The sequence below is a fragment of the Mya arenaria genome, chromosome 12 (genome assembly GCF_026914265.1).
Source record: "Mya arenaria isolate MELC-2E11 chromosome 12, ASM2691426v1".
Taxonomy (NCBI): domain Eukaryota; kingdom Metazoa; phylum Mollusca; class Bivalvia; order Myida; family Myidae; genus Mya; species Mya arenaria.
The window spans coordinates 26,982,589-27,126,767 of NC_069133.1; the positions used below are offsets into that span (position 1 = coordinate 26,982,589).

Below are 144,179 nucleotides of genomic sequence, written 5' to 3' on the forward strand. Positions count from 1 at the left end.
GACATGCTAACACAGTGTGTGTATACCACGTGATAAATTACGTCATATATGCTACGTCGGAAGGCAATATTTTGCTTAAAATCAAAGATAACTTTTTGCTTACTTCACCATTTTAAATGCAACAAAGGCCAGTCTATGCATCTTAAAGAGCCCCACCTTTGTTTTATAACCGGAGTTTGATTAGGTGATTAGTTTCATCAAACACTTCGACAAACCTGTTTCCCAAACATTGTTTTGACAGTGCTCTGTCAGACAGCCGTATCGTGAAAAGGTTTGTCGAAGTGTTATAAGAAACTAAACTCTCAATCAAAATTTGGTAAAAGACCGAAGGCGGGGCTCCGTAGGCTGCATAGACTGCGCTATGTTTCATTTAAAATGGTAAAGAGAATTAAAAGTTATCATTGTTTTAAGTCTTCGATCCAAGCAAAATATTGCCTTCCGACGTAGCATTTATGACGCAATTTATCACGTGGTATACACACCATGAAGAATGTTTAGTTTCCACTGTTTTATTAAATCCGAAGGTCTTTTATGAAATGTATGTAAACAAAGTTATAAAATGTGCCAAACCGAGCAGTTTGAGTTTGGGTACGCGGTCGTACAAGACTCCGATAAGTAGGGATCCCAACCTGTAGCCGCACGAGTTCATGGTGAAGATAAGTGACGTCTGCTGCACGCTCGTGGAAAGGATCTGCTGTAAGTCCACGAACGCCGTGCCAAGCTGACCATACGTCCAACCCTATTTTAAAATTATATTTCGTTACTGACATATTATGTTATGGCCACGCTGTGCCAATGAGTGACAGTAGCCCGTCCAGGCAGTAAATGGCTCAAGAGCTTTAACTGGAGAGATATTTTTCAGTGCCGGGCTCTGGCAACGCGTGGCCTTTTATAAGTCTGTTTCGAATAAATGTTCATTTTCTTGAATGCAGTAATGTTAGCATGAATTGTGGAAAGCCAGACTAGGTAGCCACTTTAAAGAGAAACAAGAAGATAACTTACCAGCAATATGAAGTTAAAGTATACAGAAAGTGTAATTATGAAGTTCCGCTTGTGGCATTTATTTTGAAGTACATTTAATCACGTTATCGCCGTATGACAAGTTACAGATGTAGGTAAATAGCCTTGGTTGAATTGTAAATTTTATTTTTTAAGACATGCACTGAATTAATTTGAATTGAATCTGAACACGATTGTGTTCATTTTAAATCACAAATTTATTCAGATGCGTTGTGCTCAGCAAGGAAGTGGTCATTTTCACAACCAATTCATTTGCTGTTGGTCAAAATGGACAAGGGTTGCTTGAAAGCAAAGAAAATGTTTCAGTTTGAAAATAAATGCCACAAGCGGAACTTCATAATTACACTTTGTGTATACTTTAACTTCATATTGCTGGTAAGTTATCTTCTTGTTTCTCTTTATATATCAATCTAAAATAAATGGATACTTTTTAAATTAACTATCTTCTTATATTATCAAAGCATTTAATACCAGTGAAAAAATGTAAACTACGTGACATTGTAGTTCGTCTACCACATTGAATCATGAAACTGACGTCATAATAGTTTTCACTCACCGCGAAATGTATAAAAAGAAAGTGGCTACCTAGTCTGGCTTTCCACAATTCATGCTAACATTACTGCATTCAAGAAAATGAACATTTATTCGAAACAGACTTATAAAAGGCCACGCGTTGCCACAGCCCGGCACTGAAAAATATCTCTCCAGTTAAAGCTCTTGAGCCATTTACTGCCTGGACGGGCTACTGTCACTCATTGGCACAGCGTGGCCATAACATAATATGTCAGTAACGAAATACAATTTTAAAATAGGGTTGGACGTATGGCCAGCTTGGCACTGCGTTCGTGGACATACAGCAGATCCTTTCCACGAGCGTCCAACAGACGTCACTTATCTTCACCATGAACTCGTGCGGCTACATGTTGGGATCCCTACTTATCGGAGCCCTGTACGACCGCGTACCCAAACTCAAACTGCTCGGTATGACACGTTTAATTACATTTCATAAAAGACCTTTGGATTTAATAAAACAGTTTAAAGAAGACATTCCTCATGGTTTATTCAATCTTGATGAAACTTTGCTAGAATGTATATCTGTTAAACTTTAGTTATGTGCTAGGTCGTGTGTAAAAGGTCACTTCTTGAAAGAGGCTCGTACACTTTTTATGGGACCAGACAGTCAAACAATATATTTTGTGTGAAATGGGATTAAAATGCTTGTAAAAATTATAAACTATAAACACAAATTCAAATTAATTCAATTATTAATATATATTGAACAATGCGACATAAAAAGCTACAATGGTTGTCCGGTTAGCGCATTCGCTTCTCACCAAAGTAACCCGGTTTCGATTCCACGCCAGGATGCATGTTAGTTTAGTTAGCTGTCACTAAGCCGAACAAGTTTGAAAAAATGAAAAAAATAAGACCAGAATAAAATGTAAACGAGACCCTTTTGTACCACGTTTTGTAAAACTTCATGAAATTATTCAGAACGCTTATCTTTAAGCATTCTTATAGACTATGGTATAAGTTTTGTAACTCGGTATCTCCGGTCACTAGGCCAAACAAATGGAGATGAAGTTTGCATATTAATAAAAGCAAAGCTAGAAGCATTATTGGCGTGTATTGTTGGAGAAATTTATTAATCGAGTACATGCCACATTTCATTGAGCTAAAACCTCATCTCAAAGGCTACTACTTTAAAATATTGAACAATAATGGTTTATGTTTACACGTTTAGACATGTTTAAAGGTTTGATTAATAGCCATGGCATACATAGTGTATGAATTAAATGGGTAATTTGTTCAAATATGTTAGAAAACGTAACTGTTTAGCCTAATTCCAGGACTCTTGACCATATTGAACGGGGTAACAAGCGCCTTGCTTCCGTGGTGTTCCTCCTTTGGGTTGTTTCTCTTTGTTCGTCTCGTGGACGGGACGCTGTGTGGAGGCAGAGACGGAGGTAAGCTAGTCGTAATGACGGAGGTAATCTGGTCGTAATGACGGAGGTAAGCTATCCCTTATGACGGAGGTAAGTTATGCGGTTAGCTAGTGGTAGACACGGAGGTAACCTAGTCGTTGAGACGGAGGTAAACTGGTCGTAATGACGGAGGTAAATTAGGAGGTAAGTTAGTATTAGAGACAGAGGTAAGCTAGTCTTTGAAACGGAGGTAATCTGGTCGTAATGACGGAGGTAAGCTTGGAGATAAACTAGTCGTAGAGACGGAGGTAAGCAAGTCGTATTCAGTTTGGCGATACTTGTTCTGAGATTGTATATACTGTAAATGACAACTTAACACATGTACGTTTAATATTGCTTGCCACGAATCATAAAGTCGAATACTAACTATAAACAAGAAAATACTAATACATAAGGAATGTTATATTAGTTTGGTTGTATAACTTTGAGTGGCTTGTGTGAAACCATGTCGTTCTTCTTCTGGTAAGTCCGTTAATATTTCTGTCCGTTGAAAATACGGTGTTGCAATACCATTTTGGTTAGTTGGTACACAGGGGACCAGAAACAATCATCAAAGTATTTTTATAAACTGCACAATATTTCATCATATAGATCTTTCAAGCAATTCTCTCAAATATTTATCATATACGAGCTTCAGTTGCCTAACGTAATACTTGCGCCTCGTTCTGGGGCTGGCCGATAGGTCGACGTCATTTAACTGCTAGTCACCACTCGGGACGTTTCTTATAATAGCTCTTTCGTTTTAGGAGGAAATGCAAAGGTGTCGTCGTGCTGGGGATTTGCCGTTCGTCCGTACATGCAGGCCTTACATTTTACGTACGCATTTGGGGGAATTATCTCACCCATTGTAACAAGCCATTTTCTCGCGCCTAGAATCACGTTGCGCAACCCGACAACTAACGTCTCGTATGGAAATGGTACAAACACCAGTGCGTTTGTACAGTCATCGAACAGACACGGGGATTACAACAACAGTATGGTCGATGATGAAAGAGCTGAGCATTCATTTACGGTAATTGATACAGATAAATGGGGAACATTTAACAATTCGAATAGCATAATAGACGAAACAGTTGTATATGGAGAGAGTCACGTTCATATTGCGTTTGCGGTAACAGGAATATTGACGGCCTTGTCTGGATGCCTGTACCTCGTGCTGTACGGCTTCGGGTATGAAACTGTACCTTCCTATCAACCCACGGTGGATTCCCCACCGCAAAACGTCATTAAAGATCATGGTATTCCTCATCACACAAGGGCATCGTTATCTAGATCACAGACAGTCGTATTTCTTATTGTATTCGGGGGTGCTTTTGTTGCGTACTGCGCCATTGAATGCAAATATCAGTCCTTTATTATGCCGTATGTCACTAATCAATTGAAGTGGACGAAACAAATGGGAGCCTTTCTTATTGCCCTTGTCTGGGCCTCATTTGGGAGTGGACGTTTTGTTAATATATTCATATCGAGGTTTGTGTCTTCCCAAAATATGATCATCGGTTACCTGATTCTTCTACTGCTCGCATCTGCTGGTGTCTATCTGGAGGGAGGGTTGGGTGTGGCACATACCACGTGGATTATGGTACCCTTGGCTGCATTTGCTATGGCACCAATGTATCCAACATTTATTGTTTGGATACAAGAAAACATCATGGATTTTACCGGTAAAATTAGCGGAATTTTTATGTTTACAGGAGCCCTTGGATTTATGATTGATCCACTCTATATTGGATATTTGATGGAACATTTCTCGCCGCTATACCTGATATATATCAATGTGATTCAATGTTCGTTTTGCCTGGGGATAGTTTTGCTACTTACATGTCAAATAAGAAAGCTAAAGAGAAAGATTAGGCCCGGTAAAGCGGATGAAATTCTTAGTGAAACATAACTGTAACTTATGTCACAAATGGACTTGTGTTGGAGTGCTAAACCTTAGAGACGTCTTCTCCTAATCTAGTGACCTAATCTTGTGGACCAGCAGAACGATGGTAGTGTATTTTGTAGCATTTGTTATACTCAAAATACGTGTGCAGCCTTGAAAAATCTGACGTTACATCATGGCATTTCCGTTCTCAAAAAACCAATGCAAATGTACGCAAGAAAGCACTATTCATTTGAACCGACATGGAAGCACGTTTGTTTATACACACTCTTTTAAAAACTGATGCAGGAACTGTTGGTATAATCAGGTCACTCTAAAAAAAGTACACTGCAAAATAACATGAAGATGTTATTCATACATAAAGTGCAATTGTTTCCTGAATTATACTTTTTTGAATAAAACCAAAAACGAAAAAGGAGCTGTTTTAGAATGCTCTGTATGCAAACGATCTACATAATTATATGTATTATGCCTTAATGTATTAATCATAAATGCATCCTAGACTCTTAGCGTCTGACCCCGTGCTCATTTGTCTAGACTATAACGTTTAAACTGTCTTCTGTGTTATCTAGAGGTTAAAGAAAGTGTGTATGGAAATAAATAAAACACAAATTTGCATATTTGCGTTCCGTCGTTGAAAAAAAAATCTTAGATTAATGCACCAACGTATCATAGTAGGTAGTTTCCCTCAAATAAATGTGCGTGTTCGTGTTTTAGCATGTAAAAGTATGTAAAATATGTATATTACTCCGAAAATGAGTTCTTGGATAGCCCAATTACACTCTACTTATTTACTATGGGGTTCTTTGATTGTTAGTTGCACACAAATATATATATGTGTATATATATATATATATATATATATATATATATATATATATATATATATATATATATATATATATATATATATATATATATATATATATATATATATATATATATATATGCCACAACCCAGAGTGTTTGTAGAACACGCAATGAGTCATGACGGCGTTTTTTATTGCAATACTGCGCTCCGATTGGATTAGTGCGACGTCATTTAACTAATGATATACGCCATTATAAATAACAGCTTCTGTTTTATACAAACGCATTAATTCGGTTACATTATTTGAAGAACAAAAAATCAATTGCAGAAGATACTGCTAGTTTTTTATTGCAATAAATAATTATCTAAAATGTAAATACAAGGATTAAAGGTGTGTTGTGGAATTTGCACGCGTGCCCTACTGCATTCATACAACATAAACGCAAAAATAAATCATGCGGCCAGTTCTTAATTGGTGCAAACGATAGCTTCATGATCAAAGTCTGATCTAAACTGAAGACATGGACAAATTAGAGAGTTGTATTGTTCTTGAGATACTTATTTGTTTAATGGTTCATTGGGAAAAAAGCATGGTTCATGTGTGATATTATGATTTATATTGACCATAAATGTTTTATAATTGTTTATGACAGTATATATCATGAAAAAGCATTTAAAGTATGTTCAACCTTGTTAACTTCAGAGAAGGAATCATAAATGACGCAACGCCATTGGTCCAGGACTGGTCACGTGGTGACCCCATATTTTTCCGTATTGGGTCACCAATTTATATTGTACCAAAATGGCGTCTATTTTTCGATTCCGATGAATATTCCGATGAATACATGAAAAATTTAAACATGTAAACAGGTTGTCGACGTGATATATACGTTACGGGGCTAGTAGGTGACCCGATATTGGATATACAGGGCGCAGGAATCCATATTCGGGTTCGAGCTTCGCTCTCACCCGATATGGTTTCCTTTGCCCCGTATATCCAATATCGGGTCAACCTCTAACCCCGTTACATATAGTATTAATTTAGTAACTTGAATGGAATTTTATGCTGACATTTGTTAAGCGAGGTTAAATGTATGTTACTCATCAGACATTAAAATTGTTTGTCCCTTTTGATTCAAACACAATCTAAGAATCACATTTCGCGTATTAGTTCTGACAGCAGACGGCCCAGGCATCCGTCGGCGCGATGTTACACTTGTAGCCATCTGGGCATCTGTCTCCTCCACGCGCGCAGTTCAAAAGGCTGCCGTCACTGCCTACCTTAGGAACACCGTTGTGGCAGATTTTCACTGAAAAAGAACAAACACATCGATAGTCAAATTCTTATAAATGAGTTGTAATGTATCCAAAGCTTGATACAACTGATTGAATATCAGGTAACAGATACTTCGGAACCAGTTAACTTGTAACTGATATGAAAACAGCAGTTCTGGTTTGATTAATTTTGTTCATTGATAGCCAAACTAATTTCGGCACAGCTAATGCCCCTTAGTTCCGGCTTTAGTAGAATAGTGTAAGTATAATTTTGTTGTAAAGTACCACCAAGTATTTGATTAACAAGACAGTCATATAAATAAGTGACAACACTGACAAAAAACAACAGATCCTCATTATGCGAAATAATGATGAACATGGTTGTCCGGTTGGCTAAGTGGTTAGCAAACTCGCTTCTCACCTAGGCGACCCGGGTTCGATTCCACACTCTCGCTTAAACTCGGGCCAACGAGAGTGATTTTTATAGTAGTTACCTTCGGAAAACACTGTCAACCTTGGCTTCGCCTCGGTCGACAGTATTTACCTCAGTTTGACAATATGCACTGTCACCCTCAAGGCAGTCAATACTTATATAATATTATGTCAGAATAACGCAGAAAAAATACTTCAAAAACGTCATATTGACTTGTCTAGTTATAGACCGGAATCAGTTTATCATACGACGTTATAATATATCAAGCATTATTATGTAATAATACACATGTTACTATAAATAGTAACATTTTCCTATAAAAAATCGTTCCCGAAATAATGATTATCGTCTCCGCCCGTGAGATTATCACGGCACGTCAGGGCGATTATGGCATAATTGCCTGACGAAGACGAGAACGTGCACACTGACGTCGTTTTCACGAAAATAAAAATGGCCGCCGTATACTTGGTGAGCAAAATTTAAACGTTAAAAGCTTAAAAGGGATTAAAATGGAACTATCGGTGCAATAATAGTGAATTTAGTATTACCAATAATGACACCTTTCATGTTTCAGTAACGAGTTCTACCTGAAACCGTACCGGATGTTTACATTCGGTAAAGGTCATAAAGCAGTAAGACAAGGAAATGTTTTGTTGAAACGTTTTGTTTTACTATATTCGCTGAGAAATTATTCCAGCGAAATGGCTAGGGTCATTCAAGCCGAGATTCTTACGAAACTGCTTCTAGGCTTGATCGACCCTAGCTATGCTCACCTATTGAAATGAACACCACATCAGCCGATTTAAAACAGGAAATATTTAAAGAAAGGAAAAACCGCAGGCTTATTCTGAAAACACGTACCAAAAGGTTTGCTAATTTGATTTCCAGTCTCTCGTTATATTTCGCAGCTAATGCCATTCAAAACCATTTTGTTATATCTCATTCTTAAGACTTTTAAACTTCATGCAAATTATCATATATGACATATCCTTTATTCCACAAAATCATGTTTTTAAATCCATTTGAAATCATTGACAAATGACAAAACATCTGTATTACACAGGATAATACATGGTTGACCATGCCTTTTGGTTGATAATTGCCCCAGTGAAAATAATTACCCTCGGGCAATTATTCCTTCCACTGGGGCAATTTTCAACCAAAAGCCATGGCCAACCATGTATTATTCTATAAATATCACAGTTATTTACTTATTAGCTGTGAAATATAGAGTTCATATTGACCGCAAATTTTTATTAATTATTTTTTGGTCAATCTGAAAGCATTTTTCGCACCTTAAAAAATAAATAATTTTATATTATAACGAATCAATATGTAATTGCTCTTACCGTAGACGCAGCAAAGGAGTACAACTATTGACAGTTTCATGTTCATCTTCTTTATTTTTTTTCAAATCGTTTATGTCACACAAATATTTTCTGCAAACCTTTCCGAACAAATAACATCCGGTCCACGTAGATCTCGCTAAGCGAATGTAAAGCAGTCGTATTTGCACGCGAGATAACACTGAGTTCTAGTGTTTTACGACTTCAATACCATATATGGGAAGAACGTTCCCCTTGAGTACTAAACATTTAAGTGACTTGCTTATGGTTTGTAAAATGCACTCCTTTGAAATAACGAAATAAAGCGTGGCAAATCATAAGGAGCACAGCGATTTGATGGGAATGGACTCCTGCTTTGGTGTCATTTGATCTGTACAAAATTAAGTGACATTTAACCTAAATATTTATTTGTTTCTTGAGATTTATCAAAGGGGTTACTCCTACCAACTATCTAGCATAAAATAACTATGAATAACTGCCGTTTAACAATGTCAGAAAATCTCGAAATGCCTAAATAGAGGAAAGTGAAACATCTTAAATTTCTGAAAGTATCCTAAAATAATCTCAAAAAGCGTTCGGATAAGAACCGAAATGGACCAGTCCATTTTTTTCATAATATTGTATTTAATAATACAATCAACCTTATTCCTATTTCATTAATTACCTATCAATAATACACTAACACAAAAGCCTTTAATTGTGAAATTATGTATAAATTAAAAAAAAACCCATACATGTTGTGGTTACATTACACTATTACTTCTGAATTATTCTTATGGCAGACGTTGTAGCCGAATTTGGGAAAGAAGTAATAGTGTAATGTAACCACAACATGTATGTACTAAACACATTTAGATCAAATTTAAGATGTTTCTCTTAAGCAGTGTTAAAACAAAAAAAAAACACCAAGAGCTGGAACCCTTCAATGTTGATATTTGCTCAAATATCGTCTTTGAAGACCATAATTTTCATTAGCGTTTATAACGCGATTGAAAATAATTATGGCTGTGGTGTTGCGTGATTGGTTGATTGATATTATCACGTGATGTTATCAATGTATCGTTAAGAGGTCAACATATCCACCCCTTCATAATGTCCCGGTGGCCGTGTGGAATAGCCAGCTTTTTTTTACTTTGTCTAGACATTACCGGCGTGTGTGCGAACCCCACTAAAACCAAAATACTTTTTATGCTATAATAACTGTATTTTTTCTGCACTTTCGATATCATAGGGTAAAATAATGATAAAATAATTGTTTTCAGATGCATAACGGGAAAAGTTATTTTTGGTCCAAAAACATGAGAGAGTCATTTAAAAAAAAACATTTGATAAATATAGTCGGCTGAACATACCCCACAACGTATTAGAAAAAGTAACGCAATCCCGCGGAAAAGGTCAAACAATGCGATGAATATGTAAACAATATAAAATAGATCAAATAGATCCGGATGTTCAGATATTTTAAAACATGTTATTGCTCTTACCGTAACACATGTATATGCATCGATTTAAACGTGCAAAACTAGATAGTGGTGGTGTTATTATTTATGTACATGATAAACTGAAAAATACAGTAGAACTTTTTAAGACAACATATTACTCGCCATTAACTATCACAACACAGTATTTTCCACCAAGAATAATGCAGCCAATGACTTTGTTGGACATTTAATTTCTAGGATTGTATTTTCATCTTTAATTGGTCTGGATCGGTTGCAAGGTATGGCTTCTTCTGGGGCCGTATTCAATAAGCATCTTAGTAATAATTTTCAATTAAGTGAAAAATTGCCATTTTTCTAATTTGAATTTTAAGAAAACGAACGATGTTTGTACACCAAAAATATGAAAATAAGCAAGATAATGGTCTAAACAATATATGCATATAAATAAATCTGATAAAAAGTAGCGGGTATCTAAAATAATCGTTGTCAAAAATTACGAAATTCTCACTAAGTTTAAAATATTCACTAAGATGCTTATTGAATACGGCCCCTGGTGGATTACTATTATTGATTAAATGACGTGCAAACCATGAGCGCGCTCAGCTAAATTTCATTTTGTCTGGGTGTGTCCGTCTTTTAACGATATTAGTAAGCTATATATTAAGAAATGCTTTTATATAAGACCGTCTGTATTTAACTATTTACAATTGCTGCAATCAAATAACAGAACTGAGCTTATTAAACTATGTATGTTTGTTAAAGACTCTCTTTAAGTTATATCTCCTTTACTTAATGTTAAAACTTAATATGGTGAAAATTGTTGATCCTCTGATTTAGATAGATTATACCAATAACAAAATTTAACTAATTTATTGAAACGTATAAACGTATTAACTTTGTGTTTTTGTTGTTGTTGTTTATATACTCGTATGTACTACAATATTTGTTACTATGCATACACGTTGACATTGTTAATTATAAACATATGTGTTGTTGACGATCTGCATTGTACAAGTCGAAATAAACTGACTGTCTGTCTGTCATGTTTTAGTCCGTGTTGAGTCTGTCTGTCTGTCATGTTTTAGTCCGTGTTGAGTCTGTCTGTCTGTCATGTTTTAGTCCGTGTTGAGTTACACTTTTTTTGATCTGCATACCTTGTTTTAAATAATGTATTTGCCTTTTCGGATAAAATCCGAAGCTTATGCACATCTTGCCACAAGACTGATTACTGCTCCGAGGTAGCATCACTTATATAAGCCTTTATATCAGTTCATAGGTTTATATGTTTATCATAGAATCACCTTACATGATTGACATCTTACCTATTTTACTGGTTTGGAACCATCTATGCCATGGTATGTATGCTCAAGTGGCAACATTTTAAGGACGGGATTTACTTTAGCATTTGCGATTTTGTCAAGTTTTACAATACAGGTTATGTATAAGAGAAAATTGACTGTGAGAATGTGTGCAAAAATGCAATTTGAGTTCTGAGTCCAAGTGCAGTTATAAAACCTCGAAGAATGCTAATTTGGGTCAACATGCCTTGAATTACAGACACACGGGAGTTTGGATGACAGACAGTGACACTGAAAATCTGACACAGATTAACAGGTTGAGCTAGTTTTTGGTATATTTATGTATGAAAAAATAATGGATGTGTTTTTTTATAAAGAAATGCAGGAAAAGGTTTACTTATACGGACTAAACTGCGTTGTTTTAAAAGTGTCAATTTTGGCATGAAATCTATTGTACGAGTATTTAACTATTTCTGGCATAGTATTGTTGCGCCACAGCTGTTAGCGGGTGTCGTCAGGTTGCAGAAAGAATGCGGCTCGAACATTTCAAGTAATTTTATTACGTGAAATAAAGTTTCAACTTCTTCAAATAATTTGGTAGCGTGTCTCAAATTAACCAAAGTGTCTGCACTTTCAGAAAGTCTCAAATCATCAAGTTTCTAAATCTAAATGAATGCCAAAATGTTCCAATTTCGTAGAAAATAAAATGATAGCCGCAGAATAAATGTGATTCATTTTAAATCTTTGTAAAATTATCAAACATCAAAAATCAAAATCAAAATCAAAGTTTATAAAATAATCAAAGAAAACTAAAAATGCGGCTTGTCTCAACGAAAACTTAAACAAAAATGCTATCTCCCAGCAATTTCCTGGAATTTGGCCATAAACTGGCCGGAAATGGGCCGAAAATTAGCCGGGTCATTTTCTGGCCGGTGTCAAAACAGAGCGGCCCGTTTAAGGCCAGGAAACGGCCAACTCTCGACCTGACACTTGGCCGACGGCCAAGAAACGGCCAGAAAACGGCTAACCTCACGGTAGCAGAAACAGCGGCAGCCATATTGGATTTCTATGAAAAACAACGTATAGTTGAAAAATTCAAAACTGTTAATCGATTAAATGATGCAACATAGCAACGTTCAATCAAGCAAGAAGGAAGCTGTGAAACATCCTTCAAACATGTACAATAATTCGTTCTCTAAATAACGCGAGTACAATTGTTATACACGAAGTCAAGAATAGTTACTTAGCAATTATGCAGGTCTTAAAGTGGTTTTCATTATCATCTGGATTAGTTTACCGTTAATCGTAAGTACATGGAATAAACGACATAAACTTGAACATGCAATACAAATTCGCGGCATCCCTGTCAGATTCATATCATGTGTCATAACAAAAGAAGGAATTTAGAAACCTCTACGTTAAGTTTGCACAAAATTATGCATAAGGTTGCCTGCTTAATGTAGCCAAATGTATGAAGTTGTGCAAATGCACAAAAAGCATGAAAAGTATGCCATAATCTTTAACATTTGAGCGGTAAGTAAAATGACATGATTTCATATTTCTTGTGTCCAGATGCGGGTCGTATCAGTATCACCATAAACCATAATCAGTATCATATATCCTGTCCGGTTGATCAAAATATGCCATTTTCTAGTTTTCACTAGTTTTTCATCTTTCGCTTAATTTGTTTTAAAAATTGAATCGTCTGTATGCATTCTTACGCGCAAGCAAAAAGACAAAATTTTGTGAAAAATAGACTACGAGAACTTGTGTGAAAAGATGTGAATAACTTTCATGCTTGAACGGTGCCATTTGAGTCCAGGTTCAGTTTAAAAAAAAAACCGTGGAAACTGGCAATTTTGGCCGAAACGTCATAAAATTTAAGATGCACAAGCGCTTGGATGACAGACGGCGAAACTGCAAAACCTGACACATACTATCAGATTGAACAAGGTTTTGGTCTTTTTATGTATAAATTAAGATTAATCGAAACGGATTTTCGTAAACATAGAGGGACAGGTTTACTTGACTGCCCCTGAAAATCAAATCACTGAAAAAGCTGAGAAGATTTGTATAGTGGGTGTCAATATTTATGAAAACCCACAGAAACAAGTACAGTAGTCGAAAGTTTAAATAATGGCACAGGGTCAACGCCAAAGACATAGAACACAAAAACAAACAATCACAAACCAGAAACATGGAACAACAGCACACAACTCCACAAACAATACACTACATATATGATACATGAAAACAACTAGGGGTGTTTATTAAGGATTGTTAGGTACCGCCTTGGAACGGTCAGTTAAATGTAAATGTACTGGGGGTTTAAACTATTTTGTGTGCACAACCTCACTCTTATCCCAACAATCCCGAATAAAGTAAAAGCGTAAATAGTAAATCTTATCAAAGTATGCATTAACTTGAGGAAACTTAATAATAACACAACTAATAAAAAAACTAATAGGTAAACCCCAAGTACTTTTATTATAATTTGCAGACGAAAGAACATAATTCAGAGTACTAAGACTGATTTAAATGACGCAAAGCATTGACATGGTCAGGAAATGTTCATTTTATGAACATATGGTATCCATTATCTTTTTTGATCTTTTAAACATTCGAAAATGTACTGAGTTGAACTTTATTAAATAAAGTAATATTTTTGGGAATTTGGCAAAGGAAGCAGGGAAATGTAATGGCGTCAGCAGTTTCTCGTTGAAGACTAATGTAATGAGGTGTACTGGACACTACCTAATTATTTTCATATGAAGAGAAGGGCACTTGATAAGCATTATTGAAGTGCATTTATGTGTTAATATGCGATATATTTTGCTTCTTAATCGATGTCATCAGTGCCGACTTCTTGCTGTTTACGTGTGTATTCGCGACTGCTCTCCAAAAATCAAAGCACTAAGAGTACTCAGAGGCTAAGGGAATATAATTTGGATAGCCAGCTATCCGAAAAATGTTGTCCAAAATTATACACTTATATAATCAATGGCTTACCTTTCATTGTATATTACTTTTCACTGCACTTTTCCATATGTAAACTGTAGATACCAATTCTCGTTATTGAATTGGTCAATTATTCCTTGCATAAATTGTATCGCTAAGCCAGAATTTCATGGCATCCGCCATTTTAACTGCTGGTTACAGCGCACTGATTTCAGTAGATGGATATAAATGTTGTTTTACTGATCAGAGTTAAATGAAATGTTTAAACTGTCATTTATTGTTAGTTTATGTCTCTGTTAGAATATAGACATACTTTACTTGAAGTGTTTACGCAGTATATATCTAATATTGTTGATCCTGTTGCGTACTACTTGTAATCTCATTGTGCGGAATGCTGTTGCAAGTCTGGCACTCTTGATATCTGTATTACCATGTGTTTAACGTTATTATAGCTAGTGAATTATTATTGTAAATGCGCCTTGTATTATATGAAATAAGCTCGCTACTTGTAACATTTTGTTTTATCACTTTCACTAGTCTGTTGTCTATTTTAGGAATGATGGCACTGACCAAAGCACTCATTCAGTTTCCCAGTATTGCTGGATTCTTAAAGTAGGCTTTTGATTGGTTACCAGCAAGCCAGCATACTTGCCAGCATTCAACCAGTATATATGTGAGAGCGCATCAGTCTCTGTACCAGTTGCTAAGTTCAATAACCGCGACATTTGCAAACATAAAAAAACATAACAACGAACTTTATTTCTCTAACCAATCTTCCTACTTGCATCTGTATTCCGAAAGGTCATTAAAATATGTATTAAGTATTAGTTATTAATATAGTGAATGTATATCAAGTAAATTATTTGTCTTCTTGATATTAAGTAACAAACATTATTAAATTTAAACTTTTAAAGCAAGCAACTGGTCGCAGCTGGTGCGCGCGCATGCCATTTATGCATCCTATTAATGAATGTTGAAGTAAACATAAACGAGTAAATAAACATTACAGTTCCTCTCGCATCTGATTTATATATGTTTCTATAGGCTGCATGTAAATCGAGTCAAGATATTTGTTACCATAACGAAGGTAACTAGTATTAACCTGGGAGCTTGATCACGGTTTGTACGCCTAGGGTCTAGATGATCATCACCATCAACAAGATCAACATTTAAGAGAAACGAAGTCTAGACCTGGGGCGTATAATCCTGTACATCAAATTGCCAAACACCCGAACACCGAACGGCATTCCTGACCGACTCGGGTGCTTACAGTATAGTGGTTGTCGAGACTTATTGTAATGACTTAAAGCATTGGGGAGTCGATCGCAAGATGCTAACACTCTTTGCTATGCAGATGTAGGAGTGCAATACGATTGATATAATAGTTGCATGTTTGTACGAGTGGATGATGTAAATATTATCTTCAATTCAATGGATTTGCAACAACTTCTTTCATACTACTTTCATATCATGCATCAGGCACAGCCTACTACTTGAAATATCCATTGAGTTAAAATAAACATATGGATTGTTAGTGCATATCACCAATAGTATGCAAAATTGACAGGCCAGTCTCTTCAACATACTTTGTAAGGATATCATTCACAGTCACACAAATTTCCCTATAAAACAAATTTCCTGCGCAAAACAAACAAACAGTTTTAACACAAAAGTGATTTTCAGTTTTAAAGTTACTGCAGTTGACGTTTACCTCAAGTCGCCTATTAAATGGTTTGCGTCATTAAAATCAGCCTCGTCACCTACTTTACCTCCCCCCCCAGACTCTCAGCACTTTCAGCATTGTTGGATCGCTATATCGCATGATCGCAATATCACCGTTATAAATATATCAATTGGGATCATGTTAACCTCGAAAGCGTCAGTTGCATTTTCGCAATTACGCTTAGCGTTTTACCTTAAACTGTTAATCACAAAAAATACGCATAGTATAAGATACTGGCCACTAACTTCAATGTATTGAAAATATCTAACACGTATTATTTTATACCTTTTAAAATATATGCATATTTTGAGATGCTAGCCACAAACTTAAACGTATTGACATTATCACTTCATTGATATTATTTTTAAAGGTTTGGTATGCAGAGTAAAAACAAAATTATTAAAAATATACTGATACTGATATAACGAACATGCTTTGTTGGCCTTGAAAGATTGCAAATTAAGCCAGTTCAAGTCTCATTTGAAAAAAAGAAACAAAGTGCAAATTAGGCATTGTTTACCATTTATATTTATACATAAGTAATGGTTAGTAAGGATTTGTATCAGGAGTTCTCTTTTTCTTCTTACAAGCGGTGTGGGCTAGAAATACAGTTTTTCAGGGCGGGTCATCGACCTACGTCGTACCATTCATATTGTAAAAATAATTCCGCCATTTTGGATGTAAAATGGTAAGATTTATACTATTTTTCCCATTTTTAGAACAAACTTGAAACAGAATCAAGTTATGAGCCTGTTTGTCACTTTTCCAAATTTTTTACAAACTCATTTTAGGACAAAAGCTACATTTACATGGAAAATTGAATCGACGTCAATCAACCACGAGTTCACAGGGTCAAGTGCAATGCGTTTTGCTATTTCTCACTGTTTTAAACTAATTACTAATTTTGTTGGTAAAATCACCAAAAATATACAGCCATTTTACATTTCATGGCCCATTGTTGATATGTTCTTTAACTCTTATGCTCATATTTCAATGAATTATAAATAAATCTTGCAAAGCTTGCAATTTTATTGTATGATGTAAAAGAGAGGCAGATATAGAATGTTCGTATAGAGTTTACACAATACTAAAGAAAAATCCGCGACTTTATATTTGCTGAAAAAAACTATATTTACAAAACTAGAGTACGTGCAGGTTCACGTTGACCTTGCTCTTTGGCAAGCATCATTCTATTCTATTCGCAGCACCTCGGCCATTTTTATCGAAAACAACCTCTTATGTATGCCGGTACATCGGTTAAAGTAGTTCGTAAATTTTTGAATTATACCATTAATTAAATGTAGTGTTTTAGAGCTGTATTTATTGATCTAAGTTAAATTGATTGATTGCAAGTGAAGTGTATTATTGCAAACATAATTAAGATTCCCGAGAGTTAAGTCATAAAGTTAAACTGCTAAATAAAATTACTACACGATCTGTTTGCAGCGGACTTAAACGTACCACTTTTTGACTATGTAAACCGTCCAAATACATCAGAGGTTGTTTTCGATAAAAATGGTCGAAAAATTCCGAATGGCATCATTCATCGGACAGTGTAGTAGTATATACAACTCTATTGGAGGACGTTCGTATCAATAGTCAGCACTTGTTTCAGCTCTGTTGATTTGCTAGGAACACGTTTCGCAGAGTCCACATGTTTACGTGGTACATCCTTTGTTCTTCCGCAATTGGTTGGTGAATGCGGCCATCACTCTTGTCAGGGCTTTGCTATATTCCGGGTCAATTACAAGAGCAGTTCCCATCAATTCCCATCGGTATCTGAAAAAAGTGTGGAAAGCACGATAAACAGACATTCTCTTGTTTGATCATTGTTTTAGTTTTTTTGCCATACGCTAGTGCCAAAATTGTAGGTCATGATATATTTATTTCTTTTAAGGCTTTTGTATGAGTTTCCAACAATTTGGTTAAACAATGTTTCAATGAACCTAACGTCAAATTATACCGGAGACGTGCCTGAACTGCAGGTAAATCATAGCCATTCATTTACCTTTATGACCCCTCAAAAACGAATGACGCAACGCAGTTAGTACAGTATATAGGTTAATCGATTTATCATCAAAATACATGGAAAGTATCTAAATTATATATTTTTCTGGGAAATTGTAAGGTGGCATATGGGTAAATCCTTTTTTTTAATATGTAGGCCACGACTTTCTAAATAGATCCCACGACTAATACCATTTTGTTCCCTCGACTTAGTTATCTCGTGGTCACAACTAGGTTATTACGTGGCCATGGTTGACTACCAGGTCGGGTGCCAAATGTAGGCACATTAAATTTAATCTCGCATCTATATACGCGGGAGGGCTCATTCTAATTCGTTTCGTGTAACGATTCAAGTTTTTGGTACCCAACCTTGGTTTTCACTCACACCATATAAGTACACCACTATCCAATCTACGCACTTACAGCCCTGCATGTTCCCATCTTGTGAATCCCTGTCCATCTTTAAAACCGGTGATCCAATAAGGTACCAAAGTTCCGTACGATTGGCACTCGCGTCCTCCCGGATGCGTGCATGCGCATATATTTACCCTTATATGGGCAAACGCGCATTTTGTGCGAACTTATTATTGGGGACAGGATGGTAAGTCGAGGCGTCTACGTCTAAAGTAGTCGGAACAAGATAGTAAGCCGAGGCGTCTACGTACTTAGTCGTCGGAGCGGGATAGTACGACGAGGCGTCTACGTACTAAGTCGTCGGAGGAACGGGATAATAAGACGATGCGTTTTTTGTACTTTTTTTCGGAACGGGAGAGTAAGACGAGGCGTCTACGTACCTACTATTCGAAACGGGAGAGTAAGACGAGGCCTCTACGTACTTCGTTGTCGGGAAAAAGGGGTAGTAAGCTTAGGCGTCCACGTACGCAGTTGTCAGAGGAACGGGGTAGAAAGACGAGGCGTCTACGTACTTAGTTATCGGAGCAGGACAACAAGACGAGGCGTCAACTGTGTCGTAGGAAAAGGAAAGAGAGACGAGGCGTCACGGTATTTGGTTGTTGGAACGGGAGAGCAAGACGAGGCGTCTACGTACAGTATCGTAGGAACAAGAAAGTAAGATGAGGCTTCTACGTACTTACTTGTCGGAACGGGATAGAAAGACGAGGCGTCTACGTACTAAGTAGTCGGAGGAACGGGATAGTAAGACGAGGCGTTTACGTACTTTTTTCGGAACGTGAAAGTGAGACGAGGCGTCTACGTACCTACAGTTCGGAACGGGAGAGTAAGACGAGGCGTCTTCTTACTTAGTTGTCGGAGGTAAGGGAAAGTAAGACGGGGCGTCTACGTACTTAGTTGTCAGAGGAACGGGATAGTAAGACGAGGCGTCTACGTACTGTCGTTGTCCTTCGGTTTCGGGGATGACATTCTGAACTGTTGCCCTCGGGCTGTCGGCCTCGGGGCACCAGTTCAGAAGTCATCCCGCCACCTCGGGACAACAGTTTTGAGTGTTGCACATATGCCTTTGCAACAACTGTATAATATATTAATGCAATACAAATGGTTTAAAATGAAGTTACCCGTATTACAAATACGATTACATACTCGACTCTGTCGCCTTGCTTGTACTCAGTTGGATCTTTCCCTAAGACGTAATACACGTGATTGGGTTTGAGGCTCGGGAAAGAGCACGAGGGCATCCACTCGAACTGCAGCTCTGAGTCCACTTGTACCTGCACAGTTCCTGCGAACACGAAATGATGAAAGCAAACGTATGTATTCGTTATTTTGCCATTAACGTATGAATTACACTTCCAAATAGTAAACTAGATTCAAAATCATTAATAAAACAAACTATTAATTACTTCAACATTTAACTTTATGACATATAAGCACGCATCGTATGTTCAGTTGACTTAAGTATGTAGTTTTGTCGACATATTTATGTCAACTCGATATTTGTCGACAAAATGCGTTGATGGCCTATGTCGAGTTATCTTAAAATGTCGACAAATAAATGATATACGTTTACGTATATGTATGAAACTATACGTCAACCAACCATTAATCAGGATTTCCGACACAACGGCTGTTGAAATTCTTCTGTTTCTAACCGCATCGAATCCAACGTCACTTATTTTGATTTTGTAAACTGTAAAAGAAGCTGTTTGTGTATAATTTCTCTTTTTCACATATCATGATTTTTGTTATTCAAGAATTGTTATCAAATAAAACAGAATGAGACCAGACCTTCGTCACATACCTAACAACATACACTTTAAACTTGTAAGTCAGTGGTCAAATACAAAACATTTGCATCCATGCTTTAAATATTATTTAAGGCCGTCCACAACAAAAGTGGGTGGAAAAGGCTAAATATTAAAAGGTTTATAAAGTTTATGTTTTATTTAGTTTTGAAGAACAATCCTCTTAGGGAGTAAAACATACATCCTTTGCGATAAGTTTTTGGTAAGGAGGAGTTGACCAAATTTTACGAAAAAGATTTTATCAGATTTTGGATAAAAAAACATTTGCATATTTTCTGAAAAGTTTGTCGACAATATAACTTTGTTTTGTGTCAAAATGCCCTAGACTTTCTAATCAACAATGACTGGTGTTATTGGTGCTATCTTTATAAATAAGAAAGATACTCAATACATCAATTAGTTTTAATTATAATGGATACACTTCATTTCCTGATTACAAAAAATGCACATATCTTTCTCAAAAAGGCGCAATCACCACAAGGCCTCAATACCTTGTGATTGCGGAGTACTGATTATTTTAACACGAAAACGTATTCATTTTGTATAAGGACATTTCGAGAAAAATTCAAATGCTTTTATATTAGAATTCTGTACTATGGAAGGCCCTTTTGATTACAATAAAGAGTTGAGATTAAAGCTTGATGTGGGTAAAACACGTCTATTAATTCCAACATATAAAGTGTTTATACACACCTTGACCCACCAACTTGCTTTGTGAAGTTGAAAAAGTAACATAAAAGAAATAATGGAAAAGGAGAAATCTAAACTTTACTGGATTTTTTTTTATGGAGGTTGAAGACGTAGACTTAGCTTTAAGCATGTTTACCATAATTTGCTTTATGCAGGTTGAATGAGTGAGTAGACTAAGCTTTAAGCATGTTAACGTAATTTGCTTCGTGCAAGCTATAGGAGTAGACTAAGCTTTACGCATGTTCACCATAATGTGCTTGTGCGGGTGGTAGGAGTAGACTAAGCTTTACGCATGTTCACCATAATGTGCTTGTGCGGGTGGTAGGAGTAGACTAAGCTTTACGCATGTTCACCATAATGTGCTTGTGCGGGTTGTAGGAGTAGATTAAGCTTTACGCATGTTCACCATAATGTGCTTGTGCGGGTGGTAGGAGTAGACTAAGCTTTACGCATGTTCACCATAATGTGCTTGTGCGGGTTGTAGGAGTAGATTAAGCTTTAAGCATGTTCACCATAATGTGCTTGTGCGGGTTGTAGGAGTAGATTAAGCTTTACGCATGTTCACCATAATGTGCTTGTGCGGTTGGTAGGAGTAGACTAAGCTTTACGCATGTTCACCATAATGTGCTTGTGCGGGTGGTAGGAGTAGACTAAGCTTTACGCATGTTCACCATAATGTGCTTGTGCGGGTTGTAGGAGTAGATTAAGCTTTAAGCATGTTCACCATATTGTGCTTTGTGCAAGTTGTGTAAGGGTAGTTTAAGCTTTAAGCATGTTATCGTAATGCGCTTTGTGCAAGTTGTAAGAGTAGACTAAGCTTTTCACATGTTCACCATAATGTGCTTGTGCGGATGGTAGGAGTAGACTAAGCTTTACGCATGTTCACCATAATGTGCTTGTGCGGGTGGTAGGAGTAGATTAAGCTTTACGCATGTTCACCATAATGTGCTTTGTGCAAGTTGTGTAAGGGTAGTTTAAGCTTTAAGCATGTTATCGTAATGCGCTTTGTGCAAGTTGTAAGAGTAGACTAAGCTTTACGCATGTTCACCATAATGTGCTTGTGCGGGTGGTAGGAGTAGACTAAGCTTTAAGCATGTTCACCATGATTTGCTTTGTGCAGGTTGTAGGAGTAGACTTAGCTTAAAGCATGTTCACCATAATGTGCTTGTGCGGGTTGTAGAAGTAGACTAAGCTTTAAGCATGTTCACCATGATTTGCTTTGTGCAGGTTGTAGGAGTAGACTTAGCTTAAAGCGTGTTTATCGTTATTTGCTTTGTGAAGATTGTAGGGATAGACAAAGCTTTAAGCGTGTTACCGTAATGCGCTTCGTGCAAGTTGTAGGAGTAGACTAAGCTTTAAGCGTGTTACCGTAATTTGCTTTTTTCAAGTTGTAGGAGTAATCTTAGCTTGAAGCATGTTTACCATAATTTGCGTTGTGCAAGTTGTAGGAGTAGAGTAAGCTTTACGCGTGTTACAGTAATTTGCTTTGTTTAAGTGGTAGGAGTAAGCATTTAGCGGGTTAACTGCAATTTGTTTTGGTGTTTGCATTGTGCAAGTTGCATGATTAGTCTTAGCTTTCATCGTAATTTGCTTTGTGCAGGAATAGACTATGAAAATATATACGGGGTGTTAAAGCATGTTTACCGTAATTTGCTTTCCGAAAGTTGCAGGAGTAATTTATGAGAAGATCTACGGGCTTTTTCGCTTTGGACGGCTTTTTACTTTTTATCGACCGAACATATGCTGCGTACGCTTCCATTATTTCCTCTTCAACAGCGTTTGAACAGCCTGTGAAATAGATGCTCCTCAATTATAACATTTTCAATGAAAGATAAAAGTTCTCCTGTAATAACCAAATACAAAGTTTGTATTAACTTTCAAGAATACGTCGATGCACTTTTATTGATTTATAGCCTTTTAAATCCACAGCCGAATTAAAAATAATTGTAATCAGTTAAAATAGAAAAAAGCTATTGTCACACATTTTTAAGGAAAACGACCCAAATATTGAGCTAGTTATGTGACCACATACAATGTTGATACCTGGTATTTGCGTACTGATTGATAAAATGCAACATAAATCACCAATCAATCTCCTAGTTATTGCTCCATATAAGGTCTCTGTCACCAGGTATGAATACGGTTAGATTTGAGCTATATAAGTTTGTTTATGTTTACACGTTTTTATGCAATATTGTATTGATGTTCCATTAAGTAACGTTGTTATAAAAGTAAAAAAAAATATTACAAATAAAAGAAAAGAAAACCGATTTAAATGGCGTCGCATGTTTTGTATCATGATCTCATTGTTACGGCAAAGAGAAAAAAAATCGCTGTAATGAGTTTGACATTGTGCAGGTGGCAATTGCCGTACGACATGACTTAGCACTATTAGAATTGATAGATCCAAGACCTTTAACATGTGGCAACAGACACAGCCGGATATATAAGAAAGGTGATTTTTCCGAACTTATCTCCGGTCCTCCGACTGGAGGTTTCTTCGTAAGGACGGCAACCTTTGCAGAAGTGCTTACGATGTATTTCAGACAGATATGACATTTAAATCAGCTGCATCAGAGAGCAACTAAAATTTAATTAAATATTCGACCAAACGGGGTACGCGTAGTCTTTTGCGATGTACCCACAACCTTCGACAGGTTATGGCCTTGTGGTCTTCTCTACGAACAAAAAGAAGGTTCTCCACCTCTTTAGGTTTCTTCTTATCTGTCGGACCGCAAACAACAAGTTGTTATTTCAAACATTTTTACAACTTGGTAATCTTTTAACGCCGGCGAACAACAAGGTTCCTTTCTTTGCCCTCTCATTTTTCTTGTCTACATAAACAACATTATCGCAGACATTTTAGCCAATATTCGTCTATTTGGTGATGACACCAGTTTGTACGTTATCGTTGACGATCCCATCGAAGCCCATTCCGTTCTTAATGCATTGTCCAAACATCTAGCATTGTCTTAGTCCTGGTTGGTATCTTTCAATTCTGCTAGAGTAGAGTCGATGTTGTTTTCACGTAAACAAAACAAGCATCCCAAAACTTGGACTCCATAATTGGACGACGCCAAATGGACATCACACATATCGTCTACAGTAAACAAAGCTTGGCAGCGAATTAAGACTTCTAAAATACCACTGATCTCGACAAAGCCTCGAACGATGTCAATATCTTCATCAGGCCGCTTTTTGAAAACAGTGATGTGGTATGGGTTAATTGTTCTAATGCACTCAAGAATGACATCGCATCCGTTCAAAACGAGGCTACACGTATAAGGAATTTAACTGGATATCTAAGGCTGAAAGAAGACGCGGACCTGGGCTCTTTTTCTTCAAGATGAAAAACAATCTTATCCCATCATATTTTTCCAACCGCATGTCTGCTCACCACAACCAAGGCTACTTATTTCTCTCTGCCAACGACGTTCCAACAATACACACTCGAACTGGAACCTACATTTCCTCCTTTTTCCCCTCCCAATCTGGGACTGGAGCGCACTTCCTCTCAATGCATGATCAGCTGATCAGCGCACACACCTCAAGCATTTAAAACACAACTTCAAAGCAGAACGATACCATGGTCAGCACATCCTTATAAGTTAGGCACTAAGAGAATGTAGGTATATCACACACGCCTTCGACTTGGATGTAGTACTCTGCAGTTTGAACTCCATCGATGTAATCTATCCGAAACACTATGCATCTGCGGGGCAACTATAACTTATGTTTCACCACATTTTATTTACTTAATATGCTCTTGTAAGTGTGCGACAAAATCCATACCCTTATCAGCTATATTACTGAATTCCATTGCAATATAGGACAAATTTACTCTAACATTTAAAGGACCTTATCAAGGCATTCAAAATGCTTATCTCCTAATCCATTCATGAACATTTATACACTTTATATTTTGTGCATATATTGAACAGAATGAATACGTTTAAACTAGAATCACTTAAATGCCATTGATGATTCTAGAACTATCCATTCGCGAAGAAATAACTTTTTAGAACTATACAGGAGTCGATTAAAATCTTAACTCGTAAACATCTTTAAACAAATACATTATTCTTTTTTAACCTGTTATTTTATTATAATAAAGCCAGTTAACATAACACCAGAAGCAGTTAACATACGTCTTGTCACTTGGCGGATGTTGATTGTCAGAATCCTTTTAATCGTCCATGCACTCTTTTTTATTTACGAAATAAATTCATTTACTTTTCAATGGTATGATTGAATTACAAACAGTGTCATATATTTACACATATGTTACAATCATTATCAATTGATACATATCTTACTTTGTTGGACACATTTGCACTCGTCTGAACCATCGTTGCATTGCACGTTCACTATCTGTCCATTGTTAGATCCAATCCCGTACGTAACAAGGCATGTTTTTTCTGAATTAAAGACATACACACACAGTTTTAGTTAAACCTCTTGTTACTATTGATTTCTTTTGAATTTTATCTACTGATGCTTTTAAAGTAACTCTTTTTTAACATTAAAGTAAATGATATATTTAAGCAAGAAATAAAATCACTAAAATACCTGGCTGGTAGTAGTCGTAAACAGTAACACTGGCAGGCTGTCTCGAGTGCTCCTGGCCATCAAACTCGTCGTCAAGTCGGAAAATGAACGCTATTGGCTCTCTCGTAATCTAAATAAAGTGGGATATATTATGCACTTTTATTTAAAAAAAAACGCCATGACTTCCGGAAATACCATGCTGTTGTAGCTGCATAATACATATTATGTTTAAATAATACACATGCTACTAAACATTGTAATATTATACTATAGAAATCCGTTTCCGCTAAAATGATTATCGTTTCTACTCGTGAGATAATCAAGCACGTGATCAATATTATGGTATAATTGCCCGACGAAAACAAGCACGTACACCGTGACGTCATTTTCATGAAAATAAAAATTACCAACGAATACCTGGTAGTCAAAAACATTTATACACATTAAAGTTTTAATGGATGTATACGGAACAATCGGTGCAAGGAAAGCGAAAATAGTTTTACCGTAAATTACACATTTCGTGTGACAGTATCGAGAACTACCGGAAATCGTTTTGTTAAAACGTTTTGTTTTGCTTTTCTTGCTGATAAATAATAATAATAATAATAATAATACCAGTCATTGCTCGAGTCATTCAAACCCAGATTCTAATAAAAATCTGCTTCTCGGCTTGATCGAACCTAGCTGTGCTCACATATTGAAATTAACGTCAACCGATGTAAAACAAAAGAATGAAAATATTGCCCTCTAAGTCCAAAAACACGTGAAGAGAAGATTTGTTTCCAATTACTCGTTTTTGAATAGCAATGACATTCAAAGTCAATTTGTTATGACTCATATTTTTTCTTCAGATTCTTGCTAGTCAAATCCTATGTTGTTTGTACAATTGATTTTTCAAAACCGGTTCAAATCATTTACAAATGACAACACATATGTATTATACAGGACAGGACATGTTTGACCATGGATTTTGATTCAATTGTCCTCCCACTAGCGCAATGATCAACCAAAATTCATGGTCAGCCCTGTATTATTCTATAAATAAAACATAAACAGTGCTTGTTTTTCCTCTTTCTTTTTTGAGGGTGGGTGGGGGATGGGTGGTGGTGAGAATGGTCTCATTAAATAATTACAAAAAACGCTCAAGATTGCTCTCTCATATAAATTGATTTGCATAAGGTATAGGTTTGGTTAGATCCTTAAGGAAGAGCTACCGAACTTAGTAAATCGCTTATATATTTTTTTATAATGTATGAAAGAATCCCGGATATGGTTTAAGCGTTACAGTCTGCAATTCGACAAATAAGCTCTGTTTGCAGGGCTCCTTGGTTTTAACTCAAACTTGTTGGTTAGATGCTCACTACAGCTGCTAATTTCTAACGTTTGTATTGGAATGAAATGACACTGAATTTAACATTCATACTCCTCTTATTATGCTAAGTTAGGCCACTCGTAAAATATAGCTTTTGGTGCCCACTCGGTAAAATATATAACGATATCGCACTGAAACAAGCAGCTATGCTTTATTACTTCCAGAAACCTAAAATGCACTGATTTAATCAAATAGAAGATACACGTATACCTCATTTATGTACAAGATGATGAAGCTGGACCCATCTTTTGGCATCTCATATCTATCAATAATTCGTGATTTTTCCAACTGAAAATGCAAAAATAGGCAGTCAATGTCATAAATCAAATATCACAAGTAAAATAAAATAAACCCCTCGTTTAAATATGAAAATAATGAACACATCAGCAAGTAACACAACAGTATTTGCATAGGTTTGGAAACACTAAAAGTGTTTACATAAGTTCGGAAACATTAATAGAATTAACACATATTTAGAAACAAAAATAGTATTTAGATAGGTTTGGAAACACAGTAGTTACATAATAAAATAAAATGCTTGGGAATGATACCCAAATGTACCCACACCATATCGCGGTGGAAATTAAAGGTGTAATATACGTATCTTTACCCTTTATCTTTTGGCCGCGAAAATGAAATCAAACAATATTATTCACATTCAGCAACAATCAGACGAATTATAACATTAGTGCTAACAATTCATTGGAAAGACGTTACCGCATTTATGAACAAAAAACAAGAAGATTCACTCTTTCTCCAGACTGTTTAATGTCGAAATGGACGTTAATTTCAAGTCTGTCGAAGAAAAACATTAACAATGCAATACAATGCAGTGTTTACTGAATACACGAAATACAGAATAAATATCATTGCAAAGGTACGATATGTAATGTTAAAATATTAAATCGAGGGGAAACGCGAACAGATAAAATATTCTTATTTTTTAATCCTCGCTTAAAAAGTTTTCGCTTTCATCAACCAAAATGCTCACCTGTTTAAGATCGTATTCCACAGCTTTTACCCCTGTCTCCAAGTCAATCTTCACAATAGACATCATAGCATTGTATTGATCGTCTTTGGAGCTGGTAAAGAAAAAAATATATTCCGCTGAAAGCTCGCCCTACTCGGTTGACTCATATTAACTGTTGGTGTCCAAGCAATGCATCGGGCCATTTCTTCCGCACTTAGGATATGTCAAAAGTTAAAAAGATTGGTTTTATTATGGTATTTTGGTATCTGATATATATATATATATAGTGCAAACAAAAGTTATGACCAAGGAGGGAAGTCAACTTACATTGACTCTGTTGAATCTAGATAAAAATAACATTGCAGCCGTTACCTAACAGTGAAACGGATACATTTTTGTCGTTGAACTTCTCCCACTGCAGCCTGTCGCTTTCGCCTTCCTAATTCGATAACTTGGTCAACGTCGGCAGATATATCCATTGCATTGTCCTTGCTAGGGTCATTTGGACAATGACCACAAATATCACATTCCCTGTATCGATACGCATTTGTGTATGTCACAATTATATCAAGTAGGTCATCGATTTCAGACCACAAAGAGAACGAAAAAAGCCGTACATGAAATGAATAGAAATTACACGTTTTTTAAGAAAAAAGAAGAATCCTAGAAGTTACAAAAGAAAGAAAGCATCAGTTAACGTATAATTATGTAATTACACTCAACTTAGTGCTTTACAGCTATACGAGTAAAACACCATCTCTGACACATGCGCATTGCTCAAGGATAATCTTAATGCCTACATCTGATGACAACATGTATCTCAAAATGCAAAATGGATGCTATGTATTTATACACTGTTTAAGAGCCTTCCAGCATACATAGTTGTAGATAATGTCACTAATTATTTATTTTAAACATTTTATTTCTCATGTAATTTTAATGGTGCAATAGTTTGCAAGGAAACCTATATAGTCATGATGGAAATTGTTATCAGAATTTGTTGAAATTCGGTTTGTATTCCAACAACAAAGTCCACCGACAATGTGTTTAAGTGTCATGATGTTCCAGATGATCCACTCAACAGTCTCGTGGCTTCTTCATGATTTATTTTACTTGAAACGGTAAGGAAATAATGACCAATATATTTCGTATGTTAAAAGCATTCACCACCAAGCAAAAGGATATTTAGGTTCAGCCTGTGTAAAGCATTTTTGCACCTGGAATTATTTTCAATCGTATAGCACTTGCTTTTAAACTAAATTTTGTTAATTCTTCGTTTGTAATATTTTTTTTTTCAAAATACCTAAACGTTTATTGAAGGATACATGTAGTACGCTTTTGTGTTGTTGTTCTTTATTCTTTACAATAACTTAATAAATAAAAATTATTAATATTTCTAGAATAGCGTTAGACAATATTTGTTTTCGGTATTTTGAATGTTTAGAAAAAATAATGCACGACTTCGAAACTGATTAGTTGAGTTAAACGCAAACGTTATGAAATAAAAGATAAAAGATTAATCGTTTTTAAAATAAATACATGTAAAAACATGTATATAACATATACATCGGTCCTGGTAAAACAACGCTGCAAATAAACTAGTTTGTATTAGAATCTAATACATTTACATAAAACAGTATAACCGAATACAAACCCGTCCGTTATATTGAACCCTTTATTATCATTGCCAGCAAATACTGGATTTACTTCTCCCACTTCGATATGGCTTATTTCAAATGGACATATTTCCCCGTCGTTCGGCGGTCGGTTCCACCGTAACTCAATCTTCATTCTTCCAGTACCCGATCCCGTCGCTGTTATACGAAACGTATTTTGGCCCCTTGATACAGGGATCTTAAACAGGTAATCAAAATATAAAACATATCTGTCTTTATGCATCTTCCAGTAATGAAAATAGATCGCAAATGGTTAGTGACAAAAATTCGTATATAATTGCCATTTGTTTTTAAGAAAACTAAATAATATTAAAATTGTCAAACTCATGTACAAATCTGAAATGAAATTGATAATAATAATTATTAATGAAGATGAGTGTTTACAAGTCTTGCATAACATAAGTAAAATCACGCCTTGTTCCCGCAATAACGTCACGTGTTTTGATATTTTAAGAAAATCGAGTTAAGTTTTAGATTCCAGTTGAAGTTGGTTAGTTACCGTGTTTGGGAAGTTCATGTTAAAAAAATATTCACTTTCGATAAACAAAAGATAATTACAACTTAGGAAGGTATCGCGGAGATAAATCCAACGGTACAAATATCACTATATCGCCACAAATAGAGGGAGTTATAGGAGAAAGTTGACACTATTTCTTCAATGGTACAGAACAGCTATTGTGAACCTACTGTTATTTACGGGTAGTATATTTTTTGTAGGTGTTTGACTGAACTAATATCGTATCTAAATAATTGGTTTAACATCCGTGTATTACTTTAAAAAGTCATGAATAAAGCTTTATGAATCATAAAGGTTCAGTGGAATGTATCCTTCAACAATCTATATTTGTATCCAACTATTGTGTTAAATAATTATTAATTTATTTTCAGTCATACCTCTTGGATGATTTTCATTTGCAAAGCGTTGTCTTTGTTGATTGAGATAGATTTTGTCCAACTTGGTTTTGCATTGATCTTAGACATAGATATCTCGATATTGGTTTCCGGGTTGAAGGTACGAGCGCTGTACTTCGATAATGCTTGAAGCGCAACAACAGTGTCCTAGAAAAACGAACTATCAATTTGAATACACAAAATTCGTTCACACATGTATAAAAACACTGAGTTCCAAATTGAATAGATAACGTGAACGTTTTAGACCAATTTTATAAAACATGTCTGTCCAGCATAATTAATATATGTCCAATATTAAGATATTTGATTTTTAAAGCATAGCTGTCTTTATGGCCTGCGAGTACGAAAGAATGGTGCCATTTGTTACCGAAAAATCATATTATTTACATGTATAGTAGGAAGACAACAGAATAACGTATGTGAAAGAGGAAGAACAAAGAACTAACCTGTGTTGTGTGAAATGCACCGATAGCGTCTCTCTGAAGTGCTAACCAGGTGACAATTTTTGCACTCGTTCGGAAGTCGTCGAACTGCATGGCTGCTAGCAAAGCATATGCCGTCGTCTCGACACTCTCTGCGTTACCCTGTCCTGTTCCGTGTGACCAGTACATATGCTCTGTGTTGTCAAATACATAAATGGATTGTAATTAATCCAAATAATTTATAATTTCTAAAAAAAATTCTTAATTTAAGAATAATTTGTATTATGTCCCTTGAAGGCACATGAGCATAACTAGAAAATCTGTTTTAAAGCATGAATTATGAATACATTATTTACATACATTGCATCAGTTGTTTCAATTAAATGGACATTAAATAAAGAACTTTTGTTACCGATGAATAATAAGTTATATATTGGGTTTTAAGTCAAATGTTACATATCTACAAGAAACATGCAACATATTTAGAAACATTTTCATCATGTGTGAGTGTATTTTCAAACTCAAACCTTGGGTTTGGTGGGCTTTTGAATACAACAATTCTTTGAACGAGTTCGCCAAGCCGCTGTTAGATAGTGCCAGTGCATATGTCGTAATTGCTAACAGATATGGATTACTTGTGTAGATTTGCTGCGGCATAATTTCAAGATAGTTCATTATGTCGATAACCGCTGCCTCCTGATCCTGAGAAATACAATATTGCAATCATAATTTAGATTACACAATGGAAAAATCCAGAGGCAAGCCCAGAGTTGGGTTATATATATAATAACCTTCTACACAGTAGTGTCGTTTATATATGTGTTATATATGTTTTTTTGTTCTCCCTTCGTCATTCTTTACATTCATTATGCTGGTGTTACCCTTCCCACCATCGATTTTAATACATCATACTCGTGTGCCCCATGTTTCCCCGCTGCGGTGTAGTTTTAGGTTATACCTTTCTAACTAATTTCCTTATACATTTCAATGCATACAGGCAACACTTATTTATATATATTCTAGCGTTTCACGTACATGACAACAAATTCAGATCAAGCCCAATGGATTTAAACAATAAAACGGGATGTCGCGTTTCTCCTAAGGAAGTTTACTAACTTTCTTGTTTAGCACCGATAATGTTCAAGGAATCCATGTTACATCAGGCCGGAAAACATCCAAGTTTTGGTCTAGCGAAATTATTCAATCTCTTAGTTATTAATGATAATTTTTCTCTCTTAGTGCAAGTATTGGACTGAATTCAAAGTAAAACAACGACAAATTCAGTGCATCTCCCAGAATTAAAAATATCAATCTTAAGTATCATTCTCAATGTTAGAGATAGAGAATGCTTTTCGGACCACATCCCGTACTGAGCATTTAGTCATAACGTACCATAAGATGCACACGAATATTCTAAACAATGTCTGGTGAAAAGCTTCAATATCTTCATAATCAGCGCCAATGAAGCAAATATTCTTTTAGAAATCCATAATACAGTCATAGAATGAAAATTCAAAACTTGTATTTAAAGAAAAAAAATCATTAACGCGCAATAGTAAAAAATATACCAATTTCTCATGGTCTTATAACCATGCGACATTTTATTATAGACTATTTTTACTTTCAAATATTAATATCTAACGCTGATCATTACGTCACTAATTGGCAGCGCGGGGCGAAAATTGAATAATGCACCATCTTTCAAAACGATTATCGCATGTTACGGTCAAGAGGACAACTGTTTGTGTTATGTTACACAACATGTCATCGAAGGCGTTCCAGGCAATGACAGTTCTATTGAATTTTACTCGCTTTTAAACAATGTTGATCGACGTTTTAGAAACTGAAAGCATTTAAAGAAACACCTAAGTTAAATCGTAAGACGTATTCTACGGATATTATGTCGTTCGCTTATTAAAAATAAATTGGTCGGTTGGGGCACCAGAACCATACATGCTTTGTTTACGGCTTAGCGAGTAATGCTGATTAACTCCTAGGAACGGTCAATGAATACTCGGTTTGTCATTTTAGTTTCAACAGCACCACTAAAGAAAATGTAAACAGATGGGGTCTTTTTCCAAACTGACTCGTGATATGTTTTGAGTCCGTACTCTGCTGACCGTCATGCAAAGCTTATGTTTTAAACATATCGCGAACAATTTGCAAAATAGATGCGATTGATAGTGTTAAAAAAGGTCGATATCTAGCGTCCTACGTAGGATGTTTACATAACTTAAGCAAAGTATTTAATGGCATACAGTGGAATGTTTGATGTGAAAATTAGACAACGCTTAAACTAGTGCTTTTATATTTTTTTTCTCATGTGTTATTACACAATAAAAGTATACCTACATTTTCCCGGAGAGAACATTCTTGAAGAGTTATCAACACAAACGCTGACAATACAGGGTTGGTGCCTTTATTGTCCTTGCCAAATATTCCCTAAAATGGAACACTTTGAAAAGAAGAGGAAAAAGCACTGACCGTGACGAAACGTGACGTGTTGCCTTATTTTTCAATCACTATAGTATTTATAAAGAAACAGATCTTAGACACTATGTGTATTCATCATCTCATAGATATATGATTCAATAAAATTAACGGAATAGAAATGGATTGGTATTGCATGTGCCATGGTGGACATAATTTTAATTCAGATTTGTGCTTTCATAGGATCACAATTAATTCGATTTGAGTGAACGCGTTATAAATTTTCATTCCATTTTACCTGAATGTTTGACATACGGACGTGTTCAATTTCCTTATATGTTCCGGCGGAAGATTTGGATGCCAAATATTTCAATGTCTCAACGAGCCCGTTTTCATCAACGATGCCGTCGACAACCTGGTTTGCCTGGCAGAACACTTTGGCAACAAACGCTGTTAGCCTACGATTTTGTTACATGGGTGTTATTGTTAATATCTTTTTAATTAACTTCAAAGTAGGTACTTTTTTATTTTATAATGATAATGGAACCTGCAAAGTTATATAATAGCATATGTAAAATAAAATGCAACACTTTTAGTACTCACCAAATGCTGGTATCGTAACCTTCCCATTTGTGATAGGAGCCGTCTGGAAGTCGAAATTCGTTCCATTCACGATTTATACCTGAAACATTTATTTTCAATCTAGGATCACATTGAATCATAAATTTTAAAATTGACTAAATTACAGTTATTATTATTTTTTCTCATATACAAACCAGACCTGTGCAATGAAATAGTTCTTACACGAAGATAAAGTAGGGGAATTTTTTTCTTATGTTTGTACACGTAGTAAAGATAAAACAAAACGCGTATGTCGAAAAACTATTGAATTAGGTAATGGAACAATATAATTAGCACTACGCACTTAGCTATAACTATGTCTATTAGGCAAATGCTTTACGGAAAATTCCGATGGTCCAAAAACATTTCCAATCTATTAACAGAAAATTCATTTTGATGAAAATATACTCAAAAACTCATTATCTGTGGCATTTTTTTTTCAAAAATGTTTATACATATTTTGGAAGCACAAACTGAAGAATGGCCTCCGGAATTCTTTGACCTAAGGAAAAACGCAAAATTGAAACGGAAGATGCCATGTTTTTGACTTGTTTAGAAGATGAACATATGTGTTATGTATGTATTATAAATAAAACAAAACATTAAATATTAAGTTCAAATGTAATTCCGTACACAGAAGCTGTTTACTTCTCTCTCTCTCTCTCTCTCTCTCTCTCTCTCTCTCTCTCGCTCTCTCTCTCTCTCTCTCTCTCTCTCTCTCTCTCTGTCTTGTTGGAAGTACAAAATCAGTGCTAAAATGATGCTAAAACACTGGAATGTTATGTGTTTTATATTGCCACGTCGCCAGTGTGTTGAGCATGCTCTGCTTCTTCTGGAACTTTTATGTATGTATTGTCTACGGGCATCGTATATTTACGTGTGTTAAAAGCCCAAAATATCTTGTTACGGGTTCACGCTCCAAAGTGAAATTTGTTATTCACTGGTTGTGTAACTGAGTCGTTAACTCCGTCATATACTTTCTTTATTTTAATCGTATTAAACTAAAGAAAGTGTAGAACAGCGTATCTTTACACTTACTTTACTACTTGAGTGCGACTCCAGTGCAATAAATATGGGATATTATGATAGGACACTTTTCTGGTGACCTGTATCACGTCTGGTGACCGCAGATTGAGACGGATACATGTTTACTCACCGAACGAGACGTGATGCATATCACCAGAAAAGCGTTCTATCGTTATATTCCATTTCTTATATAAGGCCACAACAAATTGATCATTTGTTCGTCGGATTTGCCGCACCTAAAATTCGAAAAACGAAAAAAAAAAAAAAAAACTTTTTTTTTGCGCCCGCACTTACTATTTGGCCGCGCATATTATTTTCTTTTGTTTACTTCTGAATTTCCTCTATTTTCTGAAGTTATTTTACTAAGAATTTAATCCTTCAACGTCAACTTCGCCTTTTTTGAAGGTATTTCCATGCTTTACATTCTTCGCGAGCAAAATTTCCTCGTGTCAGGACAAAATCAGGTCCGGGTAACCGCAAAACAGCCGATATTTGTTGACAGTCTTTTTTGTCGGGAATATTTTGCAGGACGCACCGTTGTTATTTATTTCCGGTATTAATTTTCGGGTTACTTTCAGTTTTCGTAATATAAAATACGGAAAATACACGTTTTAAATGATAATCAGTGTCAAAGTCAATGGATTACAGTCTTCAGTAAACAACAACAGTTTCACAGCGTCGAAGTCAATAATTATCTATGTGTGTTTTAAGTAATTCATTGTTTTGTACTCAAAATTTTGTGTTAAATAATAACTAAATCGGATTTTGAGTGCAAAACTTATATTAAAATACACGGACACACGACTTAACACAATTGAACATGTTTTGGTGAGTTATTTTTTAAATTTTCTAAAATGCATTTCTCAGTTTTCATATAATCATAATCGTTATAAACAGATAAAAATAGTAGGACTTGTAAATGTTTTAGAAACAGCCTGTACATTGAATTTATGAACCAGTCAATCCACGCCCCCTCCCCCCCCCCCCAGGTCCTGGGGTATACCAGGGATAGTCGGGGAAATGGGCCAAGTTTTTACCTTCCAGGTGGCCCCACAGTGCCGGGTGAATGCAGTGGATATACCCGGGGTTGGCTGGACTGTAAATCAAAGTCCCCGCTATTCCCCGGACCTTGGGGCGTGGTTAAAATTGACTAGTGCATTACATACACATGGACAGTATAAAAAACATCAGTAAAATCAGAAAATAAAACCTTTTATAAGTAAAATGACTGTTTTAATTTTCTCAATTCTTCGTTTTTATCCACTTGTTTTCTTTGATCCATTTGTATAAAATGGCCTGTAATTAAAGTGGCCTGTTTCTTATGGGCATTGGTTTATACTATTTTTTTTAGCTCGATTGTGACGAAAGCTGATAGCTTATAGAATCACTCTCGAGTCCGTTTCCTGGGCAGAAACCAGTACTGTGTCCTTTTTTTGAGAAGCTATGAGAAAGTACCCCTGGTGGGGATCGAACCCACAACCTCTTGGTGAGAGGCGGACACCTATACCACTAGACCACTCTCACCCTCTTATGGGCATTGAAGCTATGGAGGCCGACATGATATTCTTTTTCAAGGCACGGACCTATAAACCATAGGTTCGGGGTAAAGGCGGGTTCTTTAAAGGGAAATATCTTTATTCCACCACCTGCTCTAATATAATGACTGGTGCCACATTTGCAGATTTGTTTGATACTGCTTCATTTATGTTGTCCCGCAATTTAATCCACAGTGTCTTTTTTAGATATGTTCTCTGTGTTATTTACATTTTCAATCTTCTGAAATGTCAAAGTCACTAGTAGTTGACACCAATTTAATCATGTGCTTCAAGAGGTTCAAATTTAGACCTGACCCAATATTTAGAAATGCTCAAATCATGAATAACTCTTACAAGTCTAAAATGTTTTTTTTTGTAATAGTAAGTTACGGAATGAATACAATAGTTTTCTTTTTGGTCTTCGAATAATTGTATGTTACTATGAGGAATGTTGTCTTTACAATAATCCACGTTTAAATTTAAGTTAATAGTAAAGCACTGGACCTTATTGCCATTTGTGAAATATTGAGAGAGATTTTCATGTCACTGTGATACAATCAAAACCTTTTCATTAATAACTGAACATATGTTTGCAATTAAAAAGCATTTCTTGACATAATTGTATGATAAATTTGGTAACAAATATACTTTTTATTTTTTTTTTAATTTTTCGCCTTGCGCTCGCCTCTGATTTGCCTTAAATTTAAAAAAAAGTATTTTTATTTTTTTTTCGCTCGCTCGCTCCTACTTTTTTTTGGCAAAATCCGTAGAACAAATGATCAATTTGTTGTGGCCTAACTGAATATTTAAATATTCCTTTTTATTTTTCGGTGTCAATTTGATTTAAATTTACCGCTTTCTGTCAAATTGTTCAAATGCGGGATGGCTTGCGCGTATGAACATGTTACGTACTTTTGGTTATTGAAGTAAAGGAAGGCTTCTCCAGAGAAACGAAGTCAGAAGTTACAGAATTCACTTTATTGAGCAAAATGAGAGGCAAATATTTTATATCTAAGCACAATAATCAAATTGCTAATACGAAAACAATTATTAAATGTCACAGCACAAAAAAACAATATAAACGGTACTGATTTTACGAGGATACACATCGTCATTTCCAGACGTAACGCGGCCATTTTAACAAAGTGAATGTTTGAGGGATTTTTTGACATCATTATATGCAGAAAGTTCTTGAGTCAATCGCAATAACTATCGACTATGCTTATTAATAAAAACCATATGCGTTTGCAATTTTAAGTTTAACAACATGGAAACTGACCTGTTTTAAACGTGAGGCCAAAATAATCTTACCATATCGCATCCACTCGATTCCTTGCACTTCATGTTTCTGTGTCGTTTGGCCAGTTTGCGCCAAGTAATCTAGCCCGTACACAATAGGAGCGGTGTACATCATAGTCTGTTCACCACATCCGTGCGGCTGGTTAAATAGCTTGTCAATCCCATTTATAACGGTGTCAACTATATTGTCCATAAGGTTACCTATAAAATAAAAGAAAGCCAACTCACTACCAGACTTACTTATATTCTCATTTATATCAAAATATAGAAGGACATAATCGGTACGGTATTTGTTTTCTGAAATATTAATATGTTTCGTATATATGAATCTCGGATAAGTGTGTATTCCTAACAAACATGAACAAATGCTATATCAAGTCTTACTTTCTACATAGGCTGTAGCAGACCCCGTGTCTGGCAAGGAGGCTGGATGAAGGCTCAAGTCCACTATGTACTGTCTGCTGGATCGTCCGCCAGTATAAAGTGGTTCTTTAATGGAAATGATTAATAAAAGAAATATTTTTCAAAAAATTCATAATTATTTATTCAACATTCCGTTTACTGAAAAAGCTTCATAAAGCCATTTTAAAAGAGTTAGTTGGGCACAATCTACATCAAAAGTTAGACTATATCATAAGTATGAAATCTTTGATTGAAAGTGTGTAACGTCATTCAATTCCAGCAACACATCATAACTAAATTGTATTTGATTTGATAATGATTATAAGGAGATAGACTTTACTTTTACCTAACGGCGAAAAGATCCCGGTTTGGAGTTTTAGATGCTTAGTACGATGGTTGTACTGACCGTACAAGAATAAAATGACTCCATTTTAAAACATGATCTAAACTGTTGTATTGTTTTTCATGAACAAGTTTGTTTTTTCTCTTTGTAACACTATTTCAATCGGAATACCGAGGGTTTAACGGATTTGCAAGCGCGTACAACATCAAATATTTTACCTGTCACAGAAACATCTTCAGATCTTTCACAGTCTTTCATCTGATCATTCGGATCTAGGCATACACTGATTGTTTTCTTGACCATAATTCCTTCGTTCTGTTACACAAAAGTATGTTGTAAATATCGTTAAGGTAATATCTTCGTATGCAAAAATAAATATTCATCAATTGTGTTATTTCTTAAATCGCTTTTGTTTTAACTTACCACAACCTGTAACTCTTTTTCAACGATATCCACTTTCTGTATGTCTCCATCGGTAACGAACGCAGATACTATAATTGGATATCTACCAGCTCTTAAAGGTATCGCAGAAAATGACACCGTCATTGCTTTGTTCGATTCCTTAAAGAAATACAGATTCATCTTAAAAATAGCTTCACCTCTGTACTTTTACAAGAAAACAGGTTACAGTTGATAACACACCAGCTCAACCATAATTTTTCATAACTAACTGTTAAGCTGCACTCTCAGAGATTGAACGTTTTGACAACTTTTTTTTTTTTGTCTTGGAATGAGCCTATTGTTGCGAAAATCCATGGAAACCAGTGATAAAAAACTTCTGACAAAAATAACGGTTTAAGCCATTAAACATTAATTTTCGAGCGGAAATATGAAAATCTATGTTTTGATTTTTTGTCAACAATCTTTTATCATTGGTTTGCAGATATTAACGCAAAAAATTGCTCTTTCCAAGACAAAAAAGTTGTAAAAATGGTATATCTCTGAGAGTGCAGCTTTAAACCAATGGAGATACTTGCTAGTAAATATCAAACAAGTGTCTATATTACAAGATATTTGTTATTTAAAATAGCAATACTAATGCGCATATTGCAGAATTTATAATTATATTTCATACAGTACGAACAATACCATACAATCGAAAACCTCTCGGATTATAAAGTATCCTAATGTGCCTACCAGTTTAACGACACGTGGTGGTGAATTTTTATCCGGTGATGTTCCATAACACAAACCATCTATCCCCTTTAAATAGACATTTGCCTGAAACATATGGAAAACGGATGTAAAAATAAGATAACGTACTTAATATAAGTGTTAAAATGATAAAATAATCCGTAATTAAATTTAATATGTCCAAAGGTTCTTAAATGTTCAAATAAAAAGTAAGACAAATGGAGTATGGGGGAATATTCATTCAAGTATAATATTTAACAAGGTCAGTTAAAATGTACTGTTTTAAAGGGAGCTTGTTTGTACAGACCACTTCACAACATAGTGACACGAATATTATAAAAAATATCAGTAAAAATTAAATTTTACCTGCAAGGTTTTTGACGCGTAGTTAAAAATAGTTGCTTTTATTTTGATATGTTCCAATCGTGTTGCTTTGTAAGGAAGATCAAGCTGTATGAAAAAATCCTTAAATGTCTTTACGGTCTTTGGTTCGGCAATGCAGGCGCCTTCGTTTTCCGTTATACCTAAAGAAAAGTTCAATTGCGTGTTGAATCATGTAGTTTAAAAAAGGAAGAACAAAAATTAACCAATTAATTCTAATTATTTGAATTCTCACCACTCAAATTAAATTCTTAATCCAACTTGTGATACAGTGAATTAATCATATGACTATACCACGTGTATATGTTATTCAATAATATTTACATTCGCCTAGTTATTTTTATAGATAACACTTGACGTTCATATTTTAATATTAACACCTCAACGTCTATTCCTTAAATGAACTGCGTTTCGGCAATTGCGGTTATCATCCGATGAACGCAGCATCCTCGGATATGTTCGGATCGCAATTCATCGCATAACAATATACATGGAAATTGTTGATCCTGTTATTGTTAGTATTTTGTCAGCAGATCCGATAAAATATAAATCAACATTTTAGAAAGTGTTAATTTATGATAGGTAAAATGCTTTGTTGCCAAAAATAAATTTCAATTTTAAGTTTAAAAGTGATTTCAGGTGGTTGATCTTTTCCCGCGTTATGGTGACGTCATTTGATAAAATGTTTCCGGTTACAGTTGGGTCGTTCTATTTACAGAATGGGTAAGAGAGGATTACTGAATTTTTTTTCTTAAATGAAATGAAGTATTATTTAAGGAATGAATTGCGGCGTTGATGCCATTATCGGGGTATGAACGCAATTGGGCTGGTCTAAGTGTGTGGAATCCATACACTTGGACCAGCCCAATTGCGTTCATACCCCGATTTTGACATCGAGCCCGCAATTCATTCCTTAATTACACGAAAGTAGTTATGACGGCATTTTTTTTTATTTACTGCGCTCCAATCGGATTAGCGCGACGTCATTTAACTAATATATAATTATATATATATTTATACGACGATACAAAAATCAGCTATTCTTTTTTTATAAAAGTATGTTCTCGGTTACATTTCTTTAAGAATAAATACTCAATTGCAGAAGATACTGCTAATTTTAAACCATAATGATTTTATTTTTTTAAAATGTTGATATATAAGTATTGATCGCCTTTTTTCTCGCGTTTATGCTGTATGAACACAGTACGGGAAACGAGCAAATGACCAAGAAGCGCTGGCCTACTGAGTACATACAGCATAAACGCAATAAAATTGCAATCAATCCTTAAATATCATGAAAATTACAGGGACAAACCCAGTAGCTACACTGTACAAGAAGCTCATCAGATGATTACAGGAGCCACAAAACGCCAAAATGCAGCACGTTATTACAAATAAATAAATAATAGAATGTACATACTTATAGCCTGTATACTCCATTCCGTGATAGAATCTTTGAACATAACGGGTAGTGTCAACGCCCCATTTCTGAAATCATTGTTCAATCAATGAATATTGCTTTTACATTACACGGATTGTTCAGAACTTTCTTAAAATTAACAACGTTGTTTACGGCATTAGTGCTAACTTTCAAAGGTGAATTAGTTTACGATTTGCTCCTATATTTGAAAAAAAAACAAGTACAGCTGAAACATATGTCACAAATCTTACTAAAGATGCTGCAGATCACAAGCGTATCCATTTAACTTCAAGTGCAGTTAAGGTTTGAAATTTGACAACGATGACGTTAAAAACGTTGATTGTTTTAACAAAGTTCTGAACAATTGGCAAAATGTTTTTTTTTAATATTTTAAAGCAATTTATAATATAAGGGAAGCCAATTTGACAGCACATGCGACGGAAACGGTATTGTAACTCTAAACAGCAAACGAGTTATGACACATCAGTTTAGTACAGGTTGTTTTAAATAAACAACAACGACTGCTTTAATTTATTTATAACGAAAGCCACAGAACAGTTAGTTTTGTTTCATATAATTATGTAGAAAAAAGCGTTCAAAGAGTGTTAATTCGTATGTTAGGTTAGATGATGGTAAGTGACGTTCTGGTAATTAAGACTACGTAACGATCTGGTAAAGCATCCTAAGAATGAACGATTACTTTGTTTAGACAGGAGTTTAGTAAAAGATGTACAAAAAAGATGTATGTGAGAACTAACATAGCAGATGACAGTCACAATATGACGAAGCGAACCATGCTTTGGGAACAAAATCTGTATTATTTATATTTGAAAAGTCTCGAAACGTACATATTGTGGTCATTTATGATAAAGTAAACACATATCGTGTTTATGATTTAAGATGTTTTATTTGCGAGTCCCATTTTGGATGTCAGGTGCAAACGATCCTTCTTTGTTCTATTCAATAATACAAAGAGTCTTATTTCCCAATTGGTGAATTTAAGGTTAACTGTATCAATCTGAAGATGAAGTTGGCAACAAACAAATTATATTCTGCGATATTGGTGTTCTGACGCATTGCAACAAATATGTTAAGGCGTAAATTAAAATCAGATTTCATGCCTCAACACATTAGGGTCGGTAGCTCGGCTTTCTTTATATCAGGCAAATTGTTACTTGAGAATTTTTCAATTACAAAAAACTATAAAATATGTGCTTTAGAACACCTTTACAATCAGTATTAGAATCAATAGTATTGTTAAAAATCAAAAACTCTTTATTATAACTTTTAAAAGAAATAAATCAAACAAATGATTAAAGAAATTTCTGAAGGCAATAAAAAAGGTTAAGGGTCATTTCAAAAAGCGGTATTCCATGAAATCTGAACCAAACTTTCTTTACGCCTTACCCTTCATTGTTGACTAATTATGACGTGTTATATACTTCTCATGAAAGAGCAGATGCTTGTTATGAAAACCGCCGTGGTGAGTGCTAATGTAAACTTATTATAATGACTTTATGTTGATATTAACAAAAACATTTCTCGTCTTTTGGTTCTTAATATTAAATGTTAAATGTAAATTGTTGAATAAATACAAACTGCAGCTGATGTTCTTCAAAAAAAAACGACGTCTCAAAATTTGTCCGTTTCTTCATCGTGAATCCCATTTCTACCAGCTTTGCAAAGTCATTCGCGTACAAACCGTCGTCGTCCAAAATAGATCGGCCCTCAAGTTCATCATTATCTGCAAAGAAATTAAACAAATTTAGTTTAAAATACAGAAAAATGAACGTATATGTTAAACAATTAATCATGTTATACATGCGTTACTTATTCCATATGTGAACTTTTTCATTTATGTATGATAAAGATTATAATCCCAAAGTATCATAATATACCTTATTAAAGCGATTTTTGTAAATCCAAGCCTACAATTGTTAAATTTCAAAAAGCGTTATTAACGCTTTTACGACAAAATAGAGCATTTTTTTACAATGTTATGAACAATCGAGCTCTAAATCGAACAGTTTCATCATTGAAACAAGTGTTTTGTTTACATTTACATGAAATCAAAAACTACGTTTGCCCTCATAAAAGGTGGACGAGTCCCTTTAGTTTTACAAACATATGTTTCCACTCACCTAAAATGTCTTCGTTCATAGTGCGAATACAACTTTTGTACATTGCAAGAAGACAACCCCGCGTAAAGTGTCCAACCACTGATCTCACCATGGACATGCATACTAAGTGTGTTTTAGGTGGAAGAACATCAGGATCAAAATGGTGTTTCAAGTCATAGTGTTCATCCAATTTTATGTTAGCGTAATCAACACCAATGGTACAACAATTTTCTTCAACCCCTGGTAGGCAGTCTGTAAAAGAAAACTTATCTGTCAATCCTGATAATGCTTTTAATGATAGAGTTTTATTTATAAATATTGGTACAACAAATTTCTTCAACGCCAGGTGGGCAGTCTGTAAAAGAAAACTTATCTGTCAATCCTGATAATGCTTTTAATGATAGAGTTTTATTTATAAATATTGAAATACATCATATGAGAAACATTTTCTAACCAGATCACTACTGATATTTGTTTTACCCTTATGTAAGTATTGTTAAATGTAGAACATATAAACAACGCAATAGAGTTAAAGTCTGAGAACACTTAACCGTTCATGCTCCTCTTTTTCCGAGTATTTTCACTTCTACATGTGTCGCTCTTTCGCTGAATGGAAGTATCATCCACGTTTGCATTTGTAACGATTGTTAACCCTGCATTCTGTCAAAGAAACTCGTTTTTTAACAAAGGTATCTACATAAGTGTTACTCCGTTCGATTGCGGTCAATATTTCCAATTGACGTTAAGTGATTGCCTCATATATTGCCATATTGCAACATATAAACTGGAAAAAAGATTTTATTACTAAAAAAAACAAAATTAGATATTGGGTCTTTCAAGGAAGTCTTTTTGAGTAACCTTTGTTCTATATTACCGGTACTGGCAATTAATCCAGACAAGAGTTTATACCCCTACAGTTGGGGGAGGGTATATAGGAGTAAGCTTGTCGGTTGGTATGTCGGTCGGTTGTTTTTGTCTGGATGGTAGCTCATGATGATGGAGTCGAGATATTTAAATAATTTTAGTACACATGTTGGACACCACAAAGTAAAAAGTTTGAAGTTGGTTACAAACTACGGAGAAAAGGCCATTAACACGGTGTCCGAACAATACCTCATTAAAAGGCTTGACGTATTTAAATGTTTTTTATTCCACAAGTTTTAAACCATAACTTACAGGGTAAGTTCGTATTTGGTTAAAAACCACTGTTTTAAATGGAATTTAGACTTTAACAAAACTACAGTTTCAGATAATAGCTTATGGATGGATTGGCGAATTAAAAAAAATAACACCATGACTTGTCAAGCTTGGACTTGCTTGATCATATTTGAATTTATGTACACATTTGTGGGGAAGTTATGGCCCTTATTCAATTAAGAACCTGCCAAAAATTGAGTGTCCGGATGATATCTTATGGCAAGTATAATTGTTTTAAAATATTTTGGTACACCAGTTAACCACTATAAAATATAGGTCATGTTCGACCTACAAACAAACCCCTTAACTTTGGTATATTGTATATACGTTATTAATACATACTTTAAATACTTCCTCGCTAGTGACACCACCTCCAGCCCCGCAGCCTAGGTCGTGCTCTTTCAGCGCCCGAAACACCTGCCATGGATACATCAGCGTCCCAAAATTTACGCTTTAAGCTTGTTATTGAAACTGGTGTATGTTGGATGTAAATGAATTGAAATGTTGTCGCCTCTAAATTTGAATACATAATAGTTTTTTTTTTTTGAAAGTTATACGTTAAAGGCAATTGAACAATAAAATGAATACAAAATGAAAACTATTGATATTATTAACTTCATACGGTATCGTGCTGAAGAATATTTTTATCATTCAGTAGTAGCAGTGCTTTGTCCATGACGTTGAACCCGACCCAAGCATCACTCGGCCCAGTCACAGTAACATCTTGAGGGTTGCCCGGGTATATTTCCGTTCGCTCTGGTTCCACTGTCAGCTATATTTAAAATGCGAAAATTTGTTGGCTTTTAAATCAATCAGTGTGTTAATTTATGCTGGATTTTAACTTATGTCTTGGCACTTGTTTAATGTTTATAAAGGTGTGACTGCTGATTTAATAAACCATACAATTCTTACCAACACGGTATACATTGTAGGAATAAACAGTCCAATATTATACACATATTTATGTATGTATTACATGTAAATGTTATAACCATACTTGAGTGCTCTTGCACTGAGGGTCGACACTGAACTCGGTTGAATCCGCCACAATTTCGCCTGAAACTTTATCCACATATAATGCGAGAAGCCTTCCCTCTGGGGAAATCGTTTTGGGAATATCTTTTTCCATTTTTTCGTTAATTTCGAATGTGTCCTTCTTGTATAAAGAATACACAATCTGACCACGGGCCACAACCTGTAAAACAGCAACTAAACCAATAATGTTATGGTATATAATAAGTTCTCAATCTACTCTTTCAGCCCAGTGTTTAAATAACGGTTTCTGATCGATTCTTGCCCGCAACCATACCGACTACTATAACAGTTATGCTACCAAAGGTGACATTCACTTGTGTTTCCCTTTAAGATGAAGTGTTTGCAATTTCCGAGTTCAATATGCATAAGAGTAGTTTAACAGTGGAATCATTACCATCATCAGGATGCCGCTCGATGTTGCTCCTTTGATATTTGTATTCGCCCTGAAGTATTCAATGCCTTCCTAAAAAAGAACAAAACACAGTTGGCAAAATACATTGAAACAAGGGGATAACAGGAGCGCAGGGCATTTGCGCGACGTTCACTAATTGGTTAAATAATAGTGTGAAAAGAGACGTCACGATGACTAAGTGGCTCCGTCATCGCTACCGACTTTTTCAGAAGACTAGCTCCTCGGACGGACGCTTGCATCCAATTGCAGCCGTTTATCAAAACGATAGGATCATCCAATGTACTGGAGAATCTTTGTTTGCAACATTCCACAATAAAATCATTAAACATAAAAAACAAAAAACAAAAACCCGGATCATCCAATGATAACGGGTTGCACCATTGAATGAATATGGGACACCACTTGATTTGCATCACAGGTTATAATTAGGTGAATCATCACGACTTCGTTTGTCACGTGCGCAATACATGATAAAGTAATACCTTGTGATGCCATTCAAGCACTAAGGCATATGTTTTTATTCTACTACTTATTTAAATGAGAAGAAGTGATATTCCGTAGAAGAATTTTTTTTTTGTAAACAAACCCGCTTCCGTAACTGGAAGTGATGTCATTGTTTTTGTACGATTTGATAACGTAAATAACTGTAAATAAAAATAATGTATAATCAAATGCAGCGTACCCGCCTATTGCTAGCAAACTTTACAACAATCGGTTGCACTGGATATAATCTATTTGATTTGGACGGATGTTCACTGCTACTTACCAATGCATCAACATCTTAAAACGAATATTTTTAGTTTCCAAACAGACGAAGATGTCGAAAGAAGATATGTATGCCCATTTAAGAATCATATTCAGGCCAAAAACATATAACAAAACATCATTTTTAATTTCATCACACCAAGGCTGTAGCATTTAAAGACCAGAAGAAGTAGTACCCTCTCTATTTCCTCAACTCCAATTTGATTCGCTCCCTTATATGGATTCACCGTATGGTTCACAATGTCGTCAGGGTAGTCCTTAGCAAAGATCTGTAGTAAAATGCTTAAGTTTTAATGCATTACAGGAAACGATTCTTAACATCTTATCTTCAATTAATAGAACTACTTCTTAAGACGCAATAGCATTGCACTTTGCTCAATCATACGATGTATATGCACAATTAAACACTAGAAAAATATAATACATGTGGGTGGTGATTCAAAATTCAAACCTCATATCATTAGTGATATAAAAAACCGTAAACTCATTTTTAATTACATGTTAAATAAACGAAAGCACAAAGGCATTTCAAAGCAAATCCATGCGCATTATGTCGCAAATATTTAAAAATGAATTAATAAATGTAATTGAATAAATATTTTTCTTAAGAATAACCGCGCGTATTCTACCTGAAATTTAAGAACTCTCTCAGATGTCGATGTGGTAGCAAACGTCTTTGTCATTTGTCCATTTGTATTTGTTGTATAAAAATCATCCAACCGCTGTTCTTGAATTCCATCAAAGAACTTAATGACAAATTCTTTTTCTACAGCTGGCCTTCCGTTTGAGTAAGACATGTCAATCTGGCAATTGTAACAATATATTGAGGTCTGAGCAATACAAATATCTTGCAATATTTGCATAAAGTATTTTTTTTACAGAATCTACCGATATGGGTTTTGCTATCTGACCAACTTACTTCAACACATGCAGTATTTAAAAGCAATATTATTGACAAAAATAATCTATATTAATATTTTTTAATTATTTATTTATATCAAAATGTAGTTTGAAATACAGTCCATATATTAGTAACAGAAAATAAATTTTAAAATTTCATTAATGTGAGCTGCTCGACCTTACAACAGTTGACATTCTTCGTACGTCCTAATTTAAAAAGGCAACTATAAAAATAACCTGGAGGTAGTAAGTCATCCCAGGTCTGTATGATTTCTTCGACCTTGAAAAATCAAACTTAAACGGAGATTTTGTAAATAGAATGGAATCATCGTATTCTGTTTCCTCTTTTCCTGTCGCCTCCTCATACACATTTGCCTCAAGCATTAGTCGTGCACCATCCGGGAAGTCAGGACCATAGTTTGCACGTAGTTCGGGTATCTTCACTGTGAACGCTGCCACACCATTGATAAGCTAAATGTAAGAGATGTATAGAAATATTAAAACCCTAACGTGCGTTAAAAATGCGAATGCTGTATGACCTTAACATCCTTTTTCAAATTATAGAACATTTTTTCTGAGCTGAAATACATTTATTAGGTATTAAGCCTAAAACCTTTTTTGTTGAAAGTTTAGAACAAATGTAAGTATTTACGTCTTTTCTTGCAGTAATCATCTCTTTTTGATTGTCCATACTGCCAATGTAGGCTATGTTAACCTTTAACCCGGCGTTTCCTTCAACCTTCTTGCCATAGACATACCTGAACATGACACAATTTTATCTGAGATATTTAAGAGATCTGGGGTCATCTCAATCACGCGAGTACTACAAATTATTAAACATATATACATTTTGTCGTAAAGGATCCATCCGTCAGTCTATTCGTTTTCAAACATTTGTTTTAAACTAAAGGAAAACAATATTGACAAAAAAACGAAGTTACGATGTTCGTCTTAAGCATGCAGATATTTGCGACACTATGATGGGCATTTTCTGTGTGTTTCCTTTGATAGTGTAATATAAACGTGTTTGTTTTTCTATCTTTTTTCATGTCCAAAGCACAATCATCTGCATGATTAATCAGAAACAAACGATAGGAAATTACTTGCCTTTACTAACCTTAAACGCTTAGAAATACTATTTATGGGATGATTGATAGAAATTGGCCTGATATCGAAGTGCCGCACAATGCCTTGTGAAGTACTTACGTCGCAATTTTCTCGCACATTGTCGGGAAGGCAAAGGAGTTCAATTAGAGTTCAATTATCGCACACATCTAGCAACTCATCTAAACATGGTATTACAACTGTCGTACAAGTTATCGTCTCCAGAAACGCTTATCATGTCATAGCGACAAAAAAGACACAAAGCGTGTAATCCGCAACCATTTTGACGTCGGACGGACTCACTATGATATATTGTTCGGGAAGTGTCGGCATAAGAACGACAATACGTGGGCTCCTGACAGTACTCTACGTAAAACAAAGTACAAAATGTACAGAAAGATATTAATCAAATAACTTTTATTTGATTTATCTTTTTAACTTATGGCTATGCAAATACTTATTTGGTCGAATAGGTCTCGGGCTATATCGCTGTAAGTCACATCTGATGTCGAAATACGTAAAATCAGCATTTAAAAAACGATTTCATTTCCTAGATTGTTTAACCTCTACTCAGTATAGAGGTGGGCAGGTGTGGTATTATTTTTTACGTTTATAGTTTCTTGCCACTTTATGGTCGACATGACTTGTAGGATCCCGTGGATTTGGACTTTGGTAACGTCAATAAATTATTATTATTATCTTTACAACCGATCACGAGACCTGTCTTGCTGTAAACATTTGATGCCGTCATATCACTAGCATCCAATTTTTTTTCTTGTAAGTTAGTTAATAGTTTATACTAATTTCTTTTAGCTCGATGCAACATCTTGGGTGAGAGGGGGACTCCTTTACCACTAGACCACTTTCACCCTCTGCTTTGTTCAACGATAAAGTTTTTGATGCCTGCTTCTACTTTTTTTACCATTCATAGTAGCCTTGAGAAGTGATAGCCGGTTGCTTTTTGTTGGTTCCGTGCTTTTTTCTTGATCCAAGAAAAGTCTTCTATATTTGTACCGGTAGGATGCTCTGAAGTTTTGGCAGCTTTGTGTTTGTACAGTTAAATCAGATCACCTGTCCGACAGGTTACTCCTGCATTGTGAAGCTGATTATTGTAGTTCCATGTAAAGGGTCATGTTCAGTGTCTTGTACTTAGAAATCCCAATGATGAACACCTGTGGTTGATTCGGGGCGTAGGCATAGCAGATATGGCTTCCTTGTAGAAGTTGTACATTTTCACTGTAGCATCCAGGAGTCTATATTTTCATGGTTTATCAAAGGAGCTTGCAGTAGATCGCTCCAGTCATTGAGAAGCATGGTTTTGACCTTAAACGGATGTAGATTGTAGACATCAGTATCCAACATTGCGCGTTTTAATCGTCCTCGCTGATTTCGCCGTCTCACTACCTATCCATACTGTCTGAGCTGTCCGTTTCAACCTCCTGATCTCTTGTTGGATGTATCAGTTTGTTGCTCGCTTGGTTGTGGACCTTTCCGCTTAGGCATTGCCGGAAGTAGGCTCGTGCAAAGTGGTTGATTTTTTCTGTGTTGCTATAGTACTTATTGTTTAATCTGCTGATGTCAATCCCATACTTTTTTTCTCAATGGCGTTCAATTGTTCCCATGTGGACTTATTTGATCACCTTTGATCTCAAAGCCTTTTTTCTCCCGGTGTGAATGCTTTCTCGCGTTTACGTCTCGCCCTCTGAGCTATAGAACGGGCTGATCTTTTATCTCCGGTGGAAGTCGAAGTGCTCGCTCGAGGCTTCTCGAGAATATCAGGACGAGTAGATGAACTATCCTCGAGATCGATCAACAACTCGTCTGATTCCCTGAACGATTTTACGTGTTTGAAAATATATGCCGTCGGTATTTAGCGCTCGGACCTTATAGAGGATTTTGTTTATGTTGATATTTCTCGCGCTTGTCTTTGTTTATGGTTGTCAAATTTACGATATGTAACAACAACTTACGTAGGATTCTGTCTGTACATCAACGACATTGATATTTAGAAATCCGTACAGTCGTTGCAATCTCGTCACTTACGTACTTAATTCGAATACATATATCACCAATTACTTCTTATTTAATCCGCGATCATTCGTGGAGATTTAGGGAAAGTTTTAACTCACCGCATGTCGAAATTAATATTGTGACTGTGTGTCTAAAGTGGGGCCTAAAACGTTGCAAAATTCCGATTAAATATTGGAAATTCGTCATTATTGAATGCAGAACCATGCTGCGCATAAACCCAAAATGGAACTTAGTCTTACGTTGCATCTACAGTAACTTCTATGGAAGAAGTTTTGTCCAGAATGTAATCTCTTGAGGTTGTAATTGACACACCAAACGTCGGAACAACTGAAAAATAAATAGTCTCAAAATGTTACGTTGAAACACCTTCGCTGTTTACACATGACAATATTTGTTTCGTTTAAACAGTCATCACCTTAGGTGTCTTGTTTAGTGTTCGTTTGATCTTGGCACGTGTGCCTTTTAACAGAATCTTGATTACAGTATGTGCTATTTGTTTGTCACTGCTGTTTTCATTGTTTACTGTTTCATATCAAGACTTTATATTTGTGTCCTATCAAAGTGCACATCGTAGGCAAATATCACCACATCTTCTATTATTACGTGTCACTTATTCCGATAAACAATTCGCTAATTCAATTTAAGACGGTTGTTTGATGGCTCGCAATCGTCCCAGTCCTATCTGAATAGCATTACATTTGGTGTTTGGTCGAAACAAAGCAGAATACAGTTTAGTTAATGTCGCATTAAATGAATATGATCTCACGCATAGTTATTTTATTTTATTTTTCTTCTTCTCTGGTGCAATTAAACTAATGTTTCTTCCTACAGTATATATGCAAAGTGTTTTTTATCAAAAAACTGTCTGAAGTTGATGATGGCTTGCCTTAGGCAGCTTCTGATTTATGAATTAAAATAATAAGTAGGACGTTGTTTTTTTTACAACAAACATATCAGGCATTTACTATTAAACTGTTTTTATGGAATGCTGCAAAACGCTCAATTTTCAGACGGGCACCTGATGCTGACCCCTATATGTATGGCTGATGTGGATGATGCTTTTTCAAAAACGGTATACTTTAAAGGAAAACACTAAACACGATACTGTTATATTCGTTAGATGGGCTGAAGTTATATTTCATGCATTAACAGTGTTATAACATACCAAACTCCTTGACTTCAAATGGAACAACGGTAGTTGTGTCGTACTGAAACAGAAATGATGTGTTGTTGCATTCCATTTCAAATAAACAGGATATTAGAGAGCCGCTGGAACCATTTTAGTTCACGGTAAAGCAATAAACTGAACATGAAAACGATTGCCACTGAAAAACAACAAATATGTTTTTAGAAGACAGATCCTTCGAAAGCATAAACGATGATAGCAGTTTCAGTTTCACGGCCGAAATGGTAATTATAGGACTGTCGAAGCTCCTTGCACAGGCTATCATTTAATATACTTATTATAAGCATTTCATCATTCTGCTGTCTACAGAGGAAATACTAATTCATTGGACTCAAGGGTAAGACATGGCTTTTGTTTTAATATGTATATGAAAAAACCCCACAAAAACAAGATCAATTGCACTTTCGGAACGTTTAAATGCCAGACCAGAATTTGATCAATAATAATAAAGTGTATTGAATTATAATTTCACCCTCTCATATTATTTTTTTCCATGGTTTTGTTTAAATTAATTACCAGCTAGTTTTTTTATTAACACGTAGCAAGCATTAATTTTTCCATACAGACATTAAATAAAAAGATATGTCTTTCATTTAATTATCAATAATGACCTTAGAATAAATTTAAACGTTGTTAAGCTTGGCGGAAATTTTATTTTAATTTAAAGTATGTATATACGAAACTCACTAATAATGCACAACATCAATATCAAATAGTCTAAGCATTTACACTTTCTACGAAGCCAACATCGGCAGGAAAAATAATCAAATATCAAGGTCACTTTACCTTTCCCCCCATAGTGGCCCTGATTGTCCACTCGCCAAAGGTCGGATAGGGTGGCAAAGTCATATGTTTCCTGCAAAACCCGCCTTTGGTACCACTGCAGGATAACCGCCCTACCGACTTGGTTTCGTTTGGTGCCTACAGAAAGTCGTATGCAGATCATATTGGTATGTTAACTCTTTCAAATTTACTAATGGTCTCTTTTTCCAGAGAAAATTTTGATACGTTATTGCAAAGATAGCATGACATCATGGAGGGAGACAGTGCTGTAGGAGGAGATTGAGCCAGCAGATTGTGGTTGCTGTCGGCTATTATGTATTTTATGGTAAAGGGAACTTAACCGTTTTAAACTAATACAAATCAAGCAAACTTACCAGGATTTCTATGTTGACAAGCTCCGACTTCACAGGCTTAAGTGATTCTTCCATTGCCAATACACGTACTTTAACTACAGAAAAAGTGAAACAAATATTGCATTAGTTCTTCATGATGATGAATTACAGAATATTTAGAGGGCAATTAAAATACGAAGACAAATCACCGAAAACAATTTGCGAGGAATATAAAAGCAATTCATATAAGGCATGGTAAAAGTCCTTATACAAAACATTTGAAACTCTTGTCATATAAACCACAGTAGAATACAGTGTCTCAATTGTTATTTCGAAGCAGCGCCAGAGCCGACGCATCCATTCGGCAAAAGCAACCAAGTATCACTCCGGTTGAATACTTGAGTTCGTCTATGGTATTAGATCGACGTCCGCGCAACAGTTTAAATAAACCGTAAATACCTTCGAATAATACTCCGCATTCACCCTTAGTGGGACCTTTGCTAGTAGTGGAGGCTCTGAAAATTTGTTTTACATGCCGACGATTGCTGTTTCGTCACGTCTTTGCTTACGATCCAGTTGATAAATTCGTCACTTTCGCTGGCGTTGCGCCTTCGAATTGACCTTGATCGACGCACGCGTTCATCTCGTTGTCATCTCAAGTGGTATCCAGCTTGCCGAAACTCTTCGCATTTTTATATGTACTGTTACTTGAATGCAGAGTCCCAACACTGACACTTGACACTTGTTCAGATATATCCACAACGTTCTGCCGTCTGCCATTTTAATGGCGTCACCGACGTTGCTGCTCGAATTATGGAAGGGGGTGGGGTCTTTCGCGTCCAGAATCGTTTTCTTTAGATTTCTCCCGTTAAAAAAATCACTTTGTACACAATTGTATCGAACCGGTTTATTATTTCGTTTGATTAGTCGAAATCTTGAGTGTTTGATCAACATTTATCAAATAATGACTTATGACCAATAACATTTCTTGCATGTGCAAACTGACAAAAAGATAAACTGCAAAAGCTTGTCCAGATTTCCCCTGATGTCAGAAAATCTAACCATTTATGATACAAACAATCGTGACGTGCACCGAATTATCAGCATGCGTATTTCTATAACTATATGTTTATATACTATGGCAATCAATAAAAAAAACGGTCGAACAAATTTCTGAAATAAAAATGGTTCTGTGAAGAATTTTTGACGTTCGAGAAATCGCTATTTAACGGTATATGCGTATGTTTTGCTTTTAAAGTTGTGAATGGTTTGATTTTGAATTTAATTCTTACCCTTATCCGATTTATAAAGTAGAGGGTCAATTTGAAAAGTACCTGTTTCCAAAGGCGTATAGAGTGGTTTATCCGTCTGAACAATAAGATATCCAGATTTATAGCTCAGGAAGATCTTTCTGGAGTATGTTCCTCCATTAGGAAAACTGGCTTTTAAAAGAATGCTGTTAGGCTTTCCTTTGGTTCTCTTCATCTTGTCAATGTCTTCCGATGTTACACTCATCCTAATAAGCTGTGGATTTTCTTAAAAAAGAGAGACAAATATTTGCGTTTTAAGTTTTAGTTACAGTAAAGAGTTAATATAGTATCAATATATTCCATTTTAATACAGAGCAGTTTCGAACAAGTGTCAGACTAGGAAAACATACTAGATAGGCAGCTACGCGAGTCTTAATTAGTTGCTTTGTTACAAAGCTCGGGAAATATTACCTTGTGATGAAATAGTCACCACTCTTCTGGAGATTTGGTCACTCGTTCCTTCTATTTCAAACCATACCTTCAAACAAATGTTATGTTTAACAGCAATGTACCTAACTACGAAGTATAGCTGTACATATCCATTTTCGGCCCGTTATAGAGGATAATTATAATTATATCATATCATATTATGGTTTCCAATGATTTATAGAAATTTATCAGTGAAATATATTTTGATATTTTCACTGTTTCAAACAGTGAACATTTAATTTTGATATTTTTCAATATTTCAATGATTGAAAATACCCTTTTACATTGCTTGTGCCCCTTTCAAAGTATGTGACGATTGTCTTCCTTCGGTATTACATGTCTAATCAAAATACGTTGCATTTCTCTCCCTTTGCATTGAAATAAATAGATACTTACATGTACATTTTAACTTAAGTTCGTCTAATTAAAGCAAATTAACGACACAGTGTTCACAATACAGATATATTTTCTGTTGACCACTCGTTCTTCAACGAAATCAACAAATATTCTCTATTTTTTAACACGTTAAACCGGCCGTTAACGGAAGAAAACGCGTATTTTACAGTAAAACTTCCGCAAAAAATTGCTTTTGGGGGTTTAAATTCTAATCATATTCGGGCCATTATTTGTTCACTCAATTTGTCTGACATACCGAAGGCACGGATATACCTGTTGTTTGAAATAGGAATTTAAACCAGACAATAGTCAGTCATCAGAAGCAGAATTTCGAATAGTGCTTCGTTTTGTAGCACCCTCACTCCAAACCCAATCTTATTTTAACAAAGTCAAAACAACCACGTCCGATGAAACAAAGTTTATTGTTAGCATTTATTTATTTATTAATGGTCAATTATTTTGTACAATCACACGAGAGCAAGCTGACTCTCAGATCTTAACCAGGTATACTATCAGAATCCTAACCAGAACTAGACTACTCACAGAACTCCCCAAATAAAATTGTATACCCCCTAATTGACCCTAATTGTAGTTGGCCATTCAAAAGTATTTCCTAATTCCCCTTAATAGTTTTACGATATCACGTGATACATTTAATCTCACGTGGCAATAACCAAAGTATTTTACTGGCTATCGCCACAAAAAGGAGCTTGTCAATCAATAGTTTCAGTGACGTCAAAATTAACTAGACCAAACCCCTTTAATAGGATTTTAGTAAACAAGGTAATTAAACTTATTTCTGAACAGTAATTAAAATAGCCATTAGCGGTTGACCTTAGCCGTAGCCGATTGAATTTCGATAGTACCAAGTAACGTATGAGTTTAGCAGAAGGCAGGTCCTATAATAATTATTATTCAAGCCTTACCGTATGGCCAATCTTAGCATATGTTAAAGCGATTAACTGTTCTATCTATTCTCTGAATATCTAATCGACACCTGCCGATAACGGTAATGCAGCTCCAATGGAAATAAACGTTATGACATTTTAACCACTGAGTAGCTAAAGAAAGGAATGATGACCTTAACAGCGATGAATTAATATTGGCAGGGGGCCATTATGTTACATTTTGTGACGAACAAATTAAAAATCGCGCCAAACCCCTCTGCCGGTATTCTTAGTTTCAAGTATAAAGTTTAAAATTTGAGATAAACATAAAATAAGAAATATAAAATAAACTCAGTTGCAAACAAACGTGCAAAATGCAAATCATTGAAGAGAGAAGATGAAATCAAATATTTGTTTCGGACCTTACAGAAGCTTATCGAAACTTTTCTCAGCAGCGTCACCATCATTTGCCGTCACACAAGATTTGGTTTCTCTGGTAAGACTGAACTATTATTGTTGCAATTGTTCTCAGTTTCGCACAGACGAACCAATGAGATTCGTGTTTAATTCTTATCTCTGTGTCAATGGCGACCGAAGGACATTTTGCCCAAATTTTAAACAAACATATCTACAAACTTTTACATATACATGTATAATCATTAAATGATACGTTGTCAGTCAATTCATACTACGAAATATAGTCATTTCCAAACGTCCTATCAAATGTTAAAAGGCAAATATTTGAATAATACTCAACTCTCAGTGGTCCTCAAATACGTGCAGAACTAAACAGAGTATGTTGTATAATCGAAGTATCCACTTGAATAACTATATTCTTGGATTGAGACCCTTCGGAGGCAAGCAATAATCAGCATTTTGATGAGCAACCGTATCAACGCCTCTAGCGTCGACTTATGCGGATGTTTAAAAATCATTAAACATATATTTAAAGGAAAACACGAGTACATATTACCGTTATCATTGATGCTGACCCGCTCCCGATAACGCCGACCAACACCGTTTCTTCGTGGTTATATCTCACGACATTAGGGGCGATAGCATACCAAAATTGCCTGTGAAAAATATGTAAATAAATTATTAAACAATTACAGCGTGTAGTACATTTAATTAATGTAATTTGCTGATAAGAGATCTTTAACAATTTTTTATTGCTGTCAATTTTGGTTTTTTGAATTCTAGTAGTTTAAATAACAGGTCATGGTTATAGCATTTAAGTGTGCAATTAAAGCCGTTCATCTCGGAAGTTCACCGACGGTTTAGAATGTAAAATTCTTAACTTGCATCTACGCTGCAAGCAGATAGCGTAGTAACCCTAAGGACTTCACTCTTAGGAATCTAAATAATGTTTGCAATAAACACTTCACTTGGAATCAAATCGAACTTACTTATACAAATAACAAATTTCAATTTATTTATTTTATGAATTTTCCGAACTACTTTTATATACTAATGCAACAGAATTGATCATGTGCATAATGGATATCACTACAAAAACGTCGACCGGTAAAATAATCTCATTCGCACGATCAATGTAAATTCTTTGGAATTAACCCATTTTTGTAATGCTCATAATAAGTTTTATTGTAAAATATACAATTTATTTTATTACTTCTTCCAGAAAATCAGAGTAACCAGGCTATATGAAGTGTATTTGATGAAAACCATTTTATTATTAACTTAAAGTTGACATTACCTGTCACAAAATATTTCCAAGGTACCCAGCAACAAAACTAAACCAAGTACTAGGAGTTTCATGGTGCCACCTCGGCCTCCACGGTATTTATGAAGTTTTCTGCAAAATTCTCCGCACGTGCGTTTAATTAGGACAATCAAACATTTCAAACTGTTTGGTTTGTTGGATTTAGTAGTGAGTCTAACAAAATAATACAAATGCAAATATTCAATGTTGTCTACGGTTAACCGAAATTGTTTTGTTAACATGTTGATTTTAAACAATTTGTAGCTAGGGAGCCATTGAATTTGATCTGATATTCAGTGGTACGAAATCATATTGAACCAGGTTCAGCATAGGTCTTTATGTGTTAAAATTACACTCTTATTCAAAACCAATACATACACATGTTTAACAAATATAACTTTTGACTGATAAACCTTTTACTAGTTTCTAAATAATGCATTTATGGAAAATATTAATTACCAGTAAAAAGATTGTAACAGTGTATTTAATAGCAGAAAGCAGCGCAAAACCATTAAATGATTGGTGAATGGTAAAAGATTTACTGTGGTCTAATATAGGCTCTTAAGGTAGAAATACCGTGTTTTATGCTCATTTCTTTCAAATTAAAATCGATATCATTCATAAGAACCACTGTTTTCGACATTTGTTCATCCTTTTTGTAATATTAAAACAATAGTATTAATTATGGTTAGTATTTGTGAGTAAGAGTTCATCTTTAATATCTCCCTTATCAACCAGTTTTGTTGACATAATAACAGTTACCCATAATAACTCGAAACAGTCGAAATTCGTTTCATTGATTTTTTCCGTTTAAGTTTTTGAACTAGTTTGTTGTTAAACTTGATTTGTTTATTTACCATTATTGTATTCTAAACCTAAGTCTAGTATTAATCATTCACTTTATCATGATTGGTTTTATTCATACATTTTTAAGAACTTTAGCCTAACTAAACAAACCACGAATAAATGGATGCATACACTTTATTTTCATATGGTCACGTGATTTGCAGCCGTGGTTATTGTTTCAATACTAAACATCAAGTGACCAAACTGACCCCTTGGAGTCTGTAGTTGCGGTGGTATGTGGTAGATTCTGTCTCCTATGATCGTACTGAAGGTGGGTATAGTATATGCACTCTTGCATTCGGAACTTCTTCGGAAAAGACTGTAATTGCGGTGGTATGTGGTAGAATCTGTCTCCTATGATCGAATTGAAGGTGGGTATAGTATGTGCACTCTTGCATTCGGAACTTTTAAAGTGACACTCTTATTCAAAATCAATACATATAAATGTATAACAAACATCAATTTTGTCTGATAAACCTTTAACTTCTTAATAATTAATGCATTTATGGAAAATATTAATTACTGATAACAAGATTGAAACCGTGTATTTTAAAGCAGAAAGCGCATTTTTTAAAATGATTTGTGTATGCTTAAAGATTTCCTGTGGTCTACTATAGTCTCATAAGTTGGAAACACCGTGTGTATGCTCATTTCTTTCAAATTAAACTCGGTATCCTTCATAGAACCATTTTTACAACATTTATTCATCCTCTTTGGAATATTAAAACAATATTCTTAATTGTGGTAAATCTTATTTTGTAGTAAGAATGCATCTTTAATAAGTTATTCATCTCTTGATGAGCAAACTCGCTTTCTTAAGCATACTTATTTCAATGAATTAAAAAACTAGATATCTGCACAAAATGAATGAAAACCAAAGATGTTCCATTCGTAGCCTTAAATTTCACAGATAAATTTACAAAAAAACGTCTTGTTTCCAAGAACTCAAGGCCCACCTGTTTTTATCATCAAAACGTTGTATCACCGGGGCGTATATATAGCTGTATGTATCCCATGAAGCTCTTATCTGCAGAAAACAGAAGTGCTCGGCAAAAATGAGGTCGCTCTAGTTGAACTATATCACAGATTTTGAGTGATTATGATCATGCTGTAAGAAAATGTTCAACCTAAATAATTGAAAGTTTAAAGATGCACTCTCACTCCCAAATAAGATTTACCAAAATTAATAAAATTGTTTTAAAATACCAAAAAGGATTAATAAATGTCGAACACACTGGTTCTTATGAAGGATACCGTGTTTTATTAGAAAGAAATGTGCATAAACACGGTATTTCTACCTTATGAGACGATAGTTGATCACAGTAAATCTTTTAGCATTCACCAATTATTTAATATATTTGCGTTTTCAGCTATTAAAAACACGGTTACAATCTCGTTATCGCTTATAAATATTTTTCATAAATGCATTATTAAGTAAGTAGTTAAAGGTTTATTAGTCAAAATGTTTGTTTGTTTTAATTGTGGTTAATCTCATTTGGCAGTAAGAGTGCATCTTTAAGCATCTAAAACTCCAGAAACTTTCTGCAAAGGCTTTGTGTTGTTTTCAATTTTGCCGTAAAGTGTATTGATATAAAGGAAGGTTTTTTTTGCTAAGATTATTTAATCTTTAGAAAACATGTTTGACCTGCATGGGCTTAAACAGAATACACATATAATAATCTTCTGAAATTATGAAGAAATAATGAAACAAAACAATACACAACGAGTTTTGAAAGGGCAGAAAACATAAAAGACAGGAACAGTACATTTCTAATAATTGTTATGCTTCCGAATATTTTTTGTAGGCGGAGCTTGAAAATGCGTTTTACATAAACATTTATGTACATTATAAGATACTTTGTCATGAGTCGTCAATATATATTTGTATTTATATAGAAGTTTGGCTTATTCCATAGTTTAGGTAATTAGTTAGCAATAAATCCTAGTAAATTGCGTAAACTTAACTCGTATTTACGAAAAGGCAGAATGGCCATTTATTTTCCTTATTTTAAATATATATATATATATATATATATATATATATATATATATATATATATATATATATATATATATATATATATATATATATATAGCATTTCATCACCCGTCTGTAAAATGCTAAGGATATGCACTGAAGGTCTGAAAACGTCCGTGTACTTTATCGAATCTAAAATGTCCGTGCACTTTATCAATCTTGTTTTGCGCTTTTTTCGCTTTAAAATAACTATAAAAAATAAAACCATAGCCTTTGAAGCCCTCAAAATGCATAAAACTTCCAGAAAATATGATAATCGAATGAAGTACTTACGACTAACCCCAATTTTATTAATATATTTGCTAGGTGATGTGTACTTTGCCGAATATTTCAACTCCGAGAAATCAGTGGCTCAAGATTTTGAGAAAATGTTTAGGATTTTAGAGAAAATTCTATATAACCGTGGAAAGTGCTCTTAATTGCGGGGTGTATGGTCTTTATATGACAAAAATTCTCCCAGTATATAGAAATTTTTCTTTAAAACCCCTTCCTTAATCGTTTGTTTACATTTTTTGCCGTGCATGCCGCAATATTAGTCACGTAGGTTCTCCACCTTAGATATTGCGGCATGCACGAATTTTAATGAAATGCGCTTTACTATCCAGATGTTTCATTTGTTTGATGTATAAATAAAGGCATTTAACATATTTAAACACACCAAGAAAGTAATTATTAACTATTTATGTGTTTTAAACACATATGGCATGTGCATCATAGCTTTTTCATTGTCAAATAATTCCACGTCGGTGCTAGAAAGTCTGTATGTCCCTTTTATCCTTTCAATCAGATCGCATTTAAGACTAGATACATTCAGTTTCCTGTTTTGACGGTATCTTTTTCAAATCAACGACCGTAAATGGTGTCAAATCATTGATAATCAGACCTGCCCCGGTGATATCATTATCTACGTCGGCAATATGTATTCCCCGGAAGTGGAAATTGGAGTTGCCTCCCTTAGAAATCAGGGGAGGGAACCGAGTTATCGGAAAGGACAATAGGTTAATTCGAGTATTTGGCTATGAAATAAAGGAAAATATACATAACCTTCAAGGATTCATTTTTCAAATTAAGATTACACTCTTCAGATTTGAATATTCAGCTAATGCTCCATCCATTTAATAATTGACAAGAGCTGTTGTCTAAATAGAAAACACAAAGATATTTTCTAAAATTTGATAACCGGTCTATCAATCAAATAGTTGCATAGGTTTAAGATAATGTACTATAAATCAACTGTTATGTCATTATTACGCAGATTATTTTCACAAAATTTGAATTGTTGAAAATCAACTATTGATAATTTCATTAATTTGATATACTAACTCCTCTATCAATAAGGATTAATTACTTATATTCGAGTGAATATCACTGATTACTTTCATTTCATGTATATGTTGGGGTTATTGAGGTTACGTCGTGGCGCAGGTGTGGCTGGGTCCTATAAGTAGGGATCGACCCAATCACTGGAACAGCCAAACCTATGTGCGACGCAGCCCTTGGTGACCCCGGCTACAAAAAATGCTAATGAAATAATCTTGCTTACACCAAGTAAAAGAATACATTATATCATTATAATTATATAATTTATTAGCTCACCATTTTCTTGCTTACTCTATTATTTATCATATACATATATGTATCAGGGGCGGCTCGAGGACTAGCGGGGGCGTAAATAAAGGACGCAACATTTTGACATGACCTGAAATAAAATGGTTTAGGAGTGGGGGTTGGGGGTATACGATTAACAATTCAAGTCCGAAATAGTACGTTTTTAGCGTATTTTTTACTCCGATATTGATATTGACACACATACACGTCACATTCCCATCCACCCATCCGGATCCGCTCGTGCTTATGATATTCATCGGTGACGGGAACAAAATAAAAACTAGTCTATAAAATGCATTAGTATAAACACAAATATGCACAGTACAAAAATCCTATACGTATTTGAGATACATGTATAATGTCTAAGGCTGCACGTAAATTATAAACCAGATGTAAACTTGCATAATAGTAAACGATAGAGCGGTAATAACCGATTGGAAAAGGGAGACTAATCCTCCAACCCGGATGATGAATTCAAAATCGAAAGTAGACATTTCCGTTGTTTATAAGTTAAACTAAAATTTGGATAAAACGTAAAACATTAATCAACCATTTCGCTATTTGTGGTATCTAACTGAACTAGGTGATAATCTACCTCGGTAAGTACATTTGTACTAAAATAAAGCTTTGATTTGCTTACATTTTAGAACATTTGTATTGATAAGGAACAAAAACTCATTTTTATAACGAGTTTGTACTGATCAATATTTTAAATTATGTTATTAAACTGCATATACTCCCCATGATTAAATCGGTTGGATTATTCTATTTTGAAACTAGGTAATAAAATTGTATTGAAAATCTGTCTCTTTAACATTTGATGGTTCATGTTATTATTATTTTATCGTAAGTGTATCAGTACTAAGAAAGTAAGTTTTATTCGATTTATTTTCTGATCCATGAGCGTACCACTGGTAGGGATTTGAGACCCAATCAAATTGCATACTTCGTCAATATCTATGGATGCCTATTTCTGATTCATATGTCAGGGTATATGAAATATGATTTTATATTTTGTTCCAAGAGTACGTTTAAGGCCTTTAATCGCTCACCTATCCTCCTATAACTATGCATCATGTTTTTGTAGATTTTACCACAGGGACAGGGTGCGTTGCTATGCCACACCCCTGATAATAGAATAATAGTATAACAATATAATTCTTATTAGTAATTACTAGTCCAAAAGATTAATTACTTGTTACAGTTCCCCCATAGTTATTTATTTTATTTTATTTATTTTCATTATATTATTATTTATTTATTTATTTTTTTTATTTATTTTTTTTGGGGGGGGGAGGCGTTGTCATAGGGGTGTGGCATAACAACACTACGTGCCCCTTTGGATTTTACTAGTACAAAGAGTATTGGTAAATATGATGTGACATATAAACACTAAATTGTGTAAATAAACGATCAATTTAAACTGGTGGCTACCATGGAGTATTAATCAGAAGTTAAAGCTGCACTCTCACAGATTGAACGTTTTGACAACTTTTTTTTTCGAACGGAAATATGAAAATCTACGATCTGATTTGTTTGTCATCAATCTTATATCATTGGTTTGCAGATATTCACGCAAAAGATTGCACTTTCCAAGACAAAAGATAAAAAAAAATTGTAAAAATGGTATATCTGGGAGAGTGCAGCTTTAAAGCAAAACGATGGTTTGCTTGTTGTGACAAAAATAATCCTTTTATATATAAATCTAAAAGCTACTGCATTCAAGGTAAGCCATCCATCTTTAGTAAACAAAGTTGTGTTAGTGCACTTTAGATATAAACATCGAGATTATTTGTATGTTTGTTTATACTGATTTACCTAATATATTGTTATTACATCGATTACATTTTGAATTAACTATTGTGATATATGGTTTATTTAAGGAATGTACTAAAAAAAATTTACAATGATTTATTTAGCAATTTTATCAATTTGTTTCTTAAATGATATAATGTCTAATATTAAAAAAGCGGTTAATGAACACTTTGGAAAACATTTAAACTTTACATTTTGTTTCTTTTAAAAGTTAAAAAAAACCACACACTTTTACCGACGTATAGCTCAGTGGAAGAATGTTTGCTTCGGATGTTGCAGGTCGCAGGTTCAAACCCCGACCAAGTTAAACCGAACGACGTCAAAATATGGTACTAGTAGCTTAGTAAGCGCTGGCATTTAAGGGGTAGTACTAGAAAGATGGTGTACGCAGCACCTAACATGTTACAGAACCAAGCGGTCTCTTCGCAAAGAGCTAGAGTATCGTAACCGGATCTCTCTGTGTCTTATAATACCTGGATTTTACTGGGGATTATATTCACTTCTATCTCATGTCACTTACGGCATTTAAACATAATTTAAGTCGTGGTATCGTCACGGCTGCTTGATAAACTCAAATGAACAAACAGCAGTTTTGTTTCATTAATGATGGATGGATTACCTTAATAAACGGTTAAAATCAATTTCATTCACACGAACAGCTGCTTAGTGTTTGTATAAAACATGTATTATAAATCAATTTAAAAAACAAAACAATACAAATGTCGCCAGTATAAAACTTGCGAACGCGATCCTTTAGGTACGTTTGTTTAATGATTTATTATTGAGCTTATCAAGAATGAGTATAGCTTTGTAAATAAAGTTATATCACGATGATAGTCAGTGTACCTTTTGATTATTTGTTGTTATTTTTTTGCATTTCAGCCAACATAGACTTGCTGTGTTGAAGACAATGAACTATTAAAATAAACTTCAAATTGCCGCCGTTGAAAGCCGTGTAGATGGAGGCTGTCATTGGGCGGTGCGTCGTCTTGAAAAATCTTCCACCAGAATCAAGTGAAGTCGACGTCAGAAGATTTCTCGACGACGTTGGACACGCGACAGCTTACACAGAAATTGATAGATACCCAGTGGACGATCGCGACGTGCGATGGGTCGTTCTATTTGACAGCGAAGAAGGTATATACAAATATAATTGATGAAATAGTTGATTGTATATAGCTGAAATAGTTCATCGGGTGCAAACTGACTGCCCCGATAGCTCAGTAATAGAGGGTTCGCTTCGGGTGCGGAAGGTAGCGGGTTCAAACCCCGGCCGCGTAGTACAAAAATACGTTAACAATTCTATCAGTTACTCACTTGCCAAGCGCTCGGCATTAAAAGGCTTGTAAATGTACTTGCAAAATGGTACGTGTTTCGGTTCTTTACACAGAGCACGTTAAATTCTTCACAAAGAGTACGTTAAAGAACTAATAGCAATCTTTGCAAAGAGCTATAGTATCGCACTCTCTTGCACCTCACTCTGTTTCATAAAGTCTTATTATATCTTGGCATGCAGTCACTTCTTTCTCATTCCACTTACGGCATTTAAACACACTTTAGGTCATGGTGGCATCTAGACGTGGCCAAGCCATAATGCAGCCATCAGGCGCTGGCAGACCTTGATAAACTCGTATAGAAAAAAATCGGGTGCAAACTTAGTAGCAAAAAAACTACTAGCAACGGAACTTGGTCATTGCAAACATCAAATATGTCTAAACTAAAAACCACCAACATAAGATTTCTTGTTTGGTTCTATGGTTATAGGAATTATCGGACCTTTCACTCGATGTTCGATTTTAAATGATACAATGGATTAGTTCATTTTATAAAAGCACATATTTTTGGTAGATCAGTCATCCAAATGTTGGTAAGTAGGGGCGTGGTGTCCTCATAGAACTGGGTCACATCAAACTTTCAAGTCTAATTGCCATTATTTATGAAGTTTAATCGTGCTTTTTAAGATTTCAGACTTAAGGTTTATTGTTTGAAGCATGTTAGACACCAAATACTTACACCACCAACGTTGTGACATGATTTGAACCGTGTAAAATGTCAAAATGGGATAAATCAGTGTGTATACCACGTGATAAATTTATTTAAGTCTTTATCTTAAGCATAATGTTGCCTTCCAACATAGCGGATATGACGTAATTTATCACGTGGTATACACACACAGACAAAGACAATCAAGATGGAAGCTGTCACAGATGTTGAGGAATTTGATGTACTAAAATCCGGCTGCATGTATTGTGATATTTCTTTTTTATGCAGATGCTAAACTTTGCCTAGACGACAAGTCCTATCGCTGGAGGTACCATGGAATTGAAACGAAGGTTACCACAGACCTCTGTTCGGAGTGCATTGTCCCTGATCACTGGCTACAGGTTTGAAAGATAGCATTTGGCGATTTAAAGGCGTACAGTATAGATTGTAAACTTTTATGCATTATCATGTTTAATTTATATGATTAAAAAATAAGCCTTTAAAAATATTGTTTTGATTAATACCTACTCCCCATTGAATAAGCAACAACATATCGCTAATATGTTTTTATCCGTACCTAAATGATATGCATTATTTTGTTTTTAGCATTTAAGTCAAATGAGATAAACATAATAATGCATTAAACACATATATAAAAACAACAACATGTTTTTTCATAAACATATTTTGTGCGCCTTTAAAGAGCATTGCAATAATCTAGTCAGTCATAGTAGTTTATTCTTTGGTCAAGGTTCTGCTTTTCTGTCGAATCTATTAGATACATCAAACAAGTGATACCATAGAGGTACTCATATTCTCAGCAAGTTAAAATAAAAAAAATAAAAATATGAATACATGACACGCACAAACATACAGAAACATTTCTGAAATACTGAACTTCATTTGAATATAAGTTTATGTTCACTTTCAAAAACATAGCTCAGAAAATGACTAGATTACCGTTGCTACATGTGCAGTACTGCACACATATATGTATTACATATTTTCTAAATGGTCTAAGGACGTTGGTGATGTAACGAAGAACACTGAAGATGAATGGGAAGTGCTTCAAAGCAGTTTGCTTGACGATGATCCAGTAGTTATAGCATCCGATGTTCGAATGGGTGTTCAAGAAACAGAACAGTTTGCTTCTTATGATACAGACGATTTATTTGCATCAATGCAAAAAGTGTACATCAATCCATTGGATCCGGCAGAAGTTAAACCAAATGAGGACATCCCTGCTGCAGAAGAAGAAAAAGACCATTACACAACTAGCTTTTCTTCCAGTTCCCTGTTTCGATCAGGTAGGGAATCGAGTCTGTCCAAAGCGGAATCACCAGAAAGTGAAGAGAAAGCTGGGTCAAGCAAGGAGCAAATAATGGAAGAAAATGTCGATAAAAGTGATGATAACGGCAATGCGTTCATTAAAGTGGGCGAACGAAAACATGAAAGTGATATGACCAACGCAGAGGAGTCAATGCCATCCGACGATATGTTCGGTTCATCTGATACCCAATCGCATGAGAAACCAAAGTCTTTGACTGAGTCCATTCGGTCAGCTGATTTGTTTTCAGCAGGAGATGATGAAAAGATTGTGTCCAAAGCGGAATCCTCAGAAACAAATGAAAATAAAGATGAATTTAGCGAGCAGCAATTCGTTGAGGAAAATATCGATAAAAGTGACAGCGACAATGAGTTTATTACAGTAGGCGAGCGGAAAAATGAAGGAGAGATGATTGAATTAAAGGCTTCAGTGCCATCCGACGAAACGTTTGGTGCTGCTAATGCCCAATCAAAAGATAAACCAAAGTCCTTGACTGAGTCCATTCGGTCAGCTGACCTGTTTTCAGCAGGAGATGATACAAATATGGAAACTGCAATGAATGTGCACGAAACAAAAGATGTGATGAAAAACGCGGAAATGGATACAAGCCTGTCTGAATGTCACAAGAAGGGTAACAAATCATTGGATGACACAACCAATACCGCACAAAATTCAGCCACTGAGTTTTCTCAACCAGCTCAAACTGAACATGCATCACATATGTTGCAGTATCCATTTCCTGTGATGTACCAACCGCCGGTTTATCATCCTTCTACGCATGGTCAAATGCCTGTTTATCCAATGCCAACTTCATCATATACTCCCGGATACATACCACCCCAAGCACAGGGCGCTTATATGTATGTACCATTCCATTACATCCCTCAAGGAGCAAATGCGTCAACAGATGCAACAGTTCCATCGACAGCTGAGGGTGTTCCTGAATATCCGGGACATTATGTGCATCCACTTTATAATGTGCATTTTAATCCTGCTTCATACAACACGACCGATCCTCACAACCTCAAAACCACAGAGTTAAATCAAACAAAACTGAACGCCGAGAAAGCACGTGTGGAGACAGACAAGAAGGATTTTTACGACTATCCTCCGTCACCTACAAAAGACGTTAGTTCCCCTATATCAGAACCAAAGGTACCCATACCAAAGTCAGGTGATGTTAAGGAAAAAGAGTATTCGAAGTTGACACCTGTCGTTCCCGAATATGAAGATGATGAAGGTAATAAAATCCGGGCTATTCGATAAACGTTTTTTTTTAAGTTGGTAACACTAGCATATATGTTCATAGTATAATATTAACATTCGCCTAGTCATTTGTATAACTAAAACTAAGCGATACAAATGTGACAACACACAAGGAGTTATAACGTCGTTGTTCATACTTTCAATATTGCGTGTTAATATTTTTCGAATTTAGTAAATGAGCCTTTCGTGACATAATTAAGATATTATACTTCTCAGAAGTCATTTTCCTTTCCAGAACACATCTACGACGAAATAGAAATGGCAAGCTCCGTCACTAAACCTACTGTCCATGACCTAGTTTCGAGTCCAACCGCAAAGAAGGAACCACCTACACTTCCAATACCAAGAAAAAAATTGAGAATTTTCGAAGAAACAGACGAATTAACACCACCTCCAAATGCTTTTATTGTGGTTTCGGGTATAGATCAGAATGTCTCTGTGGAAGATATTGAGCTGTTTTTCGAGAACAAGAAGCGTTCCGGAGGAGGAGACATTCAAAAGATAGAATTCAAAGATGGAAAAGTAATCATTGAGTTCAAAAGTTTTGAAGGTAATTAATATTACAACTATCGTATATTATAACTAAGGATTGTAGAAAATTGTGTTTTTGCCTGTTTCTCTTTAACGTGTACATGTGTAAAGTGACACTCTTATTAAAATCAATACATACACAAGTATAACATCATTTTTGACTGATAAACCTTTAACTACTTACTTAATAATGCATTTATGGAAAATATTAATTACAGATATCAAGATTGTAACAGTGTATTTAATAGCAGAAAGCGCAAAAATAAGAAATGATTGGTGAATGCTTCAAGATTTACTCTAGTCTACTTAAGTCTCATAAAGTAGAAATACCGTGTTTATGCGCATTTCTCTCAAATTAAACACGGTATCCTTCATAAGAACCTTTGTTTTCGACATTATTCATCCTTTTTGGAATATTAAAACAATATTATTAATTATGGTAAATTTTATTTGGGAGTAAGAGTGCACCTTTAAATACATTATTCCATGGCTGTTCTACACATTCATCGTTAGTTTTTGTTTCTATTTCAGTTGCCTTGTCAGTGTTAAAGAAGTCTAAAACGGATGGAATATATTTTCGGAAAAGTAAAATTGACGTGTGCGAATATATCCCTACTCCAAAAGACCCCTTAAAAATGTTCGTTAAGGGTGTATCCGATTCAACAACTGATGAGAGCATTGAATTATTTTGTGAAGCTCGATTGAAAATTGCTCCACATCAAATCGAGCGAGGTGTTACACCTGGCACAGCTTTGTTAACATTTTCATCACCTCCAGGTACAAATTAATATATGATTGTTTTTCCAATACATATAGTCAATTTATTCAAATGCCAGTCGATTAAATGTGTAGAGAATTGAATTATAAATTCATCATTAGATAACTATACTGTTGACAGGTATTGTTTTATTTTTTAGATATAGAACGTGCTAGAAAAATATGTTTAGAACGTGCATGTGATGGGGAATTCTGGGACGTGTTTGACGTCGAGGAATCTCGGGCAGTTCTCGTAAGTGGATATGGAGAAAAATCAGAAGAAGGTCTTTTATATTACTTCGAAAACAAAAGAAGAAGTCAAGGTGGAGATGTTACATCGGTCGAAAAACACTCTCAGAATGACGCTTACATCGTTACTTTTAAGAAACGGGAAGGTATGAATTAAAAGTTTCATACATTATTTTGCATTTGTCGACGAGAGTCAAAAGTGATAGGAACTATATCTTATTAAGAAAATAAATTACGCAATCGCTTAACAAACAATTATAATTAATGTAAATTATAGAATAATTCAAAGGTAATGATATAAAACAAAAAAATGTGGCATCCTTTATGGGTTTGCAGTGTCTTTAAAATGAAGTTACACAATAACTTCTCCGCCTGCGTTAGATTGTATAAAGTTGTGGATAATGCTCAGAATCATATGTTTATGTTTAAATTGTCAGTATCATAACTGTACCAATTTGCTAAAAATGAATGGATTAATTTCATCATTACATTCCACAGATGCGGAAAGAGTATGTAAACCGGCTTTTGCCCACAAACTAGATGGTTGTGACCTTGAGGTATCGTTATACTACCCATGCATTGATTTGGAGAAATCGTCAGTTATAACACTTCCTCCACCTTACAGTGTTACAGACCTGGATAACTATGTAATGAGGTAAGAGCAAAGCTGCTCATGTATATGTTGATTCATCTAGATGGTTTAGGTTGTCGAAATGATATGCTCATAATATTATTTAAGATTTGTGTGTGTATGTTGTTTGTCTGGCCAGACATTTACGTCATATATATGCAGTGCTCTCGCAATTAGGGCTTTACTTTTTTACATGTATGTATTGGCATATTTGTTTAGATTCCTACGGAGGTCCAAGGAATACAAATCTGAACTCGAACAACGTTTAAAGACCATTGACGCAGAACTCAATTGGGTATCAGACGAAACAGAAGGCGACACGCTGCTCATCAAATGTGTCATAGATGTTAAAGACAAAGACGCTCGAAAGAAAATAAGCGATTGGCAGGATAACAGCACGTCTTGCGTCAACTGGTTCCGCGAAAATATCATAGCCAATACACGACCCATTGCCTGTGAGGTAGACGCATTAGTTTGTAAAGGAAGAAATAGTCCGCTTTATATTTATAATATTTGTATCAAATGCAATAAGTATTCAAGAACAACAATAACATACATTATTATTTAGGAATTATAGCTAAGATAAATGGATAACGATACACTAAATAATTTCAGAACTAATTGTTTTTAAAGAGATATCCAAAATCTGCTTCAAGTGAATGATATACTCTTAGATTGAATACAATATATATATATATATATATATATATATATATATATATATATATATATATATATATATATATATATATATACGTTAATAAGTAGTTCGTTTGTTATCGTTCGGTTCGTAACAATATAAAAATCAATATGTGTATCAAACTTTCAAAAACATTTGCACACAAATCATTAAGGCATGATATCATCATTATAAATACTGTTTGTAGATATGGCAGATAGCAAATCGAGCTTTCCATGGTTTGACTGTTAATCGACCTGAAGCGGTGGCATTGTTTCCAGACAAACAAGCGTCTTCCGTTGTTATTGTGGGCGAGAAAAACGAAGTGCTTAAATTAGAAGCACAGATTAGGAACGTAATAGCCAAGCTCGAGGATGAGTTGGAAATGAGCAACGAGACCGTAACAAAGGTGATAAAATTACGGCACTTTGAAATGACGATGATGCGGGCTCTTAGAATCGATAAGAAGCCCAATATACCTGACCTTGAAATTCAGATTGATGGAGCGGAAAGGGAAGTCGTTTTGAAGGTATGAATGTTTTGGTTAATTCTGTTATTTATTACGGAATAAACGTCATCGATGAATTATTTGGAATTAACATATTATAACTTTCATTTTATATTATCAGAAACAATTGAATGTATGCCATATTGATCTAATTTTAACAATTACGTTTTCAGGGATTCAGAAAGGATGTTGATGCGGCGTTTGAACGTATAACTTCAATTATCAAGGGGTTAAAAAAGAAAAAAGTTGAAGGTAATTACATAATTGTTCTCTATATACTCTTGTCTTACGCAAGGATGCATTCACTTGCAAATAAAGGGTAGGTCCCTATTAACGGATTTCCGATGAACGTTAAATCCTACACATGCCAATTGTGGTTCTTTATAGTATTAGATCTACAATTTCTTTACCAGGTTATACGAAGTTGAGCTTTGACATGTTGTTTGCTAAGGAAACCAGAGATTTTATAAAGAAACAGTTCTCAAGACAGAAGCTAATCGGGGTATGGGATGTGTTTAGAAAAGTTACACTGTTCATGTATAGTGACACAGGAGAGTCGCTTGACAAATGCATAAGTATACTACAAAACACATTGTCTGAAAACCACATGAGTAGGACGACAGCAACAGAAACGCTTTACACGGACGAAGGAAGGACCTTTATTGCAAAGTTGGAGAGAGAGCATGTTGGACTTTTGAAATTTCTTCTCAACGATAATGAGATTGTTTATTCAGTAACTGATGTCGATGGCTTGCTTGGGGAAATCCAGCGCCAGTTACACGCTTTCCTGGATTCAAGTAAAGAGGTTACTGAATTTGTTGACGCAGGAAGCTCTGGAAAATATTTGTACATATTCAACTACAAAAAGAAAGAAATAGAAAATATTGAACGGCAATATTCGCGATTGAATGTAACAATTCAGGCTGTTGATGAAAAGGTATCAAATGGATTTCGAGTCAGGGGGAAAAAAGATGGCTGCAGGGCAGTTATCACAAAAGTCAGAGAACTGATTGACTCTGTCACTGAAAAGGATTTGAAAATCGAAATACCCGGTTTTGATACGTTTGTAGAGAGTACGTCAGGTAAAAGCGCAATAAGAGAGGTTGAATTCAAACATAACTGCATTATTAGGCTGGAAGTAGATGGCAAAAGAAGGAGTACAACTGCTGTTGTGTCGAAGGTGTTATCCTGTTTCAAAGAAGGCAAATGTACAGTTTCGTACGTCGAGGGAGATTTGCTAGAAATGACGGCAGATGCTCTTGTTTGCCCGTGCTTTAAAACGCTCAAGTACTCGATTGGTCTTGGAGGAAACATCATTCGATGTGGTAGGTTTCTTAACATTCCTATTTTCCTATTTAGCTGATTTATTTATAAGTATGTAATTGTGTTTACCATTACACTGTACTTGTAATATTACTAGGTGGCTACAAGATTCAGCTTGAATGTGATCAAATATCACGAACACGAACATTATCTTACGGGGATGTACTGAACACTACTGCCGGGAACTTAAGATACAAGGCAATTTTGCACACCGTGACGCCCATTTATGAAACGCAATCACAAACAGAGAAACAACTATTGGGAAGCACCGTTTTTAATGTTCTTGAAACGGCTGATAAACACCGTTATACATCGATCGTTTTCCCACCAATTGGAAAAGGGACTTATAAATTCCCAGTTCAAGTTGCTGCTATGATCACAGTCAGCGCAATTAAGAAGTATCTGCGTGAAAATGATAAGACGTTGATTGAAAAGATAACCATCTGCGACATTCAGCCTGAAACAAGAGATACTTTCCTACAAGTGTTTGCTGAGCCTACCGCAGTTCGAAAACGAGGTATTGGTTTTGACACTGCGCGATGTGTCGTTGAACAATTATTTAAATATATTTGCTAGTGCCATTATAAGCGATCGACACAAAAATGATAGAGCTTTTGTAAATAGTTAACTACGTAAGCAGTCTATTGTAGTGAAGTATATTCTTTTTTTTTACAGATCCCGATCCCGACAGGCCCAGAACGGAATCGAGAATAGAAATAAAAGTCGGTACTCTTGTATCACAAACGGTAGGTTCATGCGTTAACAGTATAATATATTTTGTTTAGTTATGTTAAAATTCAATATCTGGCATGAAAAAGATGTTAATATATTATCAAATTAGATAATGTACATTGATAATTTTAGGCGGACGTGTTGGTCAACTCTACCAACAAATATTTAGACATGCGAGTTGGAAGAGTTTCAAGGCAGTTGCTAGCAGCTGCCGGGCAGGATGTACAAGACGAGTGTGCGAAAAACTACACAGAGGGTATCAGTTACGGTCAAGTGGCTGTTACAACTGCGGGTCAATTAAGGACCTGCAAAGTAATCTTTCACGGCATGCTGCCATCTTGGGACGGGGGTAGCGGTCAATCAGTAGCGGTAAGTGATCCTAAGTAATATATAATTATGTATATATTCACTTAGACGAGGGGAGGCATACGTTCTGTTGTATCATTATTCGTATTCCAAGGAAGACAAACTTTTTGGCATTGTTATTTCTCCCCTTTTCTGGAAGGGGTGTTTACTGCTTTTTGCAGTACTCTTTTTATAACAGAACTCTAAAGCTAAATGAAGAAATTGGTAAACCTTTTGGATTTAGATATGTAAGTTAAATGGAAGTCGTTGAACTTGGAAAAATGATAAATCCGGGGCATGTTGTTGCAGAGTTATTTTCGTTTTTATAGTGTAAACTCAAGTCAATTACTCAAGAATTATTTAAGGGAACTAATTGAAACATTGAACATATATGAGAATACCACCTTTTGTACACGCAAGGATTATTACAACTATTTGCTAAGTGTTGCAGAGATAAATCCTCTTGTACGGTTGAACTTAAACTGTTCTTTAAACTGTGTGTACAAATAATAACTTCGAAATTAATGGAAGGAATTGAATGTAACTTTAAGTAGTATCTCTCTCGGTACTTGATTTTCTTTTTAAGTTTGCCAGTAGCATAACCCAGACATTACCTGAAGACATTGAATACAACTTTAAACATTGAAAATTAAGCATTGCACAGGAATGGACACTTTTGAGCACTTTATTTCAAGGTCGTTCTATCGTTTATCCAAAACAACATGGCAACTGCGGAACGTAATAAAACGTTGTTACATACTGCAGTGCATTATTATTATTATTATTATTATTATTAAATTGCTTTCTTATCTTCCCCTAATTTATACACAAAATGATAATACTTGTCATCGAAATCCCATACAAGTTGCGAATGATTTTATTATAATTGTTCATGTACATCACAAGATGATGGATATTCAGCAACGAGCAATAATTATCAAAGATGTTTGAATTCAAAGTATTGAAAAGTGTATCTTTTGTTTCAGATTCTTCACAAGTTTGTTTCAAAATGCCTCGAGGATGCCGACAAAATAAAAGCACGCTCGATCGCGTTTCCGGCACTCGGTACTGGTCCAGCTCTGGGATATCCAATTGAGGTAGTGGCTGAAACAATGTTTGATGCAGTCCAAACTTATTTTAACAGTGCACACGAAAGAAGAATAAAAAAAGTTTATTTCGTCATTTGGTCAGGAGACACTGACACAATAAAGGTATATTATTATTATTATTATTATTATTATTATTATTATTATATGCCTCAACATGCATTGTTCATAAGACTTATAAAAATGAAGACCGCTTAAAGATTGGTGCTAAGGGAATGTATTTTGTAATTCTGGTCGATGTATTCAAAACAAATCTTGTGAAATGTTTGTATAAATTATCCCTATGACATTTCAGGCATTCAACAGCGAACATCAAGCACACTCTTCTGGGTTTAGGAGAGGTTCCGTCCGAGCAAGCAAACACATACCACAACACGACGAGACGATATATGAGAGAGGTCTGTCTTACGTTCGTTCAATTGTTGGACTAAAGGGCTTGTTGCTGTAGTTTCAGCTGTAATTTTGTGAACTTGTTCTAAATACATATATTTGTTTTCAAATTGTTATGGTTGATGTGTATGCAGAAATTCCATAAAAGGTCCCTGCATCTGTCAATCGTTTTTGGTGTAAACAAATTTCCGCGTCATAAATCTTATTAAGCATAATTTAACAGCGATGTAAACCTTACGTGGTGGTTGTGCAAAACAGTGTGTACATAATGTTTCCAAATCGATTTTTAAACAGGAAGAGGCAGATCGGCAATGACAGTTGGGAACGTGGCACTTGAAATTGTTCAGGAAGACATAACACGACAAACTACGGGAGCCATTGTTAATAGCACTCTTGAAAAGCTAAATCTTTCACTTGGGCTGGTATCAAAAGCCATTTTAGAAGCTGCTGGGGCAGGAATTCAACTAGAATGTCTTCAGGCAGGTATGTGTTGAATAATGCAAAGAACGAAATGTTCCGTATCTAGTTTATGTATAACATTCAATATTTTACTTGTTGCGCTGGAAATGAATTCCAAATTGTAACGGTAAGATAATGAGATAACAGTGAGATCGGAATTCGTTAACTTTCGATATATACAAGTTATAACTACACCTGAGAAATATCCATTGATGTTCTATTGTTTAGGCAACAGAGAAAGGATCGTCAAAGAGGGTATTGTTGTAACAACAGCTGGGAAGCTCATGTGTCAAAAGATCATCCATGTTCGTGCGCGAAACAGTGCGAACGGTTGGAAAGATTCTATCATCAAATGTTTGCAGGAAGCTGAAATCCTGGGGCTAAATTCAATCGCTTTCCCAGCACTTGGAACAGGTAGCAAACACTGAATTTAGAACATTTCGAAATTTTAAAAGCATTACATATTCTTTTTATATTGTTAGAGCTAGAAAATGTATTTATCTATAATTTGAATTTCAATTAATGTAGTAATTGATGTTATAACATTGGTCAATATTTTCAGGGGGCAAAGGTCAAGGTGTGGATGTGATGGCGAAATGTTTTTACGAATCACTAAAACAATATGTAGAGAAGGGATATACCAAGGGATGTTTGAAAACTATGCGGATCGTTCTCTACGACACTGCCATGGTGGAGCAGTTCACATCGACCATACAGGCGCAGACAAGCAAAAAACCTTTGTGTATGTTTAGAGATGTTTGTTCATCAATTTGAAAGTTCTGAGCAATTTACTTGATGTTTAAACTTTTTAATCAATTAATTCGTTGGAGAAAACTAAGATGTATAATAAAGATGGCATTCTTGACTGATATAATATTGCATGTTTGTAATTCATTAGTTTCGTTGCCATGGAGAAAGGAAGAAACTGTTGCACCGGTTACCCTTCACATCTACACTGATTCAATTCATAACGCGGAAATGGTCAGGGAGAGCATCAGCAAACTACATACAGTTGACGAGCTGTCTTACCCGGCTAGCTTGATGGAATATGTGCGAGAGGCCCAGGTTGAACATGTTTACTTTTACTTGTCATAGAATAAATTCGTGTTTACATTTTTCGTGTAAACATTATATCAAATATGAATTTGCATATAGGAGTGTGTAAATAAGTACCATACATAAAAAAGTATGACAAGTATCTAAAACCGTTAACAGCCGACGCTTTCTTAAACTCGTTGACTTATTTCAATATTCCGAACAAAATATTGATATTAAAAAAACAATTGTGTGTGTGTGATGTAAACTTAAGATATTAGTTTCGTAAATGTACCATATAGCAGTTCGGTTCTGTGCCACTAAACAAGTTCATTAAAGAGTTTTTATTTGATTCATGATTGATGGATGTAGCTGTATATGCATCATCAGATATAACAATATTATAAGTTACAGGGTTAGTAGGTTTCCCGATGTGAAGCTTGATCCGGAATATGGTTTCCTGCGCCCCGTATATCCCCATATCGGGTTACCTACTAACCTCGTAACCTATATATCACGTCGACGACCTGTTTACATGTTTAAATGCATCATTTATTAATCGAAATATTCAGCGAAATCGGCGCCATTTTGGTACGATATAAATTTAGTGACCCGATATGGAAATATGGGGTCACTGTGTGACCAGTCCTGGACCAATGGCGTTGCGTCATTTATGTTTGAGGCGTGCTATTGTATTTGATTGTACACATACAGTACACTTACTAACTAAACCACCATTTTCATATTTGCATTGCAGATGAAAGATATTCGTGGCTTGGCAACCAAGTTAGATGTAAAAATAACCAAGACTAGGAGAGGATTTCGTGTTGATGGTTTTGGAGGTTCAGCTAAAGAAGCCATCAAACAAGTAGAAAAGCGTATGACGACGCTCGAAAGAGGAATACTTTTAGAAACAGCAAAAACGACAAGTATGATATCTTGACTGCATGACGCTTATTTTATAATTCGTGAATATATTTGTTTTCCATGAATAAGTTTATATACGCGTTTGTGAAATATCATATACAGTTTAGTAGATCGGTTATAACTTAAAACTATATCTTTATCAATATTTTATTTTATGTGTTAAATCCAGTCAAGCTCCCGAACAATTGGAAAATGAAACTGTCAGATAGGCCACACGTTGAAATTCTTAGACCGAGTGATAGTGATTTTGCAACAGTTGCCCTTGCATTTACAACACAGACAGGGAAACCGAGTTATAACATAATACGGGTATGTCTTTTTTACACAATACCAGTTTAGCAATATCTTTTTCAACATCATCGACAATTAGCAAGAGTGGTGTTTATTACATGGCATATATATTTTTATGTTAGTGTATACCTGAAACACATTACGGTTGCAAACTTATAACCATCAATGCAATATTGTTGCAAATTCAACTATCAACACATTACTGTTGCAAGCATAACAATCAATACGTTATTGTTGCAAACCTAACCATCAACGGTAAAAGCTGAATTATGTCAGAACATTTCGGACATTTTCCATCGAAAACAACTTTACATTACTAAAAGTAGTTCGTAAAATCAACAATAACAATTTTAATTAATGGTAGCGTTTTAACGTGTTTTTTTGTATGACTATGTTTAAATTCATTACTTGTCAAATGTATTTTTGAATAGAATAATTAAGATTCCAAGAGAAAAGTTCTTAGCACGGACCTAAAAACATGGTTCTTAGGCTTATCTGCTATATTAAAATTATTACGCGGTCTACTTGTAGCGTAATTAAATGTAACGAATTTGGACATTGTATACATCCGAGATGGAATGTGAAAATGACCGAGGTCTTCCAGTCGACCCTAGTGAGAGAATCAGTCTCGTTAGGCTGTTGGACATTGTGTTCAGACACAATGCAACACTGTTTAGAGCTAATCTTGTTCTTTAACAAACGCCCATATGTAGCATTGATAAACAGAGCCCTCGTTTGATGTTCCGCTAAAAGATGGATGGTTCGTAGCGACCCCTGGCTCGGAAATCATGTGTCTTAACACTTGACCACGTATCCGCCACTATACATTGGCCAAGAATATTCATTGCTTTATAAGGTCTGCTGCACACTTACGTTGTACCTTATTGTTACTTCTAATTGTAAATATCAGTGATAGTATTCTATGATGTTGCTAGATTGAGCGCATACAGAACCCAGCATTATACATGCAGTACTGTGGTAAGAAGAGTGAACTCGAAGCCTCAAAATCGTCAGGAATTATTGAGCGCTGGTTGTGGCACGGGACAAGGGATGGATCTGTTTGCAAAAATATCAACGAGAAAGGATTTGACAGAAATTACAATACAGGTAAGACCTGGGCTAGGCCGGTCATCGTTTTGTTTTTGTAAATGTATACACGTAGGGTTGTGTTGCAGTAGAAAAACAGTACAAGTGTAATAAAGGTCAATGCTATGTGCTTTCGATTGTAGTTTAAAAATAATGACGTACATGTCTGCCTTGTTTAACACACACATTATTTCTCATCAATAGGTGCCAGTTTAGGACAAGGTGTTTATTTTGCCGTTGACGGGGGGACATCGATGAGCTACTGTGGCCAGGATGAAATGGGTTTTCGACGGATGTATTATGCTAAAGTATTAACAGGCGATTATGCTCAGTCCCATGGAGCGATAAGGACACCACCTAATAAAGGAGATCCGAACAACCCGCATAAGACATACGACTCAGTAGTTGATAACACAGCTAATCCAGGCGTCTTCGTGATTTTTCACGATGCACAAGCTTATCCGACGTTCCTTGTTACATTTCGGTAACTGTATTATGATCAAGAACGCCATTATTATGGACTTATGACTAAACACAAAGGAGCTCAGTCTATCTTATCCCCGTCTTTGCACCATGTTTTACATATGTTACTAATATTATAATTCATGTTTCTCTACGGTTATCGTTAGGTATTCTACGTGTGTATTTGCAGTGAAGTCACGAAATGATTCGTCTCATTAAAGTTTTAATCGTATATTCTCATGTATTGGGATTCTTCGAACAGCGACTAGTGTTTTTTAACAAAATTATACATGAACTGCTGAAGTTTGAAATGTATTTTTTCGCTGGAGCTCTTGAGCTTAGTGAAGGGAAAGTAGTTCCTCACGAGTACTTTTTATCTTTACCCCTGGGCAAGATGAGGGAATCCAGCATGGCTAATAGTTTGATCTACTTATCTGGGGTGGGAGAACAGGAAGTCACGATTAAACCGATATCGCTACATCAATATTCTTCGGGTGGGATTTCGTGGAGTTATTGACGTGTGTGTTGGGAACAAATTGACCGTTTCCACTATATTTTTTCTATAGCTATTGTGCCATATGGCATGACGATTTTAACGATTTGCTGCGTGTCGTGTATAGTAGATAAATGGTGTTATATTGATACCTTATCATTACAATCCATTCGAATTGAACATGAACAAATAATATATATTAGTAATTTGCATTTATGATGGTGTATTTACCCTCTACACTAAACATATAGCATAGTGTGTTTATTTCCCATTAAGTATGTCAATTTTACAACGTTTTTGATGTCTGATGAATGAAATAAATCACAGCAATGTTATCATTGAATCACGATGATGATGTTACCTCTCATTTTGTTGGGGATGACTATTATGTACCTTCATAATACAGGACACTAGCGATTTATGTCTATATGATCAAAAATAACAATTATTGGCAAGCTGTTTGTGCCTCTTGTGTAGAATATTGTATGTTGAATCCTTTTATAGAAAATAGAAGAGCATGACAAAAGGGTGCAGCCGGAACTAAGCTTTTTATTTTTAGAACTTGAAAAGTAAAACACTACTTTTGTGAACATATTAGAATCGAGACTTATAAATATTTCGGAGTCATAGCACGCTTGCGGATCAATAAACAAAACATTTGTTTAAAATCAAATTATTTAACTCTCTATAGTTCAGTCGGGAGGGCTCCTGATTGCTAGCATCATTGGACACTGCGTGATGGGTTCGACTCGCACCAAAGCCACATAAACATATGTCAACTGAATTTACCTTCAGGCGTTATTAAAAAGAAACAATTATCACACAGAACAACTTCCATTTAAATAGAACTTCACAAGTGCCGACCTTATGCAAAAGATAAAAGTAGAACGAGTTCGGTCATAACTCAAGTGTTCTATTGAATATAAACAGGCGAAAATCGAATAATACTCAATTCTTATTGGCCAACACAAAAGTGCATACACTAATATTTACTATTTTTACTAATTCGTAAGTTCTAATTAATAAGTGGCATAATGATCGTGTTTGAAGATCGAGAAACTGGTAAATGTCAAACATGACTGAACTGTTATATATTATTATATATCATATATTTTTTTATTTTATGATGTTTTGATGTTGATAAGGTTGTTGATTTATTGTTTATGCTGTTGTAGTTTGATGATGGCCACATTGTACATAATTGATGTTATACAACTATAGTCGAACCCCGTTGGCTCGAACTCGCTTGGCTCGAAGTGAACGTTTAGGACCGAATTCATTATGCTGAACCGAAGTATTTCCGCTTGGCTCGAATTTTCCGAGGCTCGAGGTATATTCGCTGGTCCTTTGGAGTTCGAGCCAACGGGGTTCGACTGAAGTGTGTTACCTTATACTATAGCTTTAACAAACATGCATATACATGTACCTGTACATGCGTTTTGATTGACTATTATGCATTGTACAATATCCGACATTGATATTTGTGTATGTTAATTTACGTGATCGTTTTAAGAAAAAACACAATTAGTAGTTTTCATGGCAATGAAGAAAGGAATGTTTTTTAAAACAAAATATGTGAAATAACAAAGCCTTACATTGTTCATTAGATGTTGAGATCGGGTATTCTCTCGTAAAAAATCAGTTTGTGTGAAAAATATCCTAAGAATATGGAAACGTTTCAGGGACTTCCGATTTTGGGTAAAACGAACAAAGAATGTTGTCCTTGTTATAATGCAACTACAATTGTATACCGTTGCGTTATTTCATAGTTTTGCGACATGCATGTAAATTATTAATAATACAACATTGACATTTTGAAGTCCATTTAACGCTTCCTTTGTTGCCTTATTTGAAACAAGCGTTATCAATTTACATGATACCCCTTAATTCGGTACAAACGATTGTTGAGAGTGCTTCACTTACCATAGTCAATCGGAACACCTCGGTCATCTCCGCCATATGACGAGGGAAAATGGCCGATGTGCTCCGATTGACTGTTGATAAAAGGTTTATGCTCCTGACTTATCTCTCCCCCATAATATATTTATGTAGTTATCTACGGTGTTTTAAATAATATGTATATTTAGCTCGTCTGCTTGTTGTGATAGCGTTAGCGTCGTCGTAGCGGACAACCTTTGACCTTGGCCTTAACGCAAAAGCCATTCAAGATATTGGAATACAACTTAGTACGCATGTTGCCAGAGAAAATACGCACTTGAATTATAGTTGATTAATGCCTCTGTAACTGGGGAGATTCAAGACTAGCGTTGGTCTGCGCTTTGCGGAGCTCTTGTTATAAATGAAACATTCAAAACATGTATGTTTGAATTCGTGTTTGTTTACGACTACTGATATGAGTATTAATTATATGTTTTTTCGGTGGTTTTTAGACATTTATCCGTGAAAAAAGTTATTTTAATGTTTTAAACAGTGAAATAACATTTTGATATGTTTCACTGTTTTGAATTTTTAGCCCGCTCTGAATTTTAAACCAAACGTCAGCGCGAACAGGGCTTGGGCACAATTTCTACGAAGTCATTTCTGAAATTTGGCTGCTCTGAAAAACAAATTTTGGTGCTTATTTGGTGAAATATATTGCAATGTTACACTGAATCAAACAATTATCCGCTATGTAATACCTTATGTATATATGTTAATTAAAAGAATGTTTGTGTCACGATTTTGTTTTGTGGTTGATTTGGGAGGCTGGGATGTTTGTCACGACGCCACTAGCATATCCCAGTGAGAGCTTCAGTCGTGTTAGGTTTGTTAGGCATAATACACAGACAGAACGTAGCCTTGGTAACAGCTTCCCTGATTCTTTAACGTGCGCCAGTGTGTAGTTCAGCCGTACGGAACCCCGTTTAATGTGCCTCCAAAAGACGAGTGATTGTTTTACTGTCATTCATGACGTAAGGGTCTATACATAAACACAAGGCAAACCGCATTGGACCGTAAGTTCTGTATGAGATATTCATTTATGACGAAAGGGTTCATACATAAACATGAGATAAACCGCCTTGGGCCGTGATATAATACTGAGATAGTCATTGCTAACGGTAGAATCCATGTATATTGAGATAAACCGTCTTGGACCGTGATTTTACTGAAATGTTCATGTTTGATAATAGGATCCATGCATATTGAGATAAACCGTCTCGGACCGTGATTTTTACTGAGATTTGCATATATGACGCTAGGATCCATGCATATTGAGATAACCCGTCTTGGGTCGTGATTTTTACTGTCAGTTTCATATATGACGCTAGGATCTATGCATATTGAGATAAACCGTCTCGGACCGTGATTTTTACTGAGATTTTTATATATGACGCTAGGATCCATGCATATTGAGATAAACCGTCTCGGACCGTGATTTTTACTGAGATTTGCATATATGACGCTAGGATCTATGCATATTGAGATAAACCGTCTCGGACCGTGATTTTTACTGAGATTTGCATATATGACGCTAGGATCCATGCATATTGAGATAAACCTTCTTGGACCGTGATTTTTACTGAGATTTGCATATATGTCGCTAGGATCCATGCATATTGAGATAAACCGTCTTGGGTCGTGATTTTTACTGTCAGCTTCATATATGACGCTAGGATACATGCATATTGAGATAAACCGTCTTGGACCTTGATTTTTACTGTCAGTTTCATATATGACGCGAGGATCCATTCATATTGAGATAACCCGTCTTGGACCGTGATTTTTACTGAGATTTGCATATATGACGCTAGGATCCATGCATATTGAGATAAACCGTCTCGGACCGTGATTTTTACTGAGATTTGCATATATGACGCTAGGATCCATGCATATTGAGATAACCCGTCTTGGACCGTGATTTTTACTGAGATTTGCATATATGACGCTAGGATCCATGCATATTGAGATAACCCGTCTTGGACCGTGATTTTTACTGTCAGTTTCATATATGACGCTAGGATCTATGCATATTGAGATAAACCGTCTTGGACCGTGATTTTTACTGTCAGCTTCATATATGACGCCAGGATACATGCATATTGAGATAAACCGTCTTGGACCGTGATTTTTACTGTCAGTTTCATATATGACGCTAGGATCTATGCATAATGAGATAAACCTTCTTGGACCGTGATTTTTACTGTCAGCTTCATATATGACGCTAGGATCTATGCATATTGAGATAAACCGTCTTGGACCGTTAATTTTACTGAGATTTTTATATATGACGCTAGGATCTATGCATAATGAGATAAACCTTCTTGGACCGTGATTTTTACTGTCAGCTTCATATATGACGCCAGGATACATGCATATTGAGATAAACCGTCTTGGACCGTTAATTTTACTGAGATTTTTATATATGACGCTAGGATCTATGCATAATGAGATAAACCTTCTTGGACCGTGATTTTTACTGTCAGCTTCATATATGACGCCAGGATACATGCATATTGAGATAAACCGTCTTGGACCGTTAATTTTACTGAGATTTTTATATATGACGCTAGGATCTATGCATAATGAGATAAACCTTCTTGGACCGTGATTTTTACTGTCAAGTTTCATATATGACGCTAGGATCTATGCATAATGAGATAAACCTTCTTGGACCGTGATTTTTACTGTCAGCTTCATATATGACGCTAGGATCCATGCATATTGAGAAACTGTCTTGGACCGTAATTTCGACTGAGATTTGCATATATGACGCTAGGATCCATGCATATTGAGATAACCCGTCTTGGACCGTGATTTTTACTGAGATTTGCATATATGACGCTAGGATCCATGCATATTGAGATAACCCGTCTTGGACCGTGATTTTTACTGAGATTTGCATATATGACGCTAGGATCTATGCATATTGAGATAAACCGTCTCGGACCGTGATTTTTACTGAGATTTGCATATATGACGCTAGGATCCATGCATATTGAGATAAACCTTCTTGGACCGTGATTTTTACTGAGATTTGCATATATGTCGCTAGGATCCATGCATATTGAGATAAACCGTCTTGGGTCGTGATTTTTACTGTCAGCTTCATATATGACGCTAGGATACATGCATATTGAGATAAACCGTCTTGGACCTTGATTTTTACTGTCAGTTTCATATATGACGCGAGGATCCATTCATATTGAGATAACCCGTCTTGGACCGTGATTTTTACTGAGATTTGCATATATGACGCTAGGATCCATGCATATTGAGATAAACCGTCTCGGACCGTGATTTTTACTGAGATTTGCATATATGACGCTAGGATCCATGCATATTGAGATAACCCGTCTTGGACCGTGATTTTTACTGAGATTTGCATATATGACGCTAGGATCCATGCATATTGAGATAACCCGTCTTGGACCGTGATTTTTACTGTCAGTTTCATATATGACGCTAGGATCTATGCATATTGAGATAAACCGTCTTGGACCGTGATTTTTACTGTCAGCTTCATATATGACGCCAGGATACATGCATATTGAGATAAACCGTCTTGGACCGTGATTTTTACTGTCAGTTTCATATATGACGCTAGGATCTATGCATAATGAGATAAACCTTCTTGGACCGTGATTTTTACTGTCAGCTTCATATATGACGCTAGGATCTATGCATATTGAGATAAACCGTCTTGGACCGTTAATTTTACTGAGATTTTTATATATGACGCTAGGATCTATGCATAATGAGATAAACCTTCTTGGACCGTGATTTTTACTGTCAGCTTCATATATGACGCCAGGATACATGCATATTGAGATAAACCGTCTTGGACCGTTAATTTTACTGAGATTTTTATATATGACGCTAGGATCTATGCATAATGAGATAAACCTTCTTGGACCGTGATTTTTACTGTCAGCTTCATATATGACGCCAGGATACATGCATATTGAGATAAACCGTCTTGGACCGTTAATTTTACTGAGATTTTTATATATGACGCTAGGATCTATGCATAATGAGATAAACCTTCTTGGACCGTGATTTTTACTGTCAAGTTTCATATATGACGCTAGGATCTATGCATAATGAGATAAACCTTCTTGGACCGTGATTTTTACTGTCAGCTTCATATATGACGCTAGGATCCATGCATATTGAGAAACTGTCTTGGACCGTAATTTCGACTGAGATTTTCATGATTGACTCTAGGATCCATGCATATTGAGATAAACCGTCATGGACCGTGATTTCGACTGAGGTTTTCTTGATTGACGCTAGGATCCATGCATATTGAGATAAACAGACTTGAACCGCGAAATAACAAAGACTGTTTTGAGTAGTCCACTGTAACGGTGTTGAGCAGTGCCACTGGTTACAATATAGTCTGATTCAAGGCATACCATGGCCTCAAAGCCATTACGAAACACAAATCCAGAACTCGTGAAAATCTTTTAACTGATGATAGCATGAAAAAATTGAAAAATTTTGTTCAGGGGCGATCCTAATTCACCAGGTACATGTATCAAAATGTCCTCACTCTAAAAAGGTATAACACTTATTAAAATGTATCTATTGCACAAAGCAATTATTCAATGTGTATGAAAGAATGCAATCTAAGTTAAATTTAGTATGTTGTCCTCATACTGTACATTGTTCACAATGCCTCGTCAGTTGTAGATTTAAATTGATTATTAACGCACTAGAGCTCTCCGTATCATCATTGTGTTAAGTGGTAGATCAATTGTAAAGATGAGTGATTTAGGAAGATATGTTTATATCGGTGTGCCCAACTTAACGTCATGCAATCAGTAAAACGCTCCTTAAGTATGTATATAAAGTATGTATGTCAGGGGTGGATCCAGGATTCTATTTTAGATGGGGCGTAACTTCGGGGGCGCATAACCTTTTAACTTGCACCCCTTCCAAAGAACCAAAATTTACTTGGTTTAAAGTGTTGGGAGGGGTTCGGGAGTATTTAAACAATTTCTTGACCGAAATGGCGCATTTTGGACGTATCGTATTTTTCTCATATATTGAAACTTGGACGATTTTTATTATGTATTATTTTTTTGAATTTTTTTTGGTGGGGGGGGGGGGGGCACCCACCAAGGACCGCAAGTGTATGTATATATGTGTATATTTACGTCTCCAGCCATCTTGGAGGCTCCACCGATCCTAAAAAAAACAACAATTATTTAACGGTATAGCCTATAGGTGACAGTCCAATTACATGCCCTTGTAATCTATTCTTTTTTCAAAGGTTTGCGCTGTTTAACCGATAGCACAGAGCTCCATATCAACCACTCCGCATGAGAAAAAATATTAATGTACATGTATATTCAGTCATGATTCCCTTAGTGAGGTTCCACGAGTTGTATCGCCACGTTAAGTTCGAAAAGAGTATGTATTATCGTTAGAAATAGCAAATGTTTCTGATTTAAGACCCCACCCCACCGCTACCATTACCACCACTATTTCTCTAAAGAGGGACAAAATGTTTTGCATTTCTTATATGCTTTAAGTTGTAACGGTGTAGAATTTTTTGTAAAATGTGATGCAATACACTGCCACAAGGAGTGTCTCGAACTATGTATGAATAAAGTCCTATTACTGATTTTCTTGCCGTTCCCTGCGAGTTCGGCGCAAGTGGATTCGACTGTAGGGTATCAATAGATACATATGGTAAATATAACCGTCAGAAAGGGCAAGAAAAATGAATACTATATGGGATGGAATTTCAGTTTTCACCTATACAAAAATTGTAGGAATGCTTATCCATCTAATATAGACTCCGATTCGTTGATAAACCAATTAAATTTGGTAGAGGTAATGCACGTAAACACTCTCCAGTTGACTGTAACCTAGATTTTAACTCTCGCTATTCTTGTAGGTTTTCAAGAAATCTATAAAAACATAATTTAATAATAAGCAATGCAATGCAATTCGGAAAGACAATGCCAATAGATATCAGGTATGCCTACTTTATAGTAACAGTTTTATAACCGTTTTGCAGCAGACCGTTTTGACGGTATCCGTATATAACGGCAGCGTATTTTCAGAAAATTAAAAATGGCGTAAGGCGGAAGTGATCGAAAAATCGAAAAATATTGATTTTAAGGCAAAATTCTCTTCGTTTGATAGAATTTCCGACATTTTACTATGGGGAAAAGAAAGGTTGTTGACATTTGATAAGTTGATGCTAGAATCAAACTCGTTGGTTATTGTAAACATCGCAATCTCCTGGATGCTATTTTTCTTTTTAAATAAAATCTTTTTATCACCCATTTTAAACCTGCCTACGGCCTTATAATACACACCTTTTTATTATTACATAGATGAGAATGACTAGAACATTGATATGGACCTGCTGTCGTGTGACACCCCGTTATCATATGCTGTGACACAGTTCAGGGTTATTTGTTGAAGCTCCCACCGGGTCGGCGATCAGACCCATTCCCAAAGCCAAATTTACAATATATTTTTTCCCGTATCCACAAAAAATATCCCAATCCAAGCCACTTACATAAAATTGCCTACCAATATCTTGGACCAGAAATGGTACTACCAAAATACTGCATTTGCTTGTCCCCAGATTATATCGTTGAAAAAACAGTCTTGTTTAAAATTTGAAATTCCATAAATATGATTTATATCCTACTTTGACACCTGAGCCCTATTCCAAGCCCCAAGTCATTAATTGATATGCTCAAAATGATTTAACAAATAATGCTTGTTGATCTAACAGAAACTTACAGCCATTTATTGTGCATTTGTTCTGTAATCTATTACTGTTCTTATGCAAATAACCGCCAATCAACAACTATTTTCACACATTTGATTGTATAAGTTTTGTATCTTCATCCGAATTCACTGTCATTAGTTCTGCATTCAATAGAAGTGATTGCATACAGACCAGGACTCTAGTTGAATTCTTCAGTCAGGATTTGTACCGTATATGAAAATATCCTATTCAACCTAAATAGACATGGTAGATATATATATGTACATAACTGATGTTCATGTCACCGATTTTAATACATTCCCCATAGTTTTCTATGTTTGTCATAGGTTCTGATGATGTCAACTTTCAATGCCTGCATCCTCAATTTTCTTACCATCATTGAGGCCTTTTCTTTAAAATAACAGGTAGTGAACCATCTCCATCATCTTTTCCCAGATATTGCTGATATATTTTTTAAGTTTTACAATCTTAGTTTGTTTTTTTCTTCAGCGAGGGGCCACATCTTGTCAGGAGGACAGTGAGATGTCTGAAGAAGAAACCACACCTCGAGTAACACGCAGATCAGCAGGTACACACTTTTAATCAGGTCAAATAAAGCGCTGAAATTACACATTGTCCTAAGCCTAAAAGATATATATTTGAATTTAGGGCAACAGTCTCAAATATAATGACTTGCCTTAATTAATGCACAGTGATTGTCTGTCTATGAAAACAGGGATTTTTTTCGGCAATTTTTATAGCCGGTATTAGGTCATGTTCCCAATGGCAAAAAGTATATCTTTTTCCCAATTTCTGAATAAAATTCCCAATCTTGAGTTCTAAAACTTCAAAAGAAAATAAGAATAAAAGACGATAGAAATATAAACAAAACAGTTATTTCCCCTACATTGCAAGCGTATATTGACTGAGACATACAATGATGTAATATCCGCGTCATAGTGAAAGGTGGATTTTCATTGGTTGAACTATACTTTTTATCCAATCAGATAGCATGTAACAAATTAAGAGTTAAAAACTTTGTGTTAAAAACGTGTCATTGTCAACAAAAGGATTGTGCGCCCGGTTAGCTCATTCAGTAGAGCGTTGGACTCTGAATTGGACAACCCGGGTTCGATTTCCGGGCGGACCAGGTCACTTCTGTTGTGATTGGTTATGAAATCCTTTCTACGACCATTCGCACTGTACCTCTGCCATGGCCTGCAGAGGTGAAGGCACCTAGTACTGGTTCTGCCCAGGATAGGTGTGTGGTGGTTAAACTGTCACTCTGGGACCCTTCAATGTGCTCACGCCGGGACCCGGAGTATAAACTACTAACACCACCACCAACAAAAGGATTAATAATTTAAAGGTGACAGTAAATTATTCGCTGCAGGAGGGGATTAAAATAACTAATAGACAATGCTGTTCTTTGTCATGCTTCACCTACATGTTTACATACATGACATCGACCTTCATTGCCAATATCGGTAAATGACAGAACTGAGAAGTGAAACTGAAAGTAGACAACTGGGTGAAATAAAGTATTTATTTATTATAATGATGGTGTATTTACTTTTTGATGAATGCCGAAGGAAACATGTTGATGAAATTTTACAAAATTCATTCATTTGTTTTTTGATCAATTGCAAACAAGTCCGACTATTTGGAAATTGGAATAAATTAAAAATATTGATATATTCATTACATTCTCTCAATGAGTCTGAAAGTCATCTTTTTTAATAGACAGCAGATTTTCTATCCAATTTAAGAGGAAGATAAGCCCATTAAATTGTCTCTGAAATTTTTAAGAACTTGTTAATCAAACAATTGACTATTTCAAAGAGTTAAAACAAGGGATTAAACAATGTAAGGTGTTAACAGGGTCAGTGTACATGTATATTATGATGAAAATACCAATGTTATTCATTATAGTATTATATAAATTATATCCTTTGTAATTATTTATGAAAATTTTCCCAATTTTGCCAAGATTGACGCGAAAATTTCCAATCTCACGGGTATAGGTTATATTCCTAAATAACTGGAAAAAAAACCTGGAAAACATTGGAAAAACATGTGATTGTCCATATTAAATTACTTGACCTTTTACAAACATCTTTGGTGGCTTGTCTTTCTGGTATTAACCCACCAAATGATCTAGGGTTTTAGTCCGGAGCTGCAAAAAAGGGCAGGGTTAATGGAGAAAAGGGTATGGTGTATAGAGAAGTAGAGAACTTAAATTATGAATTTGACTGAAAATAGCAATTGTCCAAATATGTAATGTTTGTGTGTTTATATAAAACATACAAACATTACAACATATAAAGTTATTTGACACTCTTTTAAAAGCATTTCCTTCTATGAAGGCAGAAGGGTACCCATGCTAGTCTCCATGAGAAGAGAAGGTTGCTAACAAAAAAGGGCATGGTACAGCACCCTTCCATAACTCATTAGCTAAAATGCTTCATAAATCATGTTTAAGACTTAGCCAATTTGCTATTTTTAGGAATTTCGATGTCTGATCTTCATCATCATATTCATAATGGTCACTTTATTATTTATATCTCTAATCAATCTTTTTTGACTTGGCAGGTGCTGGTGGTAGCGCTGTGTCAGCTGTGCCAGGAAAGAGGAGGAAGCTATCAGAGTCTGCAAACAATGCCGAGTCTGAGTCTGAATCAGAGGCGGAGGAGGACTTGTCAGTGACGCCGAGGACCACAAGGTCCAAGGCTAAAGACTCCCCTACAGCGGATAAATCAAAGGACAACAAAAAACCTGTGAAAACACTAGAGGGTGTGGCTGAATCTGATACAACAAAAAACAGATCTGTGGATAAAGTTGACAGTGATACTGATGAAAGTAAGGGCAAAACAAAGACCAAATCAGGAGCAAAAGAAAAAGCTAGTGATAAGAATTCCAATGATAGTGAAAGACCCAAAGGTAAATTGGGGAAGAACTCAAAAAGTGGTAAAGGCGGGAAGGCTGGTAAGGGGAAATCCAAACACAAGCCCGGGAAAACTGTGGAGGAAAATGAGGCGGATGAAGACTCACCGCTGTCTGTATGGGGAGAGAAGAGGCCTACACCATCCATGGACTACAATGAGACAAATGCCAAATGTCCACTACCTGGCTGTGACTCTAGAGGTATTTCAAATAAAAAGCAATTTGAATCTTACTGTCTAAACAATAAGAACATGAAGCAAATACGGTCGGTTTACACAGTAAGATTCAAATTTCAATTCATATTTTAAAGTTAACTACTGGTAGGTCTTGTTGTGCTTTTATATTATTTTGAAGTATCCAAATATTTATAATTTATTCATATTATGAATGTTTTTAATTGTGGGTTAAGCTAAGTTAAAGATGTACATTGTCAATTCGTCATTTAATGTTTTCTGTCTACCATATGAAATGTTTTTATGCTGATAACAGTTAAGAACTCATAAGCCTTAAATATTTTCCTCAGATCATTAGAATAATGACATTATGGTTATTGTCTATTCAATACAAAACAATTCATAGGGATATGAAGTTATTTAAATTAGTTCAATGGTTAAAGTTTACAATGAAATTGTACAATTACGCAGTTTTCCCACCTGTGGTCTCAAAATAATAGAGTTTTAGGTAAAGTGTTAAAGTGAAATACCTGCCTTTCTCCCCATTAGCACCCTGTCCCTTTTCTGCAGCACCCTGTCCTTTTCAAAACCTGGCTAACCCTCAAAAAATAATAGCCGTTTGCTTGACACTTTAAGTTTACCGTATTATTCGCAGGCCATCTGACTGGGAAACACGAGAGCCATCGGACGTTGTCTGCCTGCCCCCTCTACCATAACACCACTGCTGATGAGTGCAAGGTAATTACCGATCCTGTACGAAAACTACATGTAGTTTATCATAAATGGCTTGTTCATCCAAAAGACTAAATTCGATGACTGGTCAAAACCTATTGACTCGATATTGCTTGGTTCGATTTCCTGGTTGGCTCAAACTGGATGTTAACGATTTATTTTTACCCAATGTGTGCATTCCGTCTTGGCTTAAAGTGACACTCTTATTCTAAATCAATACATACACATGTATAACAAATATAAATTTTGACTGATAAACATTTAACTACTTACTAAATAGTGCATTTATGGAAAATATTAATAACTGAGAACAAGATTGTAACCATGTATTTAAAAGCAGAAACCGCAAAAATATTAAATGATTGGTGAATGCTAAAAGATTTACTGTGATTAACTTATATAGTCGCGCATAAGGTAGAAATACTGTGTATAATGCTCATTTCTTTCAAATTAAACTCTGTATCCTTCATTAGAACCATTGTTTTCGACATTTATTCATCCTTTTTGGAATATTAAAACAATATTATTAATTGTGTAAAATCTTAGTTTGGAGTAAGAATGCATCTTTAATAAATATTGAAGTATTCAAGGCTTGAAGTATTTTGGCCGGTCTCTGAGATATCAAGCCAACAGGTTTTGACTGTATATTGTTAGGCCTATGTGGTGCTCTCTGCTAATGTACTGTTATGTAGGATTTGAATTACAACACTCGAGAGCAAATAGTTTAAGAAACTCACCACAACAATTGAAGAATACAAATGTAGTGGAGACTGGGTCAAATTCAATATTCAAATTATATAACTTAAAAGCTGTCTCAGTCATACAGCAGCACACAAAAGTGACAAGAGTTGTGCCTGAGTTAAATAAACAGTGGGTTTTTTTCACCTTTAAATGGATTGTGGGGGGGCCCTTTGATAAGGCAAAAAGCATTGTTTTGGCAAAAAGAGGGAAAATATTAAAATGATTTATATAATGCACAACTTTTTTCCAAATTGATTATTCAACATACCAATCAACATATTCATGAATAGCACTATATTTGCCAAATGTTAAGAGGTAAATAAATGCTCCTCTGATTTTTTTTTTAAATAAGGATTATTTCCTGGGTAGGGGGAAAATATATACTTTTCAAGGAAGCAACAGAAAACACACTGAAAAAGACTTTGAATAAATACATTCGTTTTCACAGAAAAATCACAGGTCAGGTTAACTGGTTTAATTGTTTCAGAATCGTTATGATGACCGACAGAAGGGTGTCGAGGATCGGCAGGCATTTATAAATGGACTGACAGACAGAAAAGGGCTGAGAAAGCAGGTAGAACAATTTTACATGGTAATAACAATGTACATGTAAAAAGATATAAAAGATACTGTCGTAGGGATTTAGGGTAAAGGAGATATGGAACTGTATTGCATTGTCCTTTTTTGGTATCATCCTTCTGCCAACATGGAGACCAGCATGATTGTGCATTTTTCTGTCTTCATAGAATAAAATCAGTTCAGATAGTCCTTTAATATTTTAATAAACCTTAAAATGTTATGATAAACTAAATTAAATATTAACTTCTTAACATATTTATACTTAATATAACTTCAATTAAGCCCAATAGATATGTACCTTAAAGCTGCACTTTCACAGATTGACAGTTTTGTCTTTTCCTTTATATTTGTCTCAAATCAGCTGATTTTGTCATCAATGCTTTCAATTCAGTCATTTAAGAACACTCACAAAACTGCCTCAATACACATTTTTTAAAACGATAGTAAAGCATTTAGCCATAAAACATCAATTTTCGAGCGGAAATATAAACAACTCTGATCTGCTCTTTTGTCAGCAGTCTTATTTCACTGTTTTCCGGACATTTATGCAAAAAAGGCAAATGACCAAGTTTCAATACAAAAAAAAAAAAGTTGTCAAATCAGTCAATCAGTGACAGTACAGATTTAATACTTAAAGCAAGAATAACCTTTTATTGGGACATTCCAGCATGCCAATGATGATCAAAAAGTGCGGAAAGACGCGATTGTGAAGGCACGCAGTGAGGTTCCTGAGATTACGGAGGAATTGATCAAAGAGCATCATGAACACACTCAGAAATATGAGAAATCTCGACAGCCTGTCCTGAAGGGGCTCGCGTCCAAGTTTGACCTAAAGCTGTTCCAGGACGCCCAAGCTAGAGCTTGTGAACAAAGGGTAGGAAAAGGAGGATGTCTTTTTATGCTCCTGACTGAGGGCATGTACATGTAGTAGTCATATAATGCTAACATGGTTGGGTGAGAGGGCAGTAACTGATGTTGGCAAAATTCATGGCCCAATCCCTTTGCATGCTTGATTTTATAATGTCGGTTTATATATTGTGTTAAAATTTGCATTGATATTCTCAGTGTCAAATGTATTTTCATGCAATAAAATATTATTAAATCAAAATCATGGTTGGGTGGTGCCTGCTTGCATGTATGCCCAGAGCATATAAGTGTCCTCTGGTGCTTTGTAAGTGCCCTGGGTTTATGCTTCCCTTGGTGTGTGCAAATGCTTGTGTCTGATAAGGCCAACTTCTTAGAATTTCTTAGAAAAGTAGAAGAATAAGGGCTCAACTTGATGCAATTGTAATACTTTCGGTATATTTATAGGACAGTTGATGGAGTAAGAAAGCTACATGTATCCTAAGATTATCACTTACAAAACAGTCATACAACATGTACATGTTGGAATTAAATTGTTTCCATCCACATTAGGAGCATGAGATGAGCGTCCACTACGAGCGGTTTGACAACCAGGAGTACCGGATACGTCAGCTGGAGATCGGGCGTTACGAGATTTCCACTTGGTACTCGAGCCCATATCCAGATGAGTACGCCCGCCTGCCCAAGATCTACCTGTGCGAGTTCTGTCTAAAGTACATGAAGACGGCAACCATTCTCCGCAGACATGTGGTATGTCAGAAGTTTACTTTGGGTTGGATAATGTTCAAGTTTTTTTGAGGATTTACAGTTATCTGCCGTTAAATCCCTAGTTTAAAGCATTATAAAAAATCCTTTTGCTGTATTTCAAGATTGCTTTTTTTACAGAATAATACTCAATCTTTGTATGTTTATTTGCTTGGCTTGAAACTATTCAAAAAAAAGGTCTGTGCATGTATAATAGTATAAATCACCAATGTCATTGACTCTATTAAGTTAAAAATATTTGTCAACAAATTTTGTACATCAGTTGTGTTGTTACAGGCGAAGTGTGTATGGAGACATCCACCGGGTGATGAAATCTACAGGAAAAACAACATATCCATGTTTGAAGTAGATGGCAAGAAGAACAAGGTAATCTACAAGGTTATCATGGAACTGGAAAGGCCCCAATTATTAGAAAATTCTTGAGCATAACAAGACTTAGTATCTTATTTAAATTAACCAAGTTACTTAAACTTGACTTTACAAAAATATTTGATTGTGGTAGTCATAAAAATGATTTTTGTTTACAGTTTATAAAAATATTTTTGTTTAAGCCTTAACATTTTTCAAAATGCAAATATTACACAAATTATAGGCAAACATAAAAAGACCTTGAAAGGCTAAATGACTTAAGATCGCTTGAGAAATTATAGCAGGATGTGTGGTTTGGCGTCATTTTAAAGTTATTAAGATTGGAGTACTTATTAGGACCTGTAAGTAGTTGTCAAAGAGTTCTCAATATAGATATCCAATGGAACCGTTAACCATATACCATACCAGAGGGTAAATGTATCACAATTTATTTCATACATATTAAAATTTCTGTCTGATATATTGCATGATAAAAAATAACACTTGAAAACTGGATTAAAGTCTGTATGGGGAATGTCAGTCACTTAACTCCCTTAGCTTATGGAGCGCTCCATTGGCGGTGCTACGGTCAAGTAGGTCCCAACCTCTATTGTTTTTACAATAATGTCTTTAAAGTTTAATACTTTATCGTTAAGTCAGCATCAGACAGAGCTAAGGCAACATACTGCATTTTCTGATTCGTATCACATAGAAGCCTAGATCCTATGCGCAGATCTACTACGCAATCCTATGAGAAGGAAGTAGGAAGCTTGTCATCAAATTTAAATGCTTTTGTGAGGAAAAGTATTGTAATTTTTATTTTAAAGATGGTTTTAAGGTATAAAAGCAATACTACAAGTATGTTAGTTACTTGATCTGTGTGATTGTATCACTTCTTGTTGCTTGTGAAAAAATACATTGCACTCGACTTTCCATCTCAGGCAATATAAACTTAACGCAAGCAACTAGAAGTGAAACAACCCCACAAATCAACCGACTACTATAACAGGGATGTGATGTTATTGCTTCAGGGACCAAAAAGATATTAGAAAAAAACAAAACTTTTTTTCGCTAAATTGAAAAAGTTAACTGGTTGCTTTTGGTTGTTTCTTTATTGGTTGTTAGTATTGACACTCTAGTTTGCTTCAAACTTGAAGTAAAGAAGCCCTCAACAGGGCTCCTGCAATGCCAGTTATGCTTCAGTGGCAGAGTGTTTCACCTACTTTGACCCCCATACAGGACCCCCAAAATGGATCTCAAGATGGTTTCAGCCCTTCAGCTGCCTAGTCAATCACAACCTTGCATAATATTCCCTGTATATTGCAGGTGTACTGTCAGAACCTGTGTCTGCTGGCAAAGCTGTTCCTGGACCACAAGACCCTGTATTTTGACGTGGAGCCCTTCCTCTTCTATGTGATGACAGAGAATGATACACACGGCTGTCACATCCTCGGATACTTCTCAAAGGTACGACATGAGGGATTCTTCATGGAAAAAGGAAAAGAGTTAAAGAACATGTACATATTAATGACAGGGAACATTTAAAAAATGTTACTTGTAAAGAAAAATGCATGACGCATTTCTTGTCTAGGTAGTTTTTAACGATTAGAATCACAATTAGTGTCCTTTTTATTTGTTTATTCATCACATTTATTACCTTGTCTTTTGTCACTAGGCGATACACTGAATGTTGGACATAACTTGTAAAGATATGCAAATGAAGCTTTGTTCAAATGTTTACAAGAAAACATAAATGTTTGAAATAGGTTTACGTCATTTCTTGAGTTATGTTCACTGGTGAACTACATGTAAGTGCAATAGACAGGCTTTAGAAGGAAGATAAAGGTATAAAAGAAGTGACTACTCAGGGTAACACGCTGTATGTTAAATGATAAAGCTGCTATCTGAAAATGCTGAACAGGTATAATATTTGTATAGTGTGGAGTTTTGATAGCGAATGAGAGGTTAAGTGTTTATAGTAAGAAAACAGTTTTTTGGAACAATTCTGTGTTTAAATCTTAAAAGAATATACTGTTAACTTTGTAGTCTACTTTCCTGCACAAAAATGGTTGTCGCATTGCCTGTCTGAATAGTGTTCACGTTTTAAGGTTAAAATCCTGAAAGTACATCACATTAAAAAAAAAAATTTTGCTAATTTTTTAACATTTTATATCTCAAGTTTTTACTAATACTAATCATCACCTACTCGGTAATGGTAACTGTATAGAATAAAAAAGGTATGTTACCTTAAGCATCCAATGGTAGCACTTTTGTAAATGACTGTAATACCTGAACATTAGTACTGTACACTGACTGATTAAAAAGACCTGTACATTAGTACTGTATACCTACTGGTTAATAATACCTGTACATTAGTACTGTACACCTGCCGATTATTAATTACTGACATGAGTACTGTACATTGACTGATTATTATTACCTGTACATTAGTACTGTACACCTGCCGATTATTAATACTTGTACATTAGTACTGTATATTGACTGATTATTATTACCTGTACATAAGTACTGTACACCTGCCGATTATTAATACTTGTACATTAGTACTGTACATTGACTGATTATTATTACCTGTACATTAGTACTGTACACCTGCCGATTATTAATACTTGTACATTAGTACTGTACATTGACTGATTATTATTACCTGTACATTAGTACTGTTCACCTGCCGATTATTAATACTTGTACATTAGTACTGTACATTGACTGATTATTATTACCTGTACATTAGTACTGTACACCTGCCGATTATTAATTACTGACATGAGTACTGTACATTGACTGATTATTATTACCTGTACATAAGTACTGTACACCTGCCGATTATTAATACTTGTACATTAGTACTGTACATTGACTGATTATTATTACCTGTACATAAGTACTGTACACCTGCCGATTATTAATACTTGTACATTAGAACTGTATATTGACTGATTATTATTACCTGTACATAAGTACTGTACACCTGCCGATTATTAATACTTGTACATTAGTACTGTATATTGACTGATTATTATTACCTGTACATTAGTACTGTACACCTGCCGATTATTAATACTTGTACATTAGTACTGTACATTGACTGATTATTAATACCTGTACGTTAGTACTGTACACCTGCCGATTATTAATACTTGTACATTAGTACTGTACATTGACTGATTATTATTACCTGTACATTAGTACTGTACACCTGCCGATTATTAATACTTGTACGTTAGTACTGTACACCTTCAGATTTTTAATACTTGTACATTAGTACTGTACACCTTCAGATTTTTAATACCTGTACATTAGTACTGTACACTGACTGTTTTTTTCTACTTTCAGGAGAAGAATTCCTTCCTGAACTACAATGTGTCATGTATTCTTACCTTACCCCAGTACATGCGGAAGGGCTATGGCAAGATGTTGATTGACTTCAGTAAGTTACTTATACTCCTATGTTTAACTTTATATTTTCACTTCACCTCTGTTAGATTAAAGATTGGAAGCTTAATGGATGCTTTTGTACTTTTAAAAAGAAAAAGATAAGCATTTTGGTCAGAACCTTTAAAGATGCACTATTACTCCCAAATAAGATCTACCATATTTAATACAGTTGTTTTAATTTACGAAAAGTGATCGATAAATGTAGAAAACAATGGTTCTTATGAAGGATACTATGTTTAATTTGAAAGAAATGTGCAGAAAACACGGTATTTCTACCTTATGAAACAATAGTTGATCACAGTAAATCTTTTAGCATTCACCAATCATTTAAAAAAAATGCATTTTCAGCTATTAAATACACAGTTACAATGGTGTTATCAGTAATCAATATTTTGCATATTTGTATTATTTTAGTAAGAAGTTAAAGGTTTATCGCTCAAATATGTTTGTTATACATGTGTTTGTATTGATTTTGAATAAGAGTGTTACTTTAATAACAAACAAACTCTGGTGCATTGCAGTTAGAAGCAAAATAGAATAAAAAAATCCTGCTTTAGCTGCACAAATAATGTTTCAGCTGAGTTTTTATCTAAAATTTAAGATATTGACAATCAATTGTTAATTCGATGGCACCATTTAAAAATGCCGAACTTACATTTTTGTATTTCTTCAGGAGATACAAAAAACAATATAAAATGTCATATACAATGACATGTAGGTTTGGGTTTTTCGGCAACTTCTACTGACCAGTAAACTCAATTTCTATTGGCTGTTAAGTCCGGTGTTTTCAGAAAAGGCGGCAAACTAAAATATGTTAATAAAAAGATGGAAACTCCGAAATAGCAAAAAATGTAGGTTCGGCTTTTTTAAATGGTGCCATCATTAAATATGCTTGTCCAAACCCATGTTGAAAAACACCTTTGTTTGACCTGCAGGTTACCTGTTGAGCAAGGCGGAGAGCAAGATTGGTTCCCCAGAGCGCCCCCTGTCTGACCTTGGCCTGCTTAGTTACCGTAGTTACTGGAAGGAGGTTCTCCTTGAGTACCTGCACAAGTACAGCGGGGCAGAGTTCTGCATCAAAGGTAGGATGAGGTGCCGGTAATACAAATAGTGTGTTATCAATCTAAGGCACGTAGAGGGTAACTGTTTGTTTTAGTGTTAGATCATAATATTTCTCACTCTAGTCACTTTTGTTGTTTATGAGGTGAAATATATTACTATCTTACACTGATACAAACATTTTTTTTTTAATTATATACCTTTAATAGGAATTAAACATGATTTAATTACACTATAAAAGAAAAACGCACCAATTTGTATGCACACGTATCGTCATTTCATTAATTTCAGAAATGTCGTCATTGAAATTGTGTCCCAGTCTGTGGGCGCTGATGTTGATTTGGAACTAATTTTAATCAGTGAAAAATATCAAGTTATCAATATATTTTTGTAGTGTCAGACATAAAGCCATTATCAGGTGTAGTTATGTGGGGATATAGCTTGAATGTTTTGTTGTTTTATATTTATGCTTTGTATTGCTAAATTCTGTACTAAACATCAAAAATACGACATGTATTTTTGATGTTTAGTACAGAATTTAGCAATACAAAGCATAAATATAAAACAACAAAACATTCAAGCTATATCCCCACATAACTACACCTGATAATGGCTTTATGTCTGACACTACAAAAATATATTGATAACTTGATATTTTTCACTGATTATATGTGTTCTGACACAATGACTCACCTATTTACATTTGTGTATTGCCAGATGTAAGCCAGGAGACAGCCATCAATGCTAACGACATCGTGAGCACGCTACAGGCCCTTGGCATGCTGAAATACTGGAAGGGAAAACATCTCGTACTGAAACGACAGGTACCGTTAAGTTAATTCTATATTTATTTTTTAAGTTTGATTGTGTAGAAAAGTGGTCTTAAAGCTTAAGTTATTAAGCTGAAGTTTGTTTTCTGGGTAGAAACATCTGTTCTAGCCCCAAATTCTTGAAAACTCTTCAGTATAACAAGCTGAAGTAAGCTTAATTTCATTTAGACAAATTACCTACTTTAAAGCTGCACTCTCACAGATTGAACGTTTTGACAACTTCCTTATTTTTTGTCTTGAAACGAACAAATTTTTGCATAAATATCTGCAAACCAGTGATAAAAGACTGTTGACAAAAGATCAGATCGCAGCTTTACATATCTCCGTCTCAAAATTGATGTTTTATTCATTTTTTTTAAACCGTTTTTTAGCATCAAGATAATTTTCTATAAAAGTTACAAACTCTTCAAAATGAGAGCAGTTATACCAAAACAAAAATTGTGTTCTAAGCTTGATTCTGGTAGATGATACTTAAGATTGTTCCAGAAATTTGGGCCCTGGTGTCAATATTCTATTCATTGTTCTTTGTTTGTAATTACGGACAATGAATTTGGTTATACTATTTTGAAAGCAAAATTCAAAAACCTGAGTCATGTGGTTTACTATGGTAACACTATACTTTCTAGTGACTGATTTAAGTATTTAACAAAAATGGTATCAAATTTCGTCACAATGAGGATGATTATAAGTGGGTTTTGTAAGAAACATGATATCATACTGCAGATATCAATGACAGAGATGATGTTATATATATCATAGTGTAGTTAAGGTTCAATTTATAGCAATTTCTTAAAGCTCAATGGTGAAAAAGTTGAAAGCTTAAAAAATTATGTTGAGTCTGTTTCCTTAAATATTTAGTACTGATGTCTAGTTTGAGAGGCCATGATAGGGCTTATGCGAGTGGGGATTGAACCAACAACCATGGTATTTAGAGCCAGAAACCTATACCATTAGACCACTCTTACCACAGTCGGGATCAAACCCTTAATCTCTTTGGTGAGAGATGGACACCTGTACCACAACACAGCTCTCACCCTGGTAGGGATTGAACGAACAACCTCTTGGATGGTAGGTAGGTGGACACCTGTACCACTAGACCACCCTAACCATGATGGGGATCAAACCCATAATCTCTTTGGTGTGAGATGGACACCTGTACCACTCCAACCCTTTAGTGTAGTTTTGGCTACAAACTTGTGCATGGGATAGCTATTGCATAGGAAGTATTTTCATCTTTGCCTTCTGACATTGTTACTGTTTGTTTTCTACAGGATCTGATCGATGATTATCTGGCAAGACGGGCGAAGCGTCCAGCAGACCACAGGGACATTGACTCCACCCACCTGAAGTGGACCCCCCACAACAAGCGTCTCGCCCAACCTACCAGTCAGCCTGCATAGAGAGGGGGATTGGACATTATTGTCTGGCAAGAGGGGGGCATCAAACACTGTGAAAGTTGATTGCAGACTTCAAGTTTCGGAAATTTTGTTTTACAAGTTATTCCTTGGGAAGAAAATTGGCAATCATATAAGCTATGTTCTCTGTTGGACAGTTTCTGGACTCGCATAAATCCGGATAATAGGGCATACGTGTACATGTACTTATACTGATGTAGATATTTATAGACTTGGTGTAATCTGAACAAATTCAGGTATAGCTCGTAAAAAAATACAGAATGGCTTATAAGCTTCAAAGGATGGAGTGGTGTTTCACAAATCACATGAATTCTATAAAGGAGATTTACATAGACAATGAAATGTTGGATTTACATTACTATGTCATTCCTTTATGATGAACTTATAAAATAGAAAGGATACTGTTCAGTTGTTAAAATGTTGTTTAATAGCCTAAGCTGTACAGAAATATCATGTCTGACATAATAATCACTTAATCAGTGCTCCAGCCAGGATATTAAAATGACAGGATGCTAGGTCAAAAAGGGCACTTGATGCACATTGAATGAGCTGTAATGGGGCACTTTGAAAGGCTTATGTTCAATTGATATTGTACACATGTGTTGTAACTACTTTCAATACTAATAGTTTGTTATGAATACTTTAGCTGTTATCTTTACTTATTAAAGTGTCAAAATTATGCATATTTATTATTTTTTTATTTTATCTGAAAATTGACCCATGTCAAACAAAGTTAAGTAAAAAGGCAGCAGGATGCTGGAAAAGGGCAGCGAGAAGCCCCACTCTGCTATTTAGGCCTAGGTGGAGCACTGATGTCATTTATGGAGATGTATGTCAAGTGATTAAGATGGATTTGACCAATGATATGATTCTTGAAAAGGAAAGAAATTATTATGTGTAGATTGCAAGATGTGTTATCTGTTCGAATTGAATCTGAGAAATTAATGTCTATTTACTATAATATGATTATTGGTAATTACAGTAATTTCAATACAAGGCTACCATTAAAGAAAGATTTAAAGTAACTATATTTCTTACTAGAAATGGGATTCAACTTCCAAAATTTGGTCCTCGGCAGTAAAGAAACTTCCAACAATTAAAATCAAACTTCCTTGTTCAAACTTCCTTGACAAAGTAATATTAATGCCACACCTTAAAAAAGGGTTGAACTAAAATAAAATTATTTGAATATAATTATGTTGAGTCGGCATTGTTTAGTAGATGATTATTTTATTTTTCATCAGAATAATTGTACAATAATGGCTATGGAGAAATATTTAGTGTTAGGGAGACTTAAACTTCCAAAACTGATGGCAAGTAAGTTCCCGTTTACAATATCAAACTCTTAATGGATGTCCTGTCAATAGATCATCAAGGATTGTAGATGCACTAAGCAACATTAGCATGATGTCTTTGAAATGTCTGTTTACCTGTATGTTAATGAGTAAACTAAACATTCTTTTCTCGTGACCAAACCAATTGGGAACAGAACAATTTTAAACAAAACAGAAGCAACGAAATCTGCTTTTCATTGCTTTCCATTAGTTTTATCTTAACTATTTTTTAAAATTATGCAACGTTTTGTTGTGTGATTGTTACATATTTTTGTTTGTTTTATGCTAAAATTTTACAGAAATGTCATTTTATATTGCATTAATTGAAAATTTGTGTGTAAAAACATAATGTTGTGACATCATTTTGATGACATCAATTTAAAACAATTCTGAACAGCATAGTAAACCATACCCCACTTTTCATAAAAAATACTGGAAAAAAAGTCTTAACAAGAGCTGTGAAAATAACAATTTTGATACTTTTACTACAGTGACAATAACAACAGTGAAAATAACTTGATATTTCACTAAAATGCATAAATGAATATACATTTCTTGTATATATGCTCTTGTAAACTTAAAGTAAACCTGGTGCATTTAGAATAATTCAAATATGTACGAACAAGGCAGAAATCTTATTGGATAAATCAATGATGATACAATTTCATTGTCTTTTGATAAAAAAATACATTAGTGCTGTCAAGATTTATGACATTATTGATATGATGCTGAAATAGGATAACGATTGCCTTGAATAATTACCTACCTAAGTTAAACAAAAGATTATTTTGAGACTTGAATATATCAACATGTAATTGTTTTAATGGGTTATCATATGACTAGAAAATCTCTTAATTGGTTTGACAATTATGATGAGTTAAATAAGGGTTGTTCCCTTTCATGTTATTCATCATGTAATAAAAGTGTTAAAAATAAAAGGGAAATTTGCTTCCTTACTACTGTCATTTTTGTATGCATTGTATATTGAAATGATTACTGTATCAATTACCATTATAAGAGAATAAACAAACTTTACCAAAGCAAGTCATTACTAAGAACATAAATAAACTTTACCATGGCAAGTCATTGCTAAGAACATAAATAAACTTTACCATGGCAAGTCATTGCTAAGAACATAAATAAACTTGACCATGGCAAGTCATTGCTAAGAACATAAATAAACTTTAAGAGAGCAAGTCATTGCTAAGAACATAAATAAACTTTAAGAGAGCAAGTCATTGCTAAGAACATAAATAAACTTTACCAAAGCAAGTCATTGCTAAGAACATAGATAAACTTGACCAAAGCAAGTCATTGCTTAGAACATAGATACACTTGACCAAAGCAAGTCATTGCTAAGAACATGGATAAACTTTACCAAAGCAAGTCATTGCTAAAAACATTGATAAACTTTACCAAAGCAAGTCATTGCTAAAAACATTGATAAACTTTACCAAAGCAAGTCATTGCTAAGAACATAGATAAACTTTACCAAAGCAAGTCATTGCTAAGAACATAGATAAACTTTACCAAAGCAAGTCATTGCTAAGAACATAAATAAACATTACCGTTGCCAATCATGTCTAAGAACATAAATACGCATAACCAACGCAAGAAGCAAAACTATTGTTGTATTTTCTGAATTCCATGTTCAGATATTCATATGTATATCAGTATGTTATGCTTTCCAGCTGTTTCTATTTTCCATTAAATCATGTACTTTTTGAAAAACAACAAACTAATAGAAAAGATCCTTCCATCATACTGCACCTGGTGGTGTCATCCAAGTGTGTTCTTCGTCTTTGTTTTATTTATTTGTTACAATTTCCTCCTCCAATGTTGTTTTTCACTCATTCAAATAAAATGTTGAAGTCTTTCCTGTCTTTATTATGATTTATATATTCCTTTTATACGCTTCTTTCAACCACATTATCAGCGGGTTGCGTAATTGTTGTATACCATGTTGTCAAGGACAATGTTGAATAAATAGCGTGCTGTATAAGTGCACAACATAATAGCATGTTAGTTATTGAACGGTTAAGCTCCTCCTATTTGTTACCACTCCGGTATAGGAGTTTATATATTGTATAGATGAAAACAAAGAGAACCCTATTGGTATAAGACTTGTTATTGGACGTAAATTCTGGCTATCAACCAAATCACGAGGGTTGTGGGTGACGAAACTGATTGTATCATGTTGTCAATGACAACGTGCAGTAACTACCGTGCAAAATAACGGGGATGCTATTGTTCGGGATTAAAACTGAAATATGGATTGAAAGCTTTCAATTTCAGACTTGTACTGTTGTGGTTTTTTGCTCACTGAGCACACACTGCTCAGCGTGAGATTTTGTGACAGGGTGATTTGTTCGTCATCCGTCGCCCGTCCGTCGACAACATTTTCCTTCAAACAGCTCCTCCTGAACGACTGTAGCTATTCAAACAAAACTTAACAGGGGTGTTCCTTGTGTGGTCCTCTTCAAAGATTCCTTTAATAAATGAGTTTCCAAGCAGAACTTTGGTTGGCATGGCTACTTTTCGCGATATCTATCTGAAAATATTCTCCTCAGAATCCGCTAGACCGTTGTTTTTTTAAAGTCACATAATTGTACCTTAAGGCTTAGGTGAGCCTCTGTCATATGCCTCCACCCCATGTTGTTTCATAAACATGACCACCAGGGGCTGGGCTAGTATTCACTATATGTCTGTCTATATGGAAACTTTTTAAATCTACTCTTTTGACACCATTGATCGACCCGATTTCAAAATAATTTCAAAAACTTGTCCCCTAGGTCTCTATATTAAATTCCTTCACCCAATGTGATTAATAAAACACGTGACGTATTATATAGTTTAACCTGCGGAGTACGGGCGGGCGGGCGTATATGTGGGGGACGTCCAGTATGGTGTCCGAGCAATACTTTTGGAACCCTTTTGTCCAATATGGTGAGCGATATCGGGTCATTTTGTTCCCTTTGATCTGGATATTTGCATAAAAGAAGTATGAAGACCTTAAAATGAATAGAAACTGCTTGGAAAACTGTTTAAGCCCTACAGCCTGCATTTCATCCCCTCTTACTCAAACGCCATGTTCATGATTAGGATTTTTAGTCTGTCGTCATCTCCAGGGGCGGGTCCAGGATTTGATGTTAGAGGGGCGTAACTAAGAGGCGTTACTTTTTGGCTTGCCCCCTCCCTCAGAACCGAAATTTATTTGGTTTGATTTAAACATATTTTATTCAACATATCTATATATACATATAATACACGTTAAATATAATTTAAGTATTTGCATTAATATATTGAATCGGATTAAAACGAAAGCATAGCTTATAAAGTTTCTCTCCGTGAGAATTGTGTTACACGTTATGCCGAGTAATGAGAAGGTTAGACAATTTTAATTACATGTATATATGTTGTTAATGAAAACATGCAGAATATTATCTTAAGAGAACGAAAGTATGCGTTTGAAATAGTGTATAAAAATGATGATTTCGGTAACAAAAAGAAGAAAAGAGAGCATGGATGAAAACAAAAGTAGACAGAGCGAGAATATTTGTAAGTTTGATGATAGTTAGATTGATGATAGTTGGGTACCTGCTTTGGTTTATAATGTCTGCAGGGGGTATTGGCGGTACCCCCGAAGAAATGTGTTACAATTTCTTGTCTGAAATTGTGCATTTTGGGCGTATTTTATTACTTTTTTCTCCTATGTTGAAATAAAAATTATACGCGGACGATTTTAGGGGGTGTGCCGGGTGCGCCCCCTGGATCCGCTAGTGATCTCTGGGTATAAGTGCATGACGTTGTAATTTATCTGCACGAAAGGTATTGAAATGTTGAGTTCCGCCTACTTTATACCTTTTAAAATTTGAGGTATATATATTAAAAAACACAATCGAACATTGAAAAGAATTAGGGGCGATCAAGATTTTACCGAGGGTGCGTAACTTAGGAGCGTTACCTATTGACTTGCGTCCTCCGTCAGAACCCGAATCATTTAGTTTTAAATGTCGTGAGGGGGGTTGGCGGTACTCCCCCGAGAATTTTTTTTACCATTTTCTAGTCTGAAATGGTGCATTTTGGCCGTATTTTATTACTTTATTTCTATTTTGAAATAAGCTGGGACGGTTTTGGGGGTGCGCCCCCACCCCGATCGGCTAGTGATATCTTGGTATAAGAAAATTACGTGTTAATTTATCTGCACGATAGGTTGAACGGTTGGGCTTCGCCTACTTTAAACCTTTTCGATGTTTGTATACATATGAAAAACAACCAAACATTGACAAAAATTATTAACAAACGCAATAAACTACATAAAGACACCTCATGTTTAAATTATAACACAATGCTATACAATGTATTTTGTATACTGAAAGAAACACCGTATCCAGTTATCTATCTTTAGAAGAATTACTAATAAAATCCGTCGTCATTTAAATGCCCCAAAAATAATTGTTTGTTTAGGGTAACCTTCCCAAAATTTCTAGGTAGGGTAGGTAGGATTTTTTTTTCAAAATCTGTCGTAAGTTCAGAGTGTTTTATTGCACATGGCAATCTTTCATACATTACTGCCATTGCCTGACTTTGTTTTATCATATAAACAATAATTCTGATTAAAATCTGCATTTATCCGCCCTTCGTAACTCTCTATTCGCTAACGAAGATTTTTTTTGCTCAGAAACGGAAAAAAAATAGTTAGGGTGGGCTCATTTTTATAGGTAGGGTCGGGTTACCCGAAACAGATTTTTTTTAGGCCTTATAATGTTGATTTGAAAATTTGATATTGACAATAGGCGTAACAGTCGTGGATATATTATCTTATAATCAATATAAAGACAACCTCATCCAGTATCAGTTGTTTTAAATCTTAAGGTATCTTTAAAGCTGCACTCTCACAGATGAACCGGTTTGACAACTTTTTTCATTTTTTTTTACTTAGAATGAGCCAATTTTTGAGTTAAGGTATGCGAACCAGATATATAAGACTGCTGGTAAAATATCAGATCGCACTTTTACGTATTTACGTTCGAAAATTTATGTTTAATGCCGATTAAGCGTCAGTAACGCTTTTAGCCGTAAAACATTTTTCGAACGTAGATGCTAAAATCTTCGACCTTTAAAAAAGTCAAAATGGTCAATCTTTTAGAGTGCAGCTTTAAGGTAGCTAAAGAACATCAAGGCTGCCAAATGCGCGGACTGAGAGATCTAGTTTTCCCCGCGCTTAACCGCCTGCATTATGGCTTGACTCCACTGAGTACCCCCCCCCCCCCCCCCCCCTTCGGAGCTCCTCGGCCATTTTTATCCAAAACAACCTCGGATGTTTACCGGTACATCAGTTGAAGTAGTTCGTATTTTTTAAATTATATCATTAATTAAATGTAGTGCTTTAGAGTTGTATTTATTGATCTAAGTTTTAATTGATTGCCAGTGAAGAGTCTTATTGCAAACTTAATTAAGATTCCCAAGAGTTGTCATAAAGTTTAACTGCTACATAAAATTACTACGCGATCTACTTGCAGCGGACTTAAAAGTACCGCTTTTTGAGGATGCCGCTTTTTGAGGATGTAAACCGTCCAAGTACATCCGAGGTTGTTTTCGATAAAAATGGTCGAGGAGTTCCGAATGCCCCCATCCCCTCCCGGTCAGCAATTGTCTTCATTTTCCTAGTGAGTCCCTTGTCCTCTGTGTGGCTTGCATGCGCCAGCGTATCGAATAAGTACGGTCCGAGAAGATCATATGACTTAATAAAAATAGAGCTATTCTTATCGATTCAATAACTGTTTGGAACATGTTGATTCAAATCTGAAGACAGATATTGTCAAAATTGCGTTCACGCGCATATAAATAAGATGTTAAATGATTCATTAAATGGTTTGACAATGTGTTATTCATTTTGCACGTACTGCACGGTTTATCATAAATAATGCACTGCAACAAAAACATAGAAACAGGTATGAAACATAGATATAATCTCCAATCGGTTGGAAATGCAGTTGTTCATGAGTTGTGTATGTTACTTTTCTTGAATAAGGGTGAATATAGATTATAAATGTATGAAAACAGATTCTGAAGGAGAAATACCCCATACATGGTTTATAAAGCAAACTGTTTATTAAAGGTATTTGTAATGAAATTGAAACCAGGGCCCTCTATTCATGTGGATTCATAATTGTGCTAGGGGGTGCGTGGGATTATTTATGCTCCCTCGGAAAATTTTAAAATCCGGTGCATTCTGGGCGTTCTGAGGTGCTTTCTTTAGTACTTGAAATGGACAGTTTAAGGATCATGTAGTCAAGTGCGCATACTGCAACCTTGTCCGATTTTTTGGGCGGATTTTTTGTGTGTTTAGAATCATGTGGATTCAGTCGAGTACTCGCGTATAAGCAGCTACGCGCCTGGAAACACGAACTGAACTACTGTATTCATAAATTATAAGGAATACTTATGCGCCGGAATAATTAAACTTATCCGTCTATGCCTATCGACGGTATAACCGCATTGAAATGCTCATATTCAGTCTGGGTATGACCACCTTTAAACTGAGAAGAATACCGCTGATAGTATTCACCTGATAACTCAACCCGGAAGACTTAATGCTCGAGTTGAAGTTTTTATATTCAACATAAACCTTAACCAATTGAGACGCGGAATTTTGAAACTGTTGGAGCTTTCACATTGTATTCAGAGATTTGTTATATGGATTTTAAACCAATTAAAGTTTGATTAAGTTCTCTTGTGTCATTGAGTGGTTCAGCCTAATAAAAGAACACCTCATATAGTGAAACACAGTGATTTAAAACAGAGAAAAAGGAGGAAGTGAAAGTCAGAAGTCAACGTAAGATAATTTTCATCTTTTCATACTTGTAATTGTAACTTAGATTCTTAGTTTTATGTAAAGCTATCTGTTTTGTCTGTTAAAGGTGTTTGTTTTTTTCACTTCAATCTTTGTTATCACAATCATATGCATTGAACATTGGATAACTACCATTTTGTTGAATTCAAGATAAATGAATTAGTTTTGCTATGCAGTGTATTGTGTAAAATAGACTTACACTCGCTACAAGCGGATTACGGTGTGTGTGTGTGTGTGTGTGTGGAGAGGGGGGAGGGGTATCTCGGCTCCACTCCCCTTTCCCTGAATATTCTTAGGGGGTACCCTTAGATACCTGTGCCAACCTTTAAAGCCATTTCAATTTCGGTTCTGAGGGAGGGGGATGTTAAAAGGCTGTGGCCCTAAGTAACACACCTTTTAACATCAATTCCTTGGTCCAACCCTAGTACCCAATACTGCATAGATTACATGTACATATCTCAGTTTTATGCGTTGAAATGCTACATACTTTTTTGTCTAGCACGACCAGCGAGAAAGTAGAAAACGAAACTTTTTTTCTTAGGCGATTAAAATTGATTGCTAGATTTTCATCCCCGACCACCCCATCTTTTTTCCACCGCCCCTGAAATTTGATTGACTTAACTAACTTGAAAAAATTAAACTTAGTTACATCCACATATAGACTCCTTCGTGTCGCTTGCGCGTTGACCATATCTGTATAACAATTTAAGTATTATATACGATCCTTTTTTCACCGATGAAGAACACCGTGATAAAATTCCTCATTTGTGAAGTATCTTGTATTTGTAAGTGTATTTTCACTCTATAGATAAGCCAGTTATAGATAAGCCAGTGAAGATCCTGTAGCCTAACTCTTACTGAGTTCGTGTTTTATATTAACATATGCTTTAGCAAGCACATGAAAGACCGAAAGACAAATAGACAAACACAAACAAACATGAAAACAAAACAGATCACACAATACATAATGACTAGTTTTAACATAACTTCCCATGGTCTTTCCTTTAAAGATGCACTCCCAGATAAGATTTACCACAATTAATAATATTGTTTTAATATTCCTAAAAGGATAAATAAATGTCGAAAACAATGGTTCTTACGAAGAATATCGAGTTTAAGTTGAAAGAAATGAGCATGAAACACGGTTTTTCTACCTTGTGATACTATTAGTAGATCACAGTAAATATTTTAGCATTCACCAATTTTTTAAAATACGTTTGCGCTTTTGCTATTAAAAACACGGTTACAATCTTGTTATCGGTAATAAATATTTTCCATAAATGCATTATTAAGTTAGTAGTTAAAGGTTTATCAGTCAAAATTGGTGTTTGTTATATGTACTGATTTTGAATAAGAGTGTCACTTTAATATTCGGGTTACCACGATAGTGATTTGATAGGAATGAATTACTGCTTTGGTGTAATTTGACCTGTAGAAAATGAATAGGCACATTTTATGACATTGTTAAACTGAAGTAATTCATAGTTATTTTTATGCTAGATAGTCGGTAGGAGTGCCCCCTTTGATTATGGTGCAGTCATACTATAGCGTATGGCATTAACGTATGTGAGCGTACGATAAAAAATGCTTATACGCTCGCATACGCAGATATACGTTAGGGGTATGTTAGGCATAAGTTGTTAACGTTCCAAGCACGCTGACATACGTCAGTGTGCGTTCTTATACGCAGAGGCCAATTTTTTTTTGAACATGTTCAAATTTTTTTAGCGTATGCGAGCGTATAGCATATACGTTACGCATATGCTCATCATACGCTAGACATAAGCTTGATACACTAGAGTGACGCAAAAGGTACGTCACTCTTATGTCAAGTACGCATCTCATACGATGGCATGAAGTCAGTTGAGCTGTAAATATATATAGGGTTCCACTTCCTCATCTTCGTCAGTTGTAGATCGACAGAGAGACTATGGAGGTAGCTCTTCTCCAACACCATTACTAACTTATAAATTTAACAATTTATTATGCTCAACGAAATAGAAGACAAGGAAGAAGGAGGAGGAGAATAAGACGCCAAAATCTGAGTGAGAACATGGATTAGACGACGTCAGTTTGGCCTGTATGACCAGCTTATGGTTAAACTCAGAAATGAGGACCACATATCGTTTAAAAACTTCTTGCGTATGCCCCCTGAGATGTATGATGAGCTGCTACAGAGGGTGGGTCCAAACATCATACTAGGTACAGGCCTTCCCTAAAGCCAGGTCTGAAGCTTGCATTGACTTTGCGTCATCTTGCCTCTGGAAAGACTAATGCAAACATGCAGTATGGATGGAGGGTCCGGCATAACACCATGTCAGTCGTTGTTAGAGAGGCCAAAAGCCAAGCCATAATCGATGACTATTTGCCTGAGGTGATGAACTGCCCCACTACTCCAGAGGGATTGCGTGACATATCTGTCAAATTCCTCAAAAAGTGGAACTTCCGATCTTAAGGATGCTGCCAGACTCAGCAACTCTCTTCTGCATGGACTCGAGGATGTCATTGTCTGGATTCTGAGGTCTTTGTCTAGACGATGAATGGACAGAGAAAGGCTCCTCCAGGTCTTTCTGCATCTCAGCACATGCAGTCTCAGCTCAAACGTTACTCATAAGCTCACATACGTTATGCATACGTTACTCATACGCTTGCATACGCTACACACACGGTGATAAACGCTACAGTGGCGGTTACTTAAGTTGACATACGCTAACACCCGTACGCAAACGTTTCTCATGCGCTACCTGTACGTCGGTTATACGTTGTACAAACGCTGTTCACACGCTATTCATACGTTTGTAAAGGACTGTCGTCGATAGCTCGGGTTTGAACGCTCGAAAACTGTGCGTATAAGTATTTTTTCTAAAAGTTTCACACGCAATACATACGTTTCTATCATACGCTAGAGTGTGACTACACCATCAATCTGAATTTAAATAGTTTAGGTTAAATGTCACTAAATTTTGTTCAGGTCAAATGACACCAAAGCAGGATCTCATTCCCATCAAATCACTGTGGTTAATACCATAACAAAGAGTATTAGTCACTGTTTTATATCATGACTGAGGCGAAGGAATGAACATGCATTGCGCATTTTATATACTTAATTTCACGTCAGACAGATGACGTCATAAAAAGTAAAGTAATGAAATAACATGACTTATTAAGTATCAATAATCCAACAAACTTATAAGATTAGTTTTAACCTTTATATTGAACCTTTATAAAAGATAAAAGAAAAGTTATATTTCTTTTTAATACTTCAAAACAATCGAGTCGTTTGCAATGGTGCATCATTTTCTATCACAAATAGTTTATTCGTGTTTCACTACTGCAACCACGACTTTCGTCCCAATCGGAACTCCTCGGCTAGTATCAGGATATCTATCTCGAAGCTTGCCGGAGATGGCCGAGTTGTTACGATTGCTTTCGTCCATGAGGAATCACGTGACTTCAAAGGGGTTCTCACATGGGTCACAACGGGTAACAACCGATGTAAATAAACAAGTAAGTAAAATTAATTTCTAAAAAAACTTTTTTGACAGAAAATATATGAACTTATTTCTCAGCCTATAAAAGACTAGTTGTATATATTTTCTGTCAAAATAGTTATTTAGAAATTAACGTCACTAACTTCTTTGTTACATCGCGCAGGTTGTGACCCGTGGTGACCCATGTGAGAACCCCATAAATGATTGAAATCACGTGATTCCTCACGGATGCAAGTCGTGGTCGCTAGTGAAACATGAGTAAAGTAATCGAGTACTCGGTTAGAAAATGATGCACCGATGACACTCCTTTTAACGTAAGAAGTATGTAAGAAATTGATATACGTTAATTATTTCATTATTTTAGGCATATTTTTTTATAAATTAATTTGCATTTTAAACATTATGTCCGAAGACCCAAAATAGTTCAGTGTTTGTGATGACATCGGCACAATGGCTTGATGACAAAGGCACATTAAAGTCATTATGAATCAGTTCAACTAGATTAAAACTATAATTTACACACACTTGAACATGTATATCATCAACATAATACATTGTCTTACACATAAAATGAGATTTGACAGTTTAAGGCAATGTATTATAGTGATGATTTACAGGTTCAAGTGTGTGTAAAATATAATTTTGGCATTTGGTGAATGCTAAAAGGTTAACTGTGGTCTATTATAGTATCAAAAGGTAGAAATACCGTGTTTATGCCCATTTCTTTCAAATTAAACTCGGTATCCTTCATAAGAACTATTGTTTTCGACATTTATTCATCCTTTTTGAATATTAAAACAATATTATTAATTTAGGTAAAGCTTATCTGGGAGTAGGAATGCATATATAAGGGAAAGACCATGGGAAGTGTATGTTAAAACTAGTCACTGTGTATAGTGTGTTCTGAGCCCTTGTCATCAATCCACTGTGGGCATAGGCCTTTGTAACATAGGCTGACGATTATGATATGTCTTCCCTAAACCAAAGTTATTCAGTTTCATAGGTAAGTTTGGCGCCGCCCACCCGACCGACCGCCCGAACAACAATGTACTTTATTAAAAAAAACAGGTTTAAAGGCCAAAAGACAACTTATCTAAGCTTTGTATTAGCTTGATTATTCATTCCACCCCACCTAACCTTATACCATAACACAAAACACTTCAATCAGCACAAATTCCCTTTTTAAATACCGTGGGTTTTAGGATACCATTTAGAATATTTCTATTCGGAAATCGCGTTACAACATTATAGGGGCCATATTTTCAACTATCATACGGATAAAAATCGTAATATTTAAAGATGCACTCGTACTCCCAAATAAGATTTACCAATGAAAACGATGAATACATATCGAAAACAATGGTTCTTATGACGGATACAACGCTTAATTTCAAAGAAAAGTACAGAAAACACGGTCTTTCAACACTATGAGACGATAGTTGATCACTGTTCATCTTTTAGCATTCACCAATCATTTAATATTTGTGCGTTTTCAGCTATTAAATTTCAATCTTGTTATCAGTATTTAATATATTCCATAAATGCATTATTGAGTAATAGTTAAAGGTTTATCACTCAAAAATTATGTTTGTTATACATGTGTATGTATTGATTTTAAATAAGAGTGTTAGCTAAACAAGAAGCGAGTGTCACAAATAAAATTAAAAAAAGTTTTATTAGCAACATCAAAAAGACATTGCTTGAACTGACTCATAAATAAATCAGTTTCGGAATAGATACTAGAACTACTGAAATGTCAATTTCAAAAGCGACTGTACGATGTGCGATGTTTAGATGACCCCAATCTTCAAATGTGTCAATCAATTTTAGTCGAATCCGTTCGAAAAACTAATAAAGAAAAAGTTCATTAAAATGATATATTTTAAACGAGAATCGATAGTGTTTACGAGTTTTTTTGTTTTTATCTTTAGCTGAAATCATTTATCTTTAGCTGAAATCATTTAAATGATTTTAATGCCATTTTTTTACCAGGAAGTATTGTTAGACTCGTGTATGGATCCATAAATATGAAAAACTTAAGTATTGCACTTGTAGGTTTCAAAGGAGCGCCATTATGAAACTTAAAACTTCCTCTCTTTACTTATGTGCAACTGAATCATTATCCCAACAATGACACTATCATCAAAGTGTTGGTGTATCATTTCACCTAAGTAATCGGGGGCGGATCCAGAATTCGACGATAGAGGGGGCGTAACTTAGAGACGTACCCCCCCCCCCGGATCCGCTAGTGGTAATATGAGAGTCCAATTCTCTCGTACATCTATTGAAAAAAATAACCGTACCGTAGTGTCGTTTTGTAGATAATTATATTTATTAATTTAATCGTGAGATCTAGTGAAATATGTGAAATGGGGTATATATAACCACAGATTATTATTATAGCTGAAACCTTTCTATTGTGAAACAAGATATTACAACATTATATTTATTACTTTCGTTGGCACGATGTTACGCGAGTGTAGGTATGTGTTTAGAGTTTATTTTGGCGATCTACAGAAAATTTAGCGAGCACAGCGAGTCCGCAGACCAATGGCAATCGATGATTTACCCATTTTTACTGTAACAGTAACTCCATAGTATGTAGGGCAGCTTTGAAGGTGAATATTAACATTTATTTTCGTCGGTCTACATGATTTGGTACGGTCGTTTATTTTTCATAGATCGCTCCATTCGGAACTCCTCGGCCATTTTTATCGAAAACATCTCGGATGTATGCCGGTACATATACATACAAGTAGTTCGTAAATTTTTGAATTATATCATTAATTAAGTGTAGTGTTTTAGAGTTGCAGTTATTAATCTAAGTTTAAATTGATTGTCAGTGAAGTGTATTATTGCAAACATAATTAAGATTCCCAAGAGTTAAGTCATAAAGTTTAACTGCTAAATAAAATTACTACGCGATCTACTTGCAGCGGACTTAAAAGTACCGCTTTTTGAGTATGTAAACCGTTCTAAATACATCCGAAATTGTTTTCGATAATAATTGCCGAGGAGTTCCGAATGAGATCGCTCTGCCCTCTGCGCATGCGCTAAGTAACTATGATTGGCAATTACGGGTGCCGTTGTCTGGAGGAAGTTTAAGCTTACGTCATGAACACGAATTTGAAAATAGATGTGTATTCAGCTATCAAATCGTATAAACAACTATTCAGCGCACAATTAATTTATTTATCTGACACTATCCAAATACAAATTCTCATTTACTTTTCTTCCTTTAATATCCTCTTTATAATGTACTGTAACGTGCGAACCCAACAAAGCCAACAGATCCCTTAAGAGAAAACCATGCTCAACCCTGAAGGGGTCGACTGGTCTTTTTATGCACATATTCCCCATCCACACGGAGATCTGGTTATGCCAATTTGCATATAACCAATAACACCAACGTACTATGATCGCACTTCCTCCTACATTACAATACAGCCAATCAAGAAAAAATCAGTACCAAAATGTGCGATCTTTTGTTGATCATTATAGATAAAAAAATGAAAGAGTTCATCCAAGTAAATTTATGCTAACATGCGTAGGTAATTCTAATAATCTAAATATCAACAATGTGTTTGTTTTTTAAACGAAAGAACCATTCATAAACGTTCATGTTTCGGTGTTTTTTTTCTCTATTTCTTGAACAAACATCAAACCATTTTATTTTATTTTATAACTTACTCACAAAGCCCCGACAATGAACCATCGCCCGACACTCATCTATTGAAACTAACGCCTTGTGGGCGGATTAACTTTTGTGCCAAGATACCACGTGACTACAGAAAGGGAGGAGCTAGTGAGTCAAATACAGAACTTTTATTAGGCATAAACATTAACATGTTTGTAGCCAAATGCATATATATACATTCACATTCACGGCGGCAATATAAAACAGTATTGACATCATTGACATCATTGTTGTATGAGAAGAACATAAATTCAAGTTCAAATATAAAAATAGCTATTCAAATAATAAAAGGCAATAATTAAATTAAATTAAAGCACTTTTGCGCTTTTCAGTGGCATTATAAACAAATTTAGCAAGTTTCCTTAACAATGCTGCATTTTCAGAACTTAACAAATTACATTGTTTTTTCTTGGTTGGCCACTGGCAATAATATCGTGGTAAGCACATTTGTCTAATATCAATAAAATGGACATACAAGAATAAAATGATATTCATCTTCAATCATTTCTGCATGTGCTTATCACATAATCTTTCAATAACTTTTTACAACTGTAATTTAGTGACTGACTTTTTATCCCATAGGTAGTTAAATCCTAAATTATTTAACAATTTTTTAACATCAGAATACCATGAGCTGTTTATATTTAGTGAACTACAATATCTAAAACATCTAGACAACAGGTTATCATTTGAATATACAAGCTTATACCAATATTGCAATATCCTCTCTTGGCGTATAACGTATAATGGCACTTTGCCAAGTTCACCATAAACAGTAGCATTAGTTGTTTGACATTTAACATTTAGTAATTGTTTTAAAAAAATCAAATAAACCCTTTCTATATCGGGAGCAAAATGGAATCCCCATATTTCACAACCATTTGTTAATATTAGTAAAACCATTGAATCAAACAATTTAAGTTTTTCATGTACATTTAAGGGTATCTTTTTCAAACAAAGCATTTAACGAAAACATTGCAGGTAATGCTTGTTCAGACAATGCTTTCTGGGCCATTGAAAAATTTCCATTGGATGATAACATTACTCCCAAATAGCAAAATTTATTATCAATATCCAGTTTAACTTTGTTAAAAAATAGACTGACAATTTCTTTCCGTGTACCTTTCTTGCATATCATAGCAACAGTTTTATTAGTATTTACAGTGATATTCAATTTTAAACAATAATCATGCAATTGATTTAATAACAATTGAAGGCCTTCCACAGATTTAGAGAACAAAACATTATCATCAGCAAAAAGAAGCATAAACATCTGTAATTCTTCTAAATTTTCAAAGTCATCTCTAACACTTTCTAACTGTGACTCCATATCAGTAATAAAAATAATAAATAGCAATGGGGATAATGTTTCCCCTTGTTTTACACCCATATAACTTTCAAACGAATCTGACAACTTTCCGTTCACTGTAACACAAAATTTAACGTACTCGTACATAGATTTTAACATATTTACATATTTTGACGAAACATTTGGTTGAAATAAAAGCTTGAACCAAATACCATTTCTATACATCATATCAAAAGCTTTTTTAAAGTCAACAAATGCACATTAAAGCTTACCCTTGTCACATTTAATTATCTTGTTAATTATATTTTGTAATACAAATATGCAGTATACAATACTACGTTTATTCCTAAACCCAAAATGAAAATCGGACAAAGAATTATTATTTTCAACAAAAGACCGAGCCCTACTGTCCAACAACAATGAAAATATTTTACAAAACATACTTGTCAACATAATTCCTCTATAGTTATCAACATAATTTAAGTCCCCCTTTTTTGGCACAGGAATAATAATTCCTTTAGTCCATGATATAGGGTAAACATAAGTGCGATCACCAAATTAGTTAAAGTTCATTTTGACGATGTACAGAAAATGGTGCGAGCTTTCTCCGACTGCACCCTGCTCACAAAGTCTCGACAATTAACCATCGCCCGACACTCATTTCATGAAACTAACGCCTTGTGGGCGGATTAACTTTTGCGCCAAAATACCAAGTGACTACAGAAAATGAGGATCTAGTGGGTCAAATAAGTGCGATCACCAGTTAAAGTTAAAGTTCATTTTGACGATGTACAGAAAATGGTGCAAGCTTTCTCGGCCTGCACCATCGCTGCCCTCGCTCCATTTTCTTTTGATTTCCAATATGAACTCTTAACATATGCCTTTATACAGTAGGTGTATATAACGTGATAAATTGCGTCATAAATGCTACGTCGGAAGGCAATATTTTGCTTCGAATAAAGACTTTAAACAAAGATAACTGCACGATTTCTTCACCAAATGAAACATGGCACATTCTACGCCGTTAACGGAGCCCCGCCTTCGGTCTTTTACAAGAGGTTGATTGAGAGTTCAGTTCTTTTTTAAACACTTTGACAAACCTTTTCACAATACTGCCGTCTGACGGAGCACTGTCAAAACATTATTTTGTCAACAGGTTTGTCGAAATGTTTGATGAAACTAATCACCTTATCAAACTTCGATTATAAAAAGAAGGCTAGGTTCTTTAAGCGGCATAGACTGCCCTTTGTTTTATTTGAAATGGTGTATTAAAAGAAAAGTTATATTTGATTCAAGTCTTTATTTTAAGCAAAATAGTGCCTTCTTACCTAGCATATATAACGTAATTTATTACAAGGTATACATACACTTGTTATTAGTTAAAGTCATCCTCGGCACCCCAGCGTATCTATATGTTATGATAAGCTGGGGTGCCGAGAATGAGTTAAAGTATGCTTGTTCATCAATATTGCATACAAAAGCATCCGATACAGAAATAAGGTGCGTATTTTACAGGTTGTGGTAACAACACGTTTACGATCAAAATGGTTATATCAACTGTCATTGATAAGTTTAAAGTGACGCTCTTATGCAAAATCAATACACACACATGTATAACAAACATACATTTTGAATGATAAATCTACTTACTAAATAATGCATTAATGGAAAATATTAATTTCTGATAACAAGATTGTAACCGTGTATTTAATAGCAGAAAGCGCAAAAATATTAAATGATTGATGTCAATGCTAAAAGATTTACTGTGGTCTACTATAGTCTCATAAGGTAAAATTACCGTGTTTTATGCCCATTTCGTTTAAATTAAACTCGTCATCCTTCACAAGAACCATTGTGTTCGACATTTATACATCTATTTTGGAAAATTAAGACAATATTATTAATTGTGTTGAATCTTATTTGGGAGTAAGAGTGCATCGTTATGTTTCAAAAAAGTTGCAAATGAACTTGGCGGTCAGTACAGTAATGTGTTTTGAGTACAAGTATTCTGACAAACAGCTGCAGAATATTGCTTCCGTAGGACTTTCTGTAACCTAGTTAGATTTTAATTATTCATTTCGCAAAATTAAATACAAGGTACAATCATAATCATGTGAAATTCGTCTTCAAAAACAAAGGCATATGTAGACAAACAATAAGGGCATACACCAAAGTCACGCTCTATATTCAAGTGTGGTCTTGTGATGTGGGGGGGGGGGAACCAGAGAACCCGGAGGAAATCCACTTCTCCGACTTGGTGACCACAAACCAAATTCAAGTGGGTTTCATTACTTACCAAGAAAAACCTCATTTATAACTTCCTGTATGGGTCGAATTTGGCCGATTTCGAATTTTTTTCTGACATTGCTTTCACTTCCGTCGCATATATTTTATTTTTATATTTACTTTTTTAATAACGTTGGCTAGATAAGATTATGAGTTGACTTAGTCCATATACTGTAATAAGAGTTCATTGCTGGAATATTTCATAAATTATAACTTATAGTGAAAATATTTTATTTTATCTTGCTCAGAGCTATAACAAATGAATAAAGTGAACGTGCTAAGTAAAGTTTATAAACATTCAAGTGCTGTAAATTCAAAATGTCTTATTTTTTATATAATGTTTGAATGTCTTATATTATTATGCTATGAAATGACATGACGATGATTTTATAATATGTTTATAATATATATTTTCTTTTATTGTATGTTTACAAGAGCAATAAATTTGTAAGTAAATACTCATTTAGATTTTTGTATATAGTCTCATATTATAAATGTCGATATTGCACTTAATTTCGCTGCGTAATAATACCCTTGTCTAATATCAAATTTCCCTGGAATTCAAAGCAAATCCCCCGGGAAGCCCCTTAGAAATATGTAATATATGCTGTAGATCTTCAAAACTGGCATCTGACTTATTTGGTGGTTTTTGGTACATTTGTCAGGTCGTTCTACTTTAACTTAATAAACAGAAGAAAATCACCCTCAACCACGATATAATGGTCTGGGATATTATTATATTGTATTATTATGTTCTCTTTTGGTGGCAACCAATACTTTTTTTCCGAAATGAAACAACTTAGCATTTTTTTCATTTTTCTTGTTAGGTTTAATCATAGATTTAAACGATATTGACGCCTGGGGCGAGCTGAAACTAATGCACCAGTTAATTGTAATCAAGCCCTGCCCAGGTCCGGGGAATAGATTGGACTTTGACCTTCGGTCCAGATAACCCCCGGTAAAATCCCCGCCCTGCGGAGACAAACTGGCGGTAAAATCCCTGCCAAAAGCCCCCGTACTCTAGGGAAATCCTAGGTTAGGCCAATTCGCCGCTATTTTTGGCGCGAAAACAAACCCACTGTAGTCACTCGGCACTGCGGGGCCACCTGGAAGGTAAAACCACGGTCCATTTTCCCCGCTATAGCCGGTATATCCCCGGATCGTGGGGGGGGGCGTGGTTACAATTGACTTGTGCATAAGGTTGTATGTAATAACTTGTAGCCCAACCCATTTGTTCTGTTTTGTTTGATTTTATTGTAAGAGTATGCAACTTTTACTGTTTAGAGAAAAGACTATGATTAAAATATGATTATAAAGTAGCAGAGAAAAATCCTTGATTGTCATTGGCCAACAACAAAATGTAAACACCAAGGATATGCTACATTTTACCACTGATACTAGTTTAATAAGTAAGCCTGTGTGGACAAATAGAATGACTGAACTATATACTCTTTAAGTATGAGACCATTTTTGTGTAATCCTCAGAATCGATGTACGTAAAATTAATGAAAAGAAATTGTCATTTTTCTGTAGATCATCAATGTTAAACACATATACTTGAACGCACGATTAAATTACGTTATAAACTTTAAACACGGTAAATACAATATACAGCCAATAATCCATCTAGTAAAAGTCTTTATGATTTACAACCGCGTTGTCATTGTTTTCGCATTAACCACATACATTTCAGAGTTCAGATATAGCCATATAAAACAGATGTCCGATACTTCGATTCTGTCATATTAATACTGGAAATAAAACAATAAGATTAAAGACGAAAACCGTTTTATTTGATCGGAAATCCGAACTTGATTTTTTTCAGTGGCATTCTAAATTGTTTATAGTTTAATTGAATTATAGACCGTATGTTTTAAAGGGAACTTATGTATTTACACGATTTTTTAAACCACTTGAAATAAACTTCCTTTCCTCTCCATATTTCAGGCAAACAAACCAGTAAATAAAGGCAATGTGAAACCATATCAAGTGGAATAAGAAGTGTAACAACTATCAAACATGGAGTGTGTGTACATGATACAAGTTCTCGTGGTCCTGATATCTTGCGAGTTTTGTTCTGGGTTCGAATATCCATCAAGTGCAGTCAGCGATGTTTCGCAAACTGTGACAGCATCAACTGAGTGCATTTCTTGCAACAAGACATGTCCGGGAAGGACTGCGCTTCCAGATGTCTCATATCCGCTTTCAGATGCTGGATGCTTGGATAAACCCACAAGTTTGCCAATTCTTGCTAATAGATCAAATGGAGAAGCAAAATTTGATGGTGGGGATTGTGATCATGTAAATACGACAGAAGCCACTGGGAATCGAGGATATTTTACAGTCTCTCTTTGGGTTAAGGCTACATGTTCTAAATCATGGTAAGAACGCACAGTTAATATCAGAATAATGGCCTTAAAGCTAGATGTACCAATACATGTTGAGAGCGCACAGTTTACATAAGAGTAACGCTATTAAGTCTACTAAATTTTCAAATCCAATTTACATGAATGATTGCTTTGTTTATTACTGGCTATTGGGTTATTCACAGTGGTCCGGCTAGAATTTGAAATGGGCAGGGTGATAGGCCAGAAAGGGCATTTTTGATGCGCATTGAATGTGCCTTAATGGGGCATGTGAAAGGGTCAAAGTTCAATAGATATATTGTATATACGATGTAACTACTTTCAAACTTATAGTTAGTTTTGAATACCTTAGCTGTTATCTTTACGTAAGTGTCATGTTTATTATTATTTGTATACTTTATATTTCTGAATATTGACTTCCCAATATGTCCAATAAATATCAAATACAATTCAAAACTGTAAGATCAACCAGGTTGTATGCAATAATCATCAAAGGCAGCTCTGTCAAACAAAAGGGCACAGCACGGTCAAAAGGCAGCAGGGGGCTGGGAAAAGGGCAGCCGGGCTCTCTCTGCTATTTCGGCCTAACTGAAGCACTGCAGGCTACGTTTAAATACATTGCTGTTACATTCAATGAATCAATAAAACTAATCATTTGTACATTAATACGTATATTTATGTAACAATTTTCATCGTTATGATATTTCAGCCAAATTTTGTCGTTCGGGGACAGTGCTCAATTGATTTACAGCGGCACATCTTTGAATTTATCTGGCAACTACATTCCTGCAAATCTAACCTCGTGGAGGTGGATTTCTATAAGGGTATATATATAATATTTTATTTCTAGGATTTTACTTTTGAAATAACGTAAAAGACGGAATTCAATGTTAATAATCAATAAAAAAAGATGACTGTAAAAATATGAATAGAAACATTTAAATGAACTTTCCGTTTGATACATTTTACTTTCAGACTTAGAAAGTTCGCCTTATGCAGTATCTGTTTATTTCAGTTCAACGGCGACATGTATATGTTTGTCTCAAACATAAATTCTACATTTCAATCTGGCGAAAACTTCGTTACCAGCGATTCATTAAACTTAACAATTGGTCCAATGAGAAGTAAGTTGCTTGTACCATTACATCACATACACAATTTTTTAAGGCAACCAACGTCAACAGATGTTTATATAATTCTATTTATATTATATGTTTTCGACCGAGAGGCGCATGTGTCCGCGAAGTGTTCTTTTTGAGGCATTGTTATTTTCAAATAGTTTATTCAGTGAAACAGTCATGCATTGTATATAAGCTCCTTTTGGATTTATTCCATTTTAGCTTTCAACCAGGACAACCCAAAGTATAATCGACGGCATAATGAATAGCTAATGTTGTTTTATAATATATGAACTTAAAGATTGATACCTTGAATTTATTTAGGTACGCTATGTCGGATAACTGATTATGTTTGGCTCCTTTGAGGAGCATGCACTCTTGCTCCTGTGATTCCTGTATCTGGTCGTTTAGAACTTGACTTGAGCCATTCTGTTAATATGATTCGTTTTACATTAGTATTCCTTTTCTCAAAGTGGATGCTGTCTCCGACGAGGCTGATATTTTTTAATTTGACATTCTTCATAAATGTATGGACAAATGACAAACAGCTTGTTCCTCAATACTGATTGTACCCCCTTGTCTACCATGTTTCTTCGTTTATATTAGCACTACGGTGATAAATGCTAGTAGTCATAAACTAGTTTAGCAGTGTGACAAAATCTTCATTAATATGTTTTGTACTGGAAATCGCTGTAATTTAAATGTGTTTTTTTTTATATTGAATGAACTTTTTTGAATTAAAACTATCTGTGTCCAAGTTTTTTATATAAGTATATTTCTTGTTAATTTTTAAAAAATGCAATTAAACCAGATTTTATTTATTAAGTCATGTATCATTGTAAAATCAAAACGACCCAATTACTTTTTAGATATATCAGGCAATACAATTGAAGTGGTAGACGTCCGATGGTTCAACGATTCCTTAACAAGCAGGTAACATACAATTATGCATCGAACGGAATGCAATAGTAATAAATCTTAATGATTGCTGATTTGTGTTCTTCTTAATCAATTGCTCTTCCCGCGATTTTAAATGATACCAACAAGTTTTATTGAGTAGTAATGATATTGGAACTTTAAAAAATAGTAAGTAAGAAAAAAGGCAATGCCGTTTTGTACGCCTTCTTAAGAAGTACTAGACATTGTAGTATTTATATATGATTTCAGAGAACTTGAGCAATTGCGCATTGGCGCCTCAAATCTGGAAGTTTTGGAGGTCGAATCTAACTGCAGGTATACGGTCTTGCGATGAATCCTATTACTTGTTTCGTCGACTGTTGTAGTTTTCAAATCATTTTTAAGCATTAACATCATTTCCCGTTGATCAGTCTGGTATTGAAATCACGATATAAACATTTACTAGTAATTTCAAAAGACGTTCACGGCAAACCTAATAGTAAAGCAATATTGACATTAAAAAACAATGAAAGACACTCGATCTTAAATATTTGTAAACAGATGCCCCGGAGACTTTCCAGTTCTTGATTCCTCTACAAAGCCAAATAAAGGCCTGAAATGTCTGAGCAACAATGGGAGTGCCCCAGTGTCAAGGCTGAACACGGACGGTGGATACGCTGTCTTCCTATTAGATAGAGACATGGGTACACGCTGGGTGTCGGGGAGTGTGAAAAATGTCACTTTAACTTTAGAGCTGAAGAAATCGCATATGTATCAGGTATTGAATTTGGTTAGAATCCAATTAATAAATGGGAGGGCCAATACAGACCATCAAATACATCATTGAGGTCCAATACATGTCATAAAATACCTCTTTGAGGTCAAATACATGCCATAAAAAATATTTGAGGACCAACACATGCAAATAAGTTCTTGAGATTCAATAATGCCATTAAATAAGTCCGAAGGTCCAATACATGCCACTAATAAGTCTTTAAGATAAAATGCATGCCATTTAATAAATATTTGAGGTTCACTACCATTTGTAAACAATGGCCAATATATGTTTGAATGTTATTACTGTAGACAAATATGAATAATTTTGAATGTGATTTTTTCTTTTGTAGATCCAAAATGTTACTTTCCTTGGAATGACACAAAATATAAAGACAATTCAGGTGGATCTCTACCGAGAAGGTTCCAAACGGTTAAGCAAGTTTTGCTCACCAGGATCAGATTGCAGTTATGATGGGTAGGTGCGGTGTTTTTTATAGAACAGAACATTATTTCCAAGAAGGTCATAGGTTCTTCTGACAACACATGTATATATAATATACCATGGCTACAAAAACAGCAATAACACAATAAACACCATGTATTCAAACAAAAGAATAAAATAAATACATTATAATAATAAAAACATAATTATGCAGACATAGAGAGGTGCAATACTACTAAATATTTATCTATGTCTTCATAACAGTACTAGATTCACTTACCGTAAGTGTGTTATTGTTAAGAAACACAAAAATAAATAACAATTACACCAAACCAATACAGATGACATGGAGTATAATGTAGTGTTTCTCAATTCAAATACTTTACACACATACATTTTTCAAAATAGTAAATACATATTCTATGTGCAACATAAATCTTATTTTGAAATGTGCATACCCATTTTATAATTAAAGGCCTAGTTTAAGGAATGTTTGGCATGACAATCCCCTTCTGTGCATCTTCAGCTAATTGCACTGATGTCACAATAGGGGCCAATTTCCTGTGTATTTGTTTATTGCAGTAGGGCTATTTAGGGTCCATTTATATAACAAAACCTCCAAAACTGCACAGCAGGATACTCAGATCGGAGATCTGATAAGGCCATTAGTCAATTAATACACAAAGGTTGTGTACTATACACAGTTTTTGGGAGGGGTCACTTATAGAAGGATTAAGCTAGGCCTTTAAGAACAACTATATACACATCCTATTTCAAATATCAATTCTACACTTCATATGGTACTTGTACAGGCTCTTTTGGTATTTATATGCGTTTAATGTCTTATAACACATGAATTTTAGATTTGTTCATTTATGATCCCTTCTCATATGAAAATATAAATTTTAAGTTGTTCAAATATCCACACGTATTTTTACATAGTTTTTTCAATTAATAATTCCTTCAAGATTCAAGATAACAAACAATTTAACTATACAGTTCAATGTTGATATGGTACTTTAAGGCACCTGTGAAATTGAAATCTTTACGCCTTTTTATGTTTTCAGTTCGGGTGGGTTGTCCTTGAAAATTGAAGATGCTGCTGCTAATATAACCCGGATAAAGTACGAGAATTTATTGGCAGATAAACTAGTGATAACTTTGAGCGCAGATAGTCCCGTCGTTTTCAGCATTGCTGAACTAAACGTTGGTGCGAGGTATGTTATGCAATCATCATCATCATCATCATCATCATCATCATCATCATCATCATCATCACTATCACCACCACCAACACTACCAACTCCATCATCATCATCATCATCATCATCATCATCATCATCACCACCACCACCACCACCATCACTACCACCTCCATCATCTCCACCACCGTCAATGTGGACAAGTATTATTGAATTTAGAAATAAGCCAATACATGTATTAAAAATCGAACAAAACAAACAAACAATATTAAATAAATAAAAATATTATCTTTAAATCATTACCATTACAATTACAAATAGTTATATATTTACTTGGTAACACAGTTATATATATTCAATGTGTCGGAAACATTAATTACTTTTTATATATCTTCAAACGAAGAGCGAGAGACATATTTATGCAAAAATGGAATGAAGAGTTGAGAGACTCTTCGAGAGCTTCTTCTTATGTATTATTCTCAAACTTTAATTTCCAATTATACCTAGACAATATCCAGAACAAACATCACAGGAACGCTCTATCAAGGCTTAGGTTATCTTCCCATAGACTCGAAATAGAAATGGGACGATGGCATAAACCACACATAACCCCAAGAAATGAAAGAAAATGTCAACTTTGCAACACTCTGGAGGACGAATTTCATTTTCTCTTAGAATGTCCTTTATATCATGAATTACGGAAATCATACATACGTCGATATTATTGGCGTCGCCCAAATATTATGAAATTTACTGAACTTCTTTCAACGAATAACATAAATACTATACGCAAATTATCGTGCTATATATTTAAAAGTTTTAAAATACGACAAAATACATACTATAATTAACACTTTTCTCCAAATGTAACATGTAAAGTTATATCTGATATGATATGGATATTTCAAAAAATCTTCGAATAAGGCATTGCTTTTATAAATCATTATTCAACGGAATTAACATTTTCACTTGTAATTTTATTGTTGAAAATAATATATATATTCCGTCGAAAATTGTATTGGATTGCATCTTCTCACATTTTATTGTTAATCGTTTTGAAAATATATGTGTCTGATATAAAAATTGATAAACAATTGTAAGAAAAGTATTATCATTGTGCATACCGAAAATGTTTTATTCTCCATATTATCGTTTGAAATATGTATTACTCATGTGCTGTAAGCTTATAGTGAATAAATTATCTATCTATATAATCGAACAGCGTATACACTTAATAGTTTTTTTGTTGTTAAGGCCTCTAGAAACATACGTTAAAAAAACTGAAAGAAGCTTACACGTGTGGCGTCCTGGTTGGCGTATTTATATTGCGAGAAAAGTGATCAAACTTACTTACCAGGTGAAAATATCCCCCCAAAACACCGAAATCTCTTCGAACACCGCCATTTTATTCCTCATCACACATTTCCCTCACTTAAAATGCGGAAAACGCGTTGGACCCCTGCAAACAACATCCTTTATAAACATAAGCTTCACAAGTGAAGTTAATTATTAATTATTATAAAGTGACACTCTTATTCAAAATCAATACATACAAACATAAATTTTGAGTGATAAACCTTTTACTACTTACTAAATAATGGATTTATGGAAAATTTTAATTACTGATAACAAGATTGTAACCATGTATTAAAAAGCAGAAAACGCATTAATATTAAATGATTGGTTTGTGATAAAATATTTACTGTGATCTACTATCGTCACTTAAGGTAGAAATACCCTGTTTTCTGCACCTTTCTTTCATATTAAACTTGGTATGATTCATAAGAACCATTGTTTTCGATATTTATTTATTCATCCCTTTTGGTATTTTAAAATAATTGTATTAATTGTGGTCAATATGATTTGGGAGTAAGAGTGCATATTTTAACTTTCATTTTTGTTTCTTTGCTTAAGCAGACAATGTAATAATGCAAATGTCTAATAATAATTATTTAATACTTTGCGGTCTCTGTTATGTTTTAAAAAGACAGATATTGTTACACAATAGCTACTACAGTGGTTCGGTATGTACATTTCATGAATTTTCCAGATGTGGTTGTTATGGTAACAACCCAACATGCGCAATTTCTGCCGACGGGGCATATACTTGTGCTACTTGTGTCGGTAATACAACGAGCACTCATTGTGATAAGTGTAGTGATGAGCACTACCGCTCCGATAAAGACTTCGTGTGTCCACATTCGTGTCAGTGCAACAAGAATGGTAGTGCAAGTTACACCTGTAAAGAGGTACTGTTTAATTATATTGTACATTTTAAATGGTGCTCTGGATCAAAATACAGGTACCCAATAGTAATCGCCCTGTCCGTCTGTTTGTCCGTCCGTCCGTTTGAGTCAACATATGGGTGTTTAGGTGGAAGGGGGTGTCCATTAGGATTATCACATAAAAATTCGCACATATAAATACGCATCAGATTTTGTTTGTATCTTTTTAAAAACACATATTTTTCATGTTCTCTTTTCAATCATTTAATATATCAAGTTCAAACTTTATACACTTACTTGCAGTAATAACGTTCTCTTTCTTGACATTCCAACTTTCTCCTGACTAGCTATGAAATTCTAAATTTCTCTTGATTAGTTATGAAATTCCAACTTTCTCTTGACTAGTTATGAAATTCCAACTTTCTCCTGACTAGTTATGAAATTCCAACTTTCTCCTGACTAGTTATGAAATTCCAACTTTCTCCTGACTTGCTGCGAAATTCCAACTTTCTCCTGACTAGCTATGAAATTCCAACTTTCTCCTGACTAGCTATTAAATTCCAACTTTCTCCTGACTAGTTATGAAATTCCAACTTTCTCCTGACTAGCTATGCAATTCCAACTAAAATATTGTAAGAGCTATGGCCTTTTATTATTATTTTTTACATATTTTCATGTTTTTCCTTCTAACTCTACAACCATTTGCGATATCAACTTTTGTTTTTGTGTTCTATATCTATGGCGTTTACCCTGTGCCATTAAACAGGGTTTATGTTTAAACTGTTGGCTACTGTGCTTGTTTCTGTAGATTTTCACATAAGTTTCGAACCATAAAAACTTACTCACAGCTTTTTTTTTGTTCTTCATTACTTTTAAACTATGGATGAAAATAAACTTCAAATTGCAAATACTTTATCGCATACATTACATTATGCACTTTAATGACAAGCTTTATTACACTAAATGTTCTACATACTTAAGGCCCTTTGTAACTAATACAAATAAATCGTTATGAAAGTTAATTGAATGAAACTTGAAACATCGATAAAGAAAAGGCTATGTAGCATTATTGGAAATATGAAAACCGCAAATACAATATGAATAATAATGTGCATAGTGATTAGTGGATGCCAAAAACTTAAATGAAATATGTTTGTTGATAATCTCCCTTTGCTTAAAATACCTTTGTTAAATAGTATTATATTGTTTGGATAGTTTATATAACAACTTCGTATATCAAATTTAAATATATGTAAAAATAAAACAGGCATGGCTTATCTTTCTATAGTATTCCCCACTTGACTTTTATCATGCCCTCACACCACCCCTATTCAAATATGCTATCATCAGGGGCCCTTGTTTCATTCTATGATAGCTTTAGTTGTGCATTCAGACAATTATTTCCTTGTTCTGTGGCATTTTAAAAATGCGTGTATTATTTTAGGTTGGCGGAGCGTGCACCTGTAAATCAAATGTCGAGGGTCACCTTTGCGACAAATGTAAACACAACACAGTCAATCTAGGTTCAAATTCATCATCGGGATGTACAAATTGTACATGTGATCTGGATGGAAGTGTACACTGTAACGATAACATGACCTGTCTATGCAAGCCGAACGTTCAGGGTAGGAATTGTGAGCAATGCATGGAATCTTTCTACGAGATAACGAATCCATCTGGCTGTGTGGCATGTGCATGTAACATAGACGGGGTTGTTAATAGAAATATTTCTTGCGACTTTACAACTGGGCAGTGCAAATGCAAAAATAATAATGTGCAAGGTGAATGTCTCATAATGTATTCTTCTTCTACTACACACATTCTAGCGTTTTATCATTGCATGTTCTGGACCGTTTCGTTATATGTCATCTTCATCACAGGGGCAGGGTACGTTATTATACCACACCCATATGACCGCACCCTCTCCCCCCAAAATAAATTAATTTAAAATAAATAAATACTCACAGGCTTATTTATAATGATAGGGGAAATGTTGCTTGTAATAACAATAATTATATTTATATGCTATTATTCTATAATATTTCAATAATTTACAAAGATTATAGAAAAATTGTATAAAAAATACAATTCTTGTAACTTATTACTAGTAACAGTTCCTCCATCATTATTAACAAGCCTGGGAATATTGATTGATTTTTTTTATTAATTATTTTTTATTTTTTTATTATTTTTTTTTGGGGGGGGGGCGTGGGGGGCGTGGTCATAGGCGTGTTGCATAACAACGCACCATGCCCTTGTGATCTTCATAGATATAACACTTCCTACATTAATATTTTTGTACTTTTGTTATGATATCTTGCATGTTTTTAAATATTTCATGTCCTGTTAAATAAATGTAAAAAAGTGGATTTACTTAAGTGAATAGTGTAAAAAAGATGAACTATGAATTAACAAAGCCGTCGCAAACGTTTTTTTTTTTCAGGTCGACGTTGCGATGAATGCAAGGAAGCATTTTATGATCTGACATCCGGTTGTGGAAATAGATGTAATTGTGAACCACTTGGAACCGAAGATGAAAGTAAAGTGTGTAAAATTACTTCCGGTCAATGTCCGTGTACTTGGGAATATCGTGACAACAGAAAATGCGTAAGTTTTATTATTTCTAACCATCGTAGTTCAAACACATTATGCTGACCAAAATTCTGTTCGATGGAAGTGGCCAGCTAGCTATTTTTATGACACGTGATGACTAACTTGAACTGCTTATTCCGATTTGAGTTTAAGTAGCAATATAACAAGTCGACGAATAAGCATTCGAACATATGAAGAACAAACAACTTTTATGTTATATTGTGTAACTTTACCTCATAAACTGAGCTGTTTAAATAACGCTTTACAGGAGCCCAAGGTGACAAGCGTGGAACCAATGTATGGACCAGAGGCTGGTGGTACCCTTGTGACGGTTCGTGGAGAACTGTTGACCTCAGATCATGTAGATACGAGAGTCGTGATAGGGTCGGTGGAACAGACGTTGGTGTCGAAGTATGTTGAATCATTCGGACGATGCTTAACTAATGGTTTATTTAAAATTAGCCTGTACGCGTACCTTCTTTAAGCTGATGCTCCGTGCATGACAATTACGTATCTATTGAAAAAAGATAAGACGCTAATTAAAGGCGTATATCTTAACCAGTCTTTTGAGACAATAGCATTGTCGCAGGATACACATTATCTTCAAAGTGTATCGTCAAAGATTTTGAGTTTCTGCTGTACACGAATATCAGATTGTATTCAACATTTCAAGAACACAACACAATACAACAATTGTGTTCTTAATTGTGAATGTTGGTTGTCACATTCAACCAATATGTGTGCAATACTATGTATTGTGTATATGTATCGATTTTAGATGTTGTAAAAGCAATGTATAGTTGTTGTTTTTTGAGTACTATAGTCACTTATAACTCATAGACTGAGTGGCAATACATGTTTTAAGTTATATTTATTATGTGATGTATATAGGTTGTAATGATGAGACGTTAATAAACTATCAAATATTTAAAGGATGTTATTCATAATAATACTGAAGAAGATGTGTCAACATATCCATCAGTATTCTATCGACTGTAACATTGTTTTACCCAAACACTTTTGTATAATTGCAGTGATTCAAGTACGCTGATATTCCGAACGAAGCCGAGGGAAAAGAGCGAAATCCCTCTCAACTTGTTAGTAAAGTGGACGTTGACGAAAAACGTATCACATACTCGTCAAAGTGAAAATGCCCTGGCGTTTGAATTTAAGGCAAATCCTGTTTTAAATGCAACACATTCTATCACAACTTACGCAAGGTAAATCAGTGTTTTGTTTGAAAGTATTTTAAAACGATATATCATTATGATGACCAGGCAAGTGACATATCTGTAGATAAATAAATATTCATAGTTAATCCCTTACGTGGAAATTAAAAAAAAACTGCAATTTTTAAAGGGGGACCATGTAGATTGATTTTCTTTTAATTTTAATGCATTATTTTGCTTGACTTATTTGTTGATAACGATCAAGACAAAAACAAACTAATTACTAATTTGTGTACAGATAAATAAAAGTATAATATCATGCTATAAATCAACATTTACTGTCTCAGTGGTGGCTGTAAGATACGTGTGCCGGGTACAAATATAGACAGTGTCGCCCATCCAGGTTTCCTCGTATATTATGCGGCTGGAAAAAGCGTAAAAGGGGTACGTTGCAAACCAAATGCTCGTTCGTCTGCGAAATGTTTATATTAACCTTTTTATGTTCAAAGCATAAAGCAAAAACCTTTTTATGACGACCAGTAACTGTAACTAAAACCTCTTGTTTTAAATTACATATAAAAGTACTGTTGTTTCTATAGTATGCATAACATCATGATATTCTTATGTGCAGGATTGTTGCTTGGATGCAATGCTTTCCGATTGTTCGGCTGATAGTTTGAGCTGCAAGACCCCCGATTTAATCGCCCATCTGACAGCACTCCAGAAAAGTGAGGGCGTGTCTTTCAATTACACCTTTCAAATGGATGGCGCTTCGGAGAATGTGCTAATAAGTTCTGAAGCCCAATTGAAAGTCGTAGATGATCCATCCATTAATATGTTGAGCGAGAAGGACACTTACAAAAGTGTGTTCAGTGACAGCAAGTACAAAATTGTTGTAAGTACAACGAAAATACACTTCAGGTATTGTATTGAATTCACGATATTTTCGGAAGTAATCATTTATTATGAAAATCGAATTATCCCATTACACACATCTAAAATTGTTCGCAAAGCATATCATAGAGCATTTAATAATAATAATAATAATAATAATAATAATAATAATAATAATAATAAACATATTTCCCATGAATAAACGGTCACAACCTTTTCGAAACAGATGCTAGTACTACATCTATTTGTATTACTTTAAATAAGAGAATAAATGTTTGTTGATTTTTATATAGCTGCGTACACAAACTAATTCATTACCATTCATCTGCGATAAATAATTCAGTAATGTTGCACATCCGTTAAAGCCGTTACTAGGGGCGCTGGTAATGTTGCACATCCGTTAAAGCCGTTATTATGGGTGCTGGTATTGTTGCACATCCGTTAAAGCCGTTATTAGGGGTGCTGGTATTGTTGCACATCCGTTAAAGCCGTTACTAGGGGCGCTGGTAATGTTGCACATATGTTAAAGCCGTTACTAGGGGTGCTGGCAATATTGCACATCCGTTAAAGCCGTTACTAGGGGCGCTGGTAATGTTGCACATGCGCTTGAGCCGTTACTAGGGGCGCTGGTAATGTTGCACACCCGTTTAAGTCGTTGCTAGGAGCGCTGGCAATATTGCACATCCATTACTAGGGACGCTGGTAATGTTCCACATCCGTTTAAGCCGTTACTAGGGGCACTGGTAATGTTCCACATCCGTTTAAGACGCTACTAGGGCTGCTGATAATGTTCCACATTCGTTTAAGCTGTTACTAGGGGCGTTGATAATGTTCCACATTCGCTTAAGCTGTAATATTGTGCATATAAACAGAAACAGTCAAATCGAGACTGCTGTTTTTATACTGGATGTATTTTGTACTCCTCAAGTATCTCTCTCCCACACTGATTTAATCTTTAAAATTATTTAAATGGTTTTTCTGGTGATTTCAATTGTCCATATATTATATTTTCTGGTAACACTAGGGCTCAAATCTGAATACTGCTTGTCATGATGAGGATGATGTCCAGGTGTTGCTTGGAGATGAACCTTGCACGTTAGTGGAACGGACGGATAACTACCTAGCTTGTAGTTTGGAGGAGAAGTTTCCAGGAAACTCTAGAGAAGTCAATGTAACGGTAAGAGAATTTTGACATTTACTTTGTCCGTATTGTAGTTATTTATGTTAAAGCCTTGCGGAATTTGTGATTGTGTTTCTTAAATAGATACTTATGGATGTTGTTTTTTTACCAAAACTGGCACGAATCTATAAACACTTCAAGTCGATGGTTTCATTATAGACATTTAGGGTAAATGTTGAACTTTATCTTGTATTCCGAACCATTTAAACATATTAAAATCAATCATAACATCTTGTTAATTTTGACGTTCAAATAATAAAGTACGCGTTGAGATTGGCAGACATAATTAAACCCCAAGAGACAGTCGTGTATGTGTGTGTGTGTATTGCCAATATTTTGATACTATTACTGTTTAAGACTGTGAATACCATTTTTGTTTTCAAATATAAATCATAGTGATGTACGTGCACTAGTGCTTATTTAATTGGTATTTTTATGACCATAATTTGAATGCCCCTTTTGCGATTGAACCATTTGAATCATTATACAAATTAACTTATTGTGTTTTAAGCATTGTTAGTTAAAGGGAAGTAATCGTGATTAATATATACGATATGCTTGTATTGGAGCATTCCTGTGACACAACTTCTCGTGTATTTATGTTGTGAGCTATGTATTTTCAGCCAGTTTTCTTTCATTACAAATTAAACCATTGACTTGAATCGACTTGACTTTGAATTAGAATTCCACTGCAGCTGGTGCTAGCGGGCGCTTGCAGTGTAACACTTTTCATCGCTGTTTGTTAATGAACACTTTCAATCAATCTTAAACTGATATAACGTTGTCCTATATAACATAACCGTATGTATCCTGAATGTTTCTCGTAGTAAGCTGTATTCAATTGTAAGATTAGCATGTGTTTCCCTGACTGGGACAATTCTTAAACTCCGTTAAAAAGTTATCTAAAACTTGAATACAACTTATCCAAAACTAAAAAGCTGCTGTCAGTAGCAATGTACCAGTATTTGTGTATAGGTAATATAATAAGTATTATTCGTATATGTAGATTTGTTCGGCAGATTGTTCGGATATAAAATTAAAAATAAATAGTTTTCAATGTTTCAAAGGAGTGTTTCTCAAAACTTAAAAATAACATGAACGTTTAATCATGTTAATTTTGGGCATTTCCAACCCTCTTTTGCACTGTGTAATGCTCTTGAAGTAGCATTTACGAACTCAACTCAACAAAGACATACCACATTTTTTAATGTTTATCTTATTTAAATTTCTAGGTGCGAATTGGAAACAAGGTCTACTATTATGGAAGGCTTGAATTCTTAACCTTCTGGCAAACCACTGAATTTTATGGCATTGCTGCGGGTGCTGGTGCTTTTGTTATCATTGTCATCGTTATTGTGATAGTTTGCTGCTGCCGACGACGAGGAGACTATGATAAACAAACTGATATCCCCGACTCTTGTGAGTTAAACGTCTCAATCACTAAATTAAACATAAACTAGATAGATACGGTCTAACAGCTACACCGGCAACACCATTTTGGTGCCATGTCGGATACCGTGATATTCATCAGTATAGACTGATTTGTTTTTAGTTAAGGTGATTGATTGTTAAAACTTCTATTGTTTTGACTTTTTCTTTTGACCATCGCTTGTCATTGTACCGCAAAATTTGTCTGTGTGTATTATGTCACACACATATTTATAAAGGCCATACTTTTTCATGTGCAGTATAGTTTATTCAAGACATGCTTGTGTTTAAGTATAAAAAGTATAAACCGCATAAAATAGCGAAAATACTATCCATTTATTATTGTAATTTTTCTAGTGGATGTCGATGCAAAACGATCTGGTTCGAATAACTACACACCAATCACACAACTGCCTTTGCAAGAGATCATTCAGCCTACGTCAAAACGACCCCCTTCGAGCATCACTGTTTCAGCGAGTGATGCGTTTTTCAACCGCATGAGTGGAGATGATCGAAAAGATATCAAAAGCTCACTAGTCCTTCGTGAAAACATAGAGATCGGAAAGACATGTACTCGTAAAGGTAACGTTTCCCCTCTAGCTAGCTCGGACACGCTACCTTAAATTAAACTACAACCCAATTTTCGGACTGCATTGTCCCCAAAATTAAGTATGAAATCAGTAATATAAACACGCTATTATCAATGATTTCTTACAAAGCCAAATGATTGGAAATAATTATTATGTTTCAAGATTCAATGTTTAATAATCCCAAAACCAAGAACGCACAAACAGAAACACTACAACAACTTGGCTTTATCCTACAGGACCAGCATACAAAACGCTTATAAACCAATCTCACAATATAACAGTGAAACCCGCAGTCCTAATTGTATAGCTGGTAAGGGGAATCAGACCATTGTACCTGTTCTGTCTGTATCGCAATGATCCAGGCTTACTAAGAGGCCAAAAAGAAACCCCACGGATGTCCGAACCTGGAAACTAGAAGCTGTAGCGCAATGCTTCACTTTAACTCTCTTAGTCTGAAATAGTTAAGAATCCGCTCTAAACAGTACAAAAAGATACTTTAAAGCTTCCCAATATATATTTACTTGATGTTCTTCATCGGCGTCGAGACACGAACTTACCATTTCTGTGCCTTTCGCTGATTTTTAACCAGGTTTTCAACGAAAGCCGGGTTATTAGAATGAGGTTGTCGTTGGGCGGGCGGGCGTCAAACATTGGTTTCTGTTCAATAACTTTAGTTAGCATTGATAGATATTGATGAAACTTGGTGTGTAGGAAGCTTATGGGAAGAGCTAGCTTTGGATTGCATTTGAGGGGGGTGGGGCTAAGGTCAAGGACACTGTTCCTAAAAATAGAAAAATGTTTTTTCTGCCCAACAACTTAGTTAGAATTGATGGATAGTGATGAATCTTAGTGTGAATATAGCTTATATGAAGCTGCAGATTGAACTTGCTCATACAACAAATTAATTGGCTATAATTTCTGATTGCCCATAACAAAAACCTGGTTTCGTCGCATTGTGGCGCTTCTAGTATACTCTAAAATCACGTGACCAAAACGGAATGATCCATTTTAACAAACTCTATGGTCTACATTACAGACTAGGGGTGTCAAGTTCATTAATCTTTAGAAAAAGTAGAAAACCATTAAGAATATAACTCCTTTCGTATCGATTTATAATTTACTATTTAAGTTCAGACATTTAATACTAAAACCAAACCATTAATATTAAATACACGAACTCATCTTAAAGAAGTAATAGCGATAATGGCGAAACCCGAAAATAGTAAAATACTTTATAACTTTCACTGAAACAGAACTGTTTATTTTCCGGGCTCCGGGCTACATGATTCCTGGAACATTACAAGTTAACTATTCAAGGGCGTTAATTCGAAACATTTTTTTTTCAAACCAATAGACTTTCCATTTTTACTTGTATTTCCCAAAATGTTACCCTCTTATGGGTATTAGATTCGAGCTCTACAGAGGGCCCCTCCAAATTAAGCCATCAATGAGTTCTAACTATAAAGCATGACGTATTATACTAATCATGAAATCGTCTTGCATATAATTAATAACAACTAAGTAAATAATACTATTGATATTTTCTAATGCTTTCCGTACAGGTAAACAGTACTGCCATGTGGTCCTTGGCCAGTTTTCGTCTTCAGCTTCCACAAGTAACTCCGGTTCTAACCTCACAATAAAGATGCTGAGAGACAAACTTCCAGGTAATATCATTACCATGCTCTCTTACGGTATCAAGTGTATTTAAGGATTGATCGCATGTTTTTGGCATTTATGTTGTATGAACGCAGAAAGGCACGCGAGCAAATTCCTTTTGGATTATGTTCTGTTTTCTATCGCTTAAAAAAATAAGCATGACCGGGCCGCACAAGGGAGCCTTTTAAAAAAAAAAAAATATGGACACTTATGGAAAGTTTTCTGATCTCAAAGGTTGTTTTACAACAGCCCAGTAACAGTAAGCGTTATTATATATTTGATGCTTATATTTTCGACCGCATATATTGTGATATTGCATCAAGTATTTGTTGAGGAAAAATAACAGAATAAAACTGTAAACATGACTTGGTTTGGAATTTAAAAAGTAAAAAACAACAACAGCACACATCACAATAGTCATATAAACATACACACTATTGGCCACCAATTCGGCAGCTATATTTAAACCGATTTTTCTGCGTGTATTCCCGAATTGGTAATCCGTTTCAGGGTGTAAATCTTCAACAGTTAATATATTTGGCACTGGCAAAGCCAAGTTAAGGATTAAAATAAATTTTGAACTGACAAAAAACAACTTTGTTGTCTTAACGATGAAAGTTTAATTTTACAGAAGGACAGAATATTCCGGAATGGCTGATACGAGAACTGAAGGAATGCATACGATTCCGAGACAGTATCAACGAGAATATTCTGAAGATGATTGGCATCGCAGTTGATGCCAAGTCAGTGTACATCCTATACCATGAGATGGAGAATAGAACTATGAAAGAGTATTACATAAAGGAAACAGCGGTACATATAATCACACTGTAAACCGTCTATTTTATTGAAAATACCGAGGCTTATACATTTGATAGCATTATTCTATTTAGTCATTTAATATTGTTTTTGCTCAAAATGGTTACCTGTTCATGCAGTTAGAAATGGATTCGTCCAGTTCCAACAACAAACATCTAATGATTTTCCACCATAAAACAAAATACAACAGTTTAAGAAGGCATGTATAAACATTAAATGTTCCTATTCTGACACAAAAAGTTATTAATTAAATGAAGATGTGCGATTTGTTTATTACGCATTCTATAAGCATAAACATATAATCAAGTATTGAAGGAACAAGTAGAATAAAAGCTACTAATAGTAAATTTTAAATAGTATTTATTTAACTTAAAACTGTTTACACAGAAAAAAGAAGTGCCACTGGATATTTCGATGAACTTTTGCGTCCAAGTCGCCGAAGGAATGAATTTCCTCAGTACGAAAGGCATGACACACAAGGATCTCGCATGCAGGAATTGCTGGTAAAATAAACTTAAATACGTTAAACTGTGTAATCAATCGCATAAGTTTACAAATGGAATTAAAAATGGCACTGGTTTTATACAAAGATTTTGGATACATTTGACCAAATCAATAAATTGCAGAACACTATGTACATAATCCTTTTTCTTCCAGATACCCTATTTCACAAAACTCTTGGCTGGTTACATTATTTGTAATAGATAGGTGTATTAAAACCTCAGTTTAATACCGGTAATCCAATGTTTCGAATTGATTAAGTATAATTCTACATAAAACAACATGAAAGAGAATGGAAATGCACAATCATTAATATGGAGAACATTAATTTTACTGTTTTAAATGCACACATGCATGGACTGTTTGTACTGATATATCTCAGGGTGACTGGTGACATGGTCGTCAAGATCGCTGACAGCTCGTTCAGCGCGGACTTGTTCCCTGAGGAGTATATGGCACAGGGAGACACGTATATTCCCGTTCGATGGATGGCGCCGCACTCGCTGTTACAGGCATTCTTCTCTTCCCAGACTGATGTGGTACGGGAATTACGTACTCATTCTTTGATTTGTAATTCAATGGATACGGCATAAACTTTATTTAATGGTTGAGAATATTACATCCTACTTAGTTATGAGCGCATTTCACATTGATAGCAACTTTCTGATATCACCAGAACATTAATTCACATGTGCACGATAACAGATTTTCACCTTGAAATATCTTTTACATTTTAGTGGTCGTACGGAGTGTTATTATGGGAGATCTTCACTGACTGTGGCTACCTCCCCTTCTACGACATAACCGATGCTGCAGAAGTGAAGAAACGAGTGTGTCATGAAAACTACAAACTCGTGTGTCCACCGGATTGCCCCGATGTCATGTATGTATCTAAATGACCAGTGAAATAAAATATTTGCAGTGCAGTTTATTTTATATTTAAATCCGTACTTATTACTATACAATCCAACCAAACATGTCGATATATATGTAATTTTAGCATCAGTGCACCATTATGATATGATTAAAATATTCAATATCCGAAAGTAGAAATGAATAGATTTTTCCACGTAAGTCCAATGTTTTAACAATACATAGAATCACACAGTACATAGATTGTTTAAATAAGCGACCAATCACATTCCTGAGGCAATGATATCAATGAGTCTTTGCATTTTTGTAGATCGAATGTGATGGAAAGGTGCTTTGAGACAAACGAAGACGACAGACCAACATTTAGCACAATCGTTAACGATCTTACGCCCGGTGAAGGTAACATAGCAACCTCATATGTGAACGCACAAAGGGGCTATGTGAACAAAGGGGTTGTCGACCAAGAAGACGGTCTTGAAGACTACGCTAATCAGAGCCAGTGGATGACTGAGCGGCAACAAAGTATGGAAATCTACATGAATCAGTGAACTGAAGAGATGGACATGGCATTTATTTCAAGTTTTTATATTCTTTTGGTGTCTATATTGTGAACTATAAACTACTAATATTACAACAGAAGTCTTGGCAATTTTTGTTGAGAGAATACCGAACAACTTCATGTGGGGTGGGTTAACAAAAAAATATAATTTTCCTACTACAAGATACACGGATCTGAAACTAAAGATTACAATAATTTTTTGTAATGAGTTGTGAATGGCAAATACAAAATAACGTGTGAGTAGTAAAGTATAA

General features: G+C 35.1%; 5 protein-coding genes across 6 annotated transcripts in view; 4 read left to right on the forward strand and 1 right to left on the reverse strand.

The window, feature by feature from the left end:
• The first annotated feature begins 1,035 nt into the window (after positions 1 to 1,035).
• LOC128211803 (sodium-dependent glucose transporter 1-like) lies at positions 1,036 to 5,725 on the forward strand. The gene is made up of 4 exons (XM_052916875.1): positions 1,036 to 1,395; positions 1,833 to 2,001; positions 2,871 to 2,987; positions 3,752 to 5,725. The coding sequence occupies exons 1-4, from the start codon at positions 1,288 to 1,290 to the stop codon at positions 4,894 to 4,896; spliced, it is 1,539 nt and encodes a 512-aa protein (XP_052772835.1). The 5' UTR covers positions 1,036 to 1,287; the 3' UTR covers positions 4,897 to 5,725.
• Positions 5,726 to 17,191: 11,466 nt separating this feature from the next.
• Positions 17,192 to 58,255, reverse strand: LOC128211798 (complement C3-like). The gene is made up of 42 exons (XM_052916867.1): positions 58,185 to 58,255; positions 57,444 to 57,543; positions 55,170 to 55,236; positions 54,783 to 54,983; positions 53,491 to 53,564; positions 53,120 to 53,254; positions 52,313 to 52,355; positions 51,387 to 51,474; positions 48,665 to 48,770; positions 48,250 to 48,483; positions 47,742 to 47,915; positions 47,289 to 47,381; positions 46,330 to 46,398; positions 45,898 to 46,095; positions 45,523 to 45,672; positions 45,243 to 45,317; positions 44,255 to 44,363; positions 43,725 to 43,955; positions 43,183 to 43,327; positions 41,584 to 41,651; positions 40,149 to 40,306; positions 39,786 to 39,869; positions 39,072 to 39,209; positions 38,867 to 38,963; positions 38,288 to 38,392; positions 37,916 to 38,104; positions 34,026 to 34,104; positions 33,721 to 33,880; positions 33,345 to 33,434; positions 31,520 to 31,694; positions 31,017 to 31,186; positions 30,553 to 30,717; positions 29,637 to 29,836; positions 28,355 to 28,513; positions 28,004 to 28,094; positions 27,223 to 27,300; positions 25,662 to 25,770; positions 25,409 to 25,510; positions 22,737 to 22,880; positions 20,198 to 20,287; positions 19,741 to 19,879; positions 17,192 to 17,955 (listed from the first exon to the last, which is right to left on the reverse strand). Exons 1-42 carry the CDS (start codon positions 58,244 to 58,246, stop codon positions 17,835 to 17,837), a joined length of 5,265 nt encoding a protein of 1,754 aa, XP_052772827.1. The 5' UTR covers positions 58,247 to 58,255; the 3' UTR covers positions 17,192 to 17,834.
• Positions 58,256 to 63,150: 4,895 nt separating this feature from the next.
• On the forward strand, positions 63,151 to 83,756 carry LOC128211333 (protein mono-ADP-ribosyltransferase PARP14-like). The gene is made up of 25 exons (XM_052916009.1): positions 63,151 to 63,281; positions 65,380 to 65,634; positions 66,769 to 66,881; positions 67,502 to 69,047; positions 69,309 to 69,623; positions 70,136 to 70,381; positions 70,522 to 70,755; positions 71,108 to 71,264; positions 71,460 to 71,700; positions 72,128 to 72,448; positions 72,601 to 72,679; positions 72,841 to 73,752; positions 73,848 to 74,267; positions 74,426 to 74,496; positions 74,615 to 74,851; positions 75,814 to 76,038; positions 76,229 to 76,331; positions 76,618 to 76,806; positions 77,011 to 77,196; positions 77,345 to 77,524; positions 77,681 to 77,847; positions 78,575 to 78,746; positions 78,914 to 79,053; positions 79,971 to 80,142; positions 80,326 to 83,756. The coding sequence occupies exons 2-25, from the start codon at positions 65,457 to 65,459 to the stop codon at positions 80,607 to 80,609; spliced, it is 6,888 nt and encodes a 2,295-aa protein (XP_052771969.1). The 5' UTR covers positions 63,151 to 63,281; positions 65,380 to 65,456; the 3' UTR covers positions 80,610 to 83,756.
• Positions 83,757 to 89,084: 5,328 nt separating this feature from the next.
• LOC128211632 (histone acetyltransferase KAT7-like) lies at positions 89,085 to 106,871 on the forward strand. The gene is made up of 13 exons (XM_052916619.1): positions 89,085 to 89,206; positions 90,264 to 90,342; positions 92,346 to 92,897; positions 93,525 to 93,607; positions 94,830 to 94,916; positions 95,589 to 95,795; positions 96,338 to 96,535; positions 96,827 to 96,916; positions 98,225 to 98,365; positions 100,256 to 100,349; positions 101,293 to 101,439; positions 102,134 to 102,240; positions 103,518 to 106,871. Exons 1-13 carry the CDS (start codon positions 89,192 to 89,194, stop codon positions 103,644 to 103,646), a joined length of 1,929 nt encoding a protein of 642 aa, XP_052772579.1. The 5' UTR covers positions 89,085 to 89,191; the 3' UTR covers positions 103,647 to 106,871.
• Positions 106,872 to 111,477: 4,606 nt separating this feature from the next.
• LOC128211600 (hepatocyte growth factor receptor-like) overlaps positions 111,478 to 144,179 on the forward strand; it is a 34,535-nt gene continuing 1,833 nt past the window's right edge. The window contains exons 1-25 of one of the 2 annotated variants that reach the window (XM_052916581.1): positions 111,478 to 111,833; positions 124,582 to 125,015; positions 125,710 to 125,824; positions 126,016 to 126,124; positions 126,988 to 127,051; positions 127,286 to 127,351; positions 127,577 to 127,793; positions 128,143 to 128,267; positions 129,302 to 129,451; positions 131,487 to 131,685; positions 133,106 to 133,442; positions 134,105 to 134,268; positions 134,522 to 134,664; positions 135,288 to 135,473; positions 135,770 to 135,866; positions 136,054 to 136,317; positions 137,341 to 137,493; positions 138,729 to 138,915; positions 139,282 to 139,506; positions 141,077 to 141,181; positions 141,805 to 141,986; positions 142,380 to 142,495; positions 142,876 to 143,032; positions 143,231 to 143,376; positions 143,677 to 144,179. The exon at positions 143,677 to 144,179 is cut by the window's right edge and continues 1,833 nt beyond it. In XM_052916581.1, coding sequence (XP_052772541.1) covers positions 124,654 to 125,015; positions 125,710 to 125,824; positions 126,016 to 126,124; positions 126,988 to 127,051; positions 127,286 to 127,351; positions 127,577 to 127,793; positions 128,143 to 128,267; positions 129,302 to 129,451; positions 131,487 to 131,685; positions 133,106 to 133,442; positions 134,105 to 134,268; positions 134,522 to 134,664; positions 135,288 to 135,473; positions 135,770 to 135,866; positions 136,054 to 136,317; positions 137,341 to 137,493; positions 138,729 to 138,915; positions 139,282 to 139,506; positions 141,077 to 141,181; positions 141,805 to 141,986; positions 142,380 to 142,495; positions 142,876 to 143,032; positions 143,231 to 143,376; positions 143,677 to 143,914 — 4,107 coding nt within the window. In that variant the 5' untranslated portion in view covers positions 111,478 to 111,833; positions 124,582 to 124,653 and the 3' untranslated portion in view covers positions 143,915 to 144,179. The remainder of the gene's footprint in view (positions 111,834 to 124,581; positions 125,016 to 125,709; positions 125,825 to 126,015; positions 126,125 to 126,987; positions 127,052 to 127,285; positions 127,352 to 127,576; positions 127,794 to 128,142; positions 128,268 to 129,301; positions 129,452 to 131,486; positions 131,686 to 133,105; positions 133,443 to 134,104; positions 134,269 to 134,521; positions 134,665 to 135,287; positions 135,474 to 135,769; positions 135,867 to 136,053; positions 136,318 to 137,340; positions 137,494 to 138,728; positions 138,916 to 139,281; positions 139,507 to 141,076; positions 141,182 to 141,804; positions 141,987 to 142,379; positions 142,496 to 142,875; positions 143,033 to 143,230; positions 143,377 to 143,676) is intronic. The other variant, XM_052916582.1, reaches the window with a different exon arrangement.

Excerpts from the sequence above, each read along its gene's own strand:
- LOC128211803 (XM_052916875.1), top strand. The coding sequence starts at position 1,288 with ATGGACAAGGGTTGCTTGAAAGCAAAGAAAATGTTTCAGTTTGAAAAT. Across the intron at positions 2,002-2,870 it reads ACCCAAACTCAAACTGCTCG|GACTCTTGACCATATTGAAC; the intron begins GTATGACACGTT and ends GCCTAATTCCAG. Across the intron at positions 2,988-3,751 it reads GTGTGGAGGCAGAGACGGAG|GAGGAAATGCAAAGGTGTCG; the intron begins GTAAGCTAGTCG and ends CTTTCGTTTTAG.
- LOC128211798 (XM_052916867.1), bottom strand. The coding sequence starts at position 58,246 with ATGAAACTCCTAGTACTTGGTTTAGTTTTGTTGCTGGGTACCTTGGAA. Across the intron at positions 53,565-54,782 it reads CTATACGCCTTTGGAAACAG|TTAAAGTACGTGTATTGGCA; the intron begins GTACTTTTCAAA and ends CTTTTTCTGTAG. Across the intron at positions 33,881-34,025 it reads GGTTACGATACCAGCATTTG|GCTAACAGCGTTTGTTGCCA; the intron begins GTGAGTACTAAA and ends ACAAAATCGTAG.
- LOC128211333 (XM_052916009.1), top strand. The coding sequence starts at position 65,457 with ATGGAGGCTGTCATTGGGCGGTGCGTCGTCTTGAAAAATCTTCCACCA. Across the intron at positions 66,882-67,501 it reads TCCCTGATCACTGGCTACAG|GACGTTGGTGATGTAACGAA; the intron begins GTTTGAAAGATA and ends AAATGGTCTAAG. Across the intron at positions 69,048-69,308 it reads CGAATATGAAGATGATGAAG|AACACATCTACGACGAAATA; the intron begins GTAATAAAATCC and ends TTTCCTTTCCAG.
- LOC128211632 (XM_052916619.1), top strand. Across the intron at positions 92,898-93,524 it reads ACCTGGCTGTGACTCTAGAG|GCCATCTGACTGGGAAACAC; the intron begins GTATTTCAAATA and ends TATTATTCGCAG. Across the intron at positions 101,440-102,133 it reads GGCAGAGTTCTGCATCAAAG|ATGTAAGCCAGGAGACAGCC; the intron begins GTAGGATGAGGT and ends GTGTATTGCCAG.